General features: G+C 44.8%; 4 protein-coding genes and 1 pseudogene across 5 annotated transcripts; 3 read left to right on the top strand and 2 right to left on the bottom strand.

Annotated features, from left to right (window-relative positions):
- Positions 1–47,699: 47,699 nt before the first annotated feature.
- LOC123075549 (putative disease resistance protein RGA4) lies at positions 47,700–60,012 on the top strand. Its single transcript, XM_044498128.1, has 7 exons — positions 47,700–47,992; positions 52,443–53,613; positions 55,911–58,836; positions 59,075–59,198; positions 59,331–59,408; positions 59,497–59,677; positions 59,802–60,012. The coding sequence occupies exons 1-4, from the start codon at positions 47,700–47,702 to the stop codon at positions 59,092–59,094; spliced, it is 4,410 nt and encodes a 1,469-aa protein (XP_044354063.1). The 3' UTR covers positions 59,095–59,198; positions 59,331–59,408; positions 59,497–59,677; positions 59,802–60,012.
- A 4,993-nt stretch (positions 60,013–65,005) lies between these two features.
- LOC123076552 (putative disease resistance protein RGA1) lies at positions 65,006–88,529 on the top strand (annotated as a pseudogene).
- LOC123080589 (uncharacterized mitochondrial protein AtMg00810-like) lies at positions 70,157–71,273 on the bottom strand. The gene has a single exon (XM_044503526.1). The coding sequence runs from the start codon at positions 71,081–71,083 to the stop codon at positions 70,190–70,192; it is 894 nt and encodes a 297-aa protein (XP_044359461.1). The 5' UTR covers positions 71,084–71,273; the 3' UTR covers positions 70,157–70,189.
- Positions 88,530–105,983: 17,454 nt separating the features above from the next.
- Positions 105,984–106,605, bottom strand: LOC123076551 (uncharacterized). The gene has a single exon (XM_044498735.1). It carries the CDS (start codon positions 106,603–106,605, stop codon positions 106,003–106,005), a length of 603 nt encoding a protein of 200 aa, XP_044354670.1. The 3' UTR covers positions 105,984–106,002.
- A 9,206-nt stretch (positions 106,606–115,811) lies between these two features.
- Positions 115,812–125,237, top strand: LOC123080588 (disease resistance protein RGA2-like). 2 transcript variants are annotated; one of them, XM_044503524.1, is made up of 4 exons: positions 115,812–116,209; positions 119,953–121,113; positions 121,983–124,722; positions 125,121–125,237. In XM_044503524.1, the coding sequence occupies exons 1-4, from the start codon at positions 115,904–115,906 to the stop codon at positions 125,207–125,209; spliced, it is 4,296 nt and encodes a 1,431-aa protein (XP_044359459.1). In that variant the 5' UTR covers positions 115,812–115,903; the 3' UTR covers positions 125,210–125,237. The 2 variants fall into 2 exon arrangements, with proteins under 2 accessions (XP_044359459.1, XP_044359458.1); XM_044503523.1 differs by lacking the exon at positions 125,121–125,237 and having other exon boundaries at positions 121,983–124,817.
- Positions 125,238–144,179: the final 18,942 nt, after the last annotated feature.

Raw genomic sequence — 144,179 nt, 5'->3', positions numbered from 1 at the left:
CAACCCTTGTACTCCCCTTCGCCCGCGACTTCACCGCCGCACCTTCCCCGGTTCCTGTTTGTTCTCGTCCGAGGCCTCGCCGTCGTCCTCCGCGCGCTTTGGTGCGCTCACCGCGGTGCCACCCTCTCGCGTTGTCAATATGGTCAACAAACAAGAGGAATCGGGAGCCGACTGTACGTGGAGAGGATGACAGTAAGGACCCACCATGTCCATGACCATACACAAGCAAGTTCTTCATTTTTTGTTATATACTCCATGGTTAGCTTATAGAAAAAAGAAAATGCTTCCTCCTATAGTGGTTTGCTGATCTTCTTGTTCTAGTCTCCAAATCCAGTGCCGCCGGGATCGCCTGCTCCCGCCTCTCGTGGCCGGCTATGCTGCCGCGCAGGCCTCATCGCCCCCTAGTACTCCCATCGTTGGTCAGGCCATCCCTCTACTCACCCACATCCCTCCACTGATGTGGCCTCGCCGCCTCGGGGTCCCGTCCTGGGTCTCGCCGTCGTCCACCGGGTCAGTGTTCTCGGCACGGCGTGGTCAATGTTGTCAACAAACGACAACATCAAAAGTGGGATGTACATGAAGAGGCTGACAGTTGGGACCCACATGGTCCATGGCCGCACGCAAGCAAGTACCTCCTTATTACACCAAAAAAATGAATCCTCCCCATGACAGCTGGGACCCACCAGCTATATCTTTGCACGGAAGGAAGTGCCTCCTTATTAAGCGAAAAATAAGGATTGCACCCCATGAAAGCTGGTGCCCACCAGATTTGGAGGCTGACTTGTGGTCCTACTAAGTTGACGCGTACGCAGGGCATTGTCAACTTAGTCAACAAACGATTCTATCACGAGTGACCATTGGATTATTAACATCCAACGGTCGTCCTGCTTCTTCAACCTCTGATTTTCTTACTCCAACCGTCCAAACCACCGCGTGCTCCTGCCTCTCGTGGCCGGCTATGCTCCCGCGCAGGCCCCACCGCTCCCTCTTACTCCCACCGCTGGCCAGGCCATCCCTCTACTAACCCACACCCCCTATTATTCTGCGGCAATGGCAGCATCAAACCGCAGCCGATCCAGTCAACCCTCGTACCACCCTCCGCGTGTTCCCAGACTTCGCGTCATTCCCTGCCTCACCGTCGTCCACCACTTGGGTGTTGTCCGCGTGGCGTGGTCAACGACAGCCATCGGAAGAGGACTGTACGCGGTGAGGCTGACAGCTGGACCCACCAGCTACATCTTCGCACGCAAGGAAGTGCCTTCTTATTACGCGCAAAAAAATGAATCCTCCGCCTGACAGCTCTGACCCACCATCAATATCTTCGTACACAAGGAAGTGCCTACTTATCCTCGCTGACAGCCGGGAACCACCCGGTCAAAGTGTATGTAGCATTGTCATTCTGGTCACAAATGTGTACGTACATACTGGTCCATCGGTCTTTCTGCCACGATGAACCGTGGCCTAGTAAGGAGCGGTACCTGTTCAGGCACTCCCGTCTAAATCATGTACACATACGACAACCACGCTGCAAAAAAGACGGCCACGTATGTACATACGGGCGTGGTCATGAACACGCACAATGACGGCGTCCTGTTAATCGGGCAGCCAGCTGGGTCGGAACAAAGAAACAGTGTCCTGTTCATCGAGAGACAACAGACTGGGTCGGAGTATGTCCTGTTCAATGGGAGCCAATCGGCTTGAACGAAATAGCCGACACGGGGCTGACGTACCGCTGTACGGAGGAAACGGTCTTCTGTTCGACTGGCTACGGTCGAAACGGGATCCTGTTCATCGGGAGTAATATGGCGTACCGCAAAACGGAGGAAACGGATTTCTGTTGGAGCGCCTACGGTCGAAACGGGGTCCTGTTCATCGGGAGGGGTGTGGCGTATCGCAAAACGGGACTCCATGGGGTACTGTTCATCCACCGTCTACTGCCTCGCTCCAGCCTCCACGGGCTACTGTTCATCCACCGTCGACTTCCTCCAGCCTCCACGGGCTACTGTTCATGCACCATCGAGTTCCTCCAGCCTCCACCTGCTACTGTTCATACACTGCGTCTTCCTCCTGCCTCCACCAGCTACTGTTCATCCACGGGTTACTGTTCATCCAGCCTCCACTGTCTGCTGTTCATCCACCCCCAACCGGTTCGGGTGTGGTGCCCTCCTCAGGGTCCTGTTCATGCAGCGGCAACGGCCTACTACAACATGGTCATGTTCATCGAACCCCCCAAAACGGTCACTTTTCATCAAGAGACATATTCGACCGGCTTCAGTTAGCAGCAGTAGCGAAGGAATCTCTCAGGTTCACTGATGTAGCTAGTGCAATCGCTCGGGTTCAGTAAGCGAATGCCCCGCACGGGTTCAGTTAGAGCCCTACGCCTTGCACACATGCGCATACATGTACGAGAGAAACGCGCGAACCTCCGTGCATCGCTCAGCCCCGACCACCCACCATAACCGGGAACTCCTCGAAATTTTCCTCACCCTCGCTTCTACCATGATTTTTTCCGTCATGGACGACCCAAAGAATGTCTTGCAGGTGCGTCCCCGGCTCGGCAGGACGAAAAGCCCATTTTCTGTCATGATTTTTTGTCATAGAAGTAGGAACCCACCACATCTATGATGATATATTTTTATCATAATTATCGTCATAGAAGTGTCATAACCATGATAGAAAAAAAATCTTTCGGGCCAAAATGTCACGGTTGTGTCTTTTTTTATAGTGTACCAAGTATCTAAAAATGTTGCCATCTCATCAGGGTGCACTGAGAAAATTATTTGGCACCGCACATCCGAGCAACCAAGCATTAAAATACTAAAAACTTTATGGCACGAAGAAACTAGGCACGGAATCAACTAGGTGCTCTGGAGTCCGGTTCCCTGAATTTTTCTGGCATCGGCTCGACAGTGTAGGGCACCGGTGCGAAATGTAGCAATAGTTGTTTTGACATCGGTTTTAGCCTACATAATGGAGGGCCTTAGTGCTACTAGTTATATGTTACTAGATTTGTGCATATACACACACCTCTTAGTATTAATTTGAGGTCATGCAAACAGTGTCGCTATGCTGCTCCAGTTATATTTACATTCCTCATAAAATGTTCAATTTGTTATTTATAATACATGACTAAGAACTTATAGTGTTGTTGCAGTTAATTATAGCTGGTGATGTCCTGAATTTGCTGGTTGTCTCAGTAGCAATTAATTCATTTGCACATTGACCTTTTTTTAGAAGATATGTCATAATTAATGTGTTATTTCAGTTATTCAAAATATGTATATGGTGATTTTCTATGTTGTCAGAAACCCATTTTCCCTACAATTGTTACTGATTTAGTTTTAAATATTATAGGATGAATGAAAGTGTTATTACGTGGAGTGGGTGGATCAAGAGTGGCCACAGTCTTTGAAGATGTGTCTAGCAAAGCTCTGGAGCATGTATGAGGAAGAGAAAAGAGATGGGATTAGAGCAAATATTGTCAACGTTGAAGAATATTTCGAGATACGGGAAAAAGAGGAAGATGGAGAATGAGCTCAGATGTTTTCAATTAGACTTTGCTAAGATGGTGTTGGCGAAGGAGGAGGCACTTTCCCAGTTGGTCAGTGCAAAATAGGTTCTTACTGAACTGAAAGCAGAGGTGAAGAAGATAAACTTTGTTGATCATGCATAACTCGATTAGGGAAATGAATATATTGTTCTAATATTGTGCTTATGAAGGTGAATTAGCTATATGCTGTAGTGTGTTGTTTTCACGTAGCTATCGTACTGTGGTGTTAAAATATATTTATGTGCCTGATATGAAATTGGTAAACAACTGTTCAATATGAAATATAAATTTGCTAAATACTGGAATTATTAATTGTAAACTAATAAACCTGCTAAGTGGTCATGGAACTTTATAAATGGTTCTAGCAGTAAAAGCGTGTCTGATGGATAGCCAAATGTCATACCGTTTTCTTCATCGAATCGTGTGTGATATAGTTGACTAACGTAAATGGTTAACGGAGGCAGAGCGTGTGTGATCGTTACACCTATCACACACGAGGCTGTACAGAAAACTTTGTGTGATGTTGATATGAACGGAAATGTTTGTCTAGGATTCACCGTATGGGATATGGAGACGAACGAAAACATTTGTCTAGGATTCACTGTGTGGGATGTACATACAAACGAAAACGTTTTTCTGCGATTGACTGTGTGGGATGTACTTAACAATGGAAATGATTGGGCCTATATAATTATATGCGATCGCTCGCCCGATCCCACACGGGCTCATTTTGCCCAGCGTGTGTGACCGGAGGATCTATCCTCGACGGTTACTGTATGGTGTGGAAGGACCCCCGTATCGCACACACTCACAAGGCGATAGTTTAAAATGCCGTCGTGGAAAGGGATTAAAAATCATTTATATAGCAGCTCGTTGTACTAGTATGCTTACTATAAGAAACCGTTCCGGCCTATCCTTTGATATAAAAAAGATTGTGCTACTTTACTGCATCTTTGTTATAATTGCTACTTATTGCTTGTTACGAATTATCTTATTATGAAATTATCTGCTACCGATAACTTCAGTGCTTGCAGAGAATACCTTACTGAAAACCGCTTGTCATTTTTTTTGCTCTTCATTGAGTTCGACACTCTTACTTATCGAAACGATTAAGATTGATTCCCTATACTTGTGGGTCATCACTGTCAGCCGATGCCTTCTAGCCTGTTGTGCACGCACACTACACACACGCATGTGCGCGCGCGCGCACACAACACTCACTCACCACAAGCACTCACACTACATACGCACACTCATGCCACGATCGTGTTCGATGGCGAGCACGGCCAACATTCAGCTAGGCAGCATGGGCGCAGACACGTTGGACTTCGCTGTGGTGGCGAAGACCGGTGGTGTGGCGACTATCAGGGTTGGGTGACATGTCGTTTTTGTGCGCGGCCAAGGTGCTGCTCGGGCTGGGCACGCCAGAAGGAAGAAGGAATAAGGAAATAAAAAGTGATTTTCATGTGGGGTCAATTCGTTGGAGGAGTTAAATTGGCGGCCACCATTAAAGAAGTACAATTTTGGCTTTACTTTAAGTATTCTGCGATATGAAAATCAGTTTGTAGAAAACTGCATTATTGTCCACATAGAGACAAATGTTAAACCTATCTTTTATACTACTTAAAAACAATATAAGGTTCTATGTTTCACTTTTCTTCCCACCACCCCATCATTCAATCTTCTCCGTATGATAATTAATCAACTTAGTTTACTTACCTTCTGATATAGTTTTATTTTAATTTACTTATCAAACTTTTCATCAAATACAAGGTAAATCACCGACATGATTTGATAAACATTTATTTTATACAATTGTATTAATATGACCAGGTAAATCATAAGCTAATGTATTAGAATATTTATATCCCGTTGCAACGCACGGGCATTGCTCTAATATTGAGTAAACTTTCGAGACTTGGCCGGCTTTTGAGCTCTGCATGAAATTTGCAACAAACCAATTAGAATAACAATTACTAGCTTTTTTTTAACTCCCGCCTCTCCTATCTCATCCATGCTCCTTGTGTGTCTTAATGATGATCGGTCATCACATGCCCATATTTATATTTGTACAGGTTTAGTTTGTCCTCTTTTGCTGACAATATAAACCGCGCATCATGGGTTGTTGGGTACATGAGTCCGGTGGCAGGAAGATGCGTTTAGTTTTTCAAAGGGGATGGTTGTAAGGGTATCTCCAAACGGACTTTTAAATCTCTCGCAACTGTCTGGACCGAGCTATCTGGATACAGTTTGACATTCAACAGTGTTCTGCATCGTTCCGCAGAGCAGTCTGGACGTCCATTTTCCCGCAAACTGAAAGCTAACTATGGCGGTTTAACTAGGGGTATTGTGGGAATCTGGACACCAGTCACATAGGACTCCGACATCCCCGGTCCACTCAAAACCCGGCCGGGAACCCACGTCTTCACCCTTCCCTCATTCTCCTCATAAGCTTTCTCTTTCGTTGACGTCGTACCACCTCGGCCGCTCGCCAAGCCCTGGAACTTCGCGACCTCAATCGCTACACCAGGCATCTATGCCGCTTGTGCTTCGCCGCTGGCCCATGCCTCTCATCGGTCCGCCGCCGCACAGGTACCATTCGCCCCTATGGTAGTCACAATGTCCGGCAATATTTTGGTGAAATACCCATACTAAATTTTTTGTCCTGTCTTTGAAGCAATGTGTTAAGACATGGAGTACATATATGAGCACTACGTTGAGTTGTCCGGTGACTCGTCCAATGAGGAGGACTACATGGATGAAACGGCTATGATGCAGGTGGTCCTTGCAGATGCGGAGCCAGCCTCAAGGGATTGATCAAGGCTCATCCAGTGCTCAATCAGAACGGGGCACGGGGGCATTTTGACGGTGATGGACGACCACTTTGCCCCTGATGCCCTATTTGTTGACAATTTTTTCCGGCACTTTTGGATGCAAAAATAAAAACTTCGATCACCTCTACCATTAAGTCCAATCCATTGATGACTGCTGAAGGAAATATGCCCTAGAGGCAATAATAAAGTTGTTATTTTATATTTCCTTATATCATGATAAATGTTTATTATTCATGCTAGAATTGTATTAACCGGAAACTTCATACATGTGTGGATACATAGACAAAACACAGTGTCCCTAGTAAGCCTCTACTAGGCTAGCTTGTTAATCAAAGATGGTTAAGTTTCCTAACCATAGACATGTGTTGTCATTTGATAAACGGGATCACATCATTAGAAAAATGATGTGATGGACATGATCCATCCGTTAGCTTAGCATATTGATCGTTCAGTTTTATTGCTATTGCTTTCTTCATGTCATATACATATTCCTTTGACTATGAGATTATGCAACTCCCGGATACCGGAGGAATGCCTTGTGTTCTATCAAAATTCACAACGTAACTAGGTGATTATAGAGATGCTCTACTGGTATCTCCGAAGGTGTTTCTCGGGTTGGCATAGATCGAGATTAGGATTTGTCAGTCCGAGTATCGGAGAGATATCTCTGGGCCCTCTCGGTATTGCACATTATAATAAGCCTTGCAAGCAATGTGACTAATGAGTTAGTTGCGGGATGATGCATTACAGAACGAGTAAAGAGACTTGCGGGTAACGAGATTGAACTAGGTATTGAGATACCGACGATCGAATCTCGGGCAAGTAACATACCGATGACAAATGGAACAACGTATGTTGTTATGCGGTTTAACCGATAAAGATCTTCGTAAAATATGTAGGAACCAATATGAGCATCCAGGTTCCGCTATTGGTTATTGACAGGAGACGTGTCTCGGTCATGTCTACATAGTTCTCGAACCCGTAGGGTCCGCACGCTTAACGTTCGGTGACCTGGATGAGATCGGGGACATGACGAGGAGTCTCGAAATGGTCGAGACGTATTATGAGTTTATGTGTTTTGATGTACCGAAGGTAGTTCGGAGTCCTGGATGAGATCGGGGACATGACGAGGAGTCTCGAAATGGTCGATACGTAAAGATCGATATCTTGGACGACTATATTCGGACATCGGAAAAGTTCCGAGTGATTCGGGTATTTTTCGGAGTACCGGAGAGTTACGGGAATTCGCCGGGGAGTATATGGGCCTTATTGGGCTTTAGGGGAAAGAGAGATGGGAGGCTGCGCGCCCCCCCAAGGCCTAGTCTGAATTTGACTAGGGGGAGGGGCGGCGCCCCCTCCTTCCTTCCCTTCTCCTTTCCCTTTCCTTCTCCCCTACTCCTACTACATGGAAGGGGGGGAATCCTACTCCCGGTGGGAGTAGGACTCCCCAGGGCGCGCCATAGAGAGGGCCGGTCCCTCCCCTCCTCCACTCCTTTATATACATGGCCAAGGGGCACCCCATAGACACAACAATTGATCATTGATCTCTTAGCCGTGTGCGGTGCCCCCCTCCACCATATTCCACCTCGGTAATATCATAGCGGTGCTTAGGTGAAGCCCTGCGTCGGTAGCTTCATCAACACCGTCATCACGTCGTCCTGCTGACGGAACTCTCTCGCAAAGCTCTGCTGGATCGGAGTTCGTGGGACGTCATCGAGCTGAACGTGTGCTGAACTCGGAGGTGCCGTGCGTTCGGTACTTGGATCGGTCGGATCGTGAAGACGTACGACTACATCAACCGCGTTGTCATAACGCTTCCGCTTTCGGTCTACGAGGGTACATGGACACACTCTCCCCTCTCGTTGCTATGCATCACCATGATCTTGCGTGTGCGTAGGAAATTTTTGAAATTACTACGTTCCCCAACAGTGGCATCAGAGCCAGGTTTATGCGTAGATGTTATATGCACGAGTAGAACACAAGTGAGTTGTGGGCGATACAAGTCATACCGATGATAAAGGGAATAACGTATGTTGTCATTGCGGTACGACCGATAAAGATCTTCGTAGAATATGTAGGAACCAATATGAGCATCCAGGTTCCGCTGTTGGTTCTCGACCGGAGAGGTGTCTCGGTCATGTCTACATAGTTCTCGAACCCGTAGGGTCCGCACGCTTAACGTTCGATGACGATTTGTTATTATATGAGTTATGTGATTTGGTGACCGAATGTTGTTCGGAGTCCTAGGGGGGAGGCCAAATTGGCAGGTGCCCATGTAGGATTCCTTCTACTTGGGGCGCCCCCTTGGCTGCCTCTCCTCCCTCCAACCTATGGACGAGAATTGCCTACTCCCCGTGCGTGCGCCCATCCGTGCTCCCGCGTACGTTGCTTGATTTGATTGGAACAAAATAAGGCCTGGCCCCACCCCCTTAAAATCAGGGGGGAGATGATTAGATTAGAAAGGAAAAAAGGAAAAAAGACAGTCGTAGGATGAAGTGGGAGCACGGATGGGAGCGTGGAGAGGGAGCAGGCAAGCCGGATCCCCAACCTATATATATGAGGGGGGTCACCGCTAGAACACACACCAGCAATTGTTAGCCGTGTGCGGCGCCCCCCTCCACAGTTTACGCCTCCGGTCATATTCACGTAGTGCTTAGGTGAAGCCCTGCGCGGATTACTTCACCATCACCACGCCGTCGTGCTGGCGGAACTCTCCCTCGACACTTTGCTAGATCTAGAGTTTGAGGGACATCATCGAGCTGAACGTGTGCAGAACTCGGAGGTGACATACGTTCGGTACTTGATCGGTTGGATCGCGAAGACGTTCGACTACATCAACCGCGTTAAACTAACGCTTCCGCTTTTGGTCTACGAGGGTACGTGGACACACTCTTCCCTTCTCGTTGCTATGCATCTCCTAGATAGATCTTGTGTGAGCGTAGGATTTTTTTTGAAATTGCATGCTACGTTTCCCAACGACTGCTTCATCTCAAAGAGGGATGTCATTGGAAGGATTAGATAATATGGTTATCAGAAGTGCACGATGGCATTGTGGATGCTTTCACATGGCATGGTCGTAGATTCATAGAAGAATACCTCTGGATATCTGATTCCGCATGTGGAGACGCCATGTCAGATTTGATACTGTCATGGTCTCGGTGTTTGAACCTTAGTACCTGAGAGAACCAACTGCCGCAGACACCTAGAGTCCCTTGGTAATGTCCAGCGCAAGAAGGTGGCCATGCTTGCTCGGATCTCTTGACTGCATGCATTGAAGCTGGAAGATCTGTCCAAAAGCTCTACACGGGCAATATGAGAGCCATGTTAAGAAACCGACCATCATTCTTGAAGTAGTTGCTACATAGGATCTCTGGAATTGGCATGCTTTCTTTGACATCGACGGTCTCACAATGACATTGATGTGTTGTAGCGGTCTCCATTCTTTTCTAAGCCGACTGAAGGGAAAACTCCTTGCAAGTATGATGTCAATGGACATGAAACTATTCTGTTGACGAGATCTATCCTCTGTAGGCTATCTTTGATCTCTGAGCCAGTTGGTCAAAAACAGTCTCACTTTGCCCAAAGACAAAGAAGCAGCTAGGAAGTATGTGGAGATGGCATTTTAAGTACTCCAGGCCCGTATCACATTTGTTCATGGACCTGCTAAACAATGGGATCCGGAAACCTTGTGAAGGGTGATGACATGTGTGATCATGCATAATATCATCGTGGAGAATTTGTGTGAAGATGATGTTACAGCTCTTGAATTTGAGAACATGGGTGACCCCACCGAAATTTCTTTAGAATTCGATCATGTTTGATGGGTTTGTTCAAGCCACTCATGAGCAACTCAAGGAAGATTCGATTGAGCTCCTGTGGGCGGTTAAAGGGGGTAACTATTACACATGTTCTAGTTGATTTCGAGTTTGAAGTATGTTAATTTGAAAACTTTGTTGGATTGTAATATTTAAGTTAGAACTTTCATTTGGTATGCGATTATTTTGAGCTTGCGAACTTTAATAAATGAAGATTTCGGCTAGCTTTGGATGGCCGGCTCTCGCATATGTGTTCATGGACCGCCCCCACCGGTCTGCAGACGGATGCGGTGTCCGATTCAGGATTAGCGTTGGGATGTCCTAAAGCTATTTGTAAGAGTTGCATCAGTACGCTCCAATATGTTCTAGTTTATGTTAGGAAAGAAGTGGCACAAGACAAAAATGTTAGCTGAAGTAAGACTTTAATTAATGAGTGAATTCCAGTTTTACCCCCTAATTTAGCAGTTTCGACATTAGTTACCTCAATTAACAAACTTTCATCCAGATTACCCCATTTAGTGACAATCTTGTCTGTTTTTACCCCTTTTAATTTTTAAGAGCCTTCTTGCAAAGATGGTGTTTTACTCGAGATACTAAGTGCCCAAACATACTTTTTTTATTATAACAAAATATCCCATACTATTATCTTAATAACTGGTAGTACTAATTTTCAATGGACACACATCATTGGAGCCCACAAAACACATGTTCGACAGTAGTACTGCAGACCTGTAAAATAGAATGTGATGTTTTTGTTTGATGATCTCCCAAAGACTAAAATAAATGCGTCCTCCAATGTTTTGCATCAAGGAAGAAAACTAAAATATCATTACATTAAACCTATGTACCACAACCCACAATGAAAAATTGAACATACTTGACCGTTCAAGATAATTGTTCCTCTTTCCCGCGTTGTGGTGCACACGTACACCTGACAATCGGGAGGAAAAAAAATGGGTGCGGCTAAACTAACTGACCGATGCGGGCAGTGGAAAAACGCAAGAGGAATTTGATGGTAGGGAGTTAGCTGCACTACCAGAATTTCCGCTTACGCCGACGGCCTCATCTATGCCGACGGCCCCGTCGGCATAGATAAACATATCCTGACGGCCTATGGCAGGCCGTAGGCGTAGAAACGCCGCCGGCATACGTCGATCTATGCCGACGGGGGCCGTCGGCATAGGTTAGGCCGTCGGCTTAGCCCGGGCCCACCTACCCGGTCAGCGACGACCATTTGACGGCGTCGAAACTACGCCGACGGGTGGTAACGGCGGCCGTCGGCATAGATTTGCTGACATCACCGATACGTGTCGTCGACACGTCATCTATCCGAGGGAGTGGCGGGCCTGTTGTGTGGTAGAGATAAGCCTACGGCATAGCTGTCGGCATAGACCTGGCCCATGCCCTTTGCCACGTCATCGATCCGCGTGTGATGCCACATCATCGATCCGAGCGATTGTACCTCCGTGTGCGCACCTATGCCGACGGCATACATTTTTCTTTTTTACTTTATATTACTTTTTTATTTTTTATTTTTTCACAAGATAAATGTGTCTTATCTAAACAAGAAACATACCCCGATGGTACATCGATTGCGTCCCTCACGGACATCGTTGTCGCCGTGTCACGGAGGGGGAAATGGTCTACATGGAGGGAATCTTGTTAGTGGGGGGATTCGGGGTGTAGCTATGCCACCGAAACATCGCACGGGTCCCGATGCATGTGTGAAAGTGTTCAGGGATGCATAGACGCCCGTCTTGGGGCAACGCGGTGTGGCTCCCCCTCCATGCAAGGCATTGCCGCCGTCACTTGGAGGGGGGCCACACCCCGGAGATGCTTGCCGCCTCTTCGGACATGCCACCACACCACCCCGCATGTATGAGGGCCCGGTGCGACGCTCCGGTGGCATTGGTACCCCCCCAAGGGCTGCCGTCCCGCCTAACCCTATAGCGTTTGACCATGAGATCTAGCCCTTTGACTTTACACGGACGGGCTTTGACCAGTGGACCTCTCCACCCGGTTGTGTTAAGTCAGCCCATAGGAACACTTTGGAGCAACATCCGAGCCAAACCCACAGCAAGATCCCGTCCATGTAGACCCGACACGTCCGTTTCCCCCCTCCAGGTGCCGGCGGCGGCGCCGTCTGTGAGGGGGCCACACCCCAGAGACGCGTGCCGCCTCTTCAGACATGCCACCTCACAACCCCGCATGTATGAGGGCTCGGTGCGACGCTCCGGTGGCATTACTACCCCCCAAGGCCCCCGTCCCGCCTAACCCTGTAGCGTTTGACCACGAGATCTAGCCATTCGACTTTACGGACGGGCTTTGACCAGTGGAACTCTCCACCCGGTTGTGTTAGGTCAGCCCATAGGAACACTTTGGAGAAACATCCAGGCCAAACCCATAGCAAGATCCCCTCCGTGTAGACCCGATGCGTCCGTTTCCCCCCTCCAGGTGCCGGCGACGGCGCCGTCCGTGAGGGCGGCCACACCCCGGGGACGCGTGCTGATAACCCACAAGTATAGGGGATCAATTGTAGCCTCTTTCGATAAGTAAGAGTGTCGAACCCAACGAGGAGCCAAAGGTAGAACAAATATTCCCTCAAGTTCTATCGACCACCAATACGACTCTACGCACGCTTAACGTTCGGTTGACCTAGAACAAGTATAAAACTAGAAGTACTTTGTAGGTGTTTTTGGGTAGGTTTGCAAGATAATAAAGAGCGCGTAAATAAAATCTAGGTGCTGTTTAGGTAAAGAAGCAATGAAGTAAATATAACGAGTGTGGAAAAGTGGTGGTAGAAGTTGCAAAATTGTCCATAAGCAATTGACTACTTTACTAGACCGATAGCAAGTGTTATGTGGGAGAGGCCACTTCTAGCATGTCATCCCTGACTTGGAGTTCTATACACTTATGATTGGAACTATTAGCAAGCATTCGCAACTACTAACGTTCATTAAGGTAAAACCCAACCATAGCATTAAGATATATTGGCCCCCCTTCAATCCCGCATGCATCAATTTCTATGCTAGGTAGAAGCTTCTGTCACTCTTGCCCTCCAATACATAGTCCTATCAACATAAAACTAACCCTATGGTGTGATCCACGTGCGCGCTCATATGATGGGCACCAAAGGACAGCAACGTCACCACAAGCAAATTAAATCAATCATAGCAATTCATCAACCACTGATAAGACAACGAAAATCTACTCAGACATCATAGGATGGCAACACATCATTGGATAATAATATGAAGCATAAAGCACCATGTTCAAGTAGAGGGTACAGCAGGTTGCGGGAGAGTGGAACGCTGTAGATAGAGGGGGGAAGGTGATGGAGATGTTGGTGAAGATGGCGGAGGTGTTGGTGAAGATCGCGGTGATGATGATGGTGGCCACGGCAGCGTTCCGGCGCCACCGGAAGAGAAGGGGAGAGCGGGCCCCTTCTTCTTCTTCTTCCTTGACCTCCTCCCTAGATGGGAGAAGGGCTTCCCCTCTAGTCCTTTGCCTCCATGGCATGGGAGGGGCGAGAGCCCCTCCGAGATTGGATCTGTCTCCCTGTCTCTCTCTGTTTCTGCGCTCCTGGTTTCTGCCCTTTCACCGTTTCGTATATATATGGAGATCCGTAACTCCGATTGGATTGAAACCTTGGCCCAGATTTTTCTCTGAAAATTAGCTTTCTTGCAGCCAAAGAAGAGCAGCAACCGCCTTACGGGGGCCCACAAGGGTCAGGGGCGCGCCCCCTGCCTTGTGCCCCCCTCGGGCACCGTCTCGCGTTGATTCTTCTTCCCACATTTTCCCAATATTCCAAAAATATTCTCCGTCCGTTTTTATCCTATTTGGATTCCGTTTGATATGGGGTTTCTGCGAAACATAAAACATGCAACAAACAGGAACTGGCACTGGGCACTGGATCAATATGTTAGTCCCAAAAATAATATAAAAAGTTCCAAAAGTATACGAAAGTTGTATAATATTGGCATGGAACAATCAAAAATTATAGATACGACGGAGACGTATCAGCATCCCCAAGCTTAATTCATGCTCGTCCTCAAGTAGGTAAATGATAAAAAAATAATTTTTGATGTGGAATGCTACCTAGCATAATTTTGATCATGTATCTAATCATAGCATGAATATTAAGACACGAGTGATTCAAAGCAATAGTCTATCATTTGACATAAAAACAATAATACTTCAAGCCTACTAATAGCAATCATGTCTTTTCAAAATAACATGGCCAAAGAGAGTTATCCCTACAAAATCATATGGTCTGGCTATGCTCCATCTTCACCACACAAAATATTCAAATCATGCACAACCGCGATGACAAGCCAAGCAATTGTTTCATACTTTTGATGTTCTCAAACCTTTTCAACTTTCACGCAATACATGAGCGTGAGCCATGGACATAGCACTATAGGTGGAATAGAATATGATGGTGGAGGTTGTGTGGAGAAGACAAAAAGGAGAAAGTCTCACATCGATGCGGCTAATCAACGGGCTATGGAGATGCCCATCAATTGATGTCAATGCGAGGAGTAGGGATTGCCATGCAATGGATGCACTAGAGCTATAAGTGTATGAAAGCTCCAACTGAAACTAAGTGGGTGTGCATCCAACTTGCTTGCTCATGAAGACCTCGGGCATTTGAGGAAGCCCATCATCGGAATATACAAGCCAAGTTCTATAATGAAAAATTCCCACTAGTATATGAAAGTGATAACTCAAGAGACTCTCTATATGAAGAACATGGTGCTACTCTGAAGCACAAGTGTGGTAAAAGGATAGTAACATTGCCGCCCCTTCTCTGTTTTTTCTCATTTTTTAATATCTTTTCTCTTTTTTTTTCTTTTTTTTGGTGGGCTTCTTTGGCCTCTTTTTTTATTTGGGCTTCTTTGGCCTATTTTATTTTGATAACCTCACATGGGACAATGTTCTAATAATGATGATCATCACACTTTTATTTACTTACAACTCAATATTACAGCTCGATGTCTCGAACAAAGTATGACTCTATGTGAATGCCTCCGGTGGTGTACCGGGATGTGCAATGATCTAGCGTAGCAATGACATCAAAAACGGAGAAGCCAGGAAAACATCATGCTAGCTATCTTACGATCATGCAAAGCAATGTGGCAATAAATGCTCAAGTCATGTATATGATGATGATGGAAGTTGCATGGCAATATATCTCGGAATGGCTATGGAAATGCCATAATAGGTAGGTATGGTGGCTGTTTTGAGGAAGATATAAGGAGGCTTATGTGTGACAGAGCGTATCATATCACGGGGTTTGGATGCACCGGCGAAGTTTGCGCCAACTCTCGAGGTGAGAAAGGGCAATGCACGGTACCGAAGAGGCTAGCAATGATGGAAGGGTAAGAGTGCGTATAATCCATGGACTCAACATTAGTCATAAAGAACTCACATACTTATTGCAAGAGTCTATTAGCTATCGAAACAAAGTACTACGCGCATGCTCCTAAGGGGATAGATTGGTAGGAAAAGGCCATCGCTCGTCCCCGACCGCCACTCATAAGGAATACAATCAATAAATAAATCATGCTCCGAGTTCATCACATAACGGTTCACCATACGTGCATGCTACGGGAATCACAAACCTCAACACAAGTATTTCTACAATCCACAACTACCCACTATCATGACTCTAATATCACCATCTTTATATCGCAAAACTATTGCAAGGAATCAAACATATCATATTCAGTGATCTACAAGTTTTATGTAGGATTTTATGACTAACCATGTGAATGACCAGTTCCTGTCATCTCTCTAAATAGATATAAGTGAAGCAAGAGAGTTTAATTCTTTCTACAAAAGATATGCCCACGCTGTAACAAGTATAAGTGAAGCAAAAGATCATTCTACAAATGGCGGTTTTCTATGTGAAGAGAAACAGGCAATCCAAACTTCAAATGATATAAGTGAACACATGGAGCATTCTATAAAGCCATACTCAAAATATATAAGTGAAGTGCAATGAGCATTCTATAAATCAACCAAGGGTTATCTCATACCAGCATGGTTCATAAAATAAAAGAGAAAACTAAATGCAAAAGACGCTCCAAGATTTGCACATATCACATGAACGAAACGAATCCGAAAACATACCGATATTTGTTGAAGAAAGAGGGGATGCCTTCCGGGGCATCCCCAAGTTTAGATGCTTGAGTCTCCTTGAATATTTACTTGGGGTGCCTTGGGCATCCCCAAGCTTGAGCTCTTGCCTCTCCTTCTTCTCCTCACATCGAGACCTTCTCGATCATCGAACACTTCATCCACACAAAACTTCAACAGAAAACTCGGTAAGATCCGTTAGTATAATAAAGCAAATCACTACTCTAAGTACTATTGCAAACCAATTCATATTTTGTTTTTGCATTTTAGCTACTGTAGTATAACTTTTCCATGGCTTAATCCACTGATATAAATTGATAGTTTCATCGAAACAAGCAAACTATGCATAAAAAACAGAATCTGTCTAAAACAGAACAGTCTGTAATAATCTGAACATTCACCATACTTCTGATAGTTGAAAAAATTCTGCAAAAATTAGGAAAAATAAACAATTTGTATAGAAAGTCAGTGCAAAAAGAAATCAGAACCGTTTGACGTTCCAGTAAAATATGAAAAATCGTGCACTACAGCTAAATTTCTGTCCTGCACCGTACAAACCAACAAGCATTGTAAACATCCTAAAGGCAAACCTTGGCACATTATTTTTATAATACAATGGTATTGTACAAAGGGATAATTATTTTTGTTGAAAAGTTTCTGTAATTAAGATTCACAAAGTTTCCATGGGCATGAACAAGTTCAAGGACGTCCCCCACTTTCACAATGCTCGTCTATCTCACTTTCACTTTTCTTTTTGGAAAGTTTTGGGTTGCCCTATTTATTTATTTTGTTTTAAAACTATATAAAAGCACACAACAGAAATAAGTGACTCTCTAAAACTTCCGGGTTGTCTCCCTGGCAGCGCTTACTTTAAAGCCATTAAGCTAGGCATATAGTGCTCAAGTAGTGAATCCACCCGGATCCCAAGGTATATCAAAGCCAATTTTAATTAACAATGATTTTGCATTTAGTAGTGAGCACAAAGCAACATATATCAAACAAAGACGAATCCTAACTCTCTTCCTATGCATCGGCATGTCATAAAAGAACAATTCATGCACACAAAGTAAAGGCCAATGCTTAGTATAAACAGTTTCTTGCAATTTTACCATGTTGGAAACATAGAGGGGTGGAGATATAGTTCCTATCTCATAATAATTGCAAGTAGGAGCAGAAAGCACATGCATATTATATTCATCAAAATCATCATGTGCAACGGTAAAAGGCAACCCATCAATATAATCCTTAATAAGTGCAAACTTCTCCGATATAGTGTAGTTTGGAGAATTCAAAAAGATAATAGGACTATCATGTGTGGGTGCAATAGCAACAATTTCACGTTTAACATAAGGAACTATAGCAAGTTCCTCTCCATAAGCATAATTCATATTGGCATCTTGGCCACAAGCATAGCAAGCATCATCAAAAAGGGATATTTTAAGAGAATCAACGGGATCATAACAATCATCATAGCAATAATCCTTCGGTAAGCACGAAGGGAAATTAAACAATGTATGAGTTGAAGAGTTAGTCTCATTAGAAGGTGGGCACGGGTAGCTAATCCGCTCTTCCTCCTTTTGTTCTTCCCTCTCCTCATGATCTTTTTCATCGAATGAGCTCACAATGTCATTAATTTCTTCTTCCATAGACTCCTGCAAAATATTAGTCTCTTCTTGGACAGCGGAGACTTTCTCAATAAATGCATCAATATCGGCATTGTATTCATAATTCTCATAGCATTATTTAAGGATAGCTAAATTTTCAGGTCTATAAACAGCATCATAAAGATTTTCAAACTCTTTGAACATAGATTCAATTTCATAAGCACCCATAAAAGCAACAAATTCTTCTATTTGTTCCACATCATAGTAATCATATATACCTTTAGCATAAGAAGCCAAGGTTTCATTATCATTAAATTTGCATGAAAAGGGAAGGTGGGAGCCTTCATCCTAGAGCAACAAGTATAATCATATCTCAAGCATTGTTGCCTAGCATACCACTTCAATATATGAATTGGACCCCATAATAGTTTCCCTTTTTGAGTCAAGCGATAATCCCTAAAGTATTTACGTTGATCCAATGTGTCTCCCATTACATAGTTGAATGGGGTTTTCTCAGGATTATCAAAGTAGTAAATAATATCTTTCACAAAACCAGCATCGAGGGTTTTAGCAGGTTCCCCATCTCCATGAGTAGCAAGTAAACCTAATTTTTTTGGTATTTCGTGTTCCATATCCATAACTAAAGATAGAGAACAACTAAGGACATCAAATGAAAATTACTTAGTGATAAAGCAAACAAGCACACACGAGAATATTCACCCCACGATATTGCTCCCCGGCAACGGCGCCAGAAAAAGGTCTTGATAACCCACAAGTATAGGGGATCAATTGTAGCCTCTTTCGAGAAGTAAGAGTGTCGAACCCAACGAGGAGCTGAAGGTAGAACAAATATTCCCTCAAGTTCTATCGACCACCGATACGACTCTACGCACGCTTAAGATTTGCTTTACCTAGAACAAGTATAAAACTAGAAGTACTTTGTAGGTGTTTTTGGGTAGGTTTGCAAGATAATAAAGAGCGCGTAAATAAAATCTAGGGGCTGTTTAGGTAAAGAAGCAATAAAGTAAATATAGCGAGTGTGGAAAAGTGGTGGTAGGAGTTGCGAAATTGTCCATAAGCAATTGACTACTTTACTAGACCGATAGCAAGTTTTATGTGGGAGAGGCCACTGCTAGCATGTCATCCCTGACTTGGAATTCTATGCACTTATGATTGGAACTATTAGCAAGCATCTGCAACTACTAACGTTCATTAAGGTAAAACCTAACCATAGCATTAAGATATATTGGTCCCCCTTCAATCCCGTATGCATCAATTTCTATGCTAGGTAGAAGCTTCTGTCACTCTTGCCCTCCAATACATAGTCCTATCAACATACAACTAACCCTATGGTGTGATCCACGCGCGCGCTCATATGATGGGCACCAAAGGACAGCAACATAACCACAAGAAAATTAAACCAATCATATAAATTCATCAACCACCGATAGGACAACGAAAATCTACTCAGACATCATAGGATGGTTACACATCATTGGATAATAATATGAAGCATAAAGCACCATGTCCAAGTAGAGGGTACAGCGGGTTGCGGGAGAGTGGACCGCTGTAGATAGAGGGGGGAAGGTGATGGAGATGTTGGTGAAGATGGCGGAGGTGTTGGTGAAGATCGCGGTGATGATGATGGTGGGCACGGCAGCGTTCCAGCGCCACCGGAAGAGAAGGGGAGAGGGGGCCCCTTCTTCTTATTCTTCTTCCTTGACCTCCTCCCTAGATGGGAGAAGGGTTTCCCCTCTGTTCCTTGGCCTCCATGGCATGGGAGGGGCGAGAGCCCCTCCGAGATTGGATCTATCTCTCTTTCTCTCTCTGTTTCTGCGCTCCTGGTTTCTGCCCTTTCACCGTTTTCGTATATATATGGAGATCCGTAACTCCGATTGGATTGAAACCTTCGCCCAGATTTTTCTCCGAAAATTAGCTTTCTAGCGGGCAAAGAAGAGCGACAACCGCCTTACGGGGGGCCCACGAGGGTCAGCGGCGCGCCCCTGCCTCGTGACCCCCTCGGGCACCGTCTCGCGTTGATTCTGCTTCCCACATTTTCCAAATATTCCAAAAATATTCTCCGTCCATTTTTATCCCGTTTGGATTCCGTTTGATATGGGGTTTCTGCGAAACATAAAACATGCAACAAACAGGAACTGGCAGTGGGCACTGGATCAATATGTTAGTCCCAAAAATAATATAAAAAGTTGCCAAAGTATATGAAAGTTGTATAATATTGGCATGGAACAATCAAAAATTATAGATACGACAGAGTCGTATCATGTGCCGCCTCTTCAGACATGCCACCACACCACCCCGCATGTATGAGGGTCCGGTGCGATGCTCCGGTGGCATTGCTACCCCCAGGGCCCCCGTCCCGCCTAACCCTGTAGCGTTTGACCACGAGATCTAGCCCTTTGACTTTACGGACGGGATTTGACCAGTGGAACTCTCCACCCGGTTGTGTTAGGTCAGCCCATAGGAACACTTTGGAGAAACATCCAGGCCAAACCCACAGCAAAATCCCCTCCGTGTAGACCCGACGCGTCCGTTTCCCCCCTCCAGGTGCCGGAGGCGGTGCCGTCCATGAGGGGGGCCACACCACCGATACGCGTGTCGTCTCTTCAGACATGATACCACACCCCCCGCATGTATGAGGGCCCGGTGCGACGCTTCGGTGGCATTGCTACCCCCCACGGCCCCCGTCCCGCCTAACCGTGTAGCGTTTGACCACAAGATCTATCCCTTTGACTTTACACGGAAGGGCTTTGACCAGTGGAACTCTCCACCCGGTTGTGTTAGGTCAGCCCATAGGAACACTTTGGAGAAACATCCGGGCCAAACCCACAGCAAGATCCCCTCCGTGTAGACCCGACGCGTCCGTTTTCCCCTCAAGGTGCCGGCGGCGGCGCCGTCCGTGAGGTGGGCCACACCCCGGAGACGCGTGCCGCCTCTTCAGACATGCCACCACACCACCCCGCATGTATGAGGGCCTGGTGCGACGCTCCGGTGGCATTGCTACCCCCAGGGCCCCCGTCCCGCCTAACCCTGTAGCATTTGACCACGAGATCTAGCCCTTTGACTTTACACGGACGGGCTTTGACCAGTGGAACTCTCCACCCGGTTGTGTTAGGCAGCCCATAGGAACACTTTGGAGAAACATCTGGGCCAAACCCACAACAAGATCCCCTCCGTGTAGACCCGACGCGTCCGTTTCCCCCCTCTAGGTGCCGGCGACGGCGCCGTCCGTGAGGCGGGCCACACCTCGGAGATGCGTGCCGCCTCTTCAGACATGCCACCACACCACCCCGCGTGTATGAGGGCCCAGTGCGACGCTCCGGTGGCATTGCTACCCCCAGGGCCCCCGTCCCGCCTAACCCTGTAGCGTTTGACCATGAGATCTAGCCCTTTGACTTTACACGGACGGGCTTTGACCAGTGGACCTCTCCACCCGGTTGTGTTAGGTCAGCCCATAGGAACACTTTGGAGAAACATCCGGGCCAAACCCACAGCAAGATCCCCTCCGTGTAGACCCGATGCGTCCGTTTCCCTCCGCCAGGTGCCGGCGGGGGCGCCGTCCATGAGGGGGCCACATCCCGGAGATGCGTGCCGCCTCTTCAGACATGCCACCACACCACCCTGCATGTATGAGGGCCTGGTACGATGCTCCGGTGGCATTCCTACCCCCCCCAGGGCCGCCGTCCCGCCTAACCCTGTAGCGGTTGACCACGGGATCTAGCCCTTTGACTTTACACGGACGGGCTTTCTAGTGGGACTCTCCACCCGGTTGTGTTAGGTCAGCCCATAGGAACACTTTGGAGCAACATCCGGGCCAAACCCACAGCAAGATCCCCTCCGTGTAGACCCGACGCGTCCGCTTTCCCCCTCCAGGTGCCGGCGACGGCGCTGTCCGTGAGGGGGGCCACACCCCGGAGCTATGGGGTGTGGCCCATAAAAAAAGCGTTTTTTTATATAACCTGCTTGTTTTATTATAATTATAACAAGTCCTATATGGAAATGCCCGCTAAAGAGAAAATCTATTTGATTGTCTCTCGGCCAATATCGATTTTTAGAAAGAAAAAACAAGAATTTTCTTCTTTTTTTATTAACATTAAGAAAAAAGAATATAATTAAAATGGAATTGGCAATATAATTTTTATAGACTTTTGAAAGAAAAAAGGGGTTTTTTTGCAACCGTTATTTCTTATTTCTTGCCTATATCATATCACGGAAACCTTTCGCTTTGGAACGTGGAGAGATGGCAGAGTGGACTAAAGCGGCGGATTGCTAATCCGTTGTACAATTTTTTTGGTACCGAGGGTTCGAATCCCTCTCTTTCCGCTCCCTTGGATCATTTGGGACTTTCGAATTGGAAAGAATTCTGACCCCCGGATTTTCTCATAGATAAATGTACGAAACAAATCCAATAAGAAAAAAAAACTGAATTTTTACTCCTCGCGTCCAGGATTCCGTCCTGGGTCATTAGATAAGAATCCAAAGATAAAGAGTGAAACAAAGAATATCACTACTGTATAAACAGAAAGTTTGAGAGTAAGCATTACATAATCTCCAAGATTTTTTTGAAGGAATAGATTACCAGTTCCCCCAATTTGCGACCTACCATTGGATTTGTTATGTAAATAGGTATATGTTCCTTTCCATTATGAATTGCGATTGTATGGCCAACCATTGTGGGTAGAATGCTAGATGCCCGGGACCACGTTACTATTGTTTCTTTCTCCTCCTTCATATTGACCTTTTCTATCTTTGCCAATAAATGATGAGCTACAAAAGGATTCGTTTTTTTCGTGTCACAGCTGATTACTCCTTTTTTCCTTTTTAAAGAGTGGCATTCTATGTCCAATATCTCGATCGAAGTACGGAGGTCAGAATAAATAGAATAATGATCAATGGAAAAAAGCAAAAAATCCTTTAGCTGGATAAGGGGCGGATGTAGCCAAGTGGATCAAGGCAGTGGATTGTGAATCCACCATGCGCGGGTTCAATTCCCGTCGTTCGCCCATCGCATTATTGCAAATTCCAAAAATGCAATTTTCCATATTCCTAGTTACGTATTTACTTACGGCGACGAAGAATAAAACTATCGCTATATTTTTTCCTTTTCCTAGTTCTTCTTCCAAGCGCAGGATAACCCCAAGGGGTTGTTGGTTTTTTTTCTACCAATGGGGGCTTTCCCTTCACCGCCCCCATGGGGTGGTCCACAGGGTTCATAACTACCCCTCTTACTACGGGGCGTTTACCTAGCCAACACTTAGATCCAGCTCTACCCAAACTTTTTTGGTTCACCCCAACATTACCCACTTGTCCGACTGTTGCTAAGCAGTTTTGGGATACTAAACGGACCTCCCCAGATGGTAATCTTAAAGTGGCCGATTTACCCTCTTTTGCAATGAGTTTCGCTACAGCACCTGCTGCTCTAGCTAATTGCCCACCCCTTCCACGTGTGATTTCTATGTTATGCATGGCTGTGCCTAAGGGCATATCGGTTGAAGTAGATTCTTCTTTTCTCTCAAAAAACCCCTTCCCAAACTGTACAAGCTTCTTCCAAAGCATACGGCTTTCTAGATGTATATGACGATCTCTAGACAGATGGATCTTATATGAATCATATGATGAAGTACCACATGAGTGGATATATAGGAAAGGAATCCAAATCTGCCGAATCGCTCATGTTATGATCTTCTACATCCTAGGTCTCTGCGTTCCGTCATCTGGCTTATGTTCTTCATGTAGCATTCAGATCGAATGACTCTATGAAATTACGTCGATACTTCCACATATTATGGGTAACGTAGGAGACATCCCTATTTTCCCCCGGGGGTCTTAATTACCACTGCTTAGCTTTCAATTTGCCTCTGACCATCAAATTAAATGTGAATAACCCGTCCTCCTCTCTTTGAAACAAGGGGCGCTTCCGGTTCTGTGCGTGCCTCAAACAATTTTGTCTTCTCCATATTACCATATCTCTAGAGCCAATAATTTTCTATGAGGAATGGGCTATGACAACTAGGTGAAAAGGTCCACCGGTCAGACCCAGTCTGTCGGAAATCAAAGGGCTAGATCCGGCGGTCGTCTGTGTCAGGGTTAGACGGGACAGGGTACCGGGGGTGGGGGGTAGCAATGCAGCCAGGTGTTGCGGTGGGCCCTCCTACGCTTGTGGAAGCGTGGTGGCAGGCGCAAGCACCCGACATGCGGCTCCGAGGTGTGCCCCCCTCACCAGCGTTGCTGCCGCGGTGTCTCGGAGGGGGGAAACGGCCACCACAGCTTACACACCATAAACTAAAAAATAGTAATAATTTAATTTCTAAAAAACACCGGCATCCATCATGGAAAACGGACTATCACGTTGAAACCTTCAGACCCGGGCACCGGGCCGGTAACTGAAAGTTTCACCGTAACTGTCTGTTTTCTTAACAAAAGTCCAATGAATACCGGAGCTCACGTCGTATGGATTTGCCAACTATTTAAACAGGTCATGTTGCTTGTCTTTGGGCGAGGTGGGACTATTTTTTACAGTTTGCTGAGTCACACATATGCCGTAATAAAAATATATTAAAAATGCAAAGCCGTCGGCATAGATTGACACATGGCATGTCCATCTATGCCGACGGCTAAGTCGTCGGCATAGGCTCACCTTATCCACAGCCGCCCCACCCCCTCCACTCATTCTTCCTCCCCAAACGACCCCGCACCGTCCTGAAGGAAATATGCCCTAGAGGCAATAATAAAGTTATTATTTATTTCCTTATTTCATGATAAATGTTTATCATTCATGCTAGAATTGTATTAACCGGAAACATAATACTTGTGTGAATACATAGACAAGCAGAGTGTCACTAGTATGCCTCTACTTGACTAGCTCGTTAATCAAAGATGGTTATGTGTCCTAGCCATAGACATGAGTTGTCATTTGATTAACGGGATCACATCATTAGGGGAATGATTTGATTGACTTGACCCATTCTGTTAGCTTAGCACTTGATCGTTTAGTATTCTGCTATTGCTTTCTTCATGACTTATACATGTTCCTATGACTATGAGATTATGCAACTCCCGTTTACCGGAGGAACACTTTGTGTGCTACCAAACGTCACAACGTAACTGGGTGATTATAAAGGTGCTCTACAGGTGTCTCCGAAGGTACTTGTTGGGTTGGCGTATTTCGAGATTAGGATTTATCACTCCGATTGTCGGAGAGGTATCTCTGGGCCCACTCGGTAATGCACATCACTATAAGCCGTGCAAGCATTGCAACTAATGAGTTAGTTGCGGGATGATGTATTACAGAACGAGTAAAGAGACTTGTCGGTAACGAGATTGAACTAGGTATTGAGATACCGACGATCGAATCTCGGGCAAGTAACATACGGATGACAAAGGGAACAACGTATGTTGTTATGCGGTCTGACCGATAAAGATCTTCGTCGAATATGTAGGAGCCAATATGGGCATCCAGGTCCCGCTATTGGTTATTGACTAGAGAGGTGTCTCGGTCATGTCTACGTAGTTCTCAAACCCGTAGGGTCCGCACGCTTAACGTTCGTTGACGATATAGTACTGTGAGTTATGTATGTTGGTGACCGAATGTTGTTCAGAGTTTTGGATGAGATCACGGATATGACGAGGAACTCCGGAATGGTCCGGAAGTAATGATTGATATGTGGATAGTAGTGTTTGATCTCCGGAAAGGTTTCGGAATCCATCGGAAGGGGTTCCGGATGTTTACCGAAATGTTTGGGCACAAGAACACTTTATCTGGGCCAAAGGGGAAAGCCCACGATGTTTTTGGAAAGCGCAAAAGGAAGTTTTGCGGAGTCCAGGGGCCAGACGCCAGGCTCCCTGGCGTCTGGCCCCGGAGTCCGAGAAGGACTCTTGCCTTTCGGGTGAAACCGACTTTGTGGAGGCTTTTACTCCAAGTTTTGACCCCCAAGGCTCAACATATAAATAGAGGGGTAGGGCTAGCACCCAAGACAAATCAAGAAACACCAAGCCGTGTGCCGGCAACCCCGTCTCCTCTAGTTTATCCTCCCTCATAGTTTTCGTAGTGCTTAGGTGAAGCCCTGCGAAGATTGTTCTTCACCAACACCGTCACCATGCCGTCGTGCTGCCGGAACTCATCTACTACTTCGCCCCTCTTGCTGGATCGAGAAGTCAACGACGTCACCGAGCCGAACGTGTGCAGAACTCGGACGTGCCGTGCTTTCGGTACTTGGATCGGTCGGATCGTGAAGACGTATGACTACATCAACCGCGTTGATATAACGCTTCTGCTTACGGTCTACGAGGGTACGTAGACAACACTCTCCCTCTCATTGCTATGCATCACCATGATCTTGCGTGTGCGTAGGAAATTTTTGAGATTACTACGTTCCCCAACAGTGGCATCCGAGCCTGGTTTTATGCATTGATGTTATATGCGCGAGTAGAACACAAGTAAGTTGTGGGCGATATAAGTCATACTGCTTAACAGCATGTCATACTTTGGTCCGGCGGTATTGTTGGATGAAGCGGCCCGGACCGACATTACGCGTACGCTTACGCGAGACTGGTTCTACCGACGTGCTTTGCACACAGGTGGCTGGCGGGTGTCAGTTTCTCCAACTTTAGTTGAACCGAGTGTGGTTACGCCCGGTCCTTGCGAAGGTTAAAACAGCACCAACTTGACAAACTATCAATGTGGTTTTGATGCGTAGGTAAGAATGGTTCTTGCTAAGCCCGTAGCAGCCACGTAAAATTTGCAACAACAAAGTAGAGGACGTCTAACTTGTTTTTGCAGGGCATGTTGTGATGTGATATGGTCAAGACATGATGCTAAATTTTATTGTATGAGAAGATCATGTTTTGTAACCGAGTTATCGGCAACTGGCAGGAGCCATATGGTTGTCTCTTTATTGTATGCAATGCAATCGCCCTGTAATTGCTTTACTTTATCACTAAGCGGTAGCGATAGTCGTAGAAGCAATAGTTGGCGAGACGACAATGATACTACAATGGAGATCTAGGTGTCGCGCCAGTGACAATGGTGATCATGACGGTGCTTCGGAGATGGAGATCACAAGCACAAGATGATGATGGCCATATCATATCACTTATATTGATTGCATGTGATGTTTATCTTTTATGCATCTTATCTTGCTTCGATTGACGGTAGCATTATAAGATGATCCCTCACTAAATTATCAAAGTATAAGTGTTTTCCCTGAGTATGCACTGTTGCGAAAGTTCTTCGTGCTGAGACACCACGTGATAATCGGGTGTGATAGGCTCTACGTTCAAATACAACAGGTGCAAAACAGTTGCACACGCGGAATACTCAGGTTAAGCTTGACGAGCCTAGCATATAATAGATATGGCCTCGGAACACGGAGACCGAAAGGTCGAGCGTGAATCATATAGTGGATATGATCAACATAGTGATGTTCACTGTTGAAACTACTCCATCTCACGTGATGATCGGACATGGCTTACTTGATATGGATCACGTGATCACTTAGAGGATTAGAGGGATGTCTATCTAAGTGGGAGTTCTTAAGTAATATGATTAATTGAACTTTAATATATCATGAACTTAGTCTTGGTAGTATTAGCATATCTATGTTGTAGATCAATAGCTCACGTTGTTGCTTCCCTATGTTTTATATATGTTCCTAGAGAAAACTAAGTTGAAAGATGTTAGTAGCAATGATGCGGATTGGATCCGTGATCTGAGGTTTATCCTCATTGCTGCACAGAAGAATTATGTCCTTGATGCACCGCTAGGTGACAGACCTATTGCAGGAGCAGATGCAGACTTTATGAACGTTTGGTAGCTCAATATGATGACTACTTGATAGTTTAGTGCACCATGCTTAACGGCTTAGAATCGGGACTTCAAAGACGTTTTGAACGTCATGGACCATATGAGATGTTACAGGAACTGAAGTTAATATTTCAAGCAAATACCCGAGTTGAGAGATATGAAGTCTCCAACAAGTTCTATAGCTAAAAGTTGGAGCAGAATAGCTCAAGTAGTGAGCATGTGCTCAGATTGTCTAGGTACTACAATCACTTGAATCAAGTGGGAGTTAATCTTCCAGATAAAATAGTGATTGACAGAATTCTCTAGTCACCATCACCAAGTTAGTAGAACTTCGTGATGAACTATAGTATGCAAGGGATGACGAAAGTAATTTCCAAGCTCTTCGTGATGCTGAAATCGACGAAGGTAGAAATCAAGAAAAACATCAAGTGTTGATGGTTAACAAGACCACTAGTTTCAAGAAAAGGGCAAAGGGAAGAAGGGGAACTTCAAGAAGAACGGCAAGCAAGTTGCTGCTCAAGTGAAGAAGCCCAAGTCTGGACCTAAGCCTAAGACTAAGTGCTTCTGCTGCAAAGGGACTGGTCACTGGAAGCGGAACTACCCCAAGTAATTGGCGGATAAGAAGGATGGCAAAGTGAACATAGGTATATTTGATATACATGTTATTAATGTGTACTTTACTAGTGTTTATAGCAACCCCTCAGTATTTGATACTAGTTCAGTTGCTAAGAGTAGTAACTCAAAACGGGAGTTGCAGAATGAACAGAAACTAGTTAAGGCCGAGTGACGATGTGTGTTGGAAGTAGTTCCAAGATTGATATGATCATCATCGCACACTCCCTATACATTCGGGATTAGTGTTGAACCTAAATAATTGTTATTTGGTGTTTGCGTTGAGCATGAATATAATTTGATCATGTTTATTGCAATACGGTTATTCATTTAAGTTAGAGAATAATTGTTGTTCTGTTTACATGAATAAAACCTTCTATGGTCATACACCGAATGAAAATGGTTCATTGGATCTCGATCATAATAATACACATATTCATAATATTGAAGCCAAAAGATGCAAAGTTAATAATGATAGTGCAACTTATTTGTAGCACTGCCGTTTAGGTCCTATTGGTGTAAAGCACATGAAGAAACTCCATGCTGATGGAATTTTGGAATCACTTGATTATGAATCACTTGATGCTTGCGAACCATGCCTTATGGGCAAGATGACTAAAACTCTGTTCTCTGGAACAATGGACCGAGCAACTGACTTATTCGGAAATAATACATACTGATGTATGCGATCCGATGAGTGTTGAGGCTTGCGGCGGGTATCGTTATTTTCTGACCTTCACAGATGATTAGAGCAGATATGGGTATATCTAATTGATGAAACATAACTCTGAAACATTTGAAAAGTTCAAAGAATTTCAGAGTGAAGTGGAAAATCATCGTGACAAGAAAATAAGGTTTCTACGATCTGATCACGGAGACAAATATTTGAGTTACGAGTTTGGTCTTCAATTAAAACAATGTGGAATAGTTTCACAAATTCGTGCCACCTGGAACACCACCGCTTAATGGTGTGTCCGAACGTCATAACCGTACTTTATTGGATATAGTGCAATCTATGATGTTTCTTACTGATTTACCACTACAGTTTTGGGGTTATGCATTAGAGACAGCTGCATTCACATTAAAAAGGGCACCATCTAAATCCGTTGAGACGACATCGTATGAACTGTGGTTTGGCAAGAAACCAAAGTTGTCATTTCTTAAAATTTGGGGTTGCGATGCTTATAAGAAAAAGTTTCATCCTGATAAGCTCAAACCCAAATCGGAGAAATGTGTCCTCATAGGATACCCAAAGGAGACAGTTGGGTACACCTTCTATCACAGATCCGAAGGCAAGATATTCGTTGCTAAGAATGGATCCTTTCTTGAGAAGGAGTTTCTCTCGAAAGAACTGAGTGGGAGGAAAGTAGAACTTGATGAGGTAACTGTACCTTCTCCCGAATTGGAAAGTAGTTCATCACTAAAATCAGTTCCAGTGATGCTTACACCAATTAGTGAGGAAGTTAATGATGATGATCATGAAGCTTCGGAACAAGTTACTACCGAACCTCGTAGGTCAACCAGAGTGAGATTCACACCAGAGTGGTATGGTAATCCTGTTCCGGAGGTCATGTTACTTGACCATGACAAACCTACAAACTATGAGGAAGCGATGGTGAGCACAGATTCCGCAAAATGGCTTGAGGCCATGAAATCTGAGATGGGATCCATGTATGAGAACAAAGTGTGGACTTTGGTTGACTTGCCCGATGATCGGCAAGCCATAGAAAATAAATGGATCTTCAAGAGGAAGATAGACGCTGATAGTAGTGTTACTATCTACAAAGCTAGACTTGTCGAAAAAGGTTTTTAAAAAGTTCAAGGTGTTCACTACGATAAGATTTTCTCACTCGTATCGATGCTTAAAGTATGCCCGAATCATGTTAGCAATTGCCGCATTTTATGAAATCTGGCAAATGGATAACAAAACTGCAATCCTTAATGGATTTCTTAAAGAAGAGTTGTATATGATGCAACCAGAAGGTTTTGTCAATCCTAAAGGTGCTAACAAAATGTGCAAGCTCCAGCGATCCATCTATGGACTGGTGCAAGCATCTCGGAGTTGGAATATACACTTTGATGAGTTGATCAAAGCATATAGTTTTACACAGACTTGCGGTGAAGCCCGTATTTACAAGAAAGTGAGTGGGAGCACTACAACAATTCTGGTAAGTATATGTGAATAACATATTGTTGATCGGAAATAATGTAGAATTATTCTGCAAAGCATAAAGGAGTGTTTGAAAGGAGTTTTTCAAAGAAAGACCTCAGGGAAGCTGCTTACATATTGAGCATCAAGATCTATAGAGATAGATCAAAACGCTTGATAAGTTTTTTCAATGAGTACATACCTTGACAAGATTTTGAAGTAGTTCAAAATGGAACAGTCAAAGAAAGAGTTCTTGCCTGTGTTACAAGGTGTGAAATTGAGTAAGACTCAAAGCCCGACCACGGCAGAAGATACAAAGAGAACAAAAGTCATTCCCTATGCCTCAGCCATAGGTTCTATAAAGTATGCCATGCTATGTACCAGATCTATTGTATACCCTACACTGATTTTGGCAAGGGAGTACAATAGTGATCTAGGAGAAGATCCCTGGACAGCGGTCAAAATTATCCTTAGTGGAATAAGGATATGTTTCTCGATTATGGAGGTGACAAAAAGGTTCATCGTAAAGGGTTACATCGATGCAAGTTTTGACACTGATCCAGATGACTCTAAGTCTTCATCTGGATACATATTGAAAGTGGGAGCAATTAGCTAAAGTAGCTCCGTGCAGAGCATTATAGACATGGAAATTTGCAAAATACATACGGATCTGAATATGGCAGACCCGTTGACTAAACTTCTCTCACAAGCAAAACATGATCACACCTTGGTACTCTTTGGGTGTTAATCACATAGCGATGTGAACTAGATTATTGACTCTAGTAAACCCTTTGGGTGTTGTACACATGACGATGTGAACTATGGGTGTTAATCACATGGTGATGTGAACTATTGATGTTAAATCACATGGCGATGTGATCTAGATTATTGACTCTAGTGCAAGTGGGAGACTGAAGGAAATATGCCCTAGAGGCAATAATAAAGTTATTATTTATTTCCTTATTTCATGATAAATGTTTATCATTCCTGCTAGAATTGTATTAACCGGAAACATAATACTTGTGTGAATACATAGACAAACAGAGTGTCACTAGTATGCCTCTACTTGACTAGCTCGTTAATCAAAGATGGTTATGTTTCCTAGCCATAGGCATGAGTTGTCATTTGATTAACGGGATGACATCATTAGGAGAATGATGTGATTGACTTGACCCGTTCCGTTAGCTTAGCACTTGATCGTTTAGTATTCTGTTATTGCTTTCTTCATGACTTATACATGTTCCTATGACTATGAGATTATGCAACTCCCGTTTACCGGAGGAACACTTTGTGTGCTACCAAACGTCACAACGTAACTGGGTGATTATAAAGGTGCTCTACAGGTGTCTCCGAAGGTACTTGTTGGGTTGGCGTATTTCAAGATTAGGATTTGTCACTCCGATTGTCAGAGAGGTATCTCTGGGCCCACTCGGTAATGCACATCACTATAAGCCTTCCAAGCATTGCAACTAATGAGTTAGTTGCGGGATGATGTATTGCAGAACGAGTAAAGAGACTTGCCGGTAACGAGATTGAACTAGGTATTGAGATACCGACGCTCGAATCTCGGGCAAGTAACATACGGATGACAAAGGGAACAACGTATGTTGTTATGCGGTCTGACCGATAAAGATCTTCATAGAATATGTAGGAGCCAATATGGGCATCCAGGTCCCGCTATTGGTTATTGACCAGAGATGTGTCTCTGTCATGTCTACATAGTTCTCGAACCCGTAGGGTCCGCACGCTTTAACGTTCGTTGACGATATAGTACTATGAGTTATGTATGTTGGTGACCGAATGTTGTTCGGAGTTTTGGATGAGATCACGGATATGACGAGGAACTCCGGAATGGTCCGGAAGTAAAGATTGATATGTGGATAGTAGTGTTTGATCTCCGGAAAGGTTCCGGAATCCATCGGAAGGGGTTCCGGATGTTTCCCGAAATGTTTGGGCACAAGAACACTTTATCTGGGCCAAGGGGGAAAGCCCACGAGGTTTTTGGAAAGCGCAAAAGGAAGTTTTGCGGAGTCCAGGGGCCAGACGCCAGGGTCCCTGGCGTCTGGGTCCAGACGCCGGGAACCCTGGCGTCTGGCCCGGGAGTCCGAGAAGGACTCTTGCCTTTCGGGTGAAACCAACTTTGTGAAGGCTTTTACTCCAAGTTTCGACCCCAATGCTCAACATATAAATAGAGGGGTAGGGCTAGCACCCAAGATAGATCAAGAAACACCAAGCCGTGTGCCGGCAACCCCGTCTCCTCTAGTTTATCCTCCCTCATAGTTTTCGTAGTGCTTAGGCGAAGCCCTACGAAGATTGTTCTTCACCAACACCGTCACCATGCCGTCGTGCTGCCGGAACTCATCTACTACTTCGCCGCTCTTGCTAGATCGAGAAGGCGAGGACGTCACCGAGCCAAACTTGTGCAGAACTCGGAGGTGCCGTGCTTTCGGTACTTGGATCGGTCGGATCGTGAAGACGTATGACAACATTAACCGCGTTGATATAACGCTTCCGCTTACGGTCTACGAGGGTACGTAGACAACACTCTCACCATGATCTTGCGTGTGCGTAGGAAATTTTTGAAATTACTACGTTCCCCAACACGTCCCCCCTCCCACACGCCGACCCGCACCGCGTCGCCGCCTGGATCCGCCCATGCCGTCGTCGTCTCCGCGTGGATCCGCCCGCGTCGCCACTCTATCCGCTCGCCCCGGCCTCCCTTGACACATCCCCTGCGCGCGGCCGGCCCTCCCTCCCCCGACCTTCGTCCCCGCTCCGACCTCCGTCGACCCCTTCCCGGCCACACCGCCCCCCGCCTCGGCCACCCCGTCACTGCCTCGTCCACCCCGTCCTCGACCCAGCCGCCCCGGCCTCTGTCCCGCGCGCGGCCGGCCCTTCCCGGTGCCAGGCCACCGCCGCGGCGGCCCTCCACCGCCTGCTCTGGCCCTCGTCCGTGCCTGCCCCTCCCCCCGAGCCGGCCCTCCCCCACGGTGAGCTCCCTCCCTCCCTCTCTGTAGATTTGTTTTTTGTTAATTTTGTTGTTGTTCATAGTTATGTAAGTATATGGATGGATGCATAGTTAGATGATAGATGATTTGTGATAGTTACAAATGTGAGAAATGCAAGAAATGCAATTTTTTTGATAACAATGCAATAAATGCAAATGTATGATGATTGTTACATGATAGATGATGATGTTGATGATAGATGGTGAGGATTTTTTTATGCATTGATAATATGTAGATGATGATGATGATTTTTTTTGCGGAAGAGATGATATAGGATGATGATTTTTTTATGCCTTGATGATTGTTAGATGATGATAGAATAATCATGATGATGATGAATATATTGTGATGTTCTTAATTATTGTCACGGTGCAGGTTCTGTGGTGTTCCATCTCGGTGCAGTGATCGTCGTAGGAGCTGTTGGTCCCCGATCGTCCGTCCGTTATTCGAATACTTCCTCTACAGCGGAGGGTGAGCTACAAATCATGTCACCAGATTTCGTTCTTAAGTCAGGTCGCGTAACCTAGGCGTCTCCCGTCCGAAAGGGTTGCATCGATAAATATGCGATTGTCCAGCGTTTTCCACGGACAGCCCGAGGATGTGTAGATTGGGTATGTTCTCCATGTTCTACCCCGTTCCGAGACAGGATTTCGGCGGCGCCACCCCATTGTTCTCCGGAGCACATTCTCTTGGCTATTTGCCGAGACGTGTATCTGGAGAAAAGCAGGGAGGTGCTGCTGAAATTTTGTCTGGGAACGGGGTAGAATGGAGAATGTACTCAATCTACACATCCTCGGGTGGGATTAGGACCCATCTTTACCTATTAGAGATGTAGGTGGATTCAACGCGGTAGAAAATGAAAATTTGATGTGATTAATTTAATGAATCCTTAGTTATGTTGTGTGGCTTGCAAAAAAGCAGAGGATGGCAGATAATCAGTGGATGTACAGTGGTTTTATCCGTCAGGATCGAGTAACATCAGAGTGGATCACGAAAACCGATGTGTATTTGAAGGAGATATTCCGTCGTCCAATGAGAATTATCCCACCATGCCCCTGTGCGAGATGTGCCAGACGTCACCGTAGAAATCACAAGGACATGACTGAGCATGTTCGCATGCATGGATATACGCCAAACTTTGACATGCCTCCGATAAATATAGCCGAGCATGACCGTGGTAGAAAGGAGGTGATGCGACAACGCATCGATGGATATGAGGACGACGGGGTCAAGGACATGCTAGATGATGTCATTGTTGCATAAATGGCAAATGCGACATCTTCAGAGAATGAACCGGAGGAGCCGGAGGCAACCGCAAAGGCCTTCTTGGAGGTCTTGGCCTCGTCGAAGAAACCTCTTTATGCGGGTGCGAAAATATCTCAGCTGGATGCCACCTCGCAACTGATTGCAGTCAAGGCTGAGTACGGTTGTAGCCTGAAATGCTTCGAAGAATTCCCGGGAGTATGGGCTAACAGCCTCCCTGAGGGTCATGAACTGCCGAAAAGCATGTACGCTACAAGGAAAATCATGAAGGCACTCTCTATGGATTATGAGAAAATAGATGTCTACCCGAAGAATTGCCTTTTGTTTAGGCATGAGTATGCGGATGATAAGTACCGTAGGGAGTGCGGTTCGTCTCAGTACATTGAGGTGGTCGGTGAGGATGGTGAGAAAAAGTAGCTAGCCATCCCCGTTAAGGTTCTTCAGTATCTCCATTTCATATTAAGACTGCAGCGCCTTTTCATCACGGAGGAGTCTGCCAAAATGATGAAGTGGCACAAGGAAGGTATAAGGTACAATCCAAATAAAATCTTACATCCATCGGAAGGCGAAGCATGATAGTCGTTCGATGAAGAATACCCCGAGGAAGCAGCCGCGGCTGGGAATGTCAGAATAGCCATATCAGGTGATGGGTTCAATCCATATGGTATGTCGTCCAATCCATGCAGCTGCTGGCCCGTGTTTGTAATTCCGCTCAATCTCCCTCCCGGTGCCCTAATGCAATGCAAGACCATGTTCTTATCGCTCATCATTCCGGGGCCTGGATACCCGGGGAAGCAATTGGGTGTGTTTATGCAGCCGCTGGTGGATGATTTGCACCATTCTTGGTACTTTCCGAGGTTGACATACGACCGGGATCTGCAGAGAAATTTCTTGATGAAAGTTTGGTCGCACTATTGCATGCAAACTTTCCCGGATATGCTCTATTCTGCGGATGGTGTACAAGTGGGAAGATGCCATGCCCAGTGTGCATGCAGGCTCTGCGAATGATTTGGTTGAGTAAGGGTGGCAAGTATGTAGCCTTTGACCTGCATCGACAGTTCCTCCCTCCAGACCATCCAGACAGGGAAGACAAGAAGAACATCACGAAAGGCCGGGTTGTTCATGAAGTAACCGAGATTCCAACATTTTCAGGGACAGATGTTCTTGCTCAGCTAAAAGCTCTCAAGCCTAAAGTCAAAGCCAAAGCCAAAGGCTTTGAGGGATATGGTGAGACGCACAACTGGACTCACATTACCCACTTCTCGCAGCTTCCCTATTTCAAGGACCTCAAACTTCCTTACAACATCGATGTGATGCACACCGAAAAGAATGTGGCAGAGTCCCTTTTCTGCACGATCCTCAACATTCCTGACAAGAAGAAGGATAACGTTAAAGCTAGAGCCGATCAACAGAGAATTTGTGATAGACCACGTCTAAACATGAAGCCTCCCACAGGCGGTCGAAAAAACTGGTTCAAGCCAGATGCTGACTTTGTCCTTAAATCGCCAGAAAAAAGGAAGTACTTATCTGGCTGAAACACATTTTGAAGTTCACCGATGGTTATGCATCGAATATAAGTAAGGGAGTCAATCTTTCAACGGGCAAAGTGACCGGCCTGAAGAGACATGACTACCATGTATGGATTGAGCGGATAATGCCGGTGATGGTTCGAGGCTATGTCCCCGAGCATGTCTGGCGAGTGCTTGCCGAGCTAAGCCATTTCTTCCACACGCTCTGTGCTAAAGAAGTAAGTAAAGACGTGATTGAAAAATTGCATAAGAAGGCACCGGAATTTATAGTCAAGCTATAGAAGATCTTTCCGCCCTGTGGCGGCGGAGTCTCGTCCCGAAATCATGCTTATGATTTTTCTTCGGACGAAAGACTTCATATAGCAGAAGGTTGGCACCGGAGGGCCAACAGGGGGCCCACGAGGCAGGGGGCGCGCCCCCCACCCTCGTGGACAGGTGGAGGCCCCTGGCGTATTTCTTCCGCTCAGTATTTTTTATTATTTCCAAAAATAACTTTCGTGGAGTTTCAGGACTTTTGGAGTTGTGTAGAATAGGTCTCTAATATTTGCTCCTTTTCCAGCCCAGAATTCCAGCTGCCGGCATTCTCCCTCCTTATGTAAACCTTGTAAAGTAAGAGAGAATAGGCATAAGTATTGTGACATAATGTGTAATAACAGCCTGTAATGCAATAAATATTGATATAAAAGCATGATGCAAAATGGACGTATCAGGCCTCGAAATCTTATAACATGCCATGATAAGAGTGGGAGGACCTCATGTTCTATATCTTGAACAACATCAAGGAAGTTGAGGAAGTGTGGATGAGGTAATACCACTACACCATTCCTTTATGTCTTCCACATCATCATGTTCTTTGTTCACTTAGTCCCGGCTAACACTGCTTTTCTTCTTTTAGTGATTTCGTTCAAGAGGAACAGACGGGAATGAATCCTCCTACTAAGGCGGAGGCACTTACTCTTCTCCGTCATGGAAACCCTGGACGTAAAAATTTTGTTGCTTGGTTCATGGAGAAAGTAGTTTTCCACATTCCCCTATTAAATACCTAGTTCAACATTTATTAGTTAACCGAACTAATGCACGCAGCAATTTCAATTGTACTTGTAGGGAAAAGATCCGAACATATCTATGGATGATGAATTGAGATGGGTTTCCATGGGTTTTGACCCTGCCGTCATGACATGTAAAAATTATGATGTCAATGGGTATCGCTTCCATACAGAGGAGCACCAGAACAGCCTGCCTGATCCCAAAACTATAAATACTGGAGTGTCCACCCCGGTCAAAATTCAGTAGACTACTACGAAAGGGTACAAAATATATACGAGAATAAATTCCGCAAGGGGCACGAGACCCTATGTCTGCCTGTGTTCAAATGCCGATGGTTCGATCCGCGGGAGCGGGTAAAACATACGCCTTCCATTGGTTTGGTCGAAGTTAAACCATCCACCATCTATTCCGGAGCCGATCTCTTCATTGCGGCTACCCAAGCTACACAAGTATATTATCTGCCTTACCCATCCCAAGAAGAGTACCTAAAGGGTTGGGAAGTTGTGTTCAAGGTGTCGCCACATGGTAAGCTACCGGACCCGAATGAAGACGACTACTACAACATTAACCCCATGACATACGAGGTAGTGTTCTATCAAGAGAAACCTGATGATGATGATGTGGTTAGAAACGATGACGCTAGACCATTGGTGATGATGATGTGGATCCAAACAACGACGATGCACGGAATGATGGCGAGACCATTGTCAATGAAAATGACATACTTATGCTAGAAAGTTCAACGAAGATGCTGACGACGAGGAAGAGCCTCCACCTCTGTCAGACAACGAATATGATATGATTGATAGTGCTGATGAGGCCGACCGAGAAAGAGGTTACAACAGTGATGATTCTTATGGGTTCTAGCAGATGTACGTTTCAAGTCTTTTTTCTATAGTTTAGGAATATGCCTTTTATGCATTTTTATTAATGTGTTTATTATTCCTTGTTATTATGCATTTTCCTTCATTTCATTAATTTACTAATTGCTTATTCTCTTTTCAATGCAAGTTCGTGGAACATGGGCAAGGGGAAGGCCGACGGCGTGGGTTTCCTACGAAAGGTCGTCGGCCTGCCTAGTCGGAGTGGTCGAGCACGTAATCCTCCCCCCGGCTACTTGGCGATGACTCCTCACAGGGAGGTCGAGGGAGAGGTGCCCCTAGACGAGGAGGGGGCGGGGGAGAGTTCCTAGAGGGCGAGGTGGTGGGGGAGAGCCACTACAGGGGGTCGCGGCCAGAAAGAGCGCACCCTCACCGACTTAGGGGTGTTGTCTTCGAGGCCCTCCTCTAGTGAGGTACCCTCTGTCGACGAGGAGGAGGAGGAGGACGAGGAGGAGGAGGTTCGAGATGGGGCCGAGGAGGAGGTGGAGGATGAGGTTGGGAAGGGGGGCGAGGAGGAGGAGGAGGCAGGCGAGGAGGAGGAGGCAGGCGAGGAGGAGGGTGGTGGCGGGGATGATGGTGGTGGCGGGGAGGGGGTTGGCAACAAGGGGTGGGTGCGTGGTAACGCAAAGCTACCAAAGTAGATTCCTGCTACTGAGGAGCAGAAGTGGCTCATTGAGCCCACGGGGAAAGAGTAAGTGCCACTTTATAATAATTTCATTATTTTGCTTGTCACATGCTCATTCTGGTAGTTATTTAATTTTCTTGTCACATGCTAATATTTCATTCTTTTGCAGCAACTGGATATATTCTAAAGGGGGCCGTATTCCCAACGGCCTCATCACCGTCTTGCTGAAGTTACACTGGCCGGGGCTCTACTGTCCGGATCCAGTCAGGCACCCGGACCGTCGGGTTTTGGCCACGAGCTGGGACTGTCGGTGTCAAAACCAGCGGATCTCGGGTAGGGGGTCCCGAACTGTGCGTCTAAGGTCGATGGTAACAGGAGGCGGGGGACACAATGTTTACCCAGGTTCGGGCCCTCTTCATGGAGGTAATACCCTACTTCCTGCTTGATTGATCTTGATGAATATAGAGATTACAAGAGTTGATCTACCTCGAGATCATATGTTGTGGTCTAAACCCTAGAGTTATGATGAGTAATGTCATGATCTATCGACTAGCCTGGCCTCGGATTATATAATGTACCAGAGGCCTAGGATAACAAGAGTCCTAGTCGAATACGCCGGTGGAGAGGAGTCCTTGTCTTGATCACCAAGTCTTGTGGAATCTTCCTCGTGTATACATCGGTTGTCTAAACTGGCCCATGAGCAAACAGCCATGGGGGTCCTCGGCCCAATCCAACTGATCGGGAGACGGCGTGGTGAGTACCCCCTAGTCCAGGACACCGTCAGTAGCCCCCTGAACCGGTCTTCAAGTTGGGGACGCTCCTCGATTCTTCTGAACTGTTCTTCATCTTCGGTCATCGGTCTTGAAAACTGGTTCAACAAATCTTCCCATCTTCTATCTGGAGGGTTGCTGAGCTAAATCTGAAGATTTCACACGTCGAGTATCCGAGGAGCCCTTTAAGTCTTCGGCCTTTATCAATGCCTTGTTATTTTTATGACGCACCTCGGGTTTGAGGTGTTTCCCGTGTGGCAGTTTCCTCTTGCGTCCGAGCTCCAATGCTGGATTGCATCCAAGCTCCAATGTCGGACTGTATCCAAGCTCCAACGCCGGACTATGTCCGAGCTCCAACGTCGGACGATGTCCAAGCTCCAACGCCGCCCTATATCTGAGGTGCCATAGATCACCTTGGTTCAAAAAGTTTTAGCCGAGCTTAATGCCGGAAATGCCCTCTAAGGAGCCAGCTACTTGCATCTGAGCTATATGCTGAACTGCTTCCGAGGTGGCTCAGCACCTCGGTTATGGGCTGATTGTTTGCGGATTTTATTTCTGATGCGTATAAATTTATTCGCCGACGAGATGTATTGCCAGTAGCCCTCAAGGTGTCGACCTAAAATCCGAGATGCACCTCGAGGAAAATATGGAACCGCTGATCCTAGTAGCTTCTGAGACTCAGGTCGTGAAATCGGCCTGAGGATCAACTCCTAGCTCGGTAGCATACATAGGAATAGAAATGCAGTGTAATATATTAGAGGTAATAGTGATCGACGGACGGGCCCCTGAGAGAGGGTCGTGAGAAGCCGCCGTGATATATCGGCTTGATGCCGGATAAGTCCCATATGGTACTTATTGTCATCCGAAGACGCGCTTGTCCATAGTCCAATATGAATTTTCTGCATTGAATAGGCAATGCAGTAGCCCCCGAGCCACTGGTCGGATGGAAACACCAGATCAGGGGATCAATGTGTCCTTTAATATTTATAAATAATAAGCGCAAAGCCTGGCCCCCGAGCCTAAATGTGGGCACGGGTGGCCGAATTAAGGATCGATATCCGCTTGACAGAAAAAAATTGTTGTGTTTAACACAAACTTCTCAAAAAAAGAATATAGATCTCTTAAAGGAGCTAGAGCCAGCGAAAGTTGGGCTCGCCAAGGACGGCCCCAAGGGGCTTAATAGATAGGAAATCGATGCCGCTTGGGATTGAGGAAAGCTTTATGTATCTTGCTCAGTTGTCTTAGTGAGATTGTGCCCCTTGGTCTTTAAAAGATGGGCTGCAATAAATCGACTTTATTCGCAATTTATGATCCTATGTATCCAAGTATTTTACATCGTTAATGCTCGGATCCGCATTGTACAAAACTTTGTTGACCGACCATCGGCTTCAACCTCCTCGGCCAGCAGCCAGGGAGTGTTTGTCCTTCTTTATAAAGCCTTTATAAGGGCAAAGATTTATGGAAAACAAGGCAATCTGGCCATACGGTTTTATAAAAAAAGGTACACGGAGAGATATGTTATATAACGTTTTAACGTAAGAAACATCTTTCAAAGTAAATAGTCCCGCTATCGGTTCCTTTCTTTAGGTCGTCATGCTTATCATGATCATGAAACCTCACCACCGATCAATGTGGGAGGAAAATATTGAGGATTTAGTTCGGGGAAAGTTCCCGAACTCTATGGTATTAATGACCAAAATTTTCACTTCCGTCGTTGCTGACCAATGTGATCCTTTAAGATTGCTAGCTTTCGGCTTCACCCAGTCTGAGGTACTAACTCGGATGACCTGGTAGTAACAATCACAGAGGTGCTCCCTTTACTGCCTAGCCGAACAATCGGGACCGTAGGGGTAAGCACAGGAGCCAGGCAACACAGCTTGGCCAAAATCTTAAGTCAAATTGATGCATATTTATGGATTTATAACGATGATTGCGGAAGGCGGCCCTCGTATATTAAATACAAATGCCGATGATATGTTTATTTTGACTCCGTTGCGACCATTTATCAGTTGAAAGTGGCCCATCGTCGGCTTCCGCCCCCTTGTACATGCTACGCAGGGTGTTTTCACAATAACAAAATAAACCTTAGTCGACGTCTCGGTGCCCGAAGGCGGTTGTGTTAGCAGAAACGAGGCAAGCAGATATGCGGGCTTTATAACTTTCACTTAGTCATAGGAGCTTTAAACTGGGGAAGCTAGCTACGAGCCCCCGGTTAGTGTTCGGCACCGACCGAAGTCTAGCCATTAACAGTTCGGCCAATGTTATGAATGGCCCATAGTTTAACACAGTCATCGGATCACTGTCCAGTTTACGCTTATTGTGACAGTCAGTTTTCGGCTTTCTCCACTGAGGCGCTTAATCATGCGAACTGGAAGCACAATCGCAGTGGTTCTCCCTTTGCACACCTAGCCGAACAAAGCGGAACGTAGGAGGCAAGCACAGGAGCAGGGCAACCCAACTATTGACCGAAGACACAATTTGAAACCCATGCATATAAAGCAATACCCGAGAATGTTTTGCCGAATCTCTAACGGTGTCCGGCTTAGCACTGCGAGACTTATGCTGGAAGCACACAAATAGTTTAAAAGTGCCACGGGCTCGAAAAGCAAAAAACTTATGTAAAAGCTTGACGTCCGGACTAAACCAAGATAAAAAATTGTGCCTCCGTCGTGCTTTAACATGATATATCCGATCTCAAGACTTCAAGCGGGTCGGCCTACGGCTTCATGCTCCTTATCCCGAAGGCAGAGTGCTTCTCCGAGGCCAGTTTAGCGAACTAAACTCGAGCGGCTTTAGAGAGAAGCTAGGCTATCCGGCTATTGGCCACATACTGGAGTCGAGGAAGGAGTGATAGAAAAAGACGTTGCAACGAACAAGAAGAAAACACATTCATTATAAAACGGCTCATATAAATTTTAAGAGCCCCCAAGCGACTTGGGTAAAAGAATTTTATGTATAATGATTGTTTGTACCAAAGTACTTATGTCATAACTGTGTTCACCGGAACTTTAAACGCATCTTAACCGACTGTCGGCCTCTCCCTCTTTGGTCAAGGGGCCGAAAAGTGTTATGTACTCCACCTGTCGAGAATATCGACGGTGTTTCCAATAACCAGGCAATCAGGCCATAAGACTGTAACAAACAAAGCGCACTCACGGAACTTATGCTATATTACTGACGAAGTGTAAGAAGCATCTTCGAAGAAAATGGTACCCCCACCGATACCTTTCTTCGGTTGCTCATTGTTACTATGAGACTTGTGCAATAGATTTTTTGTACTCACGAGTTCCGTTGTGTGCCGACCATGATTGAAAACAATAAGAGCGCTAGCTTTCGGCTTCACCCAGTCTGAGGTCCGAGCTGAAATTTTGAGAGGTGGTAGATATAGGAATTCCGCAGCCGATCAACGGTTGGATCTTCCAAAGGACGTCCGAGCTAGACGCTGGATACCACGCTCCAAACTCGGCGAGATTCCTGTCCAGATTCGACAGGGCTCCTGTATATCGGAGATCGGCGGAGATTGCTCCATCGGAACGCGACGAAATTTTAAAGTGTTGTTGTAGACTCAATTCCGCACAATTTCACCGACAGAATCGTCAAAGCGATGCTCGAGGAGGTGGTGGTAGCGGATACAAGTTCGCTGTTGGGAAAAACAGCACGGTCGCCCGAGGGCTATGTTGACGTCGAGCCCCCGAGCTCCATGGATGATTCCTCCATGATCATGATGGAGATCGGAGTCGATGTTGATGAAGGCCCTCGTCCGAACATGACGATTGGAGGCATGGCACAGTCCTCGGTCAAGCCAAGCTGACCAGTCGAGCCGGCGATGAAGACGCTGATGTCGTAGTTGATCTGCAGGTGAGCCATTGATCTTTTGCCGATCACAGAGCAGAACTCTCAATGAAAGCACCATTGTCGGTGTCAAAACCAGCGAATCTTGGGTAGGGGTCCCGAACTGTGCGTCTAAGGTCGATGGTAACAGGAGGCGGGGGACACAATGTTTACCCAGGTTCGGGCCCTCTTCATGGAGGTAATACCCTACTTCCTGCTTGATTGATCTTGATGAATATAGAGATTACAAGAGTTGATCTACCTCGAGATCATATGTTGTGGTTTAAACCCTAGAGGTATGATAAGTAATGTCATGATCTATTGACTAGCCTTGCCTCGGCTTATATAATGTACCAGAGGCCTAGGATAACAAGAGTCCTAGTCGAATACACCGGTGGAGAGGAGTCTTTGTCTTGATCACCAAGTCTTGTGGAATCTTCCTCGTGTATACATCGGCTGTCCAAACTGGCCCATGAGCAAACGGCCATGGGGGTCCACGGCCCAATCCAACTGATCGGGAGACGACGTGGTGAGTACCCCCTAGTCCAGGACACCGTCAGGGACCACTGGGAAGCGGCCCTCCATGCGGACCATGAGACCCATGCCAAGGTCGTGATCACTACTTTCTGGGTGAGTTCTCTTCAGAAGCACAAGTCCATTCTAGTTTCATGAATGATTGAACTCATGGCTTCTTCCATTCTTTTTTCATGCATGATTGTAGAAATTCTATCGAGTTCTTCCGGAGCACAAGGCCAGAGCCGACCAGATCGTGCGGTGCCAATGCAAGAAGAAGGCCCGCCAGATGCAGTACGAGGTGCGCTATGTGTCCATCTCGACATACTATCACGACGCTCTTTGTGTGAAGATTACCAAGGAAGAAGCGCGGAGGATGGGCATTACCATAGAGAGGCACGAGTACTTGGCGGTAAGTATAAAAGATTTTTCATTCCGATGTTTGTGGTACATTTCACCGTTTCGTGTTGACATGCCATTATGCTTTCATTATGTAGGTGTGTCCAAATTGGTGTTATGGAAAAGACGAGTCATGGGCGGCATTGGTGGATCTTTGGTGTGATAAGGATGGAGCCTGGGCAGCTACGAGCATCAAAAATAAGGCTAACCGGGGGAAGGAGGGAGTATATGCTCAGGGAAACCGAAACCACTTTCTTCACAAGACACTTAATGTATGACTAACCTCATTAAACATTCTTCGTGTCCTATTTACCTCACTTTCTTATGTATGACTAACCTCTGTTTGGTGGTGCAGGAGGAGAAACTGAAGCGGCTACTCTCACACATGGAGGCGTGGGAGATCGCCCATACGCGAAAGGACTCCAAGCCTGGCGAGCCCAAGTACTACGGCAAGAAGGCCGCGCAGAGGAAGAAGGCCTACTCCGATGGGTATCTGAGGTTACATCCTGACACACCTGACCCCATTGCGGCGGATCTGCACGAGAGGGTGGTGATGGGCATGGGGCCCAAGGAGCACGGTCGGGAGGCGGTTCTCGATGATGTGATCACTCCTACTATCTCCTACACACAGCTCCGTCGGATTGACCCGAGCCTGAGCCAGCGCGCGAGCACGCCCATGACCAGTGCACAGTCACAGTCCCTCTTTCAGGAGCGGCAATCTGTAAGTATTTTCCCTCTTATCTTCATTGCTCACTTTATTTTCCGCATTTAGTAGTTTTATGAGTTCCATCATGTCATACCGTAGGCCTACATGGAGTACACACGCCAGGAGACCATGGCGTGGCACGAGAGCCTTTATGCATACCATGAGTAGAACAATCGCCAGATGCGGTACGCTCTTCAGGAAATGGCGGCCGACAGGGTTCCTCAATTGCAACCAGCACCATCTCCTCCACCACAACCAAGGCTGCTTACCTTTGAGGAGTTTCTGGCAGAGAACGCTGGACCCTCGCCGGTTAGTTCATCCCCAATCTATTCACCCAAAGCATATCATGCCTTTCAACACAGTCATATATCCTGTTAACATGTCTTTTCAACATCCAGGGAACCGGTGGATCAACCGTTGGTGGTGGTCCTCGCAGCACTCCCGAGTCACGGAGCCCGACCACTCCGATCCACGGAGGCGGAGGCGGAGTTGGAGGCGGTCTTGGCGGTAGCGCTGCCGCTAGCAATGACGACCTGGGCTTCGGCGGGCTTGGCGGTGACGAGCTCCGCGGTGCTCGACGTCCTGGCGCTTAAGCCTTTGGGTGACTTGTGGTGATGATACACTTGATGCTTCTTATGTTGTGAGATGCTTATGCTTGTGAGATGCTTCTTATGTTGTGAGGTGATTCATATGTTGTGCGATGATTATGCTTTGTGATGCTCAGTTTGTCTATGCATATGTGATCAGTTTGTCTATTTGCATCTGTGTTGTATACATGCTGTATATATTGAATGAATTGACCTGAAAAGAAACAGAAAAGAGAAAAAAAAACAGAGACAAACTATGCCGACGGCTAGGCCGTCAGCATAGTGCTGGCGTGAGCTCCTAGTGGCTGACACGTGGCAGCTATGCCGACGGCCTAGCCGTCGGCATAGTTTTAAACTAAGCCGACAGCTAGGCCGTCGGCATAGCCGCCACGTGTCAACCACGGGGCATTCCTCGGGCAGGGCTATGTCGACGACCTAAAACTACGCCGACGGCTAGGACGTTGGCATAGCCCTGCCCCAGGAGTATAGCTGCGCGACACGTGGCACCTTTATGCCGACGGGCCGTCGGCATAGAGGTGCCACGTGTCGCACAGCTGTTGGTCAGCACTTGACTGCGGCCACCGTTAGGCAGGGACGTTGCCGACGGCCGAGGCCGTCGTCATAGATGTACGGACATCGTCGGGATAGGATCTTTGCCGACGGCTTCCCGGGCTATGCCGACGGATATGTTGCCGACGGCCGTACGCCGACGGGGGACGTCGGCATAGGCATGTCCCGACGGGAATCAGGGTTATGCCGACGGCCAGGGGGCGATTTTGGTGGTGCTGGCAGATCGCTCTCAAAAAAATTACCGGGATAAAAACCGAAAAAACCTTTGCTAAATGGAGTAATTTGGATGAAAATTTGTTCAAACCTGTTAAAGTAAAGGGTAAAAACTGGAATTCACTCTTAATTAAAAATGGACGGTGGGTGCATTGTGTACAAAGTACAAACTACTTTTAATTACTGGCGTGCCAGACAAGACATTGTAGTTTAATCTGTTTTTGATAAAAGGCGTTTTATTATCTCAAAAATGTAACATCAAGCGGATACAAAACATTATGAGTGACATCCGGCCTCTGCATAACTAAAATGCACATAGTCAATTCTAAAAAGTTTGACAGAAAGAAAAGAAACAAAATCGACAAAACGGCAACAGTAGAGTCCTATAGACCGACACTATATATGCCTATGTCGAAAGTGATGGTGGGTCAATCCGGAGGTTATGCTACCATCCATGTTGGGAAAAACCTCCATAGCCACCTGCTCCAATCGCGTACACACCGCCTTGAACAGCGGTTGGTACTCCGCTCGCTATAGTGTAGACCACGTACGAAGCGAGTGCGTACACCGAAAAATGACCTGTCATCGGGTCCAAGTTCCTTGAAGCCTAGCGGCGCATCGCCTTTGCCAGAGAATGCTCATCGGTCGGAGAAGAACCATCAACAGGGAGAGCGTGACGGTTACTACGTCGAACGGGCGTAGCCTGCCCGCCAGACATAGTGCTCATCGGCGTCGATAGCGGAGTTCTTGGCGAAGTCCGGATTGTCGCAGAGGTCGGTGAACAGGGACGCGCCCCGGGTCCCACCGGAACGACCGCTGTGGGTGCAGGGGCTGATCCACTCGCACGTTCCGCCGCTAGGCCCAGAGGAACCACGGCGACTACCACGCGAACCGGAGACTTTGGCGGTGGCGTCGTCGAAGAAGCTGGCGCATGAACCGAAACCGGAGCATATAGTCGTAGTGACACTAAAATACCTTACATTTTGTTACAGAGTATCGTCCTCATCTGGTTGGATTATTGGCTCAAACAGCTGACTAACTGGATCGCAGTGATGACGTACCTGTGCAACTAACACCGCAATAGTTTAGGAAAAAATGAAACAAGGCTCGGCTACCTAACGAAAGACGTCTTTATATTCTAGAGTCCACAAGCATAGCCCTCCTTACCTGGCTGCGCTTTCACAAACACAGCATACTCTTGCGTGGGATTTCGATAGCAAGAGCTTGAAGCAATGGTGGGTGTTGGGGAGATGATTGTGAGTGCCGTGGTGAAACAAATCGCTAGCAGGCTAATTAAAATCGTTGGGGATGAGATTGCTCTGCATTGGAAGTTTAAAGGTGAGGTGGATAAAATGATGCAGAAAATGAAAGATCTGGCGGCTATGATGCATGATGCTGACAACAAGGTGAGCCAAGGAGGAGAAGTTGGGAAAGAAGTTGGGCGGTGGCTCCTGAAGTTAAAATCAGTCGCCTACGACCTTGAGGACCTGCTGGACGACTTGGATACCAAGAATAACGAAGCAAAGGTACGGCTTCTTGCTTACACGCCTACCCTGTGATCGAAGCAAAAAATTAATAGTTCATCATTGATTAAGCTTGTCTGTTGAGACAGGATCGATTTCAGACATCGAATATCTCATAGTCGGAGCCCCACTGTGGCTCTTCTATTCTCTTGGATATTCTTTTGTGTAGCCTTCCTTATGTGTATAAATATTTTGCTGCAATTGTTGCTTGTTTGTACAACTCAATTATATGTGAGCATTGATAACGGATCTGTAAAAGGATGCAACTGTTAGAATAATCCGAGGCGTTAACCAATCGCCCGAGAAACAAGCAGTCATACCGATATTTGTTAACGAGGTTTGGCAATATGACTGCATTCCAGGGCCATGGATGCTCATTTCCATGACACGGCTACAATACCGCATGCCGCCCACTGCTGGCAGACGCCGTCCGCTCCCCTACGTGTCTGTCCTATTATGTTGGCATAAATTACATCGTGTGTCTACCTTCACATTATATAAAAGGCATAGAGACACATGTGCCCTATTAGGACACGACTCCTACCATGTCTACACAAAGTTTAAATCCAAGTCCACCTATAACATATCTCGTAAAATTGTATTCAACACAATTCCAACAAACTCCACCTTGACGAATATTCTCTATCACTTGGATTCATCCATGTGTCGAATCTCCATGTACATTGGATTTGAGATTATACCATAAGCACTGCTGGTACTCGAGCTTTGTGTTCCCAACTTTCGGAATATCCATTCAACACCATTACAGGTTGATCACTGATCTATGTGAAAGTCAACTCATCACATGTTGGACACCACATATAAGAGTTATCTGAACTCAACATCATAACTCTTTCTTTACTTTCTACCTCAAATTTGAAGGAATTTCATCGTTGTCCTGTGTCACCCTAAGTCAAAATTTGCTGTAGTCTCACCCTTTTTCGGATAGCCTCTGACATCTCCAGTCGCTATAGCACTTCGCCTCCTTCTGTATTTTGTCATCCGCACTTTGCCATGTGCACTGAACACCACAGAATATACGGTCATCTACACTCTCAAATTATTCATGTCAACTCTCATCCATCAACCGGCACCGATATACAAGTCTTCAACTTGAATATGGTACTTGTCAACACTGCTTTAGCACCCTCTCCACGCTTTGTGTGATCACATGTTTGACCACCAGTGCATTGGCTCGTCGTTGTGTCCCGTGCTTACCACTTGCCTAGTCGCTATCACTACGCTGACTCTCTGTTATCCTCATCGAGTCCTTAGGGTCGCGAACCCACACCACTCAACGCGTACTACAGAGAATCACCGATCATCACTAACCGATGCCGAGTATCCCATCTCCTTCATATCATTGAGCCAGGTGCCTCTCATTTTCCCGCTGAAACAGGCTTCGACTCTCTGAGCTCTTACGACGTAGCCCCTCCATCTGCATAGAGTGAAGTCGTCCATCAACTCCAGCTCCACCTTCAACATGACTCCATGGAGCTGCGACATGCTACCCCATGCCCCGTCGACTTCGAGCTCTCTAATGTGTACATTGCCTTGAATCAACCTTGCACCATTGTCCCGTCGAAGCCGCACAAGTCCTCTGGACTGCACCACGTGTTTCTACGGCCCAGAAATCAGCCACCATCAGCATCGCGCTCTTGTGTCATCGTCACTGAAATCTCCGTCGTCTTCTGTTTTGACAAACATCCATGTTGAGGCATCAGATTGCCTTGTCCAACCCAACTGAAAATTTCCGAAAGCAACCATGATGCACCGCGCATTGTGTCCGCCCCTGCACATCTCAGTGCATTGCTTGATGCACTGTGTATGCATGATCTTGCCACGATATGCTCCACACTCCTCTGAGCCTTAAACACACGTCTCCTCCATTGAAACTTGTCCGAACAACCTTGACATATCCATGATTAATCCTGAACTACTTCCCCGTCCCATAATGTAAGACGTTTTTTGACACTAGTGTCGTGTTAAAAAAACGTCTTACACTAGCCAACTGAAAAAACGTCTTACATTATGAGACGGAGGGAGTACATAACTGTCCACAGCCAACGTTGAGATTTGGCACGGCGCATCTCCGCTCCAAAAAGATTCCTCAAAGTGATGCCTATGCACAAAAAAATGCACGTACAACTTGTGTAGCCCTCTATCCTTAAAAAAACAAAAAAAAAACTTGTGTAGCCCTCTTGCACATTGGCTCTCCTTTAGCAAGAACACGCCACACACGTACTGGTTTGCACCACTCGTGCATCTCTTTTCGAATGCCCTAGTGCACCGTATGCAACTCTGTTCCTCCCGGGACTTGTTCCAATTTTTTGCAAAACAAATCTCACTGTGTCCCATGCCCTTTGCCTCTGGCTCGTACGCACGCACTGCCTCGACCCGATCCCGCCCGGCTTTGCCCCTCCAGCCAGCCTATGCTAACTTAATTAAGCCACGCCCACCAGGCATGCTCGGGCCTGGGCCTCATGCCCCACGATGCACAAGCGCACGCCACCAGCAAGCCTCTTGCCTTTCCTCAAAGAAAAAGAAAAGCAAGCATCTTGCCGTACGCGTCGCTAGGGCTGCTGCTCACACGCGTTACGTACGCCACCGCCGCGACGATCAATCTCACCAAGAAAGGTTTGTGCGGGGTGGATGAAAATCTAGCCGTAGAAATTGTTGATACTCTTGTAAAAGATAGTACCTGGCAATAAAGAGCATTTTGATGTCAAAGACAAATATCTCACGGAGGCAGAATCCTGATATTTCTCGTGTACACACACCGAACGGAGTATTTAACAAAAAATTATCACAATTCATCAAACCGTGCCTATAAGCTATCATTTTATAAATTTGTGCCAAAAACTATCACTTTTTCTCTAATCTTTAACTAAAAAAGTACCACATCGACTTAATGACTGATTAGCCAAAAATTAAACCTGATTAGCGCCAGGTGGTGGTAACTTCTCCCTGCCCGCTCACCCTCGATCGGGACCACGCGGCCAGCCGGAGCTAGCTAGCTCACGACGGACGCAGCCGGAGCTAGCTAGCTCACGACGGACGCAGCCGGAGCTAGCTACCTAGCTCACGCGCTCACCGCGGCCGGCCGAAGCTAGCTAGTTCACGACGGACGTAGCCAGAGCTAGCTAGCTAGCTAGCTCATGCACGCACTGCGCCAGCCGGAGCTAGCTAGCCATGCGCGACCGCCGCTTGCTGCTACTTGCTGTCGCTCCCACTTGTTGTCCACAGCTGCTGCTTGCTTCCGCCACCGCCACTGCTTGCCGTTGCTCCCGCTTGCCGCCGCCGCAAGCCTCTGCTGCCGCTTGCCACTCTCGCAGTTGCTGCATGCCTACACGCCACTTGCCGCTGGCTGCTGTGGCGTCGGGGCTACGGGAGAGAGACCGGCCATCGCCCACAGAGTTGTTGATGAGCTCGCCGGCGGGATCTGATTGCTTTTTATTTTATATTACAGGGACTCGGTTGCTTCTAAAAAAATCTATAGGGACCTGATTGCATTTCAAAAAAGTATTTCGGCCCACACTTGTCATAACATGTCAACGGTCAACCTGGCAAGTGGACCTTACGATGCCATGCTAGCACTTACATGCGGGCCAAGCTTGTCATAAGCGCGTTTAAAATGGACGAATCGGTCGATTTACAGACATGGTAGTTTTTAAGGAAAAATTGGTAAGAAAGTGGTAGTTTTCGGCACAAATTTGTAAAGTGACAGTTTGTGGGCACGGTTTGACAAATTGTGGTAGTTTTTCGTTAAATACTCACCTCACGCCGATAGGCGTTGATCCCTCCGACTTCAATCCGATCACGCTTTGATCAATACTTGCTACTGCTTTTCACCGCTTTGACAGTTCTTGATCTTTCTTTTGACCTCAAACACAAACAACTTAGATCTCATCATAGGTCCCTCCGATCTCCGCAGCGGCTCCGTCGATCGAACACGACGTCCTCTAGATCAACTCCGCAGCCTCTTCAAACCTTACTCGATATCCCTTTGTTGGAATAATCCGAGGCGCTAGTCGATTACCCGAGAAACAAGCAATCATACGAGGCATGACAACGATACTTGTTAATGAGGTTCACCAATATGACTACATTCACGGGGCCTGACTATGCGCGTTCCTCCACATGACACCACTATAATATCGCACGCAGCCATCCGGGTGTCGGCACACGTCGTCGGCTTCCCTGCGTATCTATGCTATTATGTTGACATAAATTACAATCGTATGTCTACCTTCACATTGTATACGAGGCCTAGGGATACAAGTGTTCTATTAGAATACGACTCTTACTCTGTTTACGCACAGTTTAAATTTAATTTCAACTGTAACCTACCTTGTATAATTATATTTGACGCAATTCTGTTACCAACTTTCCTAGATAAGTACAAAACTCAATTTACAATTATGTGACTTCACTATTCAATTATTTTTCATTGCTCAAGGTGTTCTTTTCCCGGAACAATCAAGCATACCAGTGGATAACCAGACCCCACAATTTGGAGGATGTGGGGAAGAGAATAGTAGAATTAGTTAACGAGGGCAGGGTGTTCAAGCTGGCTTGTGAAACACCGACTGAAGGGAGCAGAAGCAAAGAAACATTTGCAGCCATCAGCGATGGAGGCATCACAAGTGGAATGCAGGGGAGGGGTGCTGAAAAGGACAAGTTAATCAGTTTGCTATTGGGAACCGAATATAATGAGCATATCTCCATCATTCCAGTTGTGGGGCTTGGTGGTATAGGGAAGACAACATTGGTCCAGTCAGTATATGGAGACAAGAGGGTCAACATCTTCGACATCCGAGCCTGGGTTCATGTGTCTACCAATTTTGATTTGCGTAAAATTGTGAGTTCCATCCTCAAAAGTATAAATACTGGTATCAACCTTGACAATTGTACTTTGCAGTCTCTACATCAGAGTCTTAAAGATGAACTTACTGGTAAAAAATATTTGATTGTTTTGGATGATCTTTGGGAAGAAAATGTTAGTAAGCTTGAAGGATTGAAGCAGATGTTACAATATGGCTCGAATGGTAGCAAGATTATAGTAACTACGCGAAACCAACGCGTAGTGCAAAGTGGCCTGCACACTGGTGTTCTTGCAAATGCAGGGAAAATTTGTGTCGCGCTTGTGCATGACCAAATCAATTTGGGTATTTTGTCAATAGATGATTGTTGGGACCTAATGAAGATAAGGGCATTTGGCCCTGGTGATGACCAAACTACCTTGGAAAAAATCGGATATGCTATTGCGGGAAAATGTGGGGGCCTACCGCTCGTGGCAAATGCTTTTGGGCAAGTAATGTCGGAGGACAAGTCCATCAAAGCATGGCAAGATATAAAAGAGAGGATGGTTGATTTGGGTCTGAAAGGCATACATCAAAAGGAAACATTGCAATCCCTCAAGTTGAGCTATCACTACATGAAGTCAGAGTTTAAAATATGTTTCACTTATTTGGCAGCTTTCCCCAAGGGCTTCATTATAGACACCAACCGGCTGGTCCAGCAATGGAATGCTCTTGGATATACTTATCCAGGGTATGATGGTCAAAGATGCCTCAAGTACCTTTTGGGGATGTCATTTCTTCAAATTTCAGAATCTTCTTCGGTTAGTGCCTAACATTTCTCGTGTTTCCTTCCTTACTTTTGACAGGGTATATGTATTATTATATACTTGCCTTGTGCTAACCAATACGTGGACCTCTGATTAAGCAATAAAGTACTACCTCTATAAACTAATATATGATCTTTTAGCACTATTTTAGTGATCTAAAAGGTCTTGTATTAGTTTACAGAGGGAGTACCGTTTTCATATACCAGCATTCACGCCAATTTTGTTTGAGTTTCTCTATCCTAATAAATGGTTCTTTCTTTTAAAGCCAATCTTTGTTGAACAAAGCGATGTCAAAAATAGAGCACCAAATCACTTTTCAGTTTTGTCCATATGTTCCGCCTTAAAACTGGATCGCAATTTTATATATTTGAATATTCTTTAATCTACTACATTTGATAACTCTGTTTTAGCAAAAACTTGTTGTGTATATACTTTATCCCTCAAGGTATACTACATGTTTTGACAATGTCCATTGTCTTCTTGGATGGATACTCTTTCTCTTTTGGACTAAGATTGGTGCCTTCTTGGCAGTAGTAGGGAACCAAAGAAACTACAAAAACCATAGTAGTAAAAATTATAGTTATTGCTAGTTTACTACTAGGGGGTGTTCCCTTGTTAGTCAACTATAGAATGTTTACTGTGGATTTGCTCCTTAGATGTTTGCATGATTGGTCATATGTAGTGATGGTCCAGAGACCGCACGAATCACTATTGACGTGTTTTCTCCTCTTTTGTCCCAAACTCATCTTCCACCGCCACTCACTCCCCTCACCGATGCTTTAAGCTTTGGGCTCTATCGATTCTTCAAAACACGGTTTTGGTCATCGAGCAGTTTTTTTGGTTACCAATAGGTAACTAGGACAGATAGTTCAAAGGTGGAGTGGAGGAAGTTGGCGGTGGCACATTCCTGTTAGGATTACATATGGGAGTGGTGTTTTGTTTTGAGAAGCACCAAGTATAACATAGACGCACATACACACTACACCATCACCGTACACACACACTCATGCAACGCCTATTAAAAGTTGTGTTTCCAGTGGGGGTGCATAGGTGCTTATGAAGTTTTAGGCAATTTAACCCTCTTTAGACTAGTTGCCTAGAACATCCTAAACATGCTAATTTAATAAAAGTACAAAACGGGAGCGGAAGTTGCAATGCAAATGAGCAAGATAAAGGGATCACAAACACATAGATGTATCCCATAGTTCCAATTGTTGGGGAAATTCTATGTTCATGTTGGTGGAGGTTCATACACGAAGTCCTAACACCACCAGTTATAAGCTCACCTAGCACACCTTATCCATGCACACAAACTCCAAGCTCATTTATGGTAGATCTTCACACACAGTAGGAAATCTCGGGCCTTGAACAAATTTCTGAGCTCCTCCGCAACTAGAAGGCTTCTAAGTGACCCTAACCACCTAGGAGGCGCACACTCTTCAAGGGCAACAAGAAAAACACTAGGTCACTAGGATGAACTCCCACCAAGATCAACAAGCTATTCTCAAGAACACATATAATCTCTCTTACATTAATGGTAAAATTGCCGGCTAGGAACCGACTAAGTGCAAGAGCGCTCGATGGTTGTAGTTCGTTATCGTCCTATATTGGTCTTGTATCGACCAGGGAAAAAGATGGAAAGTCTAAACCCCTTACATTGTTTGCATTTAAACTTTCGGAAACAACCCTTTTGTTTTACTTTTGTTGCCACAGTTCTCTTCACAAATCACTTTTAAGGAGAAAATTTCTCAGAACAACACTTCTAGGTACTCCATTTACCATTTTCATTTTTAAAGGATGTGAAAAATGCAAATGGACAGATATTACGAAATGGAGGTAGCAATGAAGAGGCTTTGAATTTCCTGATAATAAATGTTGTTAAAAAATACAACTCCCTTCATTTGAAAATTATATGCAAATTGGTTTTGGTGCAAAAAAATTTATTGGTATTGTAGATGTTGATATGTTTTTCTTTTAAAGTTTTCAATTTTTATAATGTTCGACAAAAAATAGAAGCAAATGTGCATAATATTTTGAAATGGAGAGAGTGCATACAACTTATGTTCAATGGTACCACATTATTACAATCCTAATGTTGATATTAGTGTGTGGATGTTAACATATTGGTATCAATAGAAAAATGTGTTATTGATCTCAATTATAATTTAAACAAAATCTCCAATTACATATGTCTCCGCAACAATATCTCCAATTATTTGGTCGCGAAATGATTAATCACCTTGTAACTATATGTAAGATGTCCAATGCATTTCTGTTTTCTACCTCTGCAGGTTGGTCCAAGTTCCATGCACAGTAAAGTTCCTCAGGAGATCACCATGCATGATTTTGTGCATGAACTTGTAACAATAATTGCTGCTGAGGAATTCCTTGTTATGGATGGTACTGAACCAAAGAAAATGGACAAACCTATCCATTGCCGACATGCACAGTTGATTAAATACAAGAATCAGTCCCATGCCTTCAAACATCTGCCACTCAAGCTTAGATCCCTCCATTTTAGGGATTCTCAAGAGCTGCAACTCCCCAAAAATGCATTTTCTAGATTCAGGTACATGCGTATCTTGGATCTAAGTTCCTCACAAAGAGGTGGATGTTTAGTAATGCCACCATTTTCCATAGATGAACTGCAGTTGCTTAGGTACTTTGATGTGTCGGGCTTGCCAATTGCATCACTTCCTAGGTCTCTCCATACGCTTCAAAATATGCAAACTCTGATTATGTCCAATTGCTCACTTGAAACCATGCCTGACAATATATGTAGCCTCCACAAACTTCGCTATTTGGACCTGTCTGGTAATAGCAACCTTAATAAGCTACCAACATCTTTGGTTGGCCTTGCAAAACTCGTATTCCTAAACTTGTCAGGTTGCTCCATGCTAACCCGACTATGCGACAATGTTTCCCTTGAGTCTTTAGAGCATTTGGACCTATCAAATTGCCATGAGCTAGAAAACCTGCCAAATAATTTTGGCGACCTTCAAAATCTGGTATTCTTGAAGCTCTCTTCCTGCCACAAAGTTTCAGTGCTACCAGAATCATTCTGCCGGCTAAGGAATCTGAAAGGGCTAGATCTTTCAGATTGCCATGAACTTAAGGAACTCCCCAATTGTTTTGGCTTGCTTTACAAGCTAGAATCTTTAAACCTAGCCAGTTGTCCTAAGCTAAAACTGCTGCCAGATTCATTCTGTAAGTTGTTTAAGCTAAGGCATCTCGATCTTTCATATTCCATAATGCTCGAAAGGCTCCCTTCCTCGTTTTATAACCTTAAGCTTCGTTCATTGGACATGCATGACACATCTCTCACTACCTTTCCAAATGGCATCCAGACAATGACTACTCTTACCCAGTTTCTATTCACGTCGGCTAATCATTGTGTAGCACATGAGGCTGATCTCGCTATTGAGCATTTAGGTTTGCAAGGACGGTTAATACACCCTGTACGTGAGGTACACAATACAGGATTTAGCAGTATAGTGGAGCTTTCGCAGTTGACTTGTCCTGATCTTCAAGTTGAATGCCTTGAGAATGTCATGAGTCCAGAAGATGCCGAGAGAGCCAAACTGCATGATAGATCGGATCTTCTGCGACTAAGTCTTCAGTGGGATCGAGAGAAGGAGACATCTGCAGTGGAGTGTAAATTGGTGCTGGAGCAGCTCTTACCTCCTAGGACTCTTGAACAACTTGCTATACGAGGGTATCTGAGCAAAGATTTCCCTAACTGGATGACCGACATAGCCTCACACCTCCCCTCTCTCACCTACCTAAAACTTTATGATCTGGACATATGTGATCCTCTGCCCCCGTTAGGCCAGCTGCCAAATTTAAGAAGCCTGTATATGGAGAACATGCCCAATATTGAAGAAATCGGCAAGGAATTGTATGGAGAAGGCCACCCAACTTTTATCAAGTTAAGAGTGATAAATTTACAGGGGATGCAGAATTTGGTGGAGTGGTTGACAACACAATCAGGTGCAGAAAACGAAGAGATTCTTATCCCCAATTTGCATAAACTAGAAATAGTTGACTGCCCACAGTTGAAGTTCCTGCCATATCCCCCAAGAAGTATGTGTTGGCGCTTGGATAACAGTAACAGCGATGATATGGTGTCAGAACGAGTATCCTTGAAGGTTTCGTCTTACAATCTTCTTTGTAGGATGTCAATAATAAACTGCAATTTTTCAAGAGACAAGTGGCATAGTCTTCGGCACTTCAATACCCTTGAGATATTTGATGTTATCTCCTGCAGTGGCTTGAGGGCCTTGCCAGAAGTCTTCAAATCCTTCACCTCCCTCAAGAAGCTATACTTGATATCGATAAAGGGCCTCGAGACACTGCCAGAATGGTTGGGGGACCTCACTTTTCTGGAAGTAATTATGATCGCATCTCCTGGGAAACTAACATCTTTACCTGAAAGTGTGCAGAAACTCACCGCTCTCAAAGAATTGAGGCTATGGAGGTGCAGGAGCCTGGCAAAATTGCCAGATGGGATAGGGTGCTGCACTTCTCTCGAGAGACTTGACATCAAGGGCTGTCACAAACTGACTTTTTTGCCAGAAAGTGTCAAGAACCTTCCCGCTCTCAAATCACTCTGGTTGGTGTACTGCAAACGCCTTGCATTGCCAGAATGGCTGGGTCAGCTCATTTGCCTAGAAGAACTTGCATTCAGTAGTCGTCCCAACTTGACATCATCGCTTACAAGCATGCAGAAGCTTACGGCCTTGAAGACAATAAGGCTGCAGTGCAGCGACATGACAGCATTCCCGAGATGTCTAGGGCAGCTCATTTCTCTGCACTTGCTTATAATCTGTGATTCCCCCAACCTGACATCTTTGCCAGAAAGCATATGCAATCATGCTGTCTTGAAATCACTCGCCATTACAAGTACCTGTCCAAGTCTGATTGAGTGGTGCAATGGGAAGGGCAATCCGAAGATTAATGTTCCATTCGGTATGACACGGTCAGAACAACTTTTTGGATCAGAAGAAGAAGAATGTGAGGAAGAAGAAGAATACGAAGAAGAAGAAGAATACGAAGAAGAAGAAGAAGAAGTAGAAGAAGAAGAAGTGGATATGCCATTAGCAACTAACTGGAACAAAATTTTAGTCATATTCATTCTTTGTTCTATGATATTGTTGTATTATCTATCACCGGAGATGAATGTGCCAGCCGGAAGAAGAAGGCGAATAAAGGCTACAGGTATTTCACACTGGCAGAAAACTGCTTATTGCATAATGTAGGAGTATGTAGCACATTCGTTCTCATAGTTATACATATATAGGACTTCATTTGCACTCTTCCTCTTAGGCAGTTTGTTGTCTTCAGGTGGTCTGGACCAATCTGATTTACTGAGCTATATATGTCAGCTAAATATAAGTTGTCTGTGTCGTTCTGGCTAATGGCTAATTGTGTTCTGCATTTTATCCTATCTCCTCAGCTTGGCATTGGGATAACTGATGAAACCGAGCAACCGACTGAGCTGATGGATGCACGAGTTTAAACAGGGAAAAAAATGAAGGGGACATTCCTCATTACATTTCACAGCGGCGAGATCCATCCTTGTAAGCTGCGGTTCATGTGTAACTGTTTACTCGCCTACACTTTGATTCAACGTTTTGGTCAACTATATTTTCCCGCTGTGTATTCTGTTGACATGTCGCTTATTCTGGTACTTTTTTTTTCCTTTGCTTCAGATTGATAGGGGTGCAGGTCTTTATTTTGGATGGAGATGAGGTACCGGACAGGCAGTACATTTTTGTGAATTTTCACTTGTAAGTTTTGCAGAAAGTTAAACAAAATGGGTGGGAGTTAATTTAGGATGAAAGGACGTTTGATAGCACCTGACTATTCGTACTGCAGCTTCAGACACACTAGCAGTGCCAAGGATTTTATTCGGATTTGGGCAACGATGTTCAGTACCTCAAAGGAGTCAAGTTAATTCACTTCTGCTGGCAGTGCCTTGCAGAAGAAAATCTCAGTGCTAACAGGGAGAAAGCATCGACGTTAACAAGGTTGACCCGAACATGGACTATGAAAGCCTGTAAGGTTTAGTACAACTTGACTACTTTCCAGTTAGGTTCAGTTCTGCTGTGTGATTCTCCACCTACACATTAGAGAAGTCTTATTTCCTTCCGTAAAATGCTCTGTTTTTTGCCTTGTTGAAGCAACAAGAGAGTTCTCCTGCCAACCTTGAAGCCGTCAAAGCTTATTCAAAAGCCTGCATGAAATAAAATGGAGTACTACTGTGATGCATGTGCACGTGTACCTACCTACAGAGTACCAGAGGTAAAGCATCTGATCTGCCGAGCTGTGTGTGTTAACTAAATAACCTTGCGAGTCCAGACTATCAGCATCCCTTCATCAATTGAATAGAAATAGCGACATTTTTGTTGCCTAGACGGTTGCTTCAGTCTTACTGTTGTATGACTTTGTAAGGTCTTGTGTGAATAATTAATAAAGTGGTTGCATGCATCGTCCAGATGCAGAGTCCAGGGTCCTCCTCCAATTCTAAAAAATAATAACCTTGCGAGTTGCGACAGCAGGTTGGTCGCAGGACTGAACTGCTGCTAACCATTGTACGCACTTGCCCGTATAGATACCCACCTCCTGATATTGGTTCATATATGCAGAGCAACTGAAACCTTGACACCTCCTGATATCAAGTGCTGATACAGGGATCGATGCATCTCAACGAGATTGTTAGTGGGAGATATCTCTGCCCTTCTCCAGATGGTAATTAACCACCTTTCTCTCCCCCACGCACGACGCCTTGGAGCAGATCTTGTGTACATTTTATGAGCTTTCTTCTTATCCATTTCAGGTGGAAGGCAGCGGAGTAGAAGTTCCAATCTTGTCAGTCAGGACAGCGGTAGCACATCGAGTCGTGACAGAAAGTGAAGCCGAAGATTATATAATTAAAAACTTCTTTTGAACATGAATTCACTAATATAACTTTTGCTCCCGCCACAGTTGGTCTCGTTGGTTAAATTTATGGTCAAAGTTGAAGCACGGGAATAGAGGAAGCACTATATTTTGAAACGGAGGAAGTACTTTAGATGTTAAATACTATTTGAGGTTCACAAACAAAAAAGAAATGCACATGGCAGATGCCGGTCGGAGTATTGTCGAGTGAAAGAGACAGGGAGAGATGATGATCATACGAGTACTTGACTGTATTGCCCGGAGTTGAAAAATGTTAAAAGCGATGGAAAGCACCAAGTATCTTTGGTTTACAAGTTGTAAAAGCATCTACAACTGGGACCCAAACCCACCTCGAACGTCCGGGTCAATGACCTGGTCACTAACCGGTTAAAAAACGCTGACCCACCTGGGTGCCTTAAAACGGCCTCAAACGTCCAGGCTGTCCGAAGTCCCTCATATCCAGCCCAAATGTAGGAAGGATGTGGGGCGGACCAGGCGCGTCCGCCACGTCAACCCGGCCCACCTCGACCCCACTTCGTCCACCATGTCGCGCCGGCAGCTGCTCCGACTCCGCTCACGACGAGGAGCTGGCCCTCCGCATTGCCCTCGAGAGGTCCAAGGTGGACACGGAGGGCAGAGGCGGACGCTCGGTGACTCAGCCGGAAGAACACCAAGGCACTCTGGCTTGCCATTAAGCAGTCGGAGCACAAGGCGGCGAAGGCTGGCGAAGCTCAAGTGGCAGCAGGACATGGTCGTCCAGCGGCTCAAAGGGATCATCGTCCTCTCCAACTCCTAGTCCGACGACCACGGCGCCTCCTCCGACGGCTCAAACAATCCACCACCAACCGCCGACGCCTACAGCTACGCCGTCGAAAGGGCAAAGAGCCAGCGAGGAAGTGGTGAAGATCCGGCGTCTCCACTTTAATTTCAAGTGCTTAGTAATGTAGTTTAAACTTATTCGTCGTTTATGAGCATTATGGGAACTTTGGCAATCTTTTGGAGATCCGTTGTTGATCTTTTGGTGAACGGATTGTGTATTTATACGTCCATTTCATGATCTACATAGTTTTATCCATGTTGCATGGTTTAGTATGGATGTAGGGGATCGGATATGAGATATATCGATGTGGACCACATGATTTGAGGACTGACCGATCAGTGTCCGCAGACGTTTGAGTGTCCGGAATTGGTGACCGCACATGTAGATGCTCTAAAGTAGTATATACATCGGACATCTGGACACCACTACTATTCACACTCTGGTACCCCATCGAATCTTGAGGTTGCATCTCAGACAGTGCATACACATCGTGACAAGTAACATTTTATAATTAAAAAGCGGGCGTTGTCGTGGGGATAAATCTCACTGTAAAAGAGGTAAGAGAAGCGAGGCTTGATATTTTGAGACGCAAGTGGGTGACACAAGAAGTATACATGTTCAAGTCCCTCTACGTACGATGGAGGTAAAAGCCCTAATCCTATCACACATAGAGGTGTTCTTGGGTATGGATTTGAGAATATAATGGTTTTGAACCTGTAACCGGCGTGGTGTAGGCTTATGTAGAGTATGGTATACCCCCGGGCTTACCACATAGCTACGTTACATGTGCTTTAATATGTAATAATGCACGCCCACTACTTGGTAACATACACTCTTAATTGCCTATGATAACACCTAGTAACGCTTGACTCTATTGCTTATTGGACATCTCCGTTGATGGGCCTGGCCGTTGGCTTCCTGGGTAAACCGAGTAACGTTCAGCCCCGTTCATGCTGTGAACCGAGTGACGAAATTATTCCCGCGGGTAGCCATGCCGACTACAAAACCACCCATGTTACTGGCACTGTCTTGGACCGCAAATAATACTGGCTTGGGTCTCGGTGTGTCTTTATTGGGTTTTGTGTCTCAGTAGGTCTACCCGGTGGGAGATAACCTCGCAAGCATCATGCCGGCTTGCAGTTTCAATAAGACATACCGGTAACTCAGACTACTCGACCCAATCCAATACAATGGTACTGTCATATGCATACTCACGAGACCATGTCTCGAACACACACACACACAAAAAAGACATGTCTCGAGAGCTACAACGATTCAAAAATACGTTAGAGATTCACTGTAAAAAAAAGAACTACACTCGCATTAGAGGTTCGATTAAAATACAACTCGAGGTTCACAAAGAAAAAAGACCCATGCTGGTGGGGAATAATTTTGAGTCAGAGAGAGAGAGAGATGATCGTGCGAGTGCTTTAGTGTATTTCCAGGAGTAAAAAATAAAATAAAATCGCTGAAAAACAGACACATTAGGTACCTTTTGTCTTTGAGCTGTAAAAGTACAGTGTGGACATCAGACATTTGGACACCACCGCTACTCGCGCTCTGGCACGCCCGCTCCTTCCCCATCGAACCTCGTGGTTGCACGTGCGTATGTACACATCTCGACGAGCAGCACATTTTTTAATGGGTCTGTCTAGAACTCAGTCGACTGAGACTTAACCAAGTCTCAGTCGAGTGACGTCAGCATAGTTCTTTTGCTGCAAGCGGCACGGCTAGATGCTACAACCGATGATGAAAAATGTTGCAACGGTTTTACAAGCAATGAAAATTGGTGCTGCAGCTGGTGTGATTAAAATGCTACAACCGTCAATGCCAGATGTTACAACCGGTGAGACGATATGCTACAATCGATGAGGGACAACATGCTACAACCAACAAGACGAATGCTGCAACCGGTAGAAAAAAAAGTTGCAAGCGTTGAGAAAAAATGTTGCATGGTCGACTGAGACTTGGTTAAATCTCAGTCGACTGATTTTTAGCAAGCCCGTTTTTTAATACTCATAAACTAAACAAGAAAGCAGGCGTCGCGGTGGGCTCAGCACCAGTATTATAAGGAGAAAAGTGAGTAGCAGTAACCCTGGTCACGCTCATCCATCTTTCCCCTAATCCTCGCCAGCCCCCATTCATCTAATCCGCCTCGCTCCACCGGCTCCATCTTGCTTGCTCTCGGCTCCGTCAACTTCACCCCCTCCGCTCTGCAGGTGGTACGCCGCGGTCACCTTATCCGTACGTGTGCCGCTACCGCCGTCCAACTCCTATACCAGGTACTCCGTGCAAGGTAAACCCTAGATCTGCTCCTGCTCATGCCTCTCCAGTTCCCTGCTAGATTCATTAGCTGCTAATTAAATTAGGCTACATTCCTTGAATCACATTATATTTAAGAGACACCAACCTGTTTGCAGTCATTTTTGTGCATCAGTTCCTTAGTTTTTTGGTGCAAATCAAGTTTATTACTAGAGATTTCTTTACTGCTCAGCATCCTATCTTATTAATTAGCACACATCCTAGTCACCTTGTGGTCAGAAAGACAGGGGCAGACATGAATTTCAGAGACTAGCAACTTTAAAATCCGGAGATTTGGACAGGGCTTTACTTTAACTAATGTATTGTACAGTATGAGAATCAAAATTTGAAAAGCAGCATTATTCGTCACATGGATACGAATTTTGAACTTATATCGATTGAACTTCATGGACGGCAGACTGAGTCACCACATGTCAATATTTATACAGGTTTATTTTGTTTTCTATTGCTCACAGTGTGAACTGCATCGTGAGTTGTTGGGTACTTGAGTCTGGTGGCATCCTTCCATGTGATGGAAGATGTGTTTTGTTTCTCAAAGGAGATGTTTGCAAAGCTAGATACACAAGAGTTGCATCAGTACAATCCAATCCACTTTGATTTAATTAATTTCCGGTGTGCCAGATTACATGTACTAGCTGAATCAGAGTATCATCCTTATCTGGTTGGATTATTGCCTCGAACAGCTTTCTCTTATTTGTTTACAGAGGTAGTAATGATTGTTGGCGCAGCCCTAGCTAGCTCTCTCTCACAGCTGGACGGATGTAGAAGAAAGAAAACGAGAAGGACACAGCAGGATTTTGCCCGGCGCACGAACGTCGCCGGCCGCACGAACGGCCACTTAGTTTCATTCCTGAGCACGAACTCAGCTGCAAAACCACCTGCCGATACACAGGGGCTAGCGAGCCTTTATACGTGCGCTCGTACGCACGCCACGCCGCTCCATACGGCGCTCCCAGTCGCCCACATCCCGCGTCCCACGCCATACCTGGCCTGCGCTCCCGTCGCGCCCGTACGCGGACGACGCGGCCACCAACAGCCCTGGACGCGTTCTCCTCCGGCTCCATCGGCAACAAGCTCACACACGCGCACGTACACGTGCTGCTACACGCACACGCAGCTACGGCCCTGACTATGCCCGGCTCGTCTGGCACCCGCACGCGCGCGCGCCTGACTCGCCCTGGCCGAGCCACGGTTTATTTGTCTAACAATGATTATCTTGTTTATATTGTAGAGCCACAAGCATAACGCTCGTTACCTTGCTCCGCTTTCACAAACACAGCATATTCTTGTGTGGTAGATCGAGAGTAAGAGCTTGAAGCCATGGTGGGTGTTGGAGAGATGATTGCGAGTGCCGTGGTGAAGCAAGTCACTAGCAGGCTAATCAAAATCGCGGGGGACGAGATCGCTCTGCAGTGGAAGTTTAAAGGCGATGTGGATAAAATGGTGGAGAAAATGAAAGATCTCGAGGCTGTGATGCATGATGCTGACAATAAGGTGAGCCAAGGAGGAGATGTTGGAAAAGAAGTTGGGCGGTGGCTCCTGAAGTTAAAATCCGTTGCCTACGACGTTGAGGACCTGCTGGACGACTTGGATACTAAGAATAACGAAGCAAAGGTACGATCACTATCTTTTTTTTGGAACGAAGACGCTAGACACGTCCGGCTTTAAATTAATAAAGCTCTCAGGCACCAAGTTCAACAGGATATAACCCAGAAAAGCAGAAAACAAGTTCAGTCCAAGACGACGACGAAACAGAACAAAGGTTCCACGCGAAGGCAACATTACACCATCCAAATCATCCAACGCATAAGACCAATCTAACATGAAACATCCACCGAAGGCTCCAAAAGCATCATCGAGTCGTCGTGTCTTGTCTAGCCATCACCTGGATAGTCTTGATGCGCGCCATGGCCTCCGACATGCGCTCAGCATCGCGCTCCTTCCCCAGCGGAGTCCACGTCTGTAAGAAAAGATGGCATTTGAAGATCACATCCGCGGGGTGGTTAGGAATTTTTTTCTCAATCGTAATTTTATTGCGCGTCGTCCAAATAGCCCAGAGTAGCGCCCCTACGCAACGCCAAGCGATTCTACTACTGGTCCCTCTCGTGGTTTTGAGGATGGAAATCAAGTCGTTCCCCGAGGCTGGGTTCCAGTTCGAGTGGAAGGCTTCCCTAACTGCACTCCACGCGAACCTGGCTAGGTGGCATCTAAAAAAGACGTGGTTAGCATCTTTCACCTAGACCGCACACAGTGCAAGTACCGTCAGCTGGACCGTTACGTTTTGCCACATTATCCGACGTGAGCAGCCTATTCCTGAGCATTTGCCACATGAAGATTTTAATTTTCAAGGGCAGACCTGCCTTCCACAACCCCCTAGCTATATCAAGCGCTGTCCCTTCAGTAAGCTTGTTGTATAAGGATTTAACCGAGAATTTCTGGGACGCTGTCAAGCTCCATTCTACCAAATCTTCGCCCGGCCCTATACGGTTGTCACCAATTTGATGAACTAGGTCGTCCCATTCCTCCCGTTCGGCGTTGGAAAGGGCCCGCATGAAGTGGATCGCTGGAGGGTCAGTACGGGCTGCCTCTCCCACTAAGATGTTGATGTCAGTGGCGATCCGAAATAGATTGGGGTGACTTTGCCAAAGGGGAGAGGCTCCCAGCCAATGGTCCAGCCAAAAGCGAGTGGAGTGTCCATTTTGAATCTGGAATTTGGCCCCCATAGCAAAAGCTGGTCGGACCACTTGGATCCCTTTCCAAAACACGGAGCCGTTGGCCGAGGCACTGAAAGGATTCCCAGTTGGGAAATACTTGGCTTTTAGCAGCTGAGCCCAGAGACTCGTCTCGTTTTGGGCAAGCCGCCACCATCATTTGGACAGTAGGGCGACGTTCATTAATTTGGAGTTTAGGATCCCCAAACCTCCGAATTTTTTGGCCTACAAACAGCCGCCCACTTTACCAGGTGATATTTCCGCTTGATGCCAGTTCCTTCCCAAAAGAACCGGGATCGCGGTGTATCTAGCTTAGCGTGCACGCCATCAGCTAGTAAGAACATCCCCATAGTGAATGGGGGCAGGGAAGAGAGGCTCGAGTTAGTTAAAATGAGCCTTGCCGCAGAAGACATAAACCGCCCTCGCCACGGGCTTACCCTATTGGCCACCTTCCCATACAACGGCTCCCACTCTAAAATCGATAGTTTGCGATGGGATATAGGAAGCCCCAGATACTTTATTGGAAAGCTCCCAAGCTTGCAATTAAGTAGATTTGCGGCACGCCAGCTTTGATGGTCGTCCATCCCCATGGTGATGACCTCGCTTTTAAGAAAATTTATTTTGAGTCCGGAAAGGATCTCAAAGGCCAATAACAAAAGCTTAATCGAGGCGATACTATGGTCGTCGGGCTTAAACAAAAGCAAGGTATCGCCTGCATATTGTAAATGGGTCACACCACCCGGGATGAGGTGTGGAACGAGTCCCTTAACATGACCAGCCTCGCTGGCCTTGGACAGCATAGCTGCCAAAGCGTCTGCCACAAAGTTAAAGACAAGTGGGGAGATGGGATCACCCTGTCTTAACCCTTTCCTATTACGAAAAAACTTCCCCATTTCGCCATTGACAATAACCGAGGTGTTGCCACTCGAGATCAAATGCATGATCCGGTGCACGAAACCCGCCTCAAATCCCTTTTTGAGGAGGACTTCCCGCACGAACTCCCAGTTTACGCGGTCGTATGCTTTTTCAAAGTCGAGCTTGAGGATAACGCCCTGTCCACGTGTACGTTTTAACTCGTGGATTATCTCCATGAGCGCAATAGGCCCTTCAAGAATGTTTCTACCTTTTAGGAAAGTGGTCTGGCTCTTATGGATTACTCGTTGGGCAACCGGCGCTAACCTAGAGGCGAAGGCTTTGGCACATAGCTTGAAGGGAACATTTAGGAGCGTGATCGGACGGAACAACTTGATTGTATCCGCCCCTTGACCTTGGGGATCAAACAGATCGCCCCATAGTTAAGTCTCGAGAGGTCAACCGTACCGAGGGCGAAGCCTTTAATAATAGCTTGGAAAAGGTCTCTAAGGAAAGGCCAAAACTTTTTGAAGAACTCTACCGGCCAGCCATCCGGGCGTAGAGCCGTGTCGTTCTTCATGCCCGCTAGCGCTAGGTCAATCTCTTGTGGCGTAAAGGACAGCATGAGTGCGTCGTTTCTTGTTGAGACACCCTCTCCTCCGGGCCCCATAAGTCTTCCCTAAGACTTAAACCTTTCTCTTCGGCTGTTCCCAACAGCTCGACAAAGAAATCGTGTGCTTAACGATTTCAGATTGGGAAACCAGAGTCCCATGCTCCGACTGTAGTCTTAGGATGGTACTCTTGCGTTTACGGCCATTGGCGTACGCACTATCTTACCCCTATCCTGTGATCCAAGGGAAAATCTTTCTTCAATAATTAGTCTTGTCATTTTGGACAAGACTGATTTCTGACGTCCAAAACTCACAGCTGGAGCCCCGTGATTCCCCTTCGATTTCTCTTTGGGGTAGTCATCCTTATGTGTCTAAATATTTTATTAGAATTGTTTTTTGTTTGTACAACTCAGTGTTGTACTTGATTAAGCTTGTTTTAGAAAAAAAATCACCAGGGGGGAGAGTTTCCTCCACCTAATGATTAAGCTTGTTTGGTACGGTACTATGTAACTTTCTTTTTGAAATACTGTACTATGTTACTTGATGATCTGTTTCTGTGGTAGCGTCGCCACACTTCTCCTTTGCGTCAGACTCTCCCTCAGTGTAATCTGTTCGAGGATTTGGCTGCTGCTGTTGCACTTCTTTTTCTTCAGTTGTAAACTGTAATTACAGCTTGTATATCCCTGTTTTACCTTCACTTTTAACTAATGGGATTTTTATTTACAGCTCAAGGCATTCTTTTCCCGGGACAATCCAGCCTACCGGTGGATAACCAGACCCCACAATTTGCTGGATGTGAGGAAGAGAATAGAAGAAATAGAAAATGACAGCAGGGCGTTCAAACTGGTTCCTCAAGAGAAGGTAGAAAGGAGCAGAAAAAATGAGACTTTTGCACCCAGCAGCGATAGAGGCACGTCAACTGGAATGCAAGGGAGGAGTGCAGAAAAGGATAAATTAGTAAACCTGATATTGAGAAGTGAAGCTAATGTGGATATCTCTATCATTCCAATTGTGGGGCTTGGTGGTATAGGGAAGACAACATTGGCCCAATCAGTATTTGCAGACAAGAGGGTAGACATCTTCGACATCCGAGCCTGGGTTCATGTATCTGAAAAGTTTGATTTACTCCAAATTATGAGCGCCATCATCAAAAGCGTAGATGCCAATATCAACCTTGACAACATTACTTTGCAGTATCTACAGGATTGTCTTCAAGACAAACTTGCTGATAAAAAGTACCTGATTGTTTTGGATGATTTCTGGGAAGAAGGGGGAGATAACCTGGAAAAGCTGAAGCTGATGTTACAACATGGCTCCAGCGGTAGCAGGATTATAGTTACTACGCGTAACCAAACTGTAGTGAAAAAAATGAAGACTGGTGTTCTTGCACATAAAAGGCTGATTCTCCCTGTGCACGAGTCTGACCAAATCAATCTGGATTTTCTGTCAACCAATGACTGCTGGGAACTAATAAAGATAAGAGCATTTGAGCCTGATGATGACCCGACTCCCTTGAAACAAATTGGATATGAAATTGCAGGAAAATGTGGAGGTCTACCGCTCGTGGCAAATGCTTTTGGGCATGTAATGTCAGAGCACAAGTCCATCAAGGCATGGCAAGACATAAAAGTGAGGATGGTTAATTTGGGTTTGAGAAGCGAATGTCAAAATGACACATTAGAGTCCCTCAAGTTGAGCTATTACTATATGAAGCGGGAGTTCAAAATTTGTTTTGCATATTTGGCGGCATTTCCAAAGGGCTTCCTTATAGACACCAACCGTCTGATCCAGCAATGGAATGCTCTTGGATACATCCATTCAGAATATGATGGTGAAAGCTGCATCAACTACCTTCTTGGGATGTCTTTTCTTCAGATTTCTGGACATCCTACGGTTAGTTTTGTTGGCCACAGGCCCGCGTCGGACGTCGCTCCGGACGAGTACTTTCCGCCGGTGCACGTACGTACGCAGCAGCACGCACGCACGTTGGAAGCTAGCTAGATCAAGCTAGCTATCGGCCGGCTGTACAAGCACGTACACGTACATGCAAAGTCGCCGTTGGATCGTAAAGAGGCAATACGAGGCCGCAAGTTGATGGCTAATAGATGCGTGTCGCACCTATGTTTTGTATTACTTTGATCTGAGTTCAGTACAAGATTTACAGGGGATACTACAGTATATATAGGAGCTAAACCAAACAGCCTATAGCTAACTAGGATTAGGACTCCTACACGTACACGATGATTGACTCTAGTCCGAGCCGGACTTAGACAGCGTGGTTATTTCCAACAATCACCCCCCTAAACACGATGTCCTCACGTCACAGCTTGGACACCGATCCTTCGCCGTATCTTCACGAACTTCTGTCGTCCCAAAGATCTAGTTAGGATATCTGCAAGCTGGTCATCGGTGCAAACGTAGTTGACGTCAACTTTGCTTTCTTCCACGCACTCCCTTAGGTATCGATACCTTGTATCGATGTCCTTGCATCGACCATGATGCACCGGATTCTTCCACAGAGAGATTGTAGACTTGTCGTCAACGTTCAGCATCACTCGTTCCGGTTCCTTACCTGTGAGGTCACCGACTAGTCTTCCTAGGCAAACGCCTTGACACACCGCCGTAGCAGCTGCAACATACTCTACTTCATGAGATGATAATGCGACCACCTTCTGCTTTTGTGATAGCCAACTCATTATGCTTCCTCCCAAGAAATATGCCATGCCCGAGGTACTTTTACGGTCGTCCACATCTCCTGCCATATCGCTATCACTGTAGCCAAGTAGCTCCACCATCTCCTTCTTCTTCTCTCTCAAATAGACACAACCGAAATTTGTTGTCCCTTTGATGTACCTGAGTATATTTTCTACAGCTGCCCAATGTTCAGTCGTGGGTGCTTCCATGAAGCGACTCACCATGCCAACGGAGTAGGCCAAGTCTGGTCTTGTATTTGTGAGATACCTCAACCTTCGGACCACACTTCTATACTCCGTTGCATCAACCGCGGGTGCTTCACTCTTCTTGCTTAGTCTCAGACGAGGCTTCATCGGAACATGACTTGGATTGCAATCTTTCATGCCACAGCTTTCAAGTACCTTCTTTGCATATGCCTCCTGGCATATTATGATCCCCTCCGGCTTTTGCTGTATCTCGATCCCGAGGTAGTAACTCAAGAGCCCTAGATCAGTCATCTTGAATAGCTCCTCCATTTGTAGCTTGAAGTTTGCAATCACCTCATCGTCTGCTCCAGTAATCAATAGATCATCTACATAGATGCCCACTAGTAGACGATCACTTCCTTCGCCTCGCTTGTACAATGCATGCTCTAGTGGGGCTTTCTCAAACCCAAGAGAAATCAATGTACTGTCAAGCTTCGTATTCCATGCCCTAGGAGCTTGTCGTAGCCCATACAACCCCTTCTGTAGCTTCAATACCTTGTGTTCCTCTCCTTCTTGGATGTACCCCGGTGGTTGCTTCACATACAACTCTTCTTCTAACTCCCCAGTCAACAACGTGGAGTTCACATCCATGTGATGTAGAGTCCAAGATTCTTGAGCCGTGAGAGCTATAAGTAGCCTCACCGTGTCCATCCTTGTAAGTGGAGCGAACACTTCTTCGAAGTCCACACCTTGGTCTTGCACGTTTGACTTAGCCACGAGCCTTGCTTTGTGCTTCACCAAGTTCCCTTCGGCACCCTTCTTAACTTCGTACTCCCACTTGAGCTCTATGGCATTATGTCCGTTGGGAAGATCCGCGAGCTCCCATGTATCGTTGTCTCGGATCGAACCCAATTCGTCATCCATAGCACGACGCCAACACTCTTCCGTCTTTGCATCTTCAAAATTTTCCGGCTCCTCGATATACCAACGTCGTTGCTCTTTACTCTTCATCTTCACCGAATTAATTTGAAGCGCTTCCTCTGAAGAGATGTCCAAGGCGCGACTGCGTCGCTCCTGTGCTATCGGAGAAGACACAATTGCTTCTGAACTTGCCAAAGTTTCATTTTCTGGCGATTGGGGCACTCCCGAGCTGGTTGGACGTTCACCAGATGAAACAGCCATGAAATCTGGAGCACCTTCACGTGCATGCCCTTCTAGACTTCCTGACACGTGGCTTGGGACTTCTGGCTGTTCTGGCCTGCCAGTAGCCGGCCTGCCTGCTGGGCTCCCCGGCTGGGAGCTTGGTGCTGGGTCACGCCCAGCTTTCGGCCCGTCCGTGGGGCCACTGCCTCCAGTGCAGCTGGCTGAGCTGCATGGCACAGCGTGCACGCCTCGTAGGCCATGCTTGTCGCTTGTAGCGCCAGCACTGGACGCGCTCCTCGCGCTGCTCCTTGTGCTTCGAGGAGAGGCTGCAACTCCTGTTCCTGGGACGCCAGCTGATCCAGGTGCTGCCCTTGTGCTTCGAGGAGAGGCTGCAACTCCTGTTCCTGGGACGCCAGCTGATCCAGGTGAGGTCCCTGACGCGTCTCGCCGCGCGCCATCGTCTGGAGCATCGCTCTGTGTTGCCGAAGTTTCCGGTTGTTCTGGCAACACGTATTTGTTGTTTTCTTGCGTGACCACACTGTCACACATGGTGTCGTGGACTTCTGGCGCCACGTCATCGCCTGAATCTAGCGTGAACACACAGTCACGCCTTGTGTCATGGACTTCTGGCGCCACGTCTTCGCCGTTCTCGAGCGCGATCACATCGTCACGTCTTACGTCATGGTCTTCTGGCGCCACGACTTTGCCTGGATTTACTGACGTAATCACACTATCACGCCCTGGGTCATGGTCTTCTGGCGCCATAACTTCGCCTGGATTTACTGACGCAGATGCACTCACCGGACCCGTGTCCAGCTGACCAAGATCATCTGGATCCTCTTCGTCCACTAGCTCGCACATTAGCATCATATCCCCATCGTCTCCTTCCTCGGCCATGAGCGCCCGTTGCTTCGGTGCTTCCTCGCAGTTAGCCTTGAAGTGACCGAGGAGGCCACACTTATGACACCTCACTTCTCTGATGTCAAACTTCCTCCTCGGTGGTGCAGGCGCATCCTCGTCGTCCGAGTCGGCGAAGTTCTTTCTTGCCGAGCGCTGCTTCCCCTTCCCCTTCTTCTTGCCGCTGCTCGTAGATCGGCCTTGCTTTTCTTTCGACAGGGCGATCCATTGCGCCTTTGTAAGCATGAGGTGCTCACTCGCCTCCGCGTCGCCGAAACTGAGACGAGTTCTCTCGTCATGGGCCTTTAACCTTCCGACGAGATCCTCAACCGTGAGAGTCTTCAGGTCGAGACATTGCTCGATCGACGTGACAATCTGAATGTAGCGTGCCGGCGCGGCGCGCAAAAATCGTCGGACGATCGCAACTTCTTCTAGGGTTGAACCATAGTTGTGTATGCCATTGACGAGGGTCTTGAGACGGGCGGCAAACTGATCAACCGTCTCACTTTCATCCATCTTCAGGCACTCGTAGCTTCTCATCAGGGACTGAAGGTGTGCTTCCTTGACACGGTCATGACCCTGGTGCAGGATCTTGATGGTCTCCCATGCCTCCTTCGCCGAGTTCTTTCCGACGAGGTGTTGCAGCACATCCTTCGGCATGGCGGAGTAGATCGCTGTTAACGCCTGACGATCTTTCCGGTACTTCGCCGCGCCCTTTGCGTACTCGGCGCCGCCCGGGTCGACGGCTTCCCAGAACTCAGCTCCCTCCATCGCGACCTCCATGTTCATCGCCCATAGTGCGTAGTCCTCTCGATCCAGACGGGGGAATTGTGATCCCCCCACCATCGGCATCGGTGCTCCCGCTGCCGCCGTCACAATCTCCTTGCCCGTGGTCGACATGATCCTTCGATTGCTTCCCGAGAATCACGTCAATACCAAAGCTCTAGATACCAATTGTTGGCCACAGGCCCGCGTCGGACGTCGCTCCGGACGAGTACTTTCCGCCGGTGCACGTACGTACGCAGCAGCCGCTAGTTGCACTAGACGGCCGTGTGGTTTCGCCAAGGAGACGCACGCACGTTGGAAGCTAGCTAGATCAAGCTAGCTATCGGCCGGCTGTACAAGCACGTACACGTACATGCAAAGTCGCCGCTGGATCGTAAAGAGGCAATACGAGGCCGCAAGTTGATGGCTAATAGGTGCGTGTCGCACCTATGTTTTGTATTACTTTGATCTGAGTTCAGTACAAGATTTACAGGGGATACTACAGTATATATAGGAGCTAAACCAAACAGCCTATAGCTAACTAGGATTAGGACTCCTACACGTACACGATGATTGACTCTAGTCCGAGCCGGACTTAGACAGCGTGGTTATTTCCAACAGCACGTCTCAACGAAACTATCGAGAATTTTTGGCAGTTAGAATGGAGTTGCACTCTGTCGGGTTGCTTGCCATGGAAACTCAAGCGGGATAATAGTGTTCAGTCTCTAAGGGCAGAATGAGCCATGGAAAACCATCCCAATCATAACGCCCATCATTGAAGGAACTCCTTGCGTTCTGGAAGAGTCAAGTATGTGACGCATTCTTAAGGAAAGAGCCATACGGATATTTAATTTCAACTGTTGGTCAAGTTAGATTTAAACCAAATTTACTATCCATCCTAACAATTAAAATGAAAAATACATTATGTTATGATCTGAAAAATGAGTTTCTTCATCTTTTTACCCTCCAGTTGTGACGTTTTACTTCCAGTTATTCTTGTATAATCATTTACATGGAAATAGATAAGTGTTGTCTCAAAAACCGCTCCAATATCCAAAATGTTTACATAGTCGTCTGCACATGATTGTAGGTACTATATTGGTGTGAACATATGACTGAGTGATTGTTGGATACAGATTAATCACTTGGTAGCTATACATACTTAATCTATCCGACGAGTCATACTTAATCTATCCAATGAGTTTTTCCTTTATTGTACAGCACGTTTGATAGTAGTTACTTCTGCAGGATAATCTAAGTCCAGTGCATGCCAAGGCTTCTCAGAAGCTTATCATGCATGATTTGGTACATGATCTTGCCTTAGTAATTGCTGCTGATGAATTCCTTGTTCTCGATGCTCGTGGTACTGGGCCAAGGAGTTGGAAAAAGGAAATTCATTGCCGACATGCAGAGTTGATACAGTACCAGAATCAATCCAAGGTTTTTGATTGTCTGCCAAAAAAACTTAGATCCCTCCACATTAGAGATTTGCATGAATGGCAACTTCCTCCAAAGGCATTTTCTGGTTCCAAGTACATGCGTGTCTTGGACCTAGCATGTGCTGCACGGAAACTCTCTTAAGGGCAATCTGCGTCAAGCAAAATCATGCTGCCACATTCCATAGAAAAACTGAAGCTACTTAGGTACCTTGATGCCACGGGATTGCAAATTACTTCACTTTCTAAGTCTACGTCTACACTTCAGAATATGGAAACTCTGATTATGTCCAATTGCTCACTTGAAACCTTTCCTGACAATATCTGTAGCCTCCACAAACTTTGTTATCTGGACCTATCCGGTAATAGAAGCCTTGATAAGCTACCTACCTCATTGGGTAAGCTCTCTAAACTCTCTTTCCTCAACTTTTCTGGGTGTTCCGTCCTCCAAGTTTTGCCTAAATCCATCTGTGAGCTGGCATGTTTAGAACACCTAGATATATCAGATTGCTGTGTCATTCAAAATCTCCCTGATAAATTTGGTAGCCTTCTACAACTCATATTCCTAGACTTATCAGGGTGTTTCATGCTCCAAGAGTTGCCTGAATCCATCTGGCAGCTGACATGTTTACAACACCTAGATATGTCGGAGTGCCGTGCCATTCGAAAACTCCCTGATAAATTTGGTAGCCTTCTACAACTCATATTCCTAAACTTGTCAGGGTGTTTCATGCTCCAAGAGTTGCCGGAATCCATCTGCCAGCTGACATGTTTACAACACCTAGATATGTCAGAGTGTCGTGCCATTCAAAATCTCCCTTATAAATTTGGTAGCCTTCCAACACTCATATTCCTAAACATGTCAGGTTGTTCTAAGATAACCAAACTACCTGACAATCTTATACTTCAGTCTTTAGAGCATATGAACCTATCAAATTGCCATGAGCTAGAGAACCTGCCAAAAGATTTTGGCAACCTTCAAAGGCTTGAGTTCTTGAGCCTTTCTGATTGCTACAAGGTTTCATTGCTGCCAGAATCATTTTGCCAACTTAATCATCTAAAATTCTTAGATCTTTCAGACTGCCATGAGCTCATGGAACTCCCTGAATGTTTTAGTCACCTTGTTGAGCTTGACTCTTTGAACCTAACAAGTTGTTGCAAGTTGCAAGTACTGCCCGAGTCATTCTGCAAGTTGTCTAAGCTGCGGTACCTCAGTTTGTCTTATTGTATGAGGCTTGATAAGCTCCTACCCTCGTTCGGTGACCTTAAGCTTCAATCATTGGACATATCTTGTACAGAATCTCTCAATGCCTTGCCAGATAGCATTGATGAAATGACAAGTCTCACTCGATTTGAGGCCAGGCAAGGAGCTCCTGATGTGATCGCACGTGTTGAGGAAATTAAAAAGCATCTTATTATTTCAGGAGAAATAGAACATGTTGTACAACAGAGAGAAAATAAAGGATGCAGCAGTATAGTGGAACTTGCAGATTTAACTTGTTATGCGTTGGATGTTCAAGAGCTTCAGAATGTCAAGCATCCAGAAGACGCGGAGAGAGCAAAGTTGCGTGATAAATCAGATCTGAGGCAACTAACTCTTCGCTGGGGAACCAACGGAGGCCAGGGTAAATCTGTGTTGGAGAAGCTCACACCACTGGTAGAAAATGGGCCTTTAGTCCCGGTTCGCAAAAGCCTTTAGTCCCGGCTGTGCAACCGGGACTAAATATGCGCGACTAAAGACCCCCTCCTTAGTCGCGCCTCTTACGAACCGCGACTAAAGGCTTTAGTCCCGGTTCTCGTGGCTAACCGGGACTAAAGGCCCGTCCACGTGGGCGCCAGGGGTCCGTCGGGGCGGAGGACCTTTAGTCCCGGTTCTCGTGGCTAACCGGGACTAAAGGCCTCCTCCGCAGGTTTAGGGTTTTAGCCCCCCTAAACCTGGTTTCTTTTTAATTTGTAGTGTTTTATTTCTTTTATATTTTATTTTGTGTTTTGTTTTAATTTTGATGAAGTTTCAGTACACATATTCTACGCTACTATATACATGCATATGAAATTTCCAACAAGAAGAATTCAAGAGGAATATATAATATATATTCAATCTCGGGTGACCATATATAACTTCGAACAAGTTTCCATACACAATTAGGATGGATGACCATATACAACTTCGAACAAGTTTCAATCTCGGGTATGCATATAAATTTCTTCGTCCTCGGTATAGTGTTCTCCTTTAGGATTGATGACTTCCCTCATGAAAAATCCTGCTAATTCATCTTGAATTGGTCGGAAGCGAGCTTCTGGACTAAGCCTCCTCCGCAAGTTATCCGTCGCCTTCCGCACGCTATCCGATGCCTTCCGCTCAGAGGTGTGTCTCCGGATGTTCTCACAAACATAGTATCCACATAGATTGGTCCCCGGTGGCTGCTTATCCACATTAACTAACCTTCTAAAATCTAGCTCATGTTTGAATTCACCGACAATTTCTTCTGAGAACCGTCTCCAAACCCTACAGGGCAAAGAAAATTAAATGAACAAGGGAGTTATTAGTTACTTGATATTAGGAAATGAACGAAAGAGACCGATCGATATAGAGCTCAAATGATTGAAAATAATTACTTTTGCAGCATTTTTCTCATGTCGGCCCAACGCTTTGGATCCGAATCCATAGAGTCCATGATTAGAACTCTGGAGGTGTGAAGTTCAATATTTAGCAGAATCCAGTGGAACCTGCGGACACGTTACATGCACAGTCATGCATAACTCATCGATTAGACATACCATGCATGGAGTAAACAAAAGAGAATGGGCACAAGAGAGAAACACTCACCCAAAATGGTAAGGAAATAGAATATGACTTTTGAGTTGATGCTTTCTAAGAAACTTGTACAAGTCTTTCTCCACGTCTTCGGGGTGATTTTGTAACACATGTCCATTAACGATATGTGGGTCAATGAACCCAACATCATGGATGTTTCTTATTTTGCATTCCCAAATCTTCAATCTGCATAATAGCGTACGCAACAATATAGTTAGGACAATATATTTATATATATATATATATATATATATATATATATATATAGTGCAGGCAATGAAGAACGAGATGAGGTAGAAATAAATCACTTACAGAACGTAGCAACTCAGCATAGATTTGTCGAGGTCGCGCAGATTGAACAGCTGGAACAATTCACTCATATGAACTTGTACAGAGTACCGTTTGGTGTGATGCTCCTCTGTAACATCCGCATAAACATATTCTTTGTCGGCCCATGTTATGAATTGCTTGTACCAACGTAGCAGATTTCGCATTTGTGGTGGTAGACTCTTTTCCCGCGCAGGCTCGACGAGAGGCCCATTCCGCACATATTGTAATGCTATCTCACATACTGGCGCATCCTCAAGGCCTAAGAAGGCACGAAGAGTCAAACCCATCTCGGACGCTTGTTTCATGGCACTCGCTACAGTCAATCCAAGTGCTGCCGCAGCTGCTATGATCTCGGGGTCCTCTTCCGGACCGGCTTTCACTATGAGCGGGGGGATCGATTGTTTATTCTGCATCCCGAGCTGGTCAACTTGTTTCCCGCTTTTTTTACTTTCTTCTTTCTCCTCCTTCAATATTTTTGCTTGCCTACGAAGTTCATGTCCATAGTCGTCAGGCATATTCAGCTCGGCTTGGGACGGTGTCGTCAAAAAATCCTTAGCCCACTTCTTTTGCTTCTCAGTGAATACTTGCTTGGGCTCAGGCTCTTTTATCGCCTTCATATCCGCCTTCCATTTCTCATAATGAGCAGACGCGGCCAATTTGGTTTCAGCTTCACTAAGTTCCCAAGGCCTTGGGAGGAGAGGCTTCAGTGATGGCTCCGGTACCCTTGTGGTCTTAGGTACATAAGGGTCCGGGTTAATAGTCCAGGAGCGGGTTTCCTTGCTGTCCGCCTGCTTCTGCTTCTTCGCCGGAGGTGGATTGGGGGGCGTCGTACCCGCCGGAGGAGGATTGGGGGGGCGTCGTACCCGCCGGAGGTTGTGGATCGGGGGACGGCGTCGAATGGCGTGAAGGAGGTGTAGGTGAACCACCACCGCCGCCGCCACCACCACCACCACCACCACCATCGGAGGGGGGTGGACTTGTTAGCCTTGGCGCCTCGCCTGGAAACACTATGTACTTCTTTTTCCATAGAATGATCTGGCGCTTGACATCTCCAAGTCTTCTCTCCCCTTCGGGTGTAGCTTTGTCAATCTCCAGGTCCTCAAACCCTTGGACTATGTCTTCCACCGTGACACGAGCATGGCCATATGCAATGGGGTTGTTGTGGTGGAGTGCTCCAGGTGTACAGGGTAAAGCACTGCCGCTAGCTACCTTCGTGGAAACGTTCCCCACGGGATAATGCAGATCACATTCTTTCATCTCCTTTACATCATCCACGGGGTAGTGAGGCTCCGGTGCACGAATCTCGATCATCGGTGCACTAGCACCAGGCGGGGCATCCGTGGAAGCCACGCTGCTTCTCCGCTGCTGGCTTCCGCGATCCGCTTCATGATCTTCATGCGGCCCTGCAGCCGATTTTTCTTGTACTAGTTCATGCACGGTCTGCTTCAACTCATGGAGTTCCGATGCAAACTTCGCCATAAGATCTGCATCCCGATCCGTCTTTCTCTTACGGGTTCTGTAACAGTACGGGTCATTGTCCTGGAAAAACCCTACTTTCCACGGAACTTTGCCTTTGCCTCGTACACGTCCTCCGTGTTCATCATTCCCGAGGGCTGTTGTCAGTGCGTCTTTCTCTCTGTTGAACTTGATCAAGCCCTCTTGAGCTTGGGTCATTGCGTCAATAAGGGCTTGGGTGGGAGCAAACTTTTTCTTCCGGTGAACACACACCCCTGTCTCCGGGTCTAGCGATCCCCCATGCCCGTACCACCAGCTTTTGGCCCTTGGGTCCCATCCCTCTGTACCTAGAGGGATTCCTCGCACCCTCAGGTCCTCCTCCATCTTCTGCCACTTAGGCTCCGAAAGGCGGTATCCTCCTGGCCCCATAATATGATGGAACTTTTTCTTACTCGCATTATCCTTATTTTTTTTGATATTTCCTTGAAATGCTCCGATTGCTTTTGCCTCACAAATTCTGGCCAATCATCTTTCAGTTTCTCATGTTGTCCATTGAAATCCGGAGTCTTGCCCTTGTTGACATAGTCACGGGTTAAATTTTTCTTGGAAGTTCCGGAATGCTTCGCCCATCTTCTGAAGAGCGAACTCTTTAACTAGCCTCCTCCTCTCACGTCCACCCGGAACCTCGTTACCGAATTCATCGACTTTGTTGTATTCCGGAGGTAGAATGAAATGTTCCATAAGCTTTCTCCAGCAATCCTTTTTCGTTCTCTTGTCGACAAAACTGAAACCAAGACGTGCCTTCTTTGGCTCCTTCCATTCCTGGACGGTGATCGGGACGTTGTCTCTAACAACGACTCCGCATTGGTTGATAAACTTTGAGGTGTGCTGTAGGGGCTTGCCGGTTTCACTGACAAACTCAATGGCATATGTTTCTCCTGTTTTCATCGCCTTGGATTTGCCACGCTTTGTCGTACTCGATCCGGCCGAGGGCTAAAAAAAGAAAGAGAGTCGCGCGCGTTAATACATATGTATTCACATTTCAGTAAGTTTGTATCACGAGAGGCTCAATGTATATATATACCTCGCCGGAGGTGGTTGCTACTTGCAATTCGAGATCGTCGTTTGTTGACGGTTGACCTCCGTCGACAATGTCCGTCCCTTCACCTTCTTGATCATCGACAATGTCTGTTCCACCGTCAAGGTTCAGAAAAGAAGAGACTACATCCTCTTCTTGCTCATATTCTGAGCCCGGCACATAAGGAATTTCGTTGTTGATGATGCCCATTAAATAATGTTCAGCCTCCGGATCCCTAAGCGGCTCGGCTCTATCGTCCGCCATATGTCACTCCTGCATGTAGTAAAAATTCTTTAAGTATAAAGGAATTAAAAAATAAGATTAAGGGGACATAGAGGAGGAGGAATTAAAAAATAAAATTATTTAGCACTAATTTGCATAGAAGTTTTTGTTTAGCGCTGCCAAGTATTTTGTTTTTCCTTTTCTTTTCTCTTTTCTTTTTCCTTTTCTTATTTTGTTTTTCCTTTTCTTCTTCCTTTTCTTCTTCCTTTTCTTATTTTGTTTTTCTAGGTTTCATTGGTTTCTTTGTTTCTTCTCGATTTCTTGATTCATTCCTTGTGTTTTGTTTTGTTTCTTTGTTTTTCTTTTGTTTTGTTTTGTTTTGTTTTTGTTTTTTTCTTTTGTTTTCTTTTGTTTTCTTTGTTTTTCTTTTGTTTTCTTTGTTTTCTTTTGTTTTTCTTTTGTTTTTCTTTTGTTTTTGTTTTGTTTTCTTTGTTTTTCTTTTGTTTTTCTTTGTTTTGTTTTCTTTGTTTTTCTTTTGTTTTTCTTTTGTTTTTGTTTTGTTTTCTTTGTTTTTCTTTTGTTTTATTTTGTTTTGTTTTGTTTTGTTTTGTTTTCTTTGTTTTCTTTTGTTTTTCTTTGTCTTCTTTTGTTTTGTTTTGTTTTCTTTGTTTTTCTTTTGTTTTTCTTTGTTTTTCTTTGTTTTGTTTTCTTTGTTTTTCTTTTGTTTTTCTTTGTTTTCTTCTGTTTTTCGTTTGTTTTTGTTTTGTTTTCTTTGTTTTTCTTTTGTTTTGTTTTGTTTTTGTTTTGTTTTCTTTTGTTTTGTTTTCTTTGTTTTTCTTTGTTTTTCTTTGTTTTGTTTTCTTTGTTTTTCTTTGTTTTTCTTTGTTTTCTTTTGTTTTTCTTTTGTTTTTGTTTTGTTTCTTGTTTTTTTTCTTTGTTTTCTTTGTTTTTCTTTTCTTTTGTTTTTTCCTTCGTTTGTGGCGGCGGCGGCGGGAGGCGGAGGACGGCAGGCGGCGGCGGGAGGCGGAGGACGGTAGGCGGCGGCGGGAGGCGGAGGACGGCAGGCAGGCGGCGGCGGGTGGCGGGCAGGGCAGGGGCAGGGGCGGCGGGCGGCGGGCAGGGGCAGCGCGTCGGGCGGCGGGCAGGGGCACGGCAGGGGCGGCAGCGAGGCGCAGGGGCAGGGCGGGGGCGGCGGCGGAGCTCACTAGGGTAGGGCAGGGGCGGCAGCGAGGCCAGGGGCAGGGCAGGGGCGGCGGCGGAGCTCACTGGGGCAGGGGCGGCGGCGCGCAGGGCAGGGGAAGTGGGGAGCGGCGGAGCTCACTGGGGCAGGGGCGGCGGCGTCGGGGCAGCGCGTCGGCGTCGATCGGCGTCGGGGCAGCAGCTTGGCGGCGTCGGCGTCGATCGGCGTCGGGGCAGGGCTTCGGCGTCGAGAGGAGAATGGAAGGTGGCGGAAAACGCAAAGTGCTGTATATATAGACAGGGCCTTTAGTCCCGGTTGGGGACGCCAACCGCGACTAAAGGTACCTTTAGTCCCGGTTGGGGACACCAACCGCGACTAAAGGGTACCTTTAGTCGCGGTTGGTCTCCCCAACCGGGACTAAAGGTTCTTTCGCGCCGCTTTCGTTCCCGCGCGGAAAGAGCCTTTAGTCGCGGTTCGTGTCACGAACCGCTACTAAAGGTCCTTTTTTATATACTTTTCAGAAAATAGAAATAATATATCAAAAAATCCAGAAAAATAAAACTAATTCATTTTAAAATCTTAAAAATAGAAATAATAGATCAAAAAATTCAGAAAAATAAAACTAATTCATTTTAAAATCTTAAAAATAGAAATAATATATCAAAAAATCCAGAAAAATAAAACTAATTCATTTTAAAATCTTAAAAATAGAAATAATATATCAAAAAATTCAGAAAAATAAAACTAATTCATTTTAAATTCTTAAAAATAGAAATAATATATCAAAAAATCCAGAAAAATAAAACTAATTCATTTTAAAATCTTAAAAATAGAAATAATATATCAAAAAATTCAGAAAAATAAAACTAATTCATTTTAAAATCTTAAAAATAGAAATAATATATAAAAAAACCAGAAAAATAAAACTAATTCAGTTTAAAATCTTAAAAATAGAAATAATATATCAAAAAATTCAGAAAAATAAAAATAATTCATTTTAAATTCTTAAAAATAGAAATAATATATCAAAAAATTCAATAAAATTAAACTAATTCATTTTAAAATCTTAAAAATAGAAATAATATATCAGAAAATCCAGAAAAATAGAACTAATTCATTTTAAAATCTTAAAAATAGAAATAATATATCAAAAAATTCAATAAAATAAAACTAATTCATTTTAAAATCTTAAAAATAGAAATAATATATCAAATACAAATCATCCGGATTCGCCATCGTACGTTTTAATTCACATGATCCATTCAACAAAGTTTGGTACAATAAATTATTACACATCAATTCTTCCCTTGTGTCCCTGCTTGCTTACGATTGTGCCGTATCCATGGAGCATCCTCATCATTTAACTTAATGCTTGGGTCAGTGTTCACTTTGAAGGGCGGAATTTCACCAAACATATTATAATCTTCTGACATGTCTGTCTTGTCCTCCACTCCCACGATGTTTCTTTTCCCTGAAAGAACAATGTGGCGCTTTGGATCATCGCATGATGTACTGATCGTTTTCTTATCTTTCCGTTTCCTCGGTTTGCTACTCATGTCCTTCAAATAAAAAACCTGAGCGACATCTTTGGCAAGGACGAATGGTTCGTCAAGGTAACCAAGATTGTTGAAATCCACCATTGTCATTCCGTATTGCTTGTCCACCTTTACCCCACCTCCTGTTAGCTTGAACCATTTGCACCGGAACAAAGGGACCTTAAAGGAGGGTCCATAGTCAAGTTCCCATATCTCCTCTATGTAACCATAATATGTGACCTTTCGCCCATTCTCGGTTGCTGCATCAAAGCGGACACCACTGTTTTGGTTGGTGCTCTTTTTATCTTGGGCGATGGTGTAAAATGTATTCCCATTTATCTCGTACCCCTGGAAAATCGTTATAGTCGAAGATGGTTTCTTGGCCAACATGTATAGCTGATCTCCAACATCATTGTCATTCATTAAATGTTTTCGCAACCAACTGCCGAAAGTCTCCATGTGGGCCTTTCTAATCCAGGATTCAGGCTTCCCCGGGTTGTCCGAGCGTAAAATATTCTTGTGTTGCTCGAAGTACGGAGCCACCAAGCTGGAATTTTGCAGAACTGTCTGGTGTGCTTCAGTCATAGAATGACCGTCCATACATATCGTGGATTTCCTTCCGATCTTGCCTTTTCCACTTAGTCTCCCCTCGTGCCGCGATTGAGGAATACCAATCGGCTTAAGGTCAGGAACATAGTCAATACAGAACTCAATTACCTCCTCATTTCCATAGCCCTTGACGATGCTTCCTTCTGGCCTAGCACGGTTACGAACATATTTCTTTAATACTCCCATGAACCTCTCAAAGGGGAACATATTGTGTAGAAATACAGGATCGAGAATGGAAATCTCTTCGACTAGGTGGAGCAGGAGGTGCGTCATAATATCGAAGAAGGATGGTGGGAACACCAACTCGAAACTGACAAGGCATTGGACCACATCGTTCTGTAACCGTGGTAGATCTTCTGGATTGATTACCTTCTGAGAGATTGCATTGAGGAATGCACATAGCTTCACAATGGCTACTCGAACATTTTCCGGTAGGAGCCCCCTCAAAGCAATCGGAAGCAATTGTGTCATAATCACGTGGCAGTCGTGAGACTTCAGGTTTTGGAACTTTTTCTCCGCCATGTTTATTATTCCCTTTATATTCGACGAGAAGCCAGACGGGACCTTCATACTGCTCAGGCATTCAAAAAAAATGACCTTCTCTTCTTTGGTAAGAGCGTAGCTGGCACGACCTTGAAACCATTCCGGATGCCGGTCATCTGGGTCTTTCAAAAGTTGCTGGTCCTGCCGTGCTTCCTTTGTATCATTTGTCTTCCCATACACGCCCAAGAAGCTTAGCAGGTTCACGCAAATATTCTTCGTAACATGCATCACGTCGATTGCAGAGCGGACATCTAGGACTTTTCAATATTCTAGCTCCCAAAATATAGATTTCTTCTTCCACATGGGTGCGTGCCCGTCAACTCCCCGCGGAACTGATTGTCCGCCAGGACCCTTTCCAAAGATGACTTTCAAATCCTTGACCATATCAAATATCTCAGCACCAGTACGTTCCGCAGGCTTCGGCCGGTGATCTGCCTTGCCGTTGAAATGCTTGCCTTTTTTTCTTACGTTATGATTTCGGGGAAGAAATCGACGATGACCCAGGTACACGTTCTTCTTACAATTAACCAAACGTACACTTTCAGTCTCATGTAAGCAGTGCGTGCATGCATTGTATCACTTATTTGTCTGTCCCGAAAGGTTACTGAGAGCAGGCCAATCGTTGATGGTTACAAAAAGCAACGCTCGTAGGTCAAATTCCTCTCCTTTGTGCTCATCCCAGACACGTACACCAGGTCTGGCCCACAACTGTAAAAGTTCATCAACTAATGGCCTTAGGTACACATCGATGTCGTTCCCGGGTTGCTTTGGACCTTGGATGAGCACTGGCATCATAATGAACTTCCGCTTCATGCACAACCAAGGAGGAAGGTTGTAGATGCATAGAGCCACGGGCCAGGTGCTATGGCTGGAGCTCTGCTCGCCAAAAGGATTCATGCCATCAATACTTAGACCAAATCTTATGTTCCTTGCGTCAGCTGCAAAATCTTTGAACACTCTGTCGATCTTTCTCCATTGCGTTCCATCAGCGGTGTGTCTCAACTCCCCGTCGGACTTACGGTCCTCTTTGTGCCATCGCAACGACTTGGCATGCTTTTTGTTCCTGAACAGACGTTTCAACCGTGGTATTATAGGAGCATACCACATCACCTTGGCGGGAACCCTCTTCCTGGGTTTCTCGCCCTCAACATCGTCACCAGGGTCATCGCCTCTGATCTTATAACGCAATGCAGTGCATACAGGGCATTCATTCAAATTCTCGTATACACCGCGGTAGAGGATGCAGTCGTTAATGCATGCATGTATCTTCAGAACCTCTAAACCTAGAGGGCAGACAACCTTCTTTGCTTCGTACGTACTGGCGGGCAACTCGTTATTCTTCGGAAACATATTCTTCAACATTTTCAGCAAATTTTCAAATGATGAGTCACCTACACCTTCCTGTGCCTTCCATTTTAGCAAATCCAGTGTGCAGCCCAGCTTTTTCAGACTATTATCGCATCCTGGATACAACGACTTTTTGTGATCCTCTAACATGCGATCCAAATTCTCCCTATCCTTGTCAGTTTCGCAGCGTCTCCGTGCATCAGCAATGGTCCGACCAAGATCATCAGCGGGCTCATCATGTGCCTCTTCTTCACCTTCACCTAACCCTTCCCCACCTTCAGCATCATCCTCCATGAAAGTATCACCGAAATGATCATGATAGTTGTCATCGATATCATCCCCTTCTTCATCTTCTTCCATTCTAACCCCTCTTTCTCCATGCTTGGTCCAACAATTATAGCTTCGCATGAAACCGTGCCGAAGCAGGTGCATGTGAACATCTCTTGAGGAGGAGTAACCCTTCTGATTCTTACAGACAGCACATGGACAGATAATAAAACCTTGCTGCTTGTTCGCATTTGCCACTACGAGGAAATCTTTCAAACCCGTAGTGAACTCGCCGGAGAGTCGGGGACCGTACATCCATTGCCGATTCATCTGCATTATTATTATATAAAGTATATAATTAACCATCATGCATTTGTTAAACTAACTAGCTAGAAATAATACAAATTAAACAATGAACTACACACATGCATATTTTATCAATGACACATGAAAGGTTCAAGTTGCTAACCGCGATCGCGGAGGAAAAATAAATGAGAAAGCTCAAGTGTGGCTCGGACACTTCATATCATGTTTGTTTCAGGCTCTCGGGCATTTCATCAAACACCTTGTGTGCATAGGAGGAACCAAAAGCAAACCCACCACCCCCTTCTGAATATTATGAAGTGAGCTGAGTGAAGTGAAGTGAGCTGAGTCCTATATATAGGGATGGGCCTTTAGTCCCGGTTGGCCTAGCCAACCGCGACTAAAGGCCTTGGGGACCTTTAGTCCCGGTTGGCCAGGCCAACCGGGACTAAAGCCCCTCCCGTCCGCCAGCTGTCGACCCAGCGCGCTGGGCCCAGATAGTTGGTCGCGGGTCTCCTCCCGAACCGTGACTAAAGACCCCTTTTGTCGCGGTTCGATTATTTTGGGGACTAATGGGGGCGTATGGAAGCCTCTTTTTCTACTAGTGCACCTCCCCGGACTCTTGATTATTTTCGTATAAAGGGGTATATGAGCAAGGATTTCCCTAAATGGATATGTGACATCTCTTCCTACCTCCCTTCTCTGACCTACCTCAGCCTTTGTGATTTAGGATCATGTGATACTCTTCCTCCATTTGGGCAGCTGCCAAATTTAAGAAGCATATGTACGCAGAAAATGCCCAACATCAGGAAAATAGGCAATGAATTCTTTGGGCAGGGCAGACCCTGTGTAAAATTAAGATCGATAATGTTGGAGTTGATGGAGAATTTAACTGAATTGTGGACAACAAGGTCTGGTGAAGAAAATGAAGAGTTCTTAATTCCTAATTTGCACTCTTTGTGTGTGTCGAACTGCCCAAAATTGAAGTTTCTGCCATATCCGCCAAGAAGTATGATTTGGTACTTGGAAAACACTGATGAGATTATTGCAGAAGGAGGATTTGGGAAGCTTTCATCTTCTGCACTTCCTTTTGATATGGTAATAAATAACTGCAGTTTTTCTCCAGACAATTGGGATAGGCTTCATCACTTCCCCACCCTTGAAGTATTTCAAGTTGAGTCCAGCAACGTCTTGAGGGCATTGCCAGATGTCATTAGATGCTTCACCTCTCTGAAAAGCCTAACTTTGAATTCATTGAAGGAATTGGAGTCACTACCGAAATGGTTGGGGTGCTTCATTTCCCTGCAACGTGTTGTCATCAAGGATTGTCCCAAGCTAACATCTTTACCATAAAGCATGAAGAACCTTACTGCTCTGAAACTGCTACAGCTGTGGGGGTGCAAAGGCTGGGAAATATTGCCGGAATGGATAGGGCTGCTCACTTCCCTACAAGATTTTGAAATCATTGATTGTCCCAACCTGACAACTTTGCCAGAAAGCCTAGGACAGATAGTTTCCCTGCAAAAATTTCACATCATCGATTGCCCCAACCTGACTTCTTTGCCTGAAAGCATGAAGAAGCTTACCGCTCTCAGAGTCCTATGTTTGAAGGAGTGCCAACGCCTACATGTACTGCCAGAATGGATACAAGAACTCATTTCCTTAGAAGAATTAATCATCATGGATTGCCCCAACCTGACGTCTTTGCCTGAAAGCATACAACACCTTACAGCCTTAAAGGAACTCTACATTTGGGGCTGTCCTATTCTGATCGAGAGGTGCCATGGGGAAGATGCTGGCCTTGTTTCTCACATCCAAAAAGTCACGTTACATTATGAACCAGAAGAATGAGAGGTATGAAACTCCCAAAAGTAAATATTCGTTCCTCTTAGTTATGTCTTTATTTGCACATGCTTTTGCAATATTCGTGATGACCTGTTGGTGTCTATTCATACTTCCTTTGTGTGCTCTGTCGCATTATACTGTATGAGTTATGCTTTATCACCGAGTAGATATCTTATTACCACGATATTCTCTAATATGGACCAATGGATTCTCTTTTTACTTTTTTTTTACGTGGATACTTTTAACTTAACGTTTGATGCAGAGCTGGGGTCGACTTGTGAAGGCGCGAGAGCTAAAGCAAATAAACAGATTCCGGAGAGATGAGTTGTGTTTTTGTCTGGCGGTGCAAGTAAAGCCTGACGGTGGTGTATTCCAGGCAATCTAGAGTTCCCTGTAATTTGAATCTGGGGCTTTCCTATCGGGCGTGACCTTGTAACCAAAGCAATGGGGAGTCGGAGGCTGTTGCAGCAACCTACCATGAGGCGATCGTGGAGATCCAGTTCATCTGTAATGTAAGTCTACTGATGCCTTCTGACCCAACCGCTCCGCTTCAATGTTTTGATCAGCTATATTTTCCTGCCATGGAGTTTTGGACCTTGCTCTGCAAATCCGTGTTTTTTTCATATATTTTTTTTATCAAAGTTTAGGTCCGACCATGTGGCAACAGCAGCCGTGGAGAAGGCACGAACAGGCCCACATTTGTTAATTTCTACCTGTGAGTCTGTACTCTGTAGAACGGAGTGCAAGGAGTAAGTACAAAGCTTCTGTTTCCTAAACAGAGAAAGTTTCAGAGCAAAAGGGAGAGATACGTGGACTCTGAAAACTGAAGAGCATAAGTATCAATCAAACTTGACTGTTTAGGTTCTCTTCTATCGAATGACGTGGGTTATTTTATTCATTTCAAGAAGAGAATGCGACAACTTTTTCATATTCATTTTCAAAAGGAATGTGAATTTATGATTAAGGGAAGAAACTCTGAGCAGTTATCTCTAATGTAGAGCTTGCAGTTATGTCTGTCGAAACACGTTTTTGGCCCTTGTTAACATCCCTGTTGGCAGTAGCAGGTTGACTATTTGCCCGCTTCCCCTAGTGTGCGTGGGTATGTATATGTAATTCTGTATGTATGAATCCAAATGTTAAGCAATCTTCTTCCTGTGCATTCAGGCACTGTGTGGAGGAGACGTTGAAATGCACTTGAAATCAGAAAACGAGGTTCTCAAGAGGTAAGAGCCCTTCAAACAAACAAGTTGAGGTGTCTAATCCGCTGCAGAGCCAATCGGAGGTCCTCCTAATTGAGGAGACAAAGCTTAGGTGTGTGCAAGTCATGCATTTTTTTATGTTTTGGTGAATCAAGCTTTGTTAGCCAAATGGATTGTTTGCATTTCTCTGCCTGGTTTTTGATTTGTTCTGGCTAATCTTGATCTGTTTCCTGACTCCTGAAGCTTTTCTTATTTCCTCAACTTCCTAAGGTAGCATGGATAAGTCCTCTCACAAGATGATTCCAAAGCCTAACCCGGGCAACAGAACAAGCTGGATGCACGAGCATCTTCAGTTGGACTGTTTAGTGCCAGACCAAAGTGGGAGGTTGCTGCAATATTCTCTGACTGCCTTCTCCAGATGGTAGTCACCCCTTCTCTCTTTCAGTCACGTTTTAATGGAGCTCCAATGTAGTTCATCTTCTGAGCTTTATTCTTACTTCAGGTGTAAGTACAACACAAGTGCAGATCTGGCCAGTTCGGACAGTATGCAATAGCAAATTGAGTCGTGATGGAAAGCCAAGGCAGACATGGGCGGACATGGAATCCAGAAGATGCAACAAAATGATCTGAACCTGGAATGACTATGTGGGATCGCTGGTGTTTTTTCTTGTATTCCGAGTTTCAGCTTGGCTGCGCGTTGATAGGCAGGGCGAAGTAGTGCACTGTTCTGAATGTGTATGTCTTGGGGCTAGGTACAGTGCGAGATGATGTAAATGCACAACGAATGATCTTGATGTTCCTTCCGTTAGAAGATCACTGAAAATACAGCAAAGTAGCAGCAACTAATTAAGCTAGTAATAACAAATATAACGTACGGTAGATGTGTTTTATTAGAGAAGGTTTCAGAGTGAACAATTAGCTCACTACCCAAGGACTCATCCGAGTTGCCAAGTTGGAGATGCTTTCCTAAAACCATGTCAGTTATTTCCGAATGGAGGGCCATCGTCATGCGCTTCTAGATCACTGGCGCTCGTAATAGGCTCTTTTCGTTGTTGTCTCGATGCCTTCATGTGTCGCAGTGTTGTCACTAGATAGTCTTTGCGGCGCAGAGTCTGTTGTTTTTGTCTTGGTAATATACATAATATACGACAGATAGATGTTGTACTGGAAATGAAAATATACGCCAGATAAGACGATGAAACAAAAACATCTTTTGAAGCTGAAATGACATATTGTATATATTTCTCCATAAATAAGAGGAGGCTAGTAGCCTACCATCTTTTTCATCCAACCATGCAACGCAAGTGGAGATTTCTTTTATGTGCTGAAAGTGTGGTGATGAGTTGAGTCTGAGACAGAGCATGCAGGTCCTGTTTGCTTCCTTTTTTTTTGCAGGGTCGGTCCTGTTTTCTTCATCATTCACTTGTGTGCAACGCGCTATGTTCTGTGTCCTAGACACCCAACAGTTATTTGCCAGGAGCCCGGGCGTCTATACTTCAGGCATCTGGAAGTAGATTTACTCTGCAGTTTGGATCAATACAGTCTCTCTGTACTTTCTTTAGTTAATCCTTTTCAATTAAAATATTTTGTGCACAAAGGACTCTGAATAATCGATTGTATTGTTGCTAAGCTGAGTTTGCCGCAAAGCTCTTGACAGTTGGGGACTATTGATTTGGAAGGGTAACACGGGAAGGATTCTTGGTCTTATGCAGAGAGTTGGCAAGCCTGCAACATGCAGAGCTAAAAAAACAAACAGCCAGAGGTTAGAAGGAGAAATCTGTAATGCTTTTGTCGTGGTGATTGGTTTTAGTTCATCAGTAGTTCCCTGGTGTGAGTGAATTCTGACGGTCTTGTATTCCAGGCAATTGGAACTCTGTGTCTATGAAGTTGGAGTCCCAAGCATTATTTTTCTTTTATCTGGAGAAGACTGTAATGCTCTCGTTGCCATGGGAAAGATTGATAGGATTCAGAGCCAGAGGCTTCTGCCATATACAGGATTTCGTTAATGGGGCAGCACCAGTGGGCGTCGAGATCCACCACCGCCGCGAGCTCTAGTTCACCTGTAAGTAATTTGCTCCTCTACTGCACCCTTGCCAATTTAGTAAATTTCTCAAGTATGTTTTCCACCATGGATTCCGAGTATACTGCAAGGTTTTGGAATCCACTCTATTCATCGGTGGCTTATCTATTGTTTTCCTTCTAATGTTTTTATCTAGGTTGATCGGAAGTGTAGGTCTGATCCAGTGGCAACAAGCACAGTGGAGGCCCACGTATTTCTGAAAATCCAGTCATATTTGCTAACTTCCACGTGTAAGTCTGCAGAAATGTAGTAGTACAATATAGGATTGAAGGTTTAATAGAAAATGGTTACTTGAACTGCAGCTGTATTGCGAGGAAGTTTTATTCGTTATTGAAGAGAGGGTAGGATGCAGTTGAAGAGTGAAGCCAGATCCGGTCGGCCGTTTGGTGGTGAGTATGCAGTGACCTCCTACGGCTCCACAACGGTGGTGGTCATCCGAAGGTCTTACGGAGGGTTCATCTCTCGAGATCCGATGGCTGACTTCTGCAGTGAGATGCAAAACTACCGACGACGTCTTGATGCAGAGGGATGGTTGTGCAGAGGCGACGCATCGCATGTAGCTGCTGGGATCACGGAAAAGCGGTGGCGACAATACATGAGTTACTTCGATGGTAGTGCTACTCGAGCACCCGGTCTAGAGCTTCGGGGTGAAAGCCTAGGTTCGACCGGAGTTGATTATACCTGGAAATGGCGATGTTAATTTTTACGTCATTACCTTGTTGAAGGCATTGCTCGGACATGCTTTGGACCGATTCTTTAGGGTGAAAACGTAGATTCTAGCCTTAGTGGCTGCATCCGGCGACGGCGATGCTTGAGCGTTGCTCCTTTCCTGAAGGCGTTGCTGTTGAAGACCTCGTCGTCCATGTGCTGTCATGATATGGTCGGTGCAGATATGGTCATTGTTGTAGTTTCGACGATCATGGATCTGATTGCTTCAGGGATGGAGCTATGTACAGCTAGCCGGTGTCACTGGCACCGGGTGCAATTTGCACTTACTTGTTGGTTTAGTATGTAGGTCATCGAATTGTTTGATATGTAGGCATGTGCTCTTTTATGTGGACACCGGATAATTTTAAGTCTGGATCCGCCCCTGGATTGCTTTGGGACTTTTTCTTTTTTCCTCGCCTATGCATGCTTTGGTCTTATGACTTTGCTAGCTGCCGGCGTGTTTGTGTGTGTTGGTGTTGACTGTGTGCATCTTAGCTATGCAGAGGCCGGGTGCGGGCTCATTGTGTGTATCTTCTTGATGCTTCATTTTGAGTCTTTAAAATTCACCCTTTGTCGAAAAAGTAATAGCAGAGCATAGAGAGGAAAGTTAAATTTCTACTGGCAGTAGCACCTGCAAAGTGGTGGCAGAAATCACATATTTGACCTGAGGGCGAAATCAAATCACAAACTGACCTGCTTTCGAAAAAAATTCACTCGGCTGACCCTTTCGTGTGGCGCCCGACAGCTAGGCGCCGCACACTACTATGCAGCGCCTCTGCCTTAGGCGTCGCACCTCCTGCCAGCGTGGCAGCCCTGGTCTAGTTGCGGCCCCACAGACAGCACTGCAGCGCCTAAGGCTTAGGCGCCACACTGTGTAAAGTGCAGTGCCTATCGCTTGGGCGCTGCATAGTCTGTGTTCCACTTAGGCTGGCCCCACCCTCTCTCCCCTCCCACCCCCACCCCACACACCCCCACCCCACCCAACCCTTAGACTTGCGCCCCTCCTCTCTTCCCCTCTCCCCCCCTCTCAAATCCTTCTCAAATCTTGCAAATCTTACAACCCCTCCCTTAAGGTAATCTCCTCCGATCCCCTCGTTTTCATCCATAGGAATTGTCACATTTGCTCAAATCTTGCTACTTTGGGGAAACCCTAGCTTTGGCTTGGATTTGCAAATTTGTGTTGAATGATGTTATGTTTCTTTGCTAATTTGGTATGGTTAGGCTTTCATAGTATGCTAGGGTTAGGGTTATGTGTGTTTGATGTTGGTGTTAGGGTTATCCTATGGTTAGGATTGTGGTTATTGTTAAGTGGGGGTTTTGGTTATTAATTCATATATATGTTATGGCATATGTATTTTGTGCAAATATTTTTGTTAAGTACTTACTTGATATATGTGTGTTTTTGATTATTGTAGGGATGGGGAGAACATGTGTTTATGTTCATCATGTGGATAAAGAGGCCTTTTGAAAGGCAATGTTGAGCCGGACCCGGATGAGCTTGACATGGTGTTTGAGAGTAGTCCTAGCTATGCGGAGCTCTTGGACCAAGTGAGGAAGGATTTGAATTGGATGGACCCAAGTGACGTTGTTGAGTTCGAGGGAAGGCATAATGTTGGTTTTGGAATGCACATCCGTTGGAAGACAATGCGTGTGAACTCCGAGCAACGTTGGGTTGCATACAAGGAGACGGTTGCCGAATCTCTAGACAAGGCTCTTGAGTTATTTGCCTCCAAGAAGGTTGAGTCTACTTTGAATTTGGACTTGAACCGGAACCCCTCCCCGTTGGTTGCTAGCACTCCCCCACCCATTAACCAAGATCAAATGAGTGAACCTCATTTCATGCAACAAGATTGGCCAACATTGAGCCCGACTCCAAACAACCAAAATGAAGCTTTTGAAGAGGAGAATGATGAGTACGAGGAGGATGACAACGAAGTTGATCTCCATGACAACAATGTGGGTGATCTCGACCAATATCATGTGCAAGAGACAATGGACCAATCCATCCCTTTTTCCCGTGCATATGCATCGGACTCGGATGACGATGGTCCCGGTGAAGAAGTTGATGAGGAGGGGTTCACGCCAAAGGAGGCCCAAGCATTCAAGAAGGTATTCGGGAAGGATCATAAGACACCATTGTTCAAGGATCTTAGTCTCGCGGATGAAGCCGTTGTGGATGGTGGCAAATGCATATCTCTTGGAGCTAGGCCAAGTTCTCACCGTGATTTGGAAGACGGCAAGAACGGGATATATCCCGGTTGTGAGTTTGAATCCTTCTTGGAATTGAAGATGTGGCTTGACAACTATTCAGTTACACATTATCGTCCACATAAAGTGGCCAACTCGGATGTCAATGTGTGTTACACGGTCAAATGTGAAGTGCCAAGATGTCCATGGATTGTGCGTGCGAGGCCATGGAAAGGAGGTCCCACTTGGCGCATAGTGAGTTGTCTACCAACTCACATGTGCCGGCACAAGAATGCGGATGGCGAGCTTGTGTACCAACAACACAGACAACTCACGTCCGAGTTCATTGCTTACAGGTTATCCAACCAAATATCCACACTTCCAATAATGAGCATCAAGAGTGTCATTGACCTTGTGAAAGCCATCTTTCATTACAAGGTGAAGTACGGCAAGGCATGGAAGGCGAAGCAAGCCGCATTCAAGATGCTGTATGGCAATTGGGAGGAAGCATACAACCGACTCCCTAGGTTGTTGTTAGCTATGGCCGCCACAAACCCAGGCATGGTTCACGTGGTTGAGCCTCATGGGCACCAAACATTGATTCATAACGGGAGGACCATCCGAGTATTTGGCCGTGCATTTTGGGCCTTTGAGCAATGCGTGAGGGCTTTTGAGCATTGTCGGCCCGTCATCGCCATTGATGGCACGTTCTTGACCGGACAATACAAGGGCACTTTATTGGTTGCAATAGCAAGTGATGCCAATAACCGGGTGTTGCCTTTGGCTTTCGCTTTGGTTGAGGTGGAGAACAATGATAACTGGGAGTGGTTCTTGCGTCAATTGAGAACAAGGGTATTACCGGCTGAAAGGGAAATTTGTGTCATATCGGATCGCCATCCAGGAATTCTAAACGCGGTGGTGGTTGACATTCCCGGACATACAAAGTTGCACCATCGATGGTGCATGAGGCACTTTTGTGCAAACTTCTATAGGGCATGTGGTATCAAGGAGTTGGCCGATGATCTTCAAGATTGTTGTCTCGCTTTCACCAACAAGCGGTTTGCCACATTGTTCAATGCATTGCTCAGACACAAGAAACTTGACCCCGGTGGTCTTGAATTTCTCAATAAGAACATTGTCGAAAGGAATATGTGGGCACGTGCTTTCGATGAAGATGGCCGGAGGTACGGTCAAATGACAAGCAATATGGCAGAATGCTTCAATAAGGTGCTCAAGGGTGTACGTGCATTACCCGTGACGGCAATAGTTCAATACACATTTGACAAGATGAATGGATACTTTTTAAAGTACTCAATGGAGACGGATAAGCAGATTGCTGGTGAGAACAAGGATAAGCACAAGTACTATTTCCCACCAAAGGTTGAAGAATGGTTGAAATTTCAATCACGAAAGGCAGACTCCCAAGAAGCTGTACTATATGACGACAACGAGTGGAAGTATGAAGTGAAAGAGCCTGGAGGAACCACAGACGATGGCCACCAACACGGAGGTCGCGCTTTCAAGGTCTCCCTAACACGGTGTGATTGCAGCTGCATGAGGCCATCGTTGCTTCATCTCCCATGCTCGCACTTGTTAAATGCGTCCCGTGTTAGGAATGTGGACGTCAATCACCCTCTTACCGTGAGGGAGTCCGAGTTCTCAATCATGACGGTAAAGAATACATGGGCTCCCCGGTTTCAGCCATACTTGGACCAATCACAATGGCCGGAGTAGCATGGAGTTCAACTATGGCCAGACCCGGAATTGAAGGTCGTTAGACGGGGAAGACGTAAGACAAAGCGTCTTAGAGGTGACATGGACGGATGGGGCCGTGGTGGCGGTGGAGAATACGACACCGGCCAATTCCAAGAGCCTCGTGAGCAAACCCGTTGTGGGGACTGCAGTCATCGGGGACACAACACAAGAACTTGTCCCAAACCAAGAAAAAGATCAAAGAAAAATGATGCAAGCACAAGCCAAGCAAATGATAGCCAACCAAGTCAACCAAGGAGTAGCCAACCAAGTCAAACAAGCCAACGAGGAACTAGGCAACAAAGAGGGAGTCAACTAGGTCTTAGAAGAGGCCGTTGTGGTGGTAGAGGCCGTGGTGGTGGTAGAGGCCGTGGTGATGGCCTAGGCCGTGGTGATGGCCTAGGCCATGGGGATGGTCTTGGCCGTGGTAATGGCCTAGGCCGTGGTGATGGTCTTGGCCGTGGTGAGGGTCTTGGCCGTGGTGGTGGGAGAGGCCGTGGTGATGGTCTTGGCCGTGGTGGTGGTCTAGGCCGTGGTGGTGGTAGAGGCCGTGGTGGTGGTCTAGGCCGTGGTGGTGGTAGAGGCCGTGGTGGTGGTAGAGGCCGTGGTGGTGATCTTGGCCTTGGCGGCGGCTGTGGTGGAGGAATGTTCAGTTGGCTCAATGGACCATTGCCGTATGTGACTTACTATGATCTTGTTCTTTTGGCTCAATGCTTGTGTTGTCATTTTGCATTGTGTGACTAACTATTATATTGCCATTTCCATAGGTATGGAAACAATGAAGGGGGTGGAGGACACGGAGGGGGAAGGTGAGCTCCCTTGGTGGTCGGAGGAGGGAGAAGAAGAAGAAGAAGAGAGGAAGAAGAAGGGACAAGGACCGTGACCTTCTTATGAACCAAAATGTGTGCTACTATGTGCTATGAGACGTAAATGACTATGTCTTTTGGCTCAATGTTTGTGTATGACTATGTGATTGGACTACTCTATTGTTATGTGTGTATGAGTATGTGATTTGGACTACTATATGTGCTATGTCTTCTTTCTGTGTTTTGGACTACTACATGTGATTTGGATATGATTATGTGCCATCTATGTGAATCACAAAACATAAAAAGCACTTTGTATTTGAAAACAGCAGATAGTGCAGCGCCTAAGGGTAAGGCGCTGCATACTGACTTAGCAAATTTTTGGGCGCAAAAGCTACTGGAACGCTTCTGTTGCTCTCTGGACTGGCATGTCTAGGTGTGCAGCGCCAATGGGAGAGGTGCCACACACCACAGTGCAGCGCCTCTCCCTTAGGCGCTGCACGTCTGGACATGCCAGTCTAGAGAGCAACAGAAGCGTTCCAGTAGCTTTTCGACCCAAAAAATTGCTAAGTACAGTGCAGCGCCTCTCTCTTGGGCGCTGCAGACTGACTTAGCAAATTTTTGGACCGAAAACCTACTAGAACGCTTCTGTTGCTCTCTGGACTAGGATGTCAAGCCGTGCAGCGCCTAAGGGCAAGGCGCTGCACTGTGGTGTGTGGCGCCTTACCCTTGGGCGCTGCACAACTGGACATGTATCAGGCTGCACTCACCCCCCTCCCACCCATCCCCACCCCACACACCGCCACCCCCACACAAACCCGAAGCTCAGTGCCTCCCCTCTGCCCTCCTCTCTCCCCCTCTCAAATCCTCCTCAGATCCAGAGTATTTGACCGTGGATTTCGAAGACAACCCCTCCCTTAAGGTAATCTCCTCCGATCCCCTCGTTTTCATCCATAGGAATTGTCACATTTGCTCAAATCTTGCTACTTTGGGGAAACCCTAGTTTTGGCTTGGATTTGCAAATTTGTGTTGAATGATGTTGTGCTTCTTTGCTAATTTGGTATGGTTAGGCTTTCATAGTATGCTAGGGTTAGGGTTATGTGTGTTTGATGTTGGTGTTAGGGTTATGCTATGGTTAGGATTGTGGTTATTGTTAAGTGGGGGTTAGGGTTAACCAAGAATTCTCGGTTTTGTAGGCATGGCTTCATCCGGTTCCATGACAAGGCCACCGTGTGCTAACCAAGAAGACATGCCGAACAAGTGGGGGGACGCATCTTTGGACAAGGTGAAGGAGAAAGATGTCGACATCCCGCCATGTTGGTGTGGAGATGTTTTCAAGGTGAAGGTGTCCACCGACCGAAATAAATCATGGACGGAAGGGCGGAGATATTTTGTATGCCCGAACTATGCTTATGATCGTGCACTTCCAACTAACGCCTATGACCAACCACCGGTAAGCTCGAGAAGTAAAATGTTACTATCAAATGTGTGTCAACACTAACAAAAATTTTGTATGCAGTCACCGCCTCCTCTATGCAAAAACTTCACGTGGATAGATCTTGAAGTGCCAGAAGATGTCAAAAAGGACCAATACCAAGCTTGTCTTAGGCGGCAATGGCGGTTCGAAGAATCGTTCCGAACAGGATTGGAGGAAGAGCGTCGTCAGAAGGAGAGGATGGAGCGGAAGAAACGAGAGGAGGATAGGGCACGCCAAGCGAAACTTGCTCGTGAGGAGGAGAGGGCAAGAAAGCTTGCAAAGGCTCGCGAGGCGCAAGAGGAGGACTCGGCCCGTGACAAGAAGGGGAAATGGCCTCGCTCTACTCAGTAGGGACTTTGTTTCGGTGCACTCGTCGTCAACTATCTTCTACTGAATGTGTCGTGAACTTGTGAGGGCATGTGAGATGCTGGTGAAGTATCTTCTAGGGCAAGCTGCCATTTGTCATTTGTAATGAATGTGTCGTGAACCATGTCGTAGTAACGTTTGAATTGTCTTAAGTTATGAACTCATCGGCATAAAATTTGTCTTTGTTCAAATTGCCGTGATGCTGCAGTCATTGTAAGTATTATGTTGTTCCGGTGAAATGAATGTGCTGTAAACTCTGTTTTTTCAGTAAACAGCCGTGCAGCGCCCAGAACACAGGTGCTGCACTATACCATGCAGCGCCCAAGGGATAGGCGTCACACAGTACAGTGCAGCGCCTGGCTCTCGGGCGCTGCACTCTGACTTGGTAATTTTCGTGGATGGTCAATGCTGCAAGCCTTCTGTGGCTCTTTGGATAGCCATGGCCAGTTGAGCAGCGCCTATGAGATGGGCGCTGCACTGTATGGTGCGGCGCCTAAGCGTGGGGCGCTGCACAGTACAGTGCATCGCCTGGCTGTTGGGCGCTGCAGTGCTGTTAACTGCCAATATACAAAAACAGATGCCATTTTGGGCTCATGCAGCACTCACATAACTTGTTCAACATAACTAAAATTACTGTAAACACAAATACTGAACAAAGACAACTAATAACTTGAACATCACATCATTTAGGACAATTCAACATTACTACTACTTCGCAAACACAAATACCACACTAGTAAGAGTTCATCAACCTAATGAAACGGCTACAAGAGCACTAACAAACACAAGCACTAATGCTTTCCGCGCGTGTTCCTGGTGCCACGCCTGCAGGCAATCTTCTTCTTCCTGGGTGGACGAGCCTCCTCTTCCTGCACTTCCTCCTCCGCCTCCACCTCCGCCTCATGATCCAAGCTAGCCATCCGCGAGGTCCCTACGACCACCTTTGGGTTGCCTCTGTTGTCAAAGTCGTTGGGCGTGTACCGGCGTCTGGGCTGCCTAGGCTTGAACACATATGGGGATCGAAGTTGAGCGTCCGCCAAAGTCATGTCATCATCAATGTCATGGCCCTATCACACAATCAAACAATATGGTGAAGACCGGCGTCGTAATCAAGTGAGAATCACATCTAAAGGATTAGTCATACCTCTTGGGTGACCGCACCCTCATCATCTAGATAAGCATATGAGGAACTCACATCGTCCCCCTGATGGTGAGATGAGGGGTCTAATGGTGTACCAGACCTGGAGGCAGATGGTTCATCAAATTTGGGATCACGGCAACCGAGAAGATTTGATAACCGCCTTAACTTCATGGCCTGACGCTGTAACATGAACAAGTGTGGAAGATATCAAACTCCGCAACATAGACTGGCTCTCATAGTGAATGCGATATGTACCTTGAGGAATGCTCGTAGTGAACCATCATCATTGCCTTTTCCAACCGGTGTGTTCTCCAGAATAGACTGGCTCTCATCAGCTGCTTTCTTGATCTCGGTGCGCTGCGGATGAGAAAGAATGAACACGTTAGCCATTCAGACATGTGTAATACGGCCAATGGGAAAGTAAAGAAGGAACACTTTACCACATAGTTAATCACCGGAACAGCAGGGACTCCTTGCCCTACCCTGACATCTCTGTTGTACTTCCCCTTTGATAGATCCTCAAAGTTCACGGGTTCTTCAAGAATATCCTCATTATATGCCGGCGGGCATATCTCAACTCGAGTATTTTCAAGAAGCCATCGTATGTAGTTATCAAAAGCAAGTGGGTTATGCTCACGAAGCTGGGCGCGTGCACTGCTACGAGCTTGCTCCACGCAAAGCTGGAAGCGGGTAACATACGAAGCATGATGCTTGTCCCAGTCCTTTATCTTCCACTGCCTTCTCCTGTCCAACCTGCATGGTACAATACCAACATTAGCAAAGTCAAGAAGGACTGACGATGCTTAGTCAATACGCTCTCTTACCTATGAAGTGCTTTGTCCGTATCCACCCATTCCGGCGGGTGAGGCTGGAACGGACCAAACTGACGAAACACGCGATGTGGCAAATGAAACTCAACAGCCCAGTTGCATATTAGTGGGAACCGCATAAGCCAGAGATCCCTATCCCGCAAGCACAGTGGGTTGATGCTAAACTCCGGGGTGTACCCAAGTCTGTCATCGGCGCCATATGGCTGCCATTCCACCTATGAAATAGGGCAACAATGCAAAATTGGTGACTTTTTTCAGGCAAACATGAGAAATGACTGAAGTAATGACCTCGTTACCTGCTCAGGCATAATCGTGTCCAACTCGGCAACGTACTTATGGTACATGAGATTGACATCGTTCATCATCTCGGAAACCACATCCCACTTGTAAGCCCAAGTGGGGCGCCGTAATTCGTCATCTTCATCCTCATACCAAGGATTAAACCTGACGCTCTTCGGGCGTCCAACAGGCAGACGCTCCCAGCTCCATACAGAAAGTAGAAGCATATTACCACCAATGCCTGCACTATCTGTGATCCTGCAACACGCATCGTCCAGCTGTATATGAAAGAAAAACAATGTTAACTTGACAGGAAGCTTGCATTGCTAATGAAGAAATGAGTTGATCACAAAACAGACCAACTACCTGTCGGTACAAGTAGGCAAGAGTCGCTGAACCCCAGCTCCATTTGCTATCGAAGACGGTCAACGCCTTCAGCCACATCCATGGAGCGTTCTTGCCAGTGGAGTCAGGAAACAAAGTCCTCGACACAACATACCACATGTAGACACGAGCATGTGTCTGGATCACATCATCAGTGGCATCCAGAGGGCACGTCGCAAAGTGAGTTTGAATCCACGTGAAAGCAGCTCCGGCTGCTTTCCTTTCCCTCTTCTTCTTCTCTTCTCCCTCCTCTACATCAGCCTCAGCCTCAGTAGGAGCCATATCGATAAGAGCAATCATCTGCTCGCGCCACCCATCAGAATCGGTGCTCATACAGAGAGGCATCCCGTCGATAGCAAGACCGGTGATCAACGAGACATCCTCGAGCGTCACGGTCATCTCCCCAGTCCGAAGATAGAAACTATGCGTCTGCGGCCTCCACCGATCAGCAAGAGCGGACACCAGTGGAGCGTTCAGATTCCGTGTGGACCGGCTGACCAACTGAATCCACGGGAGTAGTCCTGCCTGCTTAATGTACGGCGTGTACCGCTCATCGTAAGGCATGGCAGGACCAGAGACCCCGTGATACCGAATCTTCAAAGGTTCAAGCTTCTGCAAAAAACAAGTAGTGACAAATCTTAGGGCATGTAAATTTCAACTTAAGGCAAATTTGCAAAATATTTAGATTACTCGTTATTACCATCTCCTTCTGGCGCATCATGTAGGCCCGGTGTTTCGTGTCATAGACATCGTCGAGAAGCCAAACCATCCTTACAAATTTCAAACAATAAACATATATGAGTTCATCTCAAATATCGGTAAACACTCAACATTTCATGTGTGTTCATCTAAACATCTCATATGTATTCATCTACAAGAATCTCAACATCTCCTTCTCACACAATGAATAAATGATTGTAAATTATCATATATATCTAGTATGTCATATGTGTTCAAGTAAATCAACATCTCATATTTCAAATAAACTCAACATTTCATATATATCTAAAAAAACTCAACATCTCACATATAGCTACAAAACTCAACATCTCATAATTATCTACAAAACTAGCCATCTCATATATATCTAAAAAAATTACAATCTAGGTTTCACTAACAAGAATCATATAGTGTGGGGGGGATCAAAGGTTCCACCTAATCTTGGGCAAACAAAGGTCCAAACCAAGCAAATCAAAGGTTCCACCTAATCTTGGGCAAACAAAGGTCCAAACCAAGCAAATCAAAGGTTCCACCTAATCTTGGGCAAATCCCTAAAATTGCAACGCATTTACGGAGGAAAAGAAAGGGAACGGAGGAGTTTACCTAGTAGGAGGGATTGGAGATCGAATCCGGGCCTCAAAACTTCAGATCTGAGAGGGGTGTGGGGGGATCCGAAGGAGGCGCCGCCGCCGCCGCTCTCTGTAAACAGAGCAACTTCCTCAGAGGGGGAAGAACTGCTGGGAGGGGCTGGCGCGATGCGGCTTAAGTCAATGTGCAGCGCCCAAGCGATAGGCGCTACACTTTACACAGTGTGGCGCCTAAGCCTTAAGCGCTGCAGTGCTGTCTGTGGGGCCGCAACTGGACCAGAGCTGCCACGCTGGCAGGAGGTGCGACGCCTAAGGCAGAGGCGCTGCATAGTAGTGTGCGGCGCCTAGTTGTCGGGCGCCACACGAAAGGGTCAGCCGAGTGAAATTTTTTCAAAAGCAGGTCAGTTTGTGATTTGATTTCGCCCTCAGGTCAAATATGTGATTTCTGCCCAAAGTGGTGATGAGGAACAAGCCTTGCAGGTGAAAATTTCAGAGATGGTAAAAGATGGTCTCAGCATCCTCTGAAAAGTACAAGTACCAATCGAACTTGACTGGTTATGCTCTGAAAAAACATAGTGTGTGTGCGTGTGGCAAGTAATCTGGTGTGTCATCCTCAAGCCGTGAACCTTCTAATTTACTGAGCTTTGTCAACCATCAAAAAGTTTGTTCTAGCTAATTTCTTAGTGTATCCTCAGACTTGGGAAGCTAACATTGATGCTGAGCAGAACTGGATGAACGAGTTTTGGCATGGGGAGATGGAATGGCACACAGCCTCTGAAAAGCAGGTTGGTTGCACGACTCAACTTCTAAAGTACTAATTGTTCTACATATACGAACTTACTTAGTACCCATCGATACTACCACAACTTTGTGCAATTTTGCAGGATTGACCACCCCCTTCTCTGTATGTTGGTTTCTATGGAGAGAGCAAGTGAAACCGTCGAAGAACTGATAAAACAGAGACAGAGACTGCATAACTCATCCACGTCGCGACAACATTCTCTGCGCTTGTTCAGGTGGGTAACCCCTTTCTCTCTTTTGCTCACGTATTGGTGCAACTCCAGTTTAAATTTCTGAGCTTTCTTTGTATCTCAGGTTGGATAAGACAGCAGTCAGGCTGAATCATGATGGGAGTCGACGGCAAAGGTCAGAACTCTCTGTCAGATGGAAGAATGAATGACAGAATGAATAGTCGTGATGAGAGTTTGACACACATTGTTTTCGCTATTGTATTTCTGAGTACCAGCTAGAGATGTACATGCTTGTTTTCATGGTGCATTCAGAATCTCTGTACTTGTGCTCAAATGATAGCTAATTTCTTGGCTTGTTTGGATATCTAATGCATGATGCTCCCTTGTTTAATCATCTGTCTTCCTGACAAAATGCAGTGGACTACATGTTCTTCACTTGATATTATTTGTTCTGTATTTCTCAGATTTTTCAACTGGGCTGCAGTTTGATCGTCATATACCTTACTCTGCATTGTCAACTTTATGGCTTAAATTCATTAGGTCGCAATGTCGGTCGCCTGCATGATGATGATGTAGTACAACAGGACACAACTCTCACCCTAAAACAAGGAAGCATCTCTCACCTACTGAAGAAGTTCTCTAAGCTGGAACGATATGAAATACTAGTACTACAAATCATCCTGGAATCAGCATTATGTCTTACAGGCTTGTCCAAAAGATTTGCAAAGCCGCGGACATTACATACCCATGTTAATAGGCCATGGTACTCTGCTCATGGTGAAATAGCAGTGGATACATACATTATAAATGTACAGTAGACTATTTATGTCTTTTATTGGAGAGTAGGTTTCAGCGTGAACGATTACCCTGATGTCTACTCATCCGAGTTGGAGATGCTCCCATCCTGGTGGTCCGTAGCATCGTTTTGTGCTTCTGGGTCACTCACAAATGACTTCCTATAAGATGCCATATTAATTGGGGATGAAACATACAATTCTCATACCATAATTGAAAAGAAAACGGCATCAAAACTGACGATGCCAGTGATTGCACACTGACTTACGAGCTGATTTAGTGATTTGAATACACTGACTTGCGTGCTGGTGCGGGCATACATGTACACTTACTTACAAGTTGCTGAGCAACTCTGCAGAGGAAAACGCAAAAATATGATCTAGTACTGATTCCCGAGACTTGCAAATTATTACCGTTAACATTTCAGGGATCAGCTTAGCAGCATGTCCATTTATATGCAACTTCAAACGATATGCGCAATATGTAACACATGCTGCTAAAGAGACTGACAAGTAAATATGTAATACACCAAAATAACATGGCTAATCCAAACAAGGACTACAAGTCACTAAGGAGCAATTGTACCTTTGGACAGTAACTTTCACATAGTTCCGTGATCCATACGAGTGCATCAACACATGCTCGGAAAGACCCAAAGAGGTGGCCTGAAATCAGAATCGGACAATGCAGCTCCCTCTAAGTTCTCAGCAACAAATTCCTCACAAGATCCATCGGCCAAGGAATACTCGATCCACTTTCTTTTGGCATCTGTGAAGTATATGCAGTCCCTTCGAACTCCTGGATGATCTGGACCAAGGCAACTTGCAAAGAAATAACCTGAAAAGCATGTCATTCCTTTCGTCGGAACAACACGGCCTACAAAGTAAAAGTATGACAAGAACAATGTGCAGTCACCAAGGCTAGTAGTCCTTGTCCACTTCCCCTCCCTTGACTGCCACCGGAAAACATGAAACTCCTCTGGGCAGTCCCCAACAGCGCTAATAAGCAACAACTCATCAAGACACTCTGCGAGGCAGAAATATGAACTCCCATGTGCGGCCTGTGTATCCAAATGATCTCCAAGAAACCTTAATTCCACTGAATTCTTGTCTGACAGATTGGCCATGGCGAGACGGTAACATAGGCTGTTGGCATCTTCAGATCTGACCAGCGCATGCAGGTTGCCCTTGAGAAAGATCAAATCCTCAAGAACGTAGGGTTCAGTGCATGACGCCACGGGCCATTCAACATCCCCGAGGCGGCAATACTGGACGGCACGGCCGACGTCGGAACGAAGGCAAGAACGAGATCGCCGGAGAGGAGGAGGCGACAGAAGTCTGCTGGTGGATGGGGGAGGCAAAATCGCTTTCCTGTGAGGAGGTGGACGAAGGTGAGCTCACGGTGGTTGGGGCTATTCATGGCGATGCGATAGCCAAAAGAGTAGAAGGCGGCAGGGCTAGGGTCAACATCAGGGATGGGGCGGGGGAGGCGGAAGCGCAGGCGACGGCGGAGGGGTAGGTGGAACAGGGCTAGAGATCCCGGTACAAGGAGAAGGTGTGGGGCTTGGCAGGCGAGGTTGGACGGCAACGGAGGGAGGAGATCCCGGTAGGTTGCGCGGAGGGCGAAGAAATCCTGGAGGGTGGTCACGCGACTCGCGATCTGGGAGATGAGCTCGGGTAGGAAGTAGGGTGACGAGGTTGTTGCTGCGGGATTTGGCGACGAGGAGTTGGAGGAGGCCAGGGTGGTGGCCGGCAGTGATAATTTTCGTCGGTGCGTCGCCGTCTTCATCATTTCACTCATTGGATCTGCTGTTGGGTGATGTGTTGGATTTGCGAGTGTTCTTTGAAGAGAGAATTCCTTATCTCGCTCTTTCTTAAAATCTAATTCCCCTTTTGGCCCTAAGATTATCACATTTCCTTTTTTGACTCCACAATTTCATTTCCTTCCTTCCATGCATGACACTTCCATCATCTTTTTCCTGTTAACACCGTCAAGTGTGACTTGGAAAATCCTATTTACCTCTGCTTTAGCACGCTGTAGAAAAACATAGAGAACTCTTGTTTGACTGAACCGTCCCACATTCTCTCCCGATTCCTCTTCTTTCCCGATTCCTCTCCCCCATTCGCTGCGAGCCCTAACCCTACCTTGCGCAGCGCGAGTCACCCAACGGCGGGCACGCGAAGCTGGGAGAGCGACATAGAGGAGGGTGTGGCCGACACTGCTACGGATGGCGCGCTGGAGCAAGGCCACGGCGCTGCCCCAGCCTTGGCATCAGGCACCCATGGTGGGGAGGCGGATGGTGGCCAAGGAGCAGTGGAGGACGGGCGAGGCGGCACTGTGTCGGACACGGTGGAAGAGGGCAAAGGCGTGATGCCGAAGGGCGAAGGCCTACAGCTAATTAATTGTATGAAGCTAGCACAAGTATATGGGAAAAGCAGAGCACACAAGTTGAAGCAACGAAATATCAGTGTCACTAAGCCTACAGTTTTAGATTGTCCCAGCTAACATCTTTGCCTGAAAGTACACAGGTTGAACCTTACTGCTCTGACAACCCTATGCCTGAAAGGGATATTGCCGGAGGGGATAGGACAGCTCATTTGGCTACAAAAAATTTACATTAGTGTTTTCTCCAACCTGACATCTGTTCTGAAAGCATGAAGAACCTTAGGGCTCTCAGAATAATATGGTTGAACAAGTGCCCAGGCCTAGATGTATTGCCAGAAGCCCAGAATGGCTGGGACAGCACAATTCACTACAAGAATTGTCCATCATCCTCTGCCCCAACCTGACACCTCTGCCTCAATGTATACAGAACCTTGCCACGTTGAACAAGCGTGCCAAGGGCAGGATTCCCACAAGATTTCTCACATCCCAAAACTCACCTTACGCAACACTGGAGGTCTTGATCCTCCTCACCGAAAGAATGGAACTCCCTTCAGCCCGGTAAATATGTGTTCCTCCTATTTACTTATGGCTTCAATTGTACATGTTTTTGCAGTCTTACACAGTACTACCCAGAGGATTCGCTGGTATTTCACTTTTCACTCCCCTTTGTTTCAAATATATCATTGCACCTCTTCTCTGTATAATGTGGATCAGTGTACCTTCATCAATGTGTTTAAAACTAGTCGTTTACAAATACTTTTTCTGCACAAAGGCAGCGATTTCTTGATTGTATAGTTTCTGAGCCGAGTTTACCGCAAACCTCTGGCAGTGTGGACCATTGACAGGAAGGGTGACAAGAAACAATTTTTCTTTTACAGAACAGGGGTCGATTTATGGAGACCCTAGAGTTCGACTTCTGGAGAGTGGAGACGCTGGAGCGTCGACTTCTGGAGATGCAATGAGAGGAAATTACTAAATTAGATGGAGGTGATCCCATACCATACAGGGAGCTAAAGCAAAAAACCTGCAAGAAGTTAGAAGGAGAAACATATAATGTGTTCAGTCTGTCAGTGGTTTCACTAGTGTGAGAAAAGCCTGATGCTGGTGTATTCTGCAAATGTAGAACTTTATACATAAAGCTTTTCCCTGAACAATATCTCATTTTTCTGTTTCAGTATAAAGCAAGCGCACTCCCTATTGGGTTCACCTTCTGGCAAAAGCATATATGTATTGGTGGCGGAGTCGGAGGCAACCACGGCGCTATACTGGTGGTGAGTCCAATTGTATTTGTTATTTTTCACATGTAAATTTGCAGAAAGTAAAAACAATGTGTTATGAATGCAGGATGAAATGTTTAGTAACAACTGATTGATTGAACTACAGCCTACAGCTACACAAGCATCGCAGGGATTTTGTTTTTCCCATGTTGGGCAACAATGTTCGGTACCTCAAACGAGTCAAGTTAATTTTCAGCTGGCTGTAGTAGATCCAAAGTGCCTTGCAGAAGAAAGTCTCGGACCTAAGATGGCAAAAGAATCCACATTCACAAATCACAAGGTTGAAAAAGAACATGGACTCTGAAAATAGAGACATCTTATTTCTTTTTATTTACTAAAATGCTCTGTTTTTTGCCTTGCTGAAGCAAGAAGATAGTTTTTTTTTTAGGATTTGGCAGTGATCTGCCTATATTTTTTCCTGAAACGAAGGCAAATTTTTTGCCTCATATATTAAATAAGGAGATAGAGTTTGTTATAACAACGCGCCAAAAAGCGGCATGACAAGGAGATTGCCCACCACCCCTTGACGGATGATCTTGTGCCGGAACACCCTAGCCTTGACCCAAAGATTAGTCTCGTCGACGATGGTGTTGAGTAGAATGTGAGGAGGTGCGCTCGTGTGCCGGAACACCCTTGCGTTGCCCTCGTTCCAGATGACCCACGAGACAATCATGGTAATAGATGCCTTCGCTTTGCAGTCACTAGAGCCCGCAACGCATGTGCTCGCCCACCACCCCTTGACGGAGTCAAACAGGTGCCAACCGGAAGTGTCCAGGTCATGAATGTGAAGCTTCTGGATCACCATGGCCCAAAGCGTCCTTTTCTAAAAAAAATGGCCCAAAGACGAAGAGTGAAGCGGCACCGAAAGAAGAGGTGAGGGCCACATTCCTGGATCCCTCTGCATAAGGGACATGGGCCACAGTTTGGCCATCCACACTGCTGCAATCTGTCGGCAGTCCAGATCCTGTCCTGGAGGGCAAGCCAAGCAAAGAACTTGACCTTCCGGGGGGGGGGGGGGGGGGCAAATCTTCCATACCAATTCGTCCAAGGGCGATAGGACCAAACCCAAGAACTGCGCCCTGTAAGCGGAAGCCGCGGAGTAGAGCCCAGAACTCATATGCTTCCACAGAATATCGTCCTCAAGCTCATCTAAGTGCACCTCTTGCAGCAAAGTCCGAGGGTGATGATCCAAGCATTCTCCTTGAGGGTAGGAAGGTAGAGAAACATAGTTTGGAGTTACAAGATCAGGGCTAGGAGCCGCCCAGAACATGCTTAAGAAACATACGTAGAACATAGTCTGGTTCAGAGGGAGAGTCATTTTTCGCAGTGAACTCATCAGAGATTACTTACAAGCGGCCATGAGATAAATGGATTACTGTGACGCAGGTGAACCTACAGAAGATAACAAGAGGCGAAGCATCTTATTTGCTGAGCTGTGTTAACTAAAATAACTTTTTGTTTGCGTTGTCCTGGGTAATATCGAACCGTATCCTGAATATTGTCTAGTCTCCTCCTGCAACTATATAAAACTAACACGACAGGTGCGCCAGATCGTCCCAACCTCAGGATTTGGGCGGTGCATGTGACCATCCTCCCTCGTCTAAGTATGCTTCTTGTTGTGCTGCTGGGATTGTGGAATGTGGAGGAGATAATTTAGGATGACTTCAGTTGGGTGGTGCTTCTCGAGCACCCGGTCTCAAGCTCCAGGTTGAAATCCTAAGTCTGACCTTAGTTGGTTATACCTGGCAATGACGGTGTTTTTGCATCGTTACCTTATTGAAGGCATTTCCTGAAGTTTGCTCGGACTTGATTTTCAGGGTGAAAACCCATGATCTGGCCTTTGGTGATGGATCCGGCGACAACGGCGCTTATGTGTCGTTTCCTTTTTGAAGGTGTTGCTTTTGAAGAACCCTTCTCGTAGTCCTTATGTTGTCAAAGAAAAAAGGATGGTGTCGATGGTCGTTGTTCTATATCGTCGATTGCTGTTTTGATCACTTCAGGATTTTTCTTTTTCATTCTTCACTCGATGCTATATTATGAGTAAATAAAAAACGCCCTTTATTATAAAAAGGACGATGTCCTTGCAGCTCAGCGCGCTGATGCGGAACAACGGACCGAGCTGGATGCAGGAGCTTCAGCGTGCCTTGGAACAGCAGGTTTGTTGCAGGGCTAAACTGCTAAAAAAAATGTACCTGCCGGTATAGAAACCACCTTCTCTAACATTGGTTCATAATGCAAATCGAGCAACTGAAACCGTGACACACTCGCATCAAGTGCTGATGATACATGAATTGAATCTCCAACGAGGCCATTGATGTGAGACTGCAGTATGAGGTTGCAACTGTTAGAATAATTCCGAGGCATACCGTCGATCATCCGAGGACCAAGCAATCACACGAGGCACGACACCGAAATTTGTTAACGAGATTCACCGATATGGCTACATCCTCGAGGCCTGACTACGTGCGCTCCTCCCCGTGACACCGTCACAATACCGCACACCGGCCACCCGGGCGGCGGCACACGCCGCCGGCTCCCCCTTGCGTACATGTGCTATTATGTTGTCATAGATTATATCGTGTGTCTACCCCCACTATATATAAGAGGCCTAGGATACAAGTGTCCTAGTAGGACACGACTCCATATCCTATCTAAACACAATACAACTACAAGTCCAACTGTAACCTACCTTGTACACTATATTCAACACAATTCTAACAGCAATAAGGAACATACTCTGCCCACTTTCAGATGGGAATTAACCAACTTGCTCTCCCCCACACACGACGCTTTGGTGCAGTCCCGTCGTACATTTCTCTGAGATTGGTTCTCAGGTGGAAGGGAAGGCAGCAGAGTACAAGTGCCAATCTTGTCAGTCATGACAGCAGTAGCACGTCGAGTCGTGAGTCGTGACAGAGTAGAAGTGAAGGCCAAGATCGGGCTCGATCTGCCGGATGCAACAAATGGATGGCTGCCCGATCCAGTTGGAGTTTTGATGTTTCCTGTCCTGTATTGTATTCAGAGTGTCAGCTAGGCAGGAGGTTGATTGATAGGCAGAGTGAAGCAATCGAGATGTTGCGTGTGAGTATATGCCCTGGGCCTATCTGCAAGCCTGGCGAGGCGACGATTATAAATGTACGAAGGAAACTAGGAGTACAAGGAATCACCCTGAAGTTTCGCGAGGGGTAGTAATTTAGGATTATTTTTCCCGAGGTATGATAAGACCCCTAAAATTTCTCCTCCTAGTTGTTGGATGGATACTGCCCCTAGAATAATAGTACCAATACTAAAATACATTGTTTCATGAATAGTAAGGTCCCAATTGTATTTTATTCACTAAGAGTACCATGGATGCTAACACTTCTCTAAACTACACACGTGAGTAGAATGGTCGATCAAGTTTGATACACCATTTTTATTTTATTTTTCTGAATTATCCGACTATTTATTTCAAAACTACTATTCATGTGAGTGCGCATGGAACCATGTTCACCTTAATATTTTTGTGGTCTTAGGCCATTTTTATATTTGGGGATTATGATTTACTCCTTCCGTATCAAAATATAAGTCGTTTATTTGATACTCTTATATTTTGATACAAAGAGAGTATTTATTTTGTGTATTACTTCATATATTTTCTCTGTGTACTCCTTTGTATATACAGCTCATGCCAGGAGTTTATAATAACGTACTATTTTTCAGATATCCTCAGCGTGTATGTTCTTTTTTTCCATATCGAAGAAAGAGTCAATCTTGCCTGCACCGCTAGGGAGTTCCTCCACCGCTGTCCTTCGGCGGCTCCCCTTCACCGATGACCTCGGTCGTTGGTGGTGAGGGAGGTCGCCGGATCCACGCGTGTGGATAGTTTTAGCTAAAGTAGCTTAGTTTTTAGGATGTTCATCGTTTTGGCTTTAGCGGCAGCCACGGGGGCGCTCAATAAATTTTCTTCATATCCTACTCCGGTGAGGCGACTGGTCCTATAGTTGGGGATGGATTTGCAATGCAATCTATTCAAGCAAGGGTGGTGTGGCGGCGGCGACATCCTTATGGTGGACCTGTGTCCTCCGGCTTCGTCGTCGCGACGACATTTGCTCCAGCACCGGCGTGGAGTATTGGAGGTAGTCCAGGAGCGGATGCAGATTGTGGTCTGCATCGATGGTAGCTCGAAGATGGTGGATCGTGTGCTGGGTTCGTGGTATGTAGATGGTAGGTATGGTTTCCTTCTCCGACGTCTTAATACGATGGGGTGCCAGATCTGGAGTTCCATGGCGTGTCCGGGGTGTTGCCTCGGTCTGATTCGTCAAATGGTACTGGTTTTGCCTCGAGGTCCGCAAAGCTGCATATCAACGATGGAGCCGCGTCGAACTCGGGTTCGGCAAACCACCTTGGAGGTCTGCAAAGCTGCATATCAGCGATGGAGCCGCGCCGAGCTCGGGGTGTGAAGGTGATCCGTCATTTTTTCTTTTGGTGGCTATTATGATGGCGCCAAAGGCAGGTGACAGGCGTTGGTGTCATGCTCAGAGGTTTCTTCGCTCTTGATTGTAATTTTATTTCTCGATTATTGTTTCTTTGTGCAAAGGCTGACGTTCTGCTATTTGTTCAGTTTTGTCAGGTTGGCATGTACGTGGCTTGTACTGATCCTATGATATAAATAAGACAATTATTAGCAGGCAAAAAAAACATACTGTTTTTCAGATATATAATGAAATGTCGTTTGTGTCTTCCTTAAGGAGAAAAGGTAATTTGGTTTACTGTGTGTTGGGTGGTCGATGCATCCCCTGTATCTACAGGGCCAATCACCGCCGGCCGCCGCGCTCGTTCGACCCTGCCGGCCAGCCTCCCCTCCTTTGCTCCTCGGCCGGCTTAAACGCCCCACTCCATCTTGTTAACTGCCGGCTCCGTTAGCTCCACCCCCTCCGTTCTCTAGGTGTAGTCCGTGTGCCGCTGCCGCCGGCCAACTCCTCCACCAGATCCGCCGTGCAAGGTAAACCCTAGGCCTGCTTCTTGCTCATGCCTCTCCAGTTCTCCCACTAGATTAATTAGCTGCTAAATTAGGCCACTTCTCCCAAATCACACTAGATTTAAGAGATACCAACCTGTTTTCAGTAATTTTTCCGCGTCTTTACTTTGTTAGTTTTATATGTATTTGTCTTCTTAAAAATAATGGCATGGTGATTATTGATGGCAATGCCTTAGTTTTTTGTTGCTGCTGGAAACCATGTTTTACCAACAGATTTCTTGACTGGTCAGCATTGTATCATATCAATTAGCACGCATCCTAGTCACCTAGTGGTAAGTAAGAAAGGACAGGCATGAATTTCAGAGACTGGCAATATGGAAGCTAGCAAGTCGGAGCGTTAGCAAAACTTCCAGTTGGGAGATTTGGACTGGGCATTACTTTAATTGAAGTGTTCTACAGTGTGGAATTGATTTTAAACTCCATTATTGGCCACATGGAGACAAATCTTAAACTTGTATATACTGAACTTGGAGACTTGGCCTTAAACCTGATCATGGGCAGCTCGGCCCCCAAAAAAACCAGATCTGGCCGGGTAGAGCTTGCCTCTCAGGCCGGGCTCGGGCTTCATTTTGCACCCCGAAACAGAATTTGGGCTGGGTTGGGGCTTCATTTTGCACTCCGAAACAGTTTAGAAAAGAGAAAATTGCAACATAGCTCCGTTTACTTGGTGTGTGGGTTAGTTCAGGTTTAATAATAAGTTGAAACCGATAAAACTTTGTCAGTTCTCTTCTCCGCTACTCCTTAATTTGCATGCTTATGATACACACAACCAGCATATATATGCAACTTCTCAACTAGACTATATATGCCACTCCAACATATTCGCGTCATTGAAAATCTTACTGTAGGAAACAAACTAAGAAAATGTCACTGTGTAATTCGATAAATGCCAATGCCATACCATATATATGCATTTATCAAAGTATCCAATTACAGGTAGTGACATTATAGTTTGTAGGTTTTTATAGATCCGCAATGTTATTTCCTGAATACGCAAAATTGGTAGACATATACCGAACTGGCCCCTGATTAATTAGCACTCATCTAGTCACCCAGTGGTAAGCCAGAAGGACTGGCAGGAATTTCAAATACTAGAACCCATGGAAGCAGGTCTTATTTTCTTACATTCAATTGGAGACTTGGACGGTTAGTACTTTAAATGTAGTCTTCTGTAATTTGGAAATGAGATTCTAAAAACTGCATTATTGTACATATGGAGGCAAAGTTTTATGCCCGGATATGTGTCACACTGAATTATCTGCGAACATACATGTTAATTAGGTAAGCTATTACCTTGACGCGTTTGGTTGACTTTTCGATGATGTCATGTTGAACCGGTCATCTGGTTTTATGGCAGAAGGCATGGTTTGTGTGCCAGGCTGCACGTTCTGCACCTTGCTCGGTATTTTGGCAAAACTTTGTAAATAATGGTAGAGACTATGATCCATCGTTTATTCTGCAACTTGGTTGCAATTTTGGTTACGATAATTTGCTCCACAATTGGCCAATAATGTACTCTACAGCTGGGACTAATTTCTTTAGCTAGCAGAACGAGTCGCGTGATTACTCATATCCATTTAATCCTGGAAACGTAATAGAAAATGATGATGCATCCATCGATTGGCGGGGTGGACAAATTGGGAACCGATGGAAGGAAGGTGAGGTGAGCAGCTGCTTGTTCAAATTAATAGTTCTTCTGACAGGGCTTGTTCGAAGAGTTGACATTATGTAGCTTTCACTCCAGTGAATAGATCAGATTCAACTAACGAGAGGAACATGGGCCTCACATGGCTATGCGTGATGACAGATTGGCAACTCATGGCTTGCATGTGTGAAAACTGACAAGAAATTTGGCTGCACATGACTGACCGTCCACAGAGTGTATGCCTGGCATGCCATAGGCAGAATTAGCCGTTCGGCTCTTTCGTCTTCCTAGCCATGCCATCTAAAGGTAATAGCTAGCAACGAGTAAGTGTTGTTTTTCTTTCTTAAATTAACCTTTTGATTACAAAGATAATAAAAGCACATGAAGAAATTGAGTTGGATTCGAGAGCTTGTCAGATAGGTGCTGCCAGTGTGATAAAAACGATCATCATCGGCAAGTTGGAGTAGTTGCTTACTACTGTACTTGTTGTGGCGTACTGGTGTCACATCTAGATCTCTCACCTATGGAAGGGTGAAGCGGTGGTGCCGGCTAGCTGCTGGTTGGTTCCCAAAGAGTTGACATTATGTTGCCACAAATGAAGGAGACTCGAGCTAGTCTAAAACAAAGGAAAGATAATACTATCATTAGCATAACTTGATTCTTCATATATGCAGGGAGTCATAAGGCGCTCTCTACCTCTCAGCTTCACTAGCTGTCGCAAACACATCCTTCTCGTGCAAGAGAGCGAGAGCTCGTTGCTGCTGCGACGCCATGGTGGAGGTCGCGGGGATGATTGCGAGTGCGGTGGGGAATCAAGTTGCTAGCAAGCTGGGCGAGCTCGTGAAAGACGAGATCGCTCTGCTGTGGGGGTTCAAGGATGATGTGGACGGCCTGAGGGAGAAGATGGAGGACCTCCAGGCCGTGCTGCTTGATGCCGATGAGAAGATGCGCCGAGGAGACACAGAAGGAAAAGCCGTTGGGCGGTGGTTGACCAAGTTCAAGGACGTCGCCTACGACGTTGAGGACGTGCTGGACGACTTGGACGCTACCGCACTCGTCGAGAAAACCCAGTCAAAGGTACTCCACCTACTAGTATTTTTTGTTTCTCGAGGTTGCCTTTGGAGTATATCTCATTCTACAATTTCGAGATGATTCTGTGCCTTTCATTTGTGTATCTTGGCATTCAGAAATATATATACTTTCTTATTTGATAATATAGTTGAAATACTAGAAGAATAATAAGATAAAAAACCTGGAGTTACAAGCGGAATATATTTACAAATCTATATGGACCATTGTTTCGAAATTTCTGACAGTGTGCATAGCTAATAACTTGTTGAATATGTATATAGACAAGAGGCAACAAGTATATGAGTGGTTAAGAAAGTTTAATCTCTATCCACTTCTACTTGATGAGGAAATATGAAATTCAATTGAAGGTTTGGGATGGCTTAGATGGAATGTAACTCATTCTAACTAATGATTTTATAACACAACTCATTCATTAGCTTTGCGATGTTTTTTACAATTAGAGATTGTGTAGGAGCTTTCCATGTAAATTGTTGTAAAAGAGGAATTCGTTAGCTTTGGGATTTTTGCACATGTCATAAACATATTTTATATTTTCAAAACTGAAAGCTTGAACTTCTTTTAATTTTTATAAAATACGTTCTTATTTTCCCGTCTAGATGTACTCGTTTAGACCTCCTCAATTCAAAAACAAAAAAGTTGCATTAGCTGAACCAAGGCGCGAGCGCTATATCTCGTGTTATGCGAAATAGATCAAAGGAAGAAAGGGAGGGTGTGGGATTCGATCCCTCGATCTCCTTGTTATTTCATTGCGCTTCTAGCCAGTAAGCCATCGCTAGTTTCATGTTACTTCATTGCGTTCCAATTGAAAAGTTTTCAATGATTTCCTTCATTGCGTTCTTTTTCTTAGCTTTATTTCTTGGTTTTTCATTTTCTTCGCCATTTTATCAATCTTTTTTCATGTGTTTCTTTGGTTTTATTTTTCACTTTCTTTTTTCTTTTGGTTTACTTTTTTTCTTGTTCGTTTTTCATTTTTTGGCTATCTTTGTTTCTTTTGTTGTTTGTTTCTACATTTTTTGTATATGTCAACCAAAAATTTCTAACATAATTTTAACATTTTTCCAAACAAATTTCAACATTTTCTAAATACATGTCAACATTTTTATACATATTTTAAACATTTTTCAAATGCTTGATTAACATTTTTCTAAATGCAATATTAATATTTTTTAACACATGGTCAACATTTTTTCTATACACATTTAACATTTTTCAAATAATTGTTCAGCTTTTTTTAAATGCTTGTTTAACATTTTTAAATACATGATAAGAAAACTATTCATTTTCTTACTACATGGTCAAAACATTTTTTCTATACATATTTAACTTTTTTTAGTTTTCTAAACACAATTTTTCAAACACTTATTCATTTTTTTCAAATGCTTGATTAAGATGTTTATATACATGATAGAAAACTCATCTTTTTTAAATACATGGTCAACATTTTTTCTATACACATTTAGCATTTTTCAAATGCTTGGTCACCATTTTCAAATACTGATTCCACATTTTTTCAAATGGTTGATTAACATGTTTATATACATGATAAAAACTTTCATCATTTTTTAATACATGGCACCATTTTTTCTATACAAATTTAACATTTTTCAAATGCTTGATCACCGTTTTTCAATTACTTATTCAACATTTTTTTAAAGGCTTCATTAATTGTTTATATACATGATAAAATAAATTCAGTACTTTTTTAATACATGGTCAACCTTTTTTCTACATTTAAGATATTTCGAATTCTTTATCAAAAAAATTTAAGTACTTGGTCAAAAAAATTCAAATGCTTGATTAACATTTTTTAATACAAGATAATATTTTATAAACATTTTTTATTCACTTTTTGTAAGTGTGATAAACCTTTTTTATATAAATATAACATTTTTCAAATGCTTTTTATTTTTTTTCAAATTATAGTGTTTTTTTTCTAAGATATATTTAGAGTATTTTAAAGTATAAAAAAAATTAAATAATAAAGCAACATAACAAAACAGAAAACGTGAAAAACATAAAACAGGAGGCTGCCACCTGCCGCGCTCCTGGGCCGGCCCAACTTGGTCTCCCCTTTAGCGAGGGTTCTTACCACTCTCGCTGAAGGCGAGACATAGGGGCGGCCGAACCAATAGACGTCGGGTGCTACCATTCAACGACTTTCAATTTTTTTTTTGAGACATATTCAACGACTTTAATGTTGTAACAACGTTGTCCAAGTCCCAATGTTGGAACTCGGTCGGACGAGGCCTCACTTATTTTTCTTTCTCACCTCTGATACTGCTTACTTATGTTTATACTATTGCTGGCTTCCGACTGTTTTTAATTTTTTAAAAAGGAAAAATTTAATTCCAAAATTTACTAAAACATTCAAGAATTTTACAGTTTTTCACAAATCTGAAACGATTTTATAAATTTCTAAAATATTAATGAATTTGCAATAAAAATCATGAATTTGGAAAATAAAATTGAATTTTAGAAATGGTCATGAATTTGGGAAAAAATATGAATTTTGACAGTATTCATAATTTAAAAAATGTAAATGAATTTTTCTAAAAAGTTAATGAACTCAAAAGATGTTGGAAGGGAGCGTGCGCGTACTTATTGCCTCCCCCCACCCCTAGATCAGAGTTTCTGAACTCTTGAGTGAACAGTAAAATTCGAAAAAATCAAAAGATTCCGACCTTGTCCTGGAGCAAACATTGACAAATGTTTTTAGTGGTCACACAATTTCTTCAAAGAATGACATTCATGGAAGTTGTGGCAAAAGGAAAATAAAATTGATGCTTGAAAAGTGTTATTTACTTAAGCATTTTGAAGTGCTGATTTTTTTTTGCCACGACTTCAATGAATGTCATTTCATGATGAAATTTTGGAACCACTTCAAACATTTGTCAAAGTTCACAAAAAAAGAATTTTATTATTTTCTTTTTCATTTCTTTGGGATTTTACTTTTCATCGCGAGCTCAAGTGAGCTTGCGAGCAGAAGATTACTTTCGTTTACCCCTGCTCTGCTCCTACGTGATGCGACTTTTTTTATGTTGGGATAACTGCGTTTTTTTAGATAGCTACGTGATGCTAGTATTTCATCATGGGCTGAACCCAGTCTAGGCAGCCCATGCTCTCCTAATTAACAATAACACAGAATCCTGGGGTCATCCTGGAGATCTTCCTTCCGCCCCTGTAAACATTGTGACGAATTAATAAAGGCTTCGTGAGATTGTCTAAAAAAAAAATCAAATCATCCATGATTGGCGGATTGCTCTAAAAAAAATCCAATTGTCCATGACCTCTTCTAAAAAAGATCCAATCATCATGATCGGCACGGTCGCTGCCTGCTGCAGCTTTGGCCAGGGAAGGAGACTGAGATCGGTAGTGCCGTCCACCGCGATGGCTTGTCGCACGAGGTCTTGAAATGGAGGTGCCACGGCGGAGAGCGTGTCCCTCGAGAGCTGATGTGAGGCCGGCGATATCACGGCTTTATTTAGGAACCGTACTATGTGGGACGGCGGTGGGTGTGCTGTTGTAGGACGAGGGGAGACAGTTGCAGCATGAGGGTGACGGACTGGCATGGGCACGCACAGAGTCACGGCCAGCATATACGATATAAAGTTCTATAGTATTGAGAGCATTTCGTTCTCAACTTCGTAGAGATAATGCACAAATCCTTTTTTTTGTTGACGGTATGAAAGGAAAACGGCAAATGACATTGGCTCTAATTCGTTTTACAGGTCAAGTTATTCTGTTGTGGGAGCGATCAGCTCCTCCAACGGTCGACCATAGCCCACAGTATGAAGACCGTGAGGAAGAAAATACACAAAATAGAAATGGAGGGCCAGAAACTTAATCTTGTGCCTCATGTGACAAGGGCAGAAGGGAGCAGAAACAAGGAAACATTTGCAGCCAGCAGTAATGAAGGCATGAAAACTGGAATGGTGGGGAGGGACATCGAGAAAGACAAAATAATCAGCCTACTATTGACAAGTGAAGCTAATGAGGATATCTCCATCATTCCAATTATTGGGCTTGCTGGTCTAGGAAAGTCAACATTGGCTGAATCGGTTTTGGCAGATAAGAGCATCAATGTCTTTGACGTCCAAGTCTGGGTTCATGTGTCTGATCAGTTTGATTTACACAAAATTGGGAGTGCCATCATGAAAAGCATAAATGGTAGTATCAACCTTGATAACTGTACTTTGCAGTTTCTACATGATAATCTGAAAAAAGAACTTGCTACTACAAGATACTTGATTGTTCTGGATGACCTCTGGGAAGAAGATGGAGATAAACTGGAAGAATTGAAGCGGATGTTACAATATGGCTGCAAGGGTAGCAGGATTGTAGTAACTACCCGAAACCAAAGTGTAGTGAAAGCACTAAGCACTGGTTTTCTTGCAAAAGAAGGTAAATTTTGCACAGTACCTGAGTCTGACCAAATCAGTTTGGGCGTTCTATTACCCGATGACTGTTGGGAACTAATGAAGCAAAGGGCACTTGGACCTAGTGATGACCAAAGTGGTTTGCAAGAAATTGGAAGGCAAATTGCAATGAAGTGTGGGGGAATACCGCTCGTGGCAAATGCTCTTGGGCAAGTAATGTTTAAGTTAAGGACTCTCAAGGCCTGGGAAGATATAAGGGACACCAAGGTTGATTTAGGTTTGAGAGAAAACAAGACATTGGAGTGTCTCATGCTTAGCTATAACTACATGAAGATTGAATTCAAAATGTGTTTCACATATTTGGCGGCCTTCCCCAAGGGTTTTGTGGTGGAGAAATACCGTCTAATCCAGCAATGGAGTGCTCTTGGATACATTCAGACAGAGGATGATGGTGAAAGGTGTATCAACTATCTTCTCGGAATGTCATTTCTTCATATTTCAAGGTCATCCTTGGTGAGTGTTGAACTCTCTCTCAATCATACGAACTAGTTATATACAGCCAATGGGTAGGAACCCGCTTTGGATAAATTGTACCCTCTTATGGGGTTCAAGGTTATTAGTTATCGTTTTATATTTAGTATCTTTAGTTTAATACATATAAATGGATTGAATTTTGTTTTAGTATTATTAATTTCCAACAAACAGTTTTGAAATACTTATACTTCATTGAGATTGTATTTGAATCTACAGGATTGCGGGACCATTTAGCTAGTATTTTTTGCTACTAAATATAATTAATAGGTAGACAAAAGATACCAAGAAATTATTTATTTATACCATATTGTTTTATCTGACCGAGGTATACCATATTGATCGGAGCAGAGATATCTGTTGTGTCTTTTTTTACTTAGCTCTACCATTTCCCGTACTATGTGAAAAGTACAAACAGCCTACTCCCTCCTTCCGATTTGTTAGGCTCATGTTATAAATCACGTCAACCAAGGAGGACCTAGTAAAGTGATAGACAACATATTAATGCAACATGCATGACCCTCCACAATGAGCCTTACAATGACATTTACTTATTATGCAACATCCATTCGTTCAGGCATTGGTTGGTTCCACATTGGAAACTAAAATTTTACAGAATTTAATGTAGGTATAGCTAGATTTGCTTATTCCGAAAGACAATGAGCCTTACAATAGGAGGCTTCTTATTTTTTACACGAGCCTAACAAACCGGAAGGGAGTTAGTATTTTGATAATTTAAACCATGGTAGTTGGATATATAATGATCAATCACTTTATAATTGTACCTAATCTTTTCAAAGGATTCTATATTTTAGCTTGCTACACTATTTTGATAATATTTACTTTTGTAGGTTAGTCCAGGTCCGGCGCATGCCAGAACTTCTCACAAGCTCACCATGCATGATTTGGTGCATGATCTTGCATCAATAATTGCTTCCAATGAATTCCTTGTTTTAGATGCTAATTCCACTGAACCAAGGGGTTGGAATAGAGCTCGTTACTGCCGACATGCACGGCTGGTTAACTACCAGGATCAACCCAAAGTTTTCAGAGATCTGCCAACCATGGCTAGATCCCTCCATTTTAGCTATTCAGCAAAACTGGAACTTCCCCAAATGGCATTTGCTCAAACCAAGTACATACGTGTGTTGGACTTCAGCGGACATTCAGTTGGGAGGCAGTCTACTTCAAGCAACTTAGACCTTAGTGGAAGTTCAGTTGAGGGGCAATCCACTTCAAGCAGCGTAATGATGCCATCATCCATTCATAAATCAAAGCTACTTAGGTACCTTGATGCCACATCCTTGCCAATTACTTCACTTCCAAAGTCTTTCCACACACTAAAATACATGCAAACTTTAATTCTATCCAAATGCTCACTTGAAACATTGCCTGATAATATCTCTAGCCTCAACAAGCTTTGCCATTTGGACCTATCTGGCAATCTCAGCCTTAATAAGCTCCCTGGATCACTGGGGAAGCTCTCTAAACTCTCTTTCCTCAATCTATTGGGGTGTTCCATGCTCCAAGAGTTGCCGGAGTCCATCTATGAGCTGATATGTTTACGGCACCTAGACATGTCTGAGTGTCATGCCATTAAAAAACTCCCTGATAAATTTGGCACCCTTTTGAAACTCATATTCCTAAACTTGTCAGGTTGTTCCAAGATAACCAAACTACCTGACAATCTTACACTTCAGTCTTTAGAGCATATGAACCTATCAAATTGCCACGAGCTAGAAAGCCTACCAAACAGTTTTGGCAACCTTCAAAAGCTTGTGTTCTTGAGCCTCTCCGACTGCTACAAAGTTTCGTTGCTGCCCGAATCCTTTTGCAAACTTATACATTTGGAATTCTTAGATCTTTCAGATTGCCATGACCTCATGGAACTTCCTGAATATTTTGGTAACCTTTTTGAGCTTGACTCTCTGAACCTAACAAGCTGTTGCAAGCTGCAAGTACTGCCAGACTCATTCTGCAAGTTGCTTAAGTTGAGGCATCTCAATTTGTCATACTGCGTGAGGCTTGAAATTCTCCCATCCTGGTTAGGTGGCCTCATGCTCCAATTCTTGCACATCTCTGGTACAAATATACTTGATTTACCAGATAGCATCCGTGACATGACTACACTCACTCAATTTGTAGCCATGTTAACATACCCAAATGTGTTTGACAAGGCTCAGGACATTAAAAAACATCTAAATTTGCCAGAGAGAATAGTTCATAAGGTACATCAGATAAAAAATAGAGGATGCAGCAGTATTGTGGAGTTAGCACAGTTGACTTGCCATGAGCTCGAAGTTGCAGAACTTCAAAATGTTAGTAATTCAGAAGATGCAGAGAGAGCTAAGCTGCGTGATAAATCAGATCTTCAGTTGCTAGATCTTAGCTGGGAAGGACAAGGAGAGGAGGGAAAATCTGTGCTGGAGAGGCTCATACCTCCTCGAACTCTGGAACACTTATTTCTATCGGGGTATATGAGCACGGATTTCCCTAACTGGATGTCTCACGTGTCCACCTACCTTCCTTTGCTCATCGACCTCTCCCTTTATAATTTAGGAACATGTGATAATCTTCCTCCATTTGGGCAACTGCCAAATTTACGAAATCTATTCATGGAGAATATTCCTAACATCAGAAAAATTGGCAAGGAATTCTATGGAGGTGGAGGTTGTACAAAATTAAGATATATAAAGTTGAGGTCGATGGATAATTTGGCGGAATGGTGGACAACACATTCAGGTAAAAACAATGAAGAGTTCTTAATCCCTAATTTGCATAGTTTGGAAGTAACGCACTGCCCCAAGTTGAAGTTCCTACCATATCCCCCAAGGAGTATGTTTTGGCGCTTGAATAACAGCACCATGGTTTTGCCAGAAGGGGGTTTTGGGAAGCTTTTGTCTTCTGCTCTTCCTTTTGAGTTGGTAACATTCAACTGCAATTTTTCTCCAGTCAAGTGGGATAGGCTTCGGCATCTCCCCACCCTTAAGACAATTGAAGTTATTTCCTGCAACGGCTTGAGGGAGTTGCCAGAAGCCATGCAATGCTTAACGTCTCTCCGAAAGCTACTTTTATCTTCGTTGAAGGACCTGATGACACTGCCAGAATGGTTGGGGAATCTCACTTCTCTAGAACATTTTTACATCAAAGATTGTCCCTTAGTGACATCTTTACCTGAAAGCATGAAGAATCTTACTGCTCTCAGAGAACTATGGTTGGGAGATTGCAAAGACCTAGATATTTTGCCAGGATGTCTAGGACAACTCATCTCCCTTGAAAAATTAACTATCAAAGATTGCCCCAACCTTACAAGTTTGCCTGAAAGCATGGAGAACCTTACCTCTCTCAGAGAACTTTGGATAAAGGAGTGCAACGGCCTAGATGTGTTACCTGAAGGGCTGGGACAACTCACTTCCCTACAAGAATTTAACATCGTCAACTGCCCCAACCTCACATGTTTGCCTGAAAGCATACAGAACCTTACCGCCTTGAAGGAACTCTACATTTGGGGATGCCCAAATCTGGCTGAGAAGCTCCGAGGAGAGAACGCCCAGAAGATTTCTCACATCCCGGTTGTCAAAGTAAATGGTGGTACGGAACTCTTTCCACTTTTCTTAGTTACTTGTGATTCATTTGCACATGGTTCTGCAATATTTGTGATTACCATCGAATTTATAGGTGCATAGATATTTCACTTGTGTTTGGTGTATATCTCATTTGCATGCTCTATATATTGCCTTTTATGAATTCTGCTTTGCTGAATGGTAGAATTAAATTGTAATTCAGAGAAATCATTAATTCTTGTTGTATGTGTTTATAGTTAGTTATTTCCAGTTTGATCCTTTCTATTGTGTCCGCAAGGACTGTGATCTATTGATTCTATTTTTGAGTGAATTGAAATATTGTATCTTTGTGTGGCCGAGTTCGATACAAAACTCTGGCAATTAGGGATTCGGATGGGTAACAAGAAAACAATTGATCTTATGCAGAGCCGCTGTCGACTTTTCTGGCACACAGGAGAGCTAGAGGAACTCTAGCAGAGCAGTTGGGTTCTGTTTTCCACAAACTCTGGTACTGACGGCTGCAACGTGGAGAGCTAAAGGAAACAAACAACCAGAGGTTAGTAGGAGAAATTTGTATTTCTTTTGTCATCGTGATTGGTTGTGGTTCATCAATAGTTTTCCTGGTGTGGGTTGATTCTGATGGTCGGGTTATTCCAGGTGATTCTGGTGTGAGTACCAAGCGTTCCTTTTCCTTTAGCTGGAGTGCTAAGCTTTCCCCTCTTGTTGCCTTTGTCAGTACAAAGCTGGTATTTTCCTGCAAATGCCACGGGATAGAATGATAGCATCCAGAGTCAGAGGCTTTCATAGAAACTGGCACAAGGCAGTCATATAGTGAATGACGGTAATGGGGCAACACCAGTGGGCGTCCAGATCCACTGCCAGGAGCTCCAGTTTATATGTAAGTAATTTGCTCCTCTACCTCCGCCCCTACCAATTCAGTAATTCGCTCCACGGTTTTGGAACTCACGCTTGTTATGGGTGGTTTATTCTGGTATTTCTAATTTTTATGTTGATTGATCGGAGTGTAGGCCTGATCCAGTGACAACAACAAGGAGGCACGAGCAGGCCCACATATTTCTGAAAATCAAGTCATTTTTTGTTAATTTACACATGTAAGTCTGCAAGAAGTTCTATAGAAATGCACTATATAGTCTAGGATTGAAAGTTTCATAGCAACTGATTACCTGAACTGCAGTTTCAACTGTACCCGCGTTGCCAGGAATTTTTCTTCATGTTTGGAGAGAGGGGATGCGGTTGAAGAATGAAGATGGTAATAGCAGAGCATGGAGAGGAAAGTTAACTTTCTGCTGGCAGCAAGAATGAAGATGGTAATAACCAAGTGTTGATGAGGAAAGAAGGAGCATTGCAGCAGATTGTTTCAGCATAAGTGTTGGTCTGGTCGACTAAGACCGAGTCATGACAGGAGTCAAAGGCGAAGGTCAGAACTCTCCGTCGGAGGCAATAATGAATGGCGGAATGAATTGCTCGGGAGTATGACACATTTCGTCATCGCTATTGTATTTGTGAGTGCCAGCTAGAGATGACATCGGACCTATGTTTATGTACAGGGTGCACTCAGTCTTGGTGATGTACATGCTTGTTTTCATGGTGCACTCAGAATCTCTGTAGGTGTACTCACATGATAGATATTACCTTGGCGTGTTTGGATATCTAATATATGATGTTGCCATATTTAATCATCTGCTTTCCAGACAGAATGTAGGGGGCTAGCCACATCTTCACTTCATAGTACCTTTCTCTGCATTTGTCGGATTTTGCAATTTCCATTCACCATGATTGTTTATCGCTTAAATTCATTAGGTCGCAATTTGGGCCGCCTGCCTGCATGATGATGATGTAAAAGAAGAACAGGTCGCATCTTCACCCTGAAACAAAGAAAGATCTCTCACCTACTGATGAAGGGAAATTCCGTCGGCTTGAAAGACTGATACGCCAAGATGGCCTTGGTAAACCAACATTATTTCTCTAAGCTGGAATGATACGAAATACTGGTACTACAAACCTTCCAGAAAACAGTATTATGTCTTACCGTCCAAAAGATTCGCAAAGCCGCGGACATTACATACCCATGTTCAGAGGCCATGGTACTCTGCTCATGCTGAAATAGCAGTGGATACATACATTATATGTGTACAGTAGACTACTTATGTCTTTTATTGGAGAGTAGGTTTCAGTGTGAATGATTACCCTGATGACTACTCATCCGAGTTGGAGATGCTCCTCTCGTGGTGGTACGTAGCATTGTTGTTTGTTTCTGAGTCACTGGCATCATAGACAAACGACTTCCTATAAGATGCCATATTAATTGAGGATGAAACATTCAATTCTCATACCACAATTGAAAAAAAACGGCAACAAAACTGAAGATGGCAATCACTAGCTACATAAAAGGACAGTGAAAGCAGAAGCAACATATGAAATTGGAAACATACACAACTCAGAAATCAAAAGCTAATTGATTGTTAACGAACATAACATCTATTCAACATAAGAGCCAATCATCAAATCACCACACTACTTCCACGGCAGTCCCATGGAAACATGGACACCAAATGGCAATGGCATGACTCGATCCCTACCCCCAGAAGTTATGACAGAAGGTCATTCGATTGTTAGGCGAACTGAGATTCTATTCTCAGGTGTAGAATCGAGTTTCCCTACACCAAGGATACCCACCATCTTCATATGATTTTTGGTCCTTGGATAGTCACCAATCGCACCATGTCACAACCAAAGATGCAAAGCATGATGAAACTTGAAGGGCCCTACCGCCAGCCCACCCATATAAAAAGGGAAAATGCACACCATCATGAATTCAACGTGCCAGTGAAAGCACATTCTGTTGGATTATGGATGGGCTCAGGCACATATAAGACAATAATACCTGGTTAATCTCTAAGGCCCATGCATGTGTACGGCAAGTGGTGGGAAGTGTGGGAACTTTAGTACCATACTGCTACAGTAAGAAGAGTGAGACCTCTTCATAAGGGTTGCTCCATCACTTGCGATTGGGAGCTTGGGAATAGGAGCTGTACACGCGCGCTCCTCCTCCTCCGCCGCCCGCCTCGCCACGCCACGCCACGCCTCGCCTCGCCTCGCCTCGTCACGACGCGCGCGCGCCCCGCGGGTTGCGGGTTGCGGGTTGCGGGTTGCGGGAATGAGCCGAGCTGAAGCTTATTTTTGCCGCTCAGGAATGGTTAATTAATTATTAATTAATTAACGAGTCGCTTACGGAAGCGCCACTGTCCGAGATGTTGGACCGTGGGCTATTTGCAGACTCGGTCGTGGGCCTGGCCCAGGCCCATCTACCTGACGGCCTATATAAGAAGGCGCTGGCTAGCAGAGTGAACCCTTACTCAGTTCACTCACTCCCTCTCGTACAACCCTAACCGTCATCTACTGTTCCTCTCAGTGTGCTGCCCCCGACGACCGCGTGCATGGTTGGTCAGGAGAGCAGGTGCCTCCGGAACCCTGTCGTTCGAGATCCTGCCCGGGAGAACGGCAATAAGGTTTTTGGGGAGCGTCTCGACGCGACTGCTCCCAATCCGTCCCCAACTCCGTCCGCCTCTGCTTCCACTACTTTCCCTGCATCGACACCATGGCCGACGACGCCGCCGCCAAGAAGAAGGCTACGGACGCCGCCGAGGCTGCTGCCGCCGCCGCCGCGTTGGCCTGGCCAACCGGAGGGTATGATCTGTTCATTCCTCGTTTACTCGTACTTGTACTAGCTGTATATGTGCTGCTCATAGATGGTTCGCTTCTATGTTCTGTACGTGCTAGCATGCTTAGGTATCGCTACGAGATGCATACCTTTTATTCCATACTTACTGTATACTCGTGGATTAGTCTAATCGGGAAAGTGCTAATATTTCCAACACATTCAAGCAAACGAGGTTGTGTATGAAAAAGGACGTGCTTCTTGCTGTATTATGAAATGCTGTCCTAGAGTACTGCACACTGACATACGAGCTGATTAAGTAATACATGTACACTGGCTTGCGAGCTGCTACAGGAATACATGTACACTTACTTCCAAGTTGCTGCAATCACAGAGCCGCAGAGAAAGAAGCAAAACATTAGATAGTACTCATTATTATATTGTCAACATTTTACGTTCGGTTTAGCAGCATGTCCATTTATATGTGCTAAAGAGATTGATACATAAACATTTTATTTACCAGGATAACATGTTGAAACCAAACAAAAATAACCAGTCACTAGGGAGCAAATGTACCTTTAGACAACAACTTTCACATAGGCAGTGGCCCATAGGAGTGCATCAACATATACTTGGAAAGATCCAAACAGGTGACCTGAAATCGGACCTTGCATCTCCCTCTAAGTTCTCAGCAACATATTCGTCAGAAGATCCACCAGCCAAGGAATACTCGACCCACTTTCTTTTGGCATCTGTTAAGTATAAGTAGTCCCTTCGAACCCCCGGATGATCTGGACCAAGGGAACTTGCAAAGAAAAAACCTCCAAAGGATCCCGTTCGATTTGCAAAGTGAAAATATGACAAGAACATTGTGCAGCCACCAAGGCTACTAATCCTTGTCCACTTGCCTTCCCCGGATTGCCACATGAAAATATGAAACTGAAGGAAATATGCCCAAGAGGCAATAATAAAGTTGTTATTTATATTTCCTTATATCATGATAAATGTTTATTATTTATGCTAGAATTGTATTAACCGGAAACTTAGTACATGTCTAAATACATAGACAAAACAGAGTGTCCCTAGTGTGCCTCTACTTGACTAGCTCGTTAATCAAAGATGGTTAAATTTCCTAATCATAGACATGTGTTGTCATTTGATGAACGGGATCACATCATTAGGAGAATGATGTGATGGACAAGACCCATCCGTTAGCTTAGCACTATGATCATTTAGTTTATTGCTATCGCTTTCTTCATGACTTATACATGTTCCTCAGACTATGAGATTATGCAACTCCCGAATACCGGAGGAACACCTTGTGTGCTATCAAACGTCACAACGTACCTGGGTGATTATAAAGATGCTCTACAGGTGTCTCCGATGGTGTTTGTTGAGTTGGCATAGATCGAGATTAGGATTTGTCACTCCGTGTATCGAAGAGGTATCTCTGGGCCCTCTCGGTAATGCTCATCACTATAAGCCTTGCAAGCAATGTGACTAATGAGTTAGTTGCGGAATGATGCATTACGGAACGAGTAAAGAGACTTGCCGGTAACGAGATTGAACTAGGTATGATGATACCAACGACCGAATCTTGGGCAAGTAACATGCCGATGACAAAGGGAACAACGTATGTTGTTATGCGGTTCGACCGATAAAGATCTTCGTAGAATATGTAGGAGCCAATATGGGTATCCAGGTTCCGCTATTGGTTATTGACTAGAGAGATGTCTCGGTCATGTCTACATAGTTATCGAACCCGTAGGGTCCGCACGCTTAACGTTCGTTGACGATATAGTACTATATGAGTTATGTATGTTGGTAACCGAATGTTGTTCGGAATCTCGGATGTGATCACGGATATGACGAGGAGATCCGGAATGGTCCGGAGGTAAGGATTGACATATGGGATAATAGTGTTTGGTATCTGGAAGGGTCCTGGAGTTCACCGGAAGGGGTTCCGGATGTTTCCCGAAATGTTTGGGTACAAGAACACTTTATTTGGGCCAAAGGGGAAAGCCCACGAGGCTTTTGGAAAGTGCAAAAGGAAGTTTTGTGGAGACCAGAGGCTAGATGCCAGGAACTCTGGCGTCTAGGGGGTAGACGCCGGGAACCCTGGCGTCTAGCCCTGGAGTCCGAGTAGTACTCTTGCCTTTCAGGCAAAACCGACTTTGAGGAGGCTTTACTCCAAGTTTCGACCCTAGGGCTCAACAGATAAATAGAGGGGCAGGGCTAGCACCCATGACACATCAAGAATCACCAAGTCATGTGCCGGAAACCCCGTCCCCTCTAGTTTATCCTCCATCATAGTTTCCGTTGTGCTTGGCGAAGCCCTGCGGATATTGTTCTTCACCAACACTGTCACCATGCCGTCGTGCTCCCGGAACTCATCTACTACTTCGCCCGTCTTGCTGGATCAAGAAGGCGAGGACGTCATCGAGCTGAACGTGTGCTGAACACGGAGGTGCCGTACGTTCGGTACTTGATCGGGACGGATCGTGAAGGTGTACGACTACATCAACTACATTGATATATGCTTCCGCTTACAGTCTATGAGGGTACGTAGACAACACTCTCCCCTCTCGTTGCTATGCATCACCATGATCTTGCGTGTGAGTAGGAATTTTTTTTGAAATTACTACGTTCCCCAACAGTGGGATCCGAGCCAGGTCTACGCGTAGATGGTATATGCACGAGTAGAACACAAAGAGTTGTGGGCGATAATAGTCATACTGCTTACTAGCATGTCATACTTTGATTCGGCGGTATTGTTGGATGAAGCGGTCCGGACTGACATTACGCGTACGCTTACGCGAGACTGGTTCTACCGACGTGCTTCGCACACAAGTGGCTGGCGGGTGCCAGTTTCTCCAACTTTAGCTGAATCGAGTGTGAATACGCCCGGTCCTTGTTGAAGGTTAAAATAGCACATACTTGACGAAAAAATCGTTGTGGTTTTGATGCGTAGGTAAGAACGGTTCTTGCTCAGCCCGTAGCCGCCACGTAAAACTTGCAACAACAAAGTAGAGGACGTCTAACTTGTATTTGCAGGGCATGTTGTGATGTGATATGGTCAAGACGTGCTGAGATGTAAATTGTTGTATGAGATGATCATGTTTTGTTGAAGATATCGACAACTGGCAGGAGCCTTATGGTTGTCTCTTTATTGCATAAGATGCAAGTGCCATGTAATTGCTTTACTTTATCGCTATGCGATAGCAATAGTTGCAAAAGCAATAGCTGGTGAGACGACCATGTGACAACACGTTGATAAAAGATCAAGATGATGGAGATCATGGTGTCATGCCGGTAACAATGGAGATCCTGACAGTACTTTGGAGATGGAAATCAAAAGCACAAGATGATGATGGCCATATCATGTCACATATTTTGATTGCATGTGATGCTTATCTTTTATACATCTTATTTTGCTTAGTTCGGCGGTAGCTTTATAAGATGATCCCTTACTAAAATTTCAAGGTTTAAGTGTTCTCCCTGAGTATGCATCGTTGCGACAGTTCTTCGTGCCGAGACACCACGTGATGATCGGGTGTGATAAGCTCTACGTTCACATACAAAGGATGCAAGCCAGTTTTGCACACGCAGAATACTCGGGTTAAACTTGACGAGCCTAGCATATGCAGATATGGCCTCGGAACACTGAGACCGAAAGGTCGAGCATGAATAATATAGTAGATATGATCAACATAGTGATGTTCACCATTGAAAACTACTCCATCTCACGTGATTATCGGACATGGTTTAGTTGATATGGATCACGTGATCACTTAGATGATTAGAGGGATGTCTATCTAAGTGGGAGTTCTTAAGTAATATGATTAATTGAACTTTAATTTATCATGAACTTAGTCCTGATATTATTTGCATAACTATGTTGTAGATCAATAGCTCGCGATGTAGCTCCCCGATTATTTTTTATATGTTCCTAGAGAAATATAAGTTGAAAGATGATAGTAGCAATGATGCGGACTTGGTCCGTGATCTGAGGATTTTCCTCATTGCTGCACAGAAGAATTGTGTCCTTGATGCACCGCTAGGTCATAGACCTTTTGCAGGAGCAGATGTAGACGTTATGAACGTTTGACAAGCTCGGTATGATGACTACTTGATAGTTTAGTGCACCATGCTTTACGTCTTAGAACCGGGACTTCAAAAATGTTTTGAACGCCCGGAGCATATAAGATGTTCCAAGAGTTGAAATTGGTATCTCATACTCATGCCCGTGTTAAGAGGTATGCGACCTCTGACAGTACTTTGCCTACAAGATGGAGGAGAATAGCTCAACGAGTGAGCATGTGCTCACAATGTCTGAGTACTACAATCACTTGAATCAAGCGGGAGTTAATCTTCCTGATAAGATAGTGATTGACAGAGTTCTCTAGTCACTATCACCAAGTTACTAGAACTTCGTGATGAACTATAATATGCAAGGGATAATGGAAACGATTCCCAAAGCTCTTCGCGATGCTGAAATCGGCGAAGGTAGAAATCAAGAAAAAGCATCAAGTGTTGATGGTTGACAAGACCACTAATTTCAAGTAAAAGGGCAAGGGAAAGAAAGGGAACTTCAAGAATAATGGCAAGCAAGTTGCCACTCCCGTGAAGAAGCCCAAAGCTAGACCCAAGCCTGAAACTGAGTGCTTCTACTGCAAAGGAAATGGTCACTGGAAGTGGAACTGCCCTAGATACTTGGTGGATAAGAAAGGATGGCAAAGTGAACAAAGGTATATTTGATATACATGTTATTGATGTGTACTTTACTAGTGTTTATAGCAGCCCCTCGGTATTTGATACTGGTTCAGTTGCTAAGAGTAGTAACTCGAAACAGGAGTTGCAAAATAAACAGAGACTAGTTAAAGGCGAGGTGATGATGATGATGTGTGTTGGAACTGATTCCAAGGTTGATAAGATCACCATCGCACACTCCCTTTACCTTTGGGATTAGTGTTGAACCTAAAATAAATGTTATTTGGTGTTTGCATTGAGCATGAATATGATTCGATCATGTTTATTGCAATACGGTTATTCATTTAAGTCAAAGAACAATTGTTGTTCTATTTACATGAATAAAACCTTCTATGGTCATACACTCAATATAAATGGTTTATTGAATCTCGATCGTAGTGATACACATATTCATAATATTGAAGCCAAAAGATGCAAAGCTAATAATGATAGTGCAACTTATTTGTGGCACCGCCGTTTAGGTCATGTTGGTGTAAAGCGCATGAAGAAACTCCATGTTGATGGACTTTTGGAATCACTTCATTATGAATCACTTGATGCTTGCGAACTATGCCTCATGGGCGACATGACTAAGACTCTGTTCTCCGGGACAATGGAGCGAGCAATTGACTTATTGGAAATAATACATACTAATGTATGCGGTTCGATGAGTGTTGAGGCTCACAGCGGGTATCATTATTTTCTGACCTTCACAGATGATTTATCTACTGGATGAAACATAAGTCTGAAACATTTGAAAAGTTCAAAGAATTTCGGAGTGAAGTGGGAAATCATCGTAACAAGAAAAAGTTTCTATGATCTGATTGCGGAGACGAATATTTGCGTTACGAGTGTGGTCTTCATTTGAAACAATGTGGAATAGTTTCACAACTCATGCCACCTGGAACACCATAGCGTAATGGTGTGTCCGATTGTCATAACCGTACTTTATTGGATATAGTGCAATCTATGATGTCTCTTACCGATTTACCACTATCGTTTTGGGGTTATGCATTAGAGACAGCTACATTCACGTTAAATAGGGCACTGTCTAAAACCGTTGAGACGACACTATACGAACTATGGTTTGGCAAGAAACCTAAGCTGTCATTTCTTAAAGTTTGAGGTTGCAATGCTCATGTGAAAAAGTTTCAACCTGATAAGCTCAAACCCAAATCGGAGAAGTGCGTCTTCATAGGATACCCAAAAGTAACTGTTGGGTACACCTTCTATCACAGATCCGATGGCAAGATATTCGTTGCTAAGAATGGATCCTTTCTAGAGAAGAAGTTTCTCTCGAAAGAAGTGAGTGGGAGGAAAGTAGAACTTGATAAGGTAATTGTACCTTCTCCCGAATTGTAAAGTAGTTCATCAAAGAAATCAGTTCCAGTGATGCCTACACCGATTAGTGAGGAAGTTAATGATGATGATCATGAAACTTCAGATCAAGTCACTACCGAACCTCATAGGTCAACCAGAATACGTTCTGCACCAAAGTGGTACGGTAATCCTATTCTGGAAATCATGTTACTAGACCATGACAAACCTACGAACTATGAGGAAATGATGATGAGCCCAGATTCCGCAAAATGGCTTGAAGCCATGAAATCTGAGATGGGATCCATGTATGAGAACAAAGTATGGACTTTGGTTGACTTGCCCGTTGATCGGCAAGCTGATGACCCACAAGTATAGGGGATCTATCGTAGGCCTTTCGATAAGTAAGAGTGTCAAACCCAACGAGGAGCAGAAGGAAATGATAAGCAATTTTCAGCAAGGTATTCTTTGCAAGCACTGAAATTATCGGTAACAGATAGTTTTGTGAAAAGGTAATTTGTAACGGGTAACAAGTAACAAAAGTAAACAAGGTGCACCAAGGTGGCCCAATCCTTTTTGTAGCAAAGGACAAGCCTGGACAAACTCTTATATAAAGGAAAACACTCTCGAGGACACATGGGAATTATCGTCAAGCTAGTTTTCATCACGCTCATATGATTCACGTTCGTTACTTTGATAATTTGATATGTGGGTGGACCGGTGCTTGGGTGCTGCCCTTTCTTGGACAAGCCTCCCACTTATGATTAACCCCTATTGCAAGCATCCGCAACTACAAAAGAAGTATTAAGGTAAACCTAACCATAGCACGAAACATATGGATCCAAATCAGCCCCTTACGAAGCAACGCATAAACTAGGGTTTAAGCTTCTGTCACTCTAGCAACCCATCATCTACTTATTACTTCCCAATGCCTTCCTCTAGGCCCAAACAATGGTGAAGTGTCATGTAGTCGACGTTCACATAAGACCACTAGAGGGAAGACAATAGACATCTCATCAAAATATCGAACGAATACCAAATTCACATGACTACTTATAGCAAGACTTCTCCCATGTCCTCAGGAACAAACGTAACTACTCACAAATCATATTCATGTTCATAATCAGAGGGGTATTAATATGCATAAAGGATCTGAACATATGATCTTCCACCGAATAAACCAACTAGCATTAACTACAAGGAGTAATCAACACTACTAGCTAGCAACCCACAGGTACCAATCTGAGGTTTTGGGACAAAGATTGGATACAAGAGAGGAACTAGGGTTTGAGAGGAGATGGCGCTGGTGAAGATGTTGATGGAGATTGACCCCCTCCCGATGAGAGGATCGATGGTGATGACGATGGTGATGATTTCCCCCTCCCGGAGGGATGTTTCCCTGGCAGAACAGCTCCGCCGGAGCCCTAGATTGGTTCCGCCAAGGTTCCGCCTCATGGCGGTGGTGTTTCGTCCTGAAAGCTTCCTTCTGAATTTTTCCAGGGTCAAGGGCTTCATATAGCAGAAGATGGGCACCGGAGGCCTGCCAGGGGGCCCACAAGGCAGGGGGCGCGCCCAGGTGGGTAGGGCGCGCCCCCACCCTCGTGGCCAGGGTGTGGGCCACCTCTGGTTGATTCTTGCTCCAATATTTTTTATATATTCCAAAACGTGCCTCCGTAAAGTTTCAGGACTTTTGGAGTTGTGCAGAATAGGTCTTTAATATTTGCTCCTTTTCTAGCCCATAATTCCAGCTGCCGGCATTCTCCCTCTTCATATAAACCTTGTAAAATAAGAGAGAATAGGCATAAGTATTGTGACATAATGTGTAATAACAGCCCATAATGCAATAAATATCGATATAAAAGCATGATGCAAAATGGACGTATCAACTCCCCCAAGCTTAGACCTCGCTTGTCCTCAAGCGAAAGCCGATAACGAAAAATATGTCCACATGTTTAGAGATAGAGGTGTCGATAAAATAAAATACGGACATGAGGGCATCATGATCATTCTTATAACAGCAATACATATATATATATATATATTGTCATATGATTTCTTATGCTAAAGTAACAATCTATTCACAATTTCAAGTATGAATCAGAAACTTCATTGAAAACCAACAAACTATGATCTTGGTCATTGAGGCAATTGCAATTTATCATAACATCGGAAAGAGTCATTATAAGAGCTTTTCAGCAAGTCCACATACTCAACTATCATTTAGTCTTTCACAATTGCTAACACTCACGCAACACTTATGGGTATGGAGTTTTAATCGGACACAGAGAAAGATAGGGGCTTATAGTTTTGCCTCCCAACCTTTTACCTCAAGGGTAATGCCAACAATAATAGTTCATGCTAACTTACATCCAATTGGATATATATATATATTAGGATATTTCCAACACAATGTGCTTGCCAAAGGATAAAGTGTAAGAAAAGGAAAGGTGAAGATCACCACGACTCTTGTATAAAGTGTAAGACAAAAGTAAAAGATAGGCCCTTCGCAGAGGGAAGCCGAGGTTGTCATGTGCTTTTATGGTTGGATGCACAAAATCTTAATGCAAAAGAACGTCACTTTATATTGCCACTTGTGATATGGACCTTTATTATGCAGACCGTCGCTTTATTTTCTTCCACATCACAAGATCATATAATGCTTATTTTCTCCGCACTAATAAGTCATACATATTTAGAGAGCAATTTTTATTGCATGCAACAATGACAACTTACTTGAAGGATCTTACTCAATCCATAGGTAGATATGGTGGACACTGATGGCAAAACTGGGTTTAGGGATATTTGGAAGCACAAGTAGTATCTCTACTTGGTGCAAGGAATTTGGCTAGCATGAGAGGGAAAGGCAAGCTCAACATGTTGGATGATCCATGACAATATACTTTATTTCGGATATAAGAAAACATAACCCATTACATTGTCTTCCTTGTCCAACATCAACTCATTAGCATGTCATATTTTAATGAGTGCTCACAATCATGAAAGATGTCCAAGATAGTATATTTATATGTGAAAACCTCTGTTTCTTTATTATTTCTTATTAATTGCAACGATGACCAAAACTATGTTTGTCAACTCTCAACAAATTTTACTCATCATACTCTTTTATATGTGAAGTCATTACTCTCCATAAGATCAATATGATCTTTTTATTTCTTTTTATTATTTCTTTATTCCCTCAAGATCATAGAAAGATAATCAAGCCCTTGACTCAAAACTAATCTTTATTATATATAGCTCACGGACTCGATTACATAGAAGGATCATAAAGCAAAACTCAAAACTAGATCATACTAAAACTTTATTCTACTAGATCAAGATATTATCAAAAGGATCGAACTAAGAAAAACGGTAAATATAGAGGTGTGATGGTGATACGATACCGGGGCACCTCCCCCAAGCTTGGCAGTTGCCAAGGGGAGTGCCCATACCCAGGTGATTATGTCTCTTTCTTTGGAGGTGGTGATGTGATATTCTTGGCGATGATGCCCCTCAGGATACGATTCTTCCTCGAACTTATTGACTTGTTGCTTGTGGTCCATTATTTCCTTACGGAGTTTGCCTGTGACGATTAAAGCTCCTTGCACCCACGGATGTTGCATAGCTGCGGGAGAACAAGTAACACTCTTTTTCATATTTTCATAAGAAAGAAATCTAACATTGGGAGGGATGACCGAGTTTGGAATTGCTGAGCTCTGAAGTTCCTCCATCGTGAATCCGGGTCAGAAACGAGAGGTAACTTCTTGATCCTCCTCCATAGCATCTATTCTCTTCAAGTCGGCCTCCATCTCTTCCTCCGTTGATGGCCCAAAGTGGTCAGCATCACTAATTGCTCTTGGTCCCGATGTCAGGTTAGATACCCGACTCTCCCCGACTGACTCTTGAGAAGACATCCTGAACAAATCTGCGGCAAAAACAACTCAAAACAAAAATAGGAGATATCTGCGTGGTACGGTGGTCAAAACCTTCGGGAGATTAAATAATGAATTTTTGCCGACCAAAATACGCATCGTGCAAGAAAACGGAGTCCGGAGAGCACACAAGGTGCCCACGAGGCAGGGGGCGCCCTCCACCCTCGTGGACACCTCGTGTTCTTTTTGGACTACTTCTTATTTTCCTATTTTCTTAAATATTCCAAAACGGAGGAAAATTGCTATTAGAACTGTTTTGGAGTCGGTTTACTTACCGTACCACATACCTATTCCTTTTCGAAGTCTGAAACGTTCTGGAAAGTGTCCCTTATGTATTCCTCCGGGGTTACGGTTTCAATAACATTGGTTTCAACATTTATTGGAATACCTGAGATATAATGTTTGATTCTTTGACCGTTTACCACTTTTGGATTTGTGCCTTCGAAGTTGTTGATTTTTATGGCACCAGATCGATAGACCTCTTCGATAACGTAAGGACCTTCCCATTTAGAGAGAAGTTTTCCTGCAAAAAACCTTAAACAAGAGTTGTATAGAAAAACATAATCACCTACATTAAACTCACGCTTTTGTATCCTTTTGTCATGCCATCTTTTGGCCTTTTTCTTTAAACAGTTTGGCATTCTCATAGGCCTGAGTTCTCCATTCATCAAGTGAGCTAATGTCAAATAACCTCTTCTCACCGGCAAGTTTGAAATCATAATTGAGCTCTTTGATGGCCCAATATGCCTTATGTTCTAGTTTGAGAGGTAAGTGACATGATTTTCCATAAACCATTTTATACGGAGACATACCCATAGGATTTTTATATGCAGTTCTATAGGCCCACAATGCATCATCAAGTTTCTTAGACCAATTCTTTCTGGATCTATTAACAGTCTTTTGTAAAATTAATTTGAGCTCTCTATTACTTAGTTCTACTTGACCACTGGATTGCGGGTGATATTGAGATGCAATTCTATGATTAACATCATACTTAGCAAGCATTTTACGAAAAGCACCATGAATAAAATGTGAACCACCATCAGTCATTAAATATCTAGGAACACCAAACCTCGGAAAAATAACTTCTTTAAGCATCTTAATAGAGGTGTTATCACTACTAGGGAAAACCTTATACACAAAATCTTACCAGTAGCGAGGGACAAAAACAAGCGCTACTGATACTTACTAGTAGAGCGGATTCATAACCCTCGCTACTACTAAGTTGATAGTAGTAGCGCGTGTTTATAACCCTCGCTACTACTAAGTGGTCTCTACCGTGCCCCCGGGACAATGCCATAGTAGTAGCGAGGGGTATAAACCCGCGCTACTACTATGTTGATAGTAGTAGCGCGGGTTTATACCCCTCGCTACTACTAAGTACAGGGTTTTTTAAGAACCCTGAAATCCCCATCTCCTCCCCCAAATCCATCCTCTCTTCCGCCACTCTCTTCTCTCTCTTTCCATACGCTCTCACATGGACCTCTTGCCCATGCGCCCCTCCTCCTACATGGCGCCGAAAGAGGCCGCCGCCTCACGCCACCGGGGCCTAGGAGCGCGCCGGTCTTCCACCGGCGTCTAGGAGGCCGCCGCCTCGCGCCACCACACCGGAGCACGTCGCCACCGATGACTAGCCCCGCTGCTCCCTCCATCACCTTCCTCTCTCCCTCGATTTTCTATTCTCTCTCTCCCTCTAGTTTGACTCATCCTCTCATGTCCATGCCCGTGCAGGTCGTCGCCATGGACGACCAGGAGCTATCTGGCACGGTCGGGAAGAGGAGCCCCACGCCGCTGCCTTGCTCTTTCATAAAAATGGGCCCTCTCCAACAGCCACCGCCGGATCTAGTCTGCCGCTGTCCGTTCATGCCTCCGGCAACCCCAACCATCGCTAGATCGAACCACTGCTGCCATTGACAACACGCACGGGATCGAGATTTTGTTTTGTTTTTGAAAGTAATAGTAGTAGCGCGGGGTATAAGAACCGCTACAGATAATTAGCAGCAGCGCTGTGTGCAACGCACGCTACAGCTAACCATGTATAGCAGTAGCGCGTGTCAACACGCGCTACTACTACAAGTTAGTTGTGGCGCCGTATCAGTAGCGTGGGCACCCGCGCTACTGATGCACCCAAAACCCGCGTTGCTGCTAGGCTTTTCCCTAGTAGTGTATGATCAGCACTACTAGTTGGAATAGCTTCTACCCACTTAGTAACGTAATCAGCAGCAACTAAAATATGCGTATATCCATTTGAGGAAGGAAATGGTCCCATATAATCAAAGCCCCAAACATCAGATGGTTCAATAACAAGTGAATAGTTCATAGGCATTTCTGGACATCTGCTGATGTTACCAATTCTTTGATATTTATCACAAGATAAGACAAACTTACGAGCATCTTTGAAGAGAGTAGGCCAATAAAAACCGGATTGTAATACCTTATGTGTAGTTCTATCTCCAGCGTGGTGTCCTCCATAAGCCTCGGAGCGACACTTGCGTAGGATCTGTTCCTGTTCATGCTCAGGTACACAACGTCTAATAACACCATCTACTCCTTCTTTATAAAGGTGTGGGTCATCCCAGAAGTAATGTCTTAAATCATAGAAAAACTTTCTCTTTTGCTAGTATGTGAAACCAGGTGGTATAAATTTAGCAACAATGTAATTAGCATAATCAGCATACGATGGAGCAGTACGAGAAGCATTTATGACAGCTAATTGTTCATCAGGAAAACTATCATCAATAGGTAGTGGGTCATCAAGAACATTCTCTAACCTAGACAAGTTGTCTGCAACGGGGTTCTCAACTCCCTTTCTATCAATAATATGCAAATCAAATTCTTGCAGCAAGAGAACCCATCTAATAAGTCTAGGTTTAGCATATTTCTTTTCCATAAGATATTTAATAGTAGCATGATCAGTGTGAACAGTTACTTTAGAATCAACAATATAAGGTCGGAACTTATCACAAGCAAATACAACTGCTAAAAATTCTTTTTCAGTAGTAGCATAATTTCTCTGGGCACTGTCTAGAGTTTTACTAGCATATTGGATAACGTTTAATTTCTTATCAACTCTTTGTCCTAGAACAGCACCTATAGCATAATCACTAGCATCACACATAATTTCAAAGGGTAAATTCCAATCAGGTGGCTGAACAATAGGTGTAGAAATCAAAGCTTTCTTAAGTATTTCAAACGCTTCTACACAATCATCATCAAAGACAAAAGGAACATCTTTTTGTAAGAGATTAGTCATAGGCCTAGAAATTTTAGAGAAGTCCTTAATGAACCTCCTATAAAAACCGGCATGACTAAGAAAACTTCTTATACCTTTAATGTCCTTAGGACACGACATCTTCTCAATAGCATCAACTTTAGCTTTATCAACTTCAATACCTCTTTCAGAAATTTTATGCCCCAAGACAATGCCTTCGTTAACCATAAAGTGGCACTTCTCCCAATTCAAGACAAGGTTAGTTTCTTCCCATCTCTGCAAAACTCGATCAAGGTTCCTTAAGCAATCATCAAAAGAAGTTCCGTAAACGGAAAAATCATCCATGAAAACCTCAACAATCTTTTCACAAAAATCAGAGAATATAGCCATCATGCATCTTTGAAAGGTAGCAGATGCATTGCATAAACCAAAATGCATACGTCTATAAGCAAAGGTACCGAAGGGACAAGTAAAAGTGGTCTTTTCTTGGTCCTCTTTTGACACAGGTATTTGAGAGAAACCAGAATAACCATCTAGAAAGGAAAAATGTGTATGTTTGGATAGTCTTTCTAGCATTTGATCAATAAAAGGTAAGGGGTAATGATCCTTTTTAGTAGCTTTATTCAATTTGCGGAAATCAATTACCATTCTATAGCCTGTAATAATTCTTTGTGGAATCAATTCATCTTTATCATTGGGAACAACAGTAATACCTCCCTTCTTAGGGACACAATGGATAGGACTTACCCACTGACTATCAGCAACAGGATAAATTATACCTGCCTCCAGAAGCTTTAGTATTTCTTTTCTTACCACTTCTTTCATCTTAGAATTTAACCGTCGTTGGTGATGAATGACCGGTTTAGCGTCTTTCTCCAATTTTATTTTGTGTTGGCATAGAGTGGGACTAATGCCCTTAAGATCATCCAGAGTATAACCAATAGCAGCACGGTGCTTCTTCGGAGATTTCAATAATTTCTCTTCTTCCTGCTCTGAAAGGTTAGCACTAATAATAACATGATATATCTTCTTTTCATCAATATAAGCATATTTAAGAGTATCTGGTAATGGTTTAAGCTCAAACACGGGATCACCCTTGGGTGGAGGAGGATCCCCTAGAATTTCAATAGGCAAGTTGTGTTTCAAAACAGGTCCCTATTTAAAGAATACTTCATCTATTCCCCTTCTTTCATTCATTAACACATCATTCTCATGGTCTAGTAAATATTGTTCTAAGGGATCATTAGGAGGCACGTCAATAGAAGCAAGACCAATAATTTCATCTTTACTAGGCAATTCTTTATCATGGGGTTGTCTACGAAATTTAGCAAAATCAAACTCATGAGACATATCCCCTAAACCAATAGACACTATATCCTTTTTGCAATCTATCCTAGCATTAACAGTATTCAAGAAGGGTCTACCAAAAATAATAGGGCAAAAGACATCTTGTGGGGAACCAAGAACAAGAAAATCAGCAGGATATTTAACTTTCCCACACAAGACTTCAACATCTCTAACAATCCCAACTGGTGAAATAGAATCTCTATTGGCAAGCTAAATTGTAACATCAATTTCTTCTATCTCAGCAGGTGCAATATCATGCATAATTTCTTTATATAAGGAATGAGGTATTGCACTTGCACTAGCACCCATATCACACAAGCCATGATAACAATGATCTCCTATTTTAACAGAAATAACAGGCATGCCAACAACAGGTCTATGTTTACCCTTAGTATCGGGTCTAGCAATTCTAGAAGCTTCATCACAGAAATAAATAACATGCCCATCAATATTATCAGCCAAGAGATCTTTAACCATAGCAATACTAGGTTGAACTTTAATTTGTTCTGGAGGTGTATGTGTTCTAGTATTACTCTTACGAACCACAGTTAAAGCTTTAGCATGATCCTTTATTCTAACAGGGAAACATGGTTTCTCAATATATGCGGTAGGAACAATAGGATCAACATTATAAGTGATAGTCCTTTCTTCAACTTTAATAGGTTCAACTACCTTTATTTCAATGGGAGGATGATATTTAAACCACTTATCCTTAGGGAGATCAACATGAGTAGCAAATGATTCACAGAAAGAAGCTACTATCTCAGAGTCAAGTCCGTATTTAGTGCTAAATTCACGAAAAGCATCGGTATCCATAAAAGATTTAACACATCAAACTTAGGTGTTATACCTGACTCCTTACCTTCGTCGAGATCCCAATCTCCGGAGGTGCATTTAATTCTTTCCAATAAATCCCATTTGAATTCAATAGTCTTCATCATAAAAGAACCAGTACAAGAAGTATCAATCATGGAGCGATTATTGAGAGAAAGCCGAGCATAAATTTTTTGAATAATAGTTTCTCTTGAGAGCTCATGATTGGGGAATGAATATAACATTGACTTAAGCCTCCCCCAAGCTTGAGCAATGCTTTCTCTTTCGCGAGGCCAAAAATTATATATATAATTACGATCACGATGAACAAGATGCATAGGATAAAACTTCTGATGAAATTCCAATTTCAATCGGTTGTAGTTCCATGATCCGATATCATCACATAGCCTAAACCATGTCAATGCCTCTCCCTTCAAAGA

Source organism: Triticum aestivum, chromosome 3D (assembly GCF_018294505.1).
Source record: "Triticum aestivum cultivar Chinese Spring chromosome 3D, IWGSC CS RefSeq v2.1, whole genome shotgun sequence".
Classification (NCBI taxonomy): domain Eukaryota; kingdom Viridiplantae; phylum Streptophyta; class Magnoliopsida; order Poales; family Poaceae; genus Triticum; species Triticum aestivum.
Note: the sequence above shows the minus strand (reverse complement) of the source record. Positions and strands in the feature narration are given on the sequence as shown.

Coding starts and splice junctions, on each gene's coding strand:
- LOC123075549 (XM_044498128.1), top strand. CDS start 47,700: ATGGTGGGTGTTGGGGAGATGATTGTGAGTGCCGTGGTGAAACAAATC. Junction 53,614..55,910: donor AAATTTCAGAATCTTCTTCG/GTTAGTGCCTAA, acceptor CTACCTCTGCAG/GTTGGTCCAAGTTCCATGCA. Junction 58,837..59,074: donor AAGGCGAATAAAGGCTACAG/GTATTTCACACT, acceptor CTATCTCCTCAG/CTTGGCATTGGGATAACTGA.
- LOC123080589 (XM_044503526.1), bottom strand. CDS start 71,083: ATGGAGGAGCTATTCAAGATGACTGATCTAGGGCTCTTGAGTTACTAC.
- LOC123076551 (XM_044498735.1), bottom strand. CDS start 106,605: ATGAGTGAAATGATGAAGACGGCGACGCACCGACGAAAATTATCACTG.
- LOC123080588 (XM_044503523.1), top strand. CDS start 115,904: ATGGTGGAGGTCGCGGGGATGATTGCGAGTGCGGTGGGGAATCAAGTT. Junction 116,210..119,952: donor TCGAGAAAACCCAGTCAAAG/GTACTCCACCTA, acceptor TTCGTTTTACAG/GTCAAGTTATTCTGTTGTGG. Junction 121,114..121,982: donor ATATTTCAAGGTCATCCTTG/GTGAGTGTTGAA, acceptor TTACTTTTGTAG/GTTAGTCCAGGTCCGGCGCA.